At 43.4% G+C, this 112,505-nt stretch overlaps 2 protein-coding genes and 2 long non-coding RNA genes across 7 annotated transcripts; 3 read left to right on the top strand and 1 right to left on the bottom strand.

Moving 5' to 3' along the window:
- Positions 1-2,099: 2,099 nt before the first annotated feature.
- On the bottom strand, positions 2,100-111,997 carry LOC147796692 (uncharacterized). Of its 2 annotated transcripts, XR_015427859.1 has the most exons (4): positions 111,802-111,997; positions 111,520-111,682; positions 48,231-48,334; positions 2,100-2,972 (listed from the first exon to the last, which is right to left on the bottom strand). It is a non-coding gene; the product is annotated as an uncharacterized LOC147796692 (long non-coding RNA). The 2 variants fall into 2 exon arrangements; XR_015427858.1 differs by lacking the exons at positions 2,100-2,972; positions 48,231-48,334 and adding an exon at positions 77,396-78,368.
- On the top strand, positions 6,673-10,633 carry LOC110983329 (POU domain, class 3, transcription factor 4-B-like). Its single transcript, XM_022242509.2, has one exon. The coding sequence runs from the start codon at positions 6,804-6,806 to the stop codon at positions 8,121-8,123; it is 1,320 nt and encodes a 439-aa protein (XP_022098201.1). The 5' UTR covers positions 6,673-6,803; the 3' UTR covers positions 8,124-10,633.
- On the top strand, positions 27,996-38,410 carry LOC110983324 (uncharacterized). Its single transcript, XR_015427887.1, has 3 exons — positions 27,996-28,558; positions 28,824-28,953; positions 32,395-38,410. It is a non-coding gene; the product is annotated as an uncharacterized LOC110983324 (long non-coding RNA).
- LOC110983341 (uncharacterized) lies at positions 50,877-86,412 on the top strand. 3 transcript variants are annotated; one of them, XR_002598709.2, is made up of 3 exons: positions 50,885-51,272; positions 78,781-79,242; positions 85,815-86,412. XR_002598709.2 is itself a non-coding variant. In XM_087146769.1 (2 exons), exons 1-2 carry the CDS (start codon positions 51,167-51,169, stop codon positions 78,903-78,905), a joined length of 231 nt encoding a protein of 76 aa, XP_087002895.1. In that variant the 5' UTR covers positions 50,877-51,166; the 3' UTR covers positions 78,906-81,840. The 3 variants fall into 3 exon arrangements, 1 of the variants encoding a protein (XP_087002895.1); XR_015427857.1 differs by having other exon boundaries at positions 85,809-86,412; XM_087146769.1 differs by lacking the exon at positions 85,815-86,412 and having other exon boundaries at positions 50,877-51,272; positions 78,781-81,840.
- Positions 111,998-112,505: the final 508 nt, after the last annotated feature.

Here is a 112,505-nt window from a genome sequence, read left to right as displayed (position 1 = left end):
GTTAGTCGAGGTCTTCGCAAGTAGACTTAAGATGATTAGGCCTACTTTGAGTGCAATATTCTGCCTATTCCCTGAACAGAAAATGGAATAAGAAACAATCATTAGGACACATTCCTCAGAGCAAAACGTCTCTCATAACGTTGAGAGAGTCTCATTTGTAATCAAATATACCTTTTTGTCAGCGTCAAACGACCGCCACGCCCCTCATCGGTCTCCAACCGAAAATACACCGCCAAGAGGGTGTTCAAACAATAAGCAGGATTAACATACCACCTTTCGTCCTTCGCTTCCAACACTCTACAAACACTTTTAACGTGTCCTTTAAGAAATGGATGTCCCTGTGGTAGGTTTGTATTCCTGCGGTGGGTTTTGTAGGTGCGAATAATCGGCTGTTGTGCGGGAGTTGTGCGGATAGAATGGGTTAAGCGAAAAAGTACAGACAACCCACAAGGGGGTTCAGTCAACATTTAGCCCATGCTCCTCAAGTGGAGTAAACAGCGGGCCAAGGGAGGGGTACATTTTTCAGGGTTTCGTTTGCTCAGTTGTGACAAGCTATTTTCAAATTTACTAGGCGATGAATTGACCAAGATGAAAGATGTGAGTTGTACGAAACTGTGTGCTTCCCCCCATAAGTACAAGTTTGCATCCCATGCGCGAGGCTGTTGTCACATTTTTGTAATAAATGGCGACCTGTTGGAGAAGGGTTGGAGCTTAAAGCTGTAAGAGGTTGTGCTAGTTCTTTTGAGTGTTGAGGTAAAGTGAACTGACCAAGGAAATGGAACCCTGTCACAAGTCAATCCAGCCTCAGGGCGCACGTGGCTCCACTGACATAGCCAAATCACGGACCGGTTTGGAGAAGTTAGCATGTAAAGGGTGTGGCGAAGATAGAGAAATTGCAGGGTCATGAAAAACCCAAAATGTTGAGTCGAAGATGACACCAACATAGAGTTAGCTGGCTTCAGACAGGCTGCGATAAGGGCCAGCGTTTATTGACGAATTTTCAGTGAGTTGAAATATTGCAGGCCTACCACATAAAATAAGCCCCTCTCAAGATGTTCTTAGTGATTCCACACATTTTTATTTAAACATGGATGTGGAAAATTATGTTGACAGGTCTGTTTCGTTCCAATTCCGGCCTTTAAAGGAGTGACTTGAAGAGACCAAACAACCTCAGGGAACCAGTGAGTGAGCCAGAAAAAAAGGGGGGGAGAACAGACTAGGAAACCGCAAAGTTGAAAGGACAAAAACTCTCAATCAACCCAAAGTGTGCACGGCCGCACTCCTCGCAGACCTAACAAAGCACGGCACTACATGAAGTGTTTCCAGACAGTCTAGCAGCTCACACAATCCTTGTGATCGGCTCTCGCTGTGTGTTGAAAATCACACACAGTTTCTCCTCTAATGCGTATAGCGGGGCCGCTGTTTACGTGCCTCTTGCGCGATGGGTAGGACTTAGCGTCTGCTTCCCCTAGGGCCCCCAGTGACGGGGTTCTATTTGCGGAGATGGGCCTCCTTTAATTGCCGTACATTACCCGTGATCTCGGCCCTACGTGTTACGCTGTCGCCTTTTGCCCCCTCGTCGCAGAAAAACGCGGTTTATCAACGCCGTGAAGAAACAGAAAAACACAGTATGACTCTAGGCGGAACGACACGCTTCATGTAGCTCGGCCGAGCGGGCTTCTTTGAAATCAACGCTGTTTTATGTACTGTTTCAATGATTAAAATAGCTCATCGAATAGAATATTTCCGTCGTGGCACTCACAAATGGTCCCAATTTAAATTTAAATTTAAAAATACCCCTGTAAAATAGCAGATTTCAAAACAGGCGTGGCATTCAGTCACGCGCTTATGGACACACTTTTATCAGCATAAAACAGCCGTAGGTGTACTCGTATTCAGGCAGAGCCTAGCTTTCGCCATTTCCCGGTTAAAATGTGTACGAAAGTCCTTAGTGTTTGTTGCCGTTCGGTTCCATGATTCATGGCTAGCGATGGTGAAATATTCTGACAAGCACTCACTGAACTTCACTGTCAGGGCTTTATTCTGCCTGCCCATTCTCCCCTTGAATGAGTTCCTAGCAGTTTAAGTAAATAGTACCGTTTAAAAAAAATTCCCCTGAGGATTTCTGTTTGTAAGAAGACCTCAAAGGAGCAGAAATTACAATATCAATCTAAATACGTCTAGAAATGGCACATGATATTTGGAAGGAATTGCCATGCCCGGTTTAAAGGCTGGAGGCATTTAGCAACTTGCCCCCACGGATTACATAATCCAACTATTCTCTTTAAACAGAAATTGATCATAAGGAGCACCATCTTGAATGAAAGTAAGTTCATAATGTTTGAGAAATTGTAAACACATTATGAAGGGAACGTTGTTCATTAGTTACTTCGCCAAGACACTGAAACGTATACAAAGGACAGAGAAACATCTGCTTAAAAGTTAGAGGGTCTGGCGTCGATCCCAGGCCAGCGGACATTCCTCCGGGAACCAAAGCTGAGCAGAAGAATCACTTACAGATACTGAGACTGAAAAGAGGCTGCATCGTTGATAAATAATTATGCAATATACATGGCAACACATTGTACAAAGCGTGTTCAAAGCGCATTGCCAAACGGTCATTTGAACAGTTTCATAATAAGCAAGTACTAATTGATTCAAATCCATAATCGTCTTGAAAAAATAAAAATTGAACATATCTTGGGCTGGCACGGGTGCGTAAGACCCGTAGCTTTGTCTTTATCTCGCAGGTGGATCGGAGCAAAGGAGGGGGAGGGAACAGTAGTTTCAATTAAATGGCTCAAAATTGGATGACGGCCTCTGGTCTTACGCGGCACGTGGAGAAAATTAACTGCAGTCAGACGTGGCGGAGGGGGCAGTCACGTGCTCTCATATGACAGGAAGAGAAGTGCGACGGCTTTTCTATGTCCCGGATTGAAGAATGCATCTTGAATAGCGGTGTGCTTCCCATTCTGATACCAAATAGACACACAACATTTTGATAAATGGTCATTGTGATCACATGGTATGAGAAATAATGTTTGGGTTAACACTAGACAATTTATTTTTGAAAGTCGTCATCAAGCGTTTGTGTTAACAGTAGGCGTTACCTGGGAGGCTGTTTTTCTTGCCTTCCTTTTCACAAAAATTAATTTACATTTAATTCACTGTTTAGTTCGCTGAATAAACATATGCAAATCTTACAAACTTGAGCAGACGCTGTATTGCTGAGTATTAGAATAGTTTCCAATTGATATGAAATGGTTTGCTTTGCGGACGCTTCGCAGGGCGGCTTTGCAAATCTGTGTGGTTGCGCCGAAGATGGATGGGCCATTGCGGGCAAGTCGTGAGCGGATAACCACAGCGTGACTAGAGGGCAGGCCGGCCCCGAGGTCATCTCGGTGATCAAGGCGGTGGGCTGATGGAGTATGCATGCATCTTTCCCTCCTTTGCGAGGAGTCTCGGGGATGTTGGTGACCCTGCGTCTAAACTGACCTCGAGGGCATCACATATCACGGCCCAACGTCCGCCATAGCTGGTAAGAAGGAAACAGCTCCTACAAGACATTCATGCACGAGGAGTATTCCTAACACAAAATAAATTGCGTGGTACATTGGACAGCCGTCAACCTTTTCTCTTACCAAATATCATCTGTGTTTAGCATAAATCTGGGCTAGGCGGCACAATGACATTGTACTAGTTTATTAATAAAAAAGTGCTTAATAGGGGAAGGCGTAAATTCAGTATTTAGGAGGGGCCTGTGAAACACAATCCGAAGATAGTAAGGAGAAAACTTTGATCTAGAAAGAAATCAAATGGGTAGGCTTGTGAAGGTGTTACGTAATACATCAATTAGTAATCAAATTATATACTAGTGTAACGAATAAACCCGTGAATTATGGAATCTTTTAAGAAATTCTGAATGTTTTGCCTTAGGAGAAGAATTAAAAGTTGTGGCTAACTTGCAATCTCCAAAGTCAGCCACTGGTCTGTAAACTTATAGATGCGCTTTGTTTCACCTTTTGTTTTGTTTTTGTTACCGGCTTGTTGGCTATTGCATAATGACATGTACATAATTAAAAGACGAAAAGTCGATTCCGAATTGAAAACGCCGAAGTGGATGTTTTTTTTTACGTTAAGGAGAGGGTCCTGGACATGAGATAGAATAGTGCCATAATGAACAGGCAGGGACGCAATGATTGAGCATGTCGGGTTGTTGCCTCGCTCTCAATACCCTGACATTGGAAGGAAATAATGGGATTGTCGACAATAAGACCGCACGGAATCCCATACTCGGTAAAACAGTCCTTCATTTCAAAACGCGTCAATGCAAAGAGCATGTCAGCTAATTTTAGCATTGCCACACAGTGATATGCAAAGAACAAGGGATTCTCACATTGGTGAGGACTCATCGCGATTAAAAATCCGTGGGTTTTTTGTTTTCTTTTTTCTCTCAAAATTTATATGTTTTCTAGACTGAATCTTTAAGAATGTCACGAGCCTCGACTCCGCGGCAGATTTGGTTTTCACATTGGTGATGAGCAAGTTTATTACTTAAACCAGAAACTTAACGCATATCCAATGATAAAAGAACTTATTAAATCCTCGAACTCAATGTTACAGTAAGTTTCAATTGCATTAAAATTAAAATACAAACGGACAGTTACCAGCTTTTATGAGCCTCGAGCTGGACGAAGAGAGGGCGCAATTTTCTCAGCAACGGAGCCTCCTTTGGTCAGAAATGAACTTGGTGGGTTCACAAACGACGAGGAAATGCAAGTGTTACGGTCGCATCGCTACCAACAAAATGATTACTCTCGACCAATAAAGCTCTTTTTCAACCGATGAGGGGGTGCTTCTGCTCGAGGCGGGTGTACCCCACAGAGAGGCAAATCGTTCTTCATCCCTTGCAATAACAGATTTAATTAAAATTTGTATATTCCAAACAACAACGTGTACGGACAAGTTCTAGTGTGTGACGACCATATCGTTTGATAGTCATTCTCATCACTGAGTTACAATTTGCCGAAGCATGCGCAATGTTTTACGGTTATGCCGCTTCAAAAGGCTGACATTTTACGAGTACACGTACGTTAGGTTCAGATGCATTAAAAGGGAAAAAGTGCAGCCGCCGGAAAACCCGTATTTTAGCTTCCTACATTTAAAACGTTCTGTGAGACAAATGGAACAAATGTGCAGAAAGAGGTTCTCGTCTCTTTTTGCAGTGAGAATAGATCCCACCACATTGTAGATAATATACAGAGAAATAGAAATTTATCACTGATCCTCCCTGGAGAGAGAAGACCCCTAGCTTCCGGTCCTTAGTCCCCTTTCCAAAATCCCTAAATCGATGGAAGGTTATTGATGAGGGGTTGCAATCTGTTCCCCTTTTTTAACGAGCTTCTCCTATGGCCGCACATACTATTCATAACCTCCATTCACCAGCCTGACACGGGATAGAGGTACCATTGTGCAAAGTCTTCAAAGCCTTGACTCGCTGGCCTTCGCGCCTCGTACACAACAATTGGCCTGTTTTTTAAGGTACCTGCCCTCCTTCAGTTTCTTCAACGGCAGAGAAAGACCCCAAAAGTCATTATTTAAGCTGGGGATGGTCTAACACCGCCTAAGCAGTATGTAAACAGAGGCACCTTCGATTACGTGTGTAGCGATTCCGTTTACACTGTGTTTTTTTTATTTTGCCGGAAAATGAAGGGGCAAAACCTTAAGGATAGATTGATTTTTTATTGACCTTTTTTGTTACAAGAGTGGCAACGGGCCATTCCCGCAGCAGCAAAAAAAAAAATGAAATCTGCGGGTAGGAATAATGCAGCCGAAAGTCACGGTCCAGTGACACGAGTAGACAACCAGAAAACAACAGCGCAACCTGCAAATATGGTACGAAAACAAAGGGTGTTTCGTCATTCCGTCCCGCCGTTAGGTTCGTATGTTTTGTGCGCTGAGTGACTGTGTATACATCCACTCGTGGTTTAAAATTGGGTTTGACTTTTTTTTATAACTACAAACTACACCAGGGTAGGTTCTGTCACGTGTTTTTTCGGCAAAGAGAAGGGAATCTGGATAACTCGGAATGGGAGTGATTTTACAAACAAGTCCTTGTTAATCAGTCGAAAAGATGTATGCGAAGCGTGAACAGCGCCCTCTATGGCATCCTGTCGCCTAATTGAAGCCAAGTGTCGGACGCGCTGTGCTATAGTCCCGGACAACATTAATGATTTTTACGTCTTTCTTCTTCAAAGTCTGAGGGCCCCGTGGATTTTTTTTGGGGGGGGGCTTTATCAATCGTGGGTAAATATTTAACCGTGGTTTAAGTTGGTCAATTTTCAGGCTCAGGTCTTGGCGAGGAGAGGGGATGTTTGCTTTGTTTTGACCGGCCGACAGGTGGGTCGAGGGGGGGGCACAGTGCGTACACTATACACACGGCGTGTGTCACCGGTTATAGCAGGGCTGGAAATTAACATAATCTAGTTGCGACCACGCTCGGCGATTGTAGAATCCAATTACCCGCCAGCCAATGAATGGGTCTCATTCACGGCATTGTGCGGCAAGCTCCGTGCAGTCAGCCATGTCAGTCACGTCTATACCCCGCCAATCAGATTGCCCGTCACGCCCCGATGGGCCCCCCTCGCGTGCTGCCGAGCTAGCATGGGACTGTGTGGGCTTCGAACAGTGTGTGTACGGAATGCGAGTGACCTGGACATGCTATAGTCGTAGGAAGTAGCAGTTGTACGCTACACGCGCAGTTGGGTTGTTTTGCAAGTCAGATAAGACCAAGGTTCGTCAACATGTCCATGGCAATCTCGTCCTCCACTGCGCCGTATCATCACCAGAACGTCAGTTATAGCGAGGCCGAGGCCCAAATCGGCACCACCGTCTCTACCTCTTCGCATGCCATGAACATGCAGTCTGGACAGGTGAACGTCATGTATCAGAAACTGGGCAACGATTTCCTGCAGCACATCCAGCAGCCGAGCAACAACGGGCTGCCGCTCGGTCATCCCGGGGCGCAATGGGTCGGCCTGTCAGCTCCGCACGCCGACGCCAGCCAGATGTGGCAGGCTGCCGTACCGGCCCAGCTCATGGGGCAGGACATCAAGCCCAACCTGGTGGGCCAGACCAGGGAGGAGATTCAGAATTTACATCACAGAGTCGGGCACGGCCAGCCGCCCTCCTCGTGGAATTCCCCCTCGAACACACACATGGCCATGCCCATGAGCATGAGCATGCCCATGTCAACGTCTAACTCGCCCGGCCACCATCTGGGACACTCACCTCACTACACTTCCTACGGCGCCGCCATGGGCATGAATGGTATGGTCAGTGGCGCTCAGCAGCTCTGCCAAGGTGGCATCCCACGGACAAATAATTCAAACGGGTCACCATTGGGGCACGAGATGGCGCACAATGGCCCGCCGAGTAATGAGCCCGTGGAAGACTGCGATGCGCCAACATCGGACGACCTAGAGCAGTTTGCCAAGCAGTTCAAGCAGCGGAGAATCAAGCTAGGCTACACCCAAGCTGATGTCGGCCTGGCTCTGGGAACCCTGTACGGCAACGTCTTCAGCCAGACCACCATCTGCCGGTTTGAGGCGCTGCAGCTCAGCTTCAAGAATATGTGTAAGTTGAAACCCTTGTTGGCAAAATGGTTGGAGGAGGCGGACTCGACGTCTGGCTCTCCGACCTGCCTGGACAAGATAGCCGCACAGGGACGGAAGAGAAAGAAGAGGACCAGTATTGAGGTGACCGTGAAAGGTGCGCTGGAAAATGCTTTCCTGAAGCAGCCCAAGCCGGCAGCGCAAGAGATCTCTGGACTTGCAGACAGTTTGCAGCTGGAAAAAGAGGTGGTCAGGGTGTGGTTTTGTAACCGACGGCAGAAGGAGAAGCGAATGACCCCGCCCAGCAGCCAAGGGAACATTTCCGGTGGGGAGTCGCCCAACTCGGACACCATAGTGTCGTCCCACATGTCCATGCACCAGCCTGTCATCACGACCTTGTCGTCCCACCGGCACAGCTCGACCGGGTCACCGGTCCACCTAGGGGGCTCGTCCGTATCACCACCGCCCAACCATGTCTCCTCAGGCCTGGGACAGCATGGCGGGCACTGACTGACTAAAGCCGGCCTGAAAAAAACAAAAACATCCTACCCGCTTGCTATCACAGCACCCGTAGTAGGTGAGGGACACCGTGCATTATAGCTCCCCCATTTTTACCTCAGGACTTTAAAAAGTATATATGTCTGAAAACATAAACTTAATCCTTTGTTGAGTGGATCAAAGTCTGCCTATCCACAGCAACCCATATAGTTCGTATAATCCCAGGTGAGCTAAAAATACAATTGATTCAGAACTTTTTTTCATCGCCCGTGAACCGAATCGGTAACGTTATACCACTGTGCTAACACGTTTTTCAAAAGGTGAATAGGTTTTGGGGGCTCTCTTTCTTCGTGTCAATCCAGTCCTTGCCAAACGCGCCGTTTTTGTGTATCCACATTTTGGATGTCTTGTGATGTAATAAACGATCTCTTGTACATAAACAACACTCATTCACATGAACTGCTCGACAAATACGGTACAATCTGGTCACAAAGGCCTTGTAAAAAAATCCCTTTTAAGATAACACATTTTTGCTCCTTAATATTAGATTATTTATTGAGCTTATATGAAGCGTATTGTATTCTATATATAATCGTCATCTGAAGAACTGAGGAAGGTTGGTATTTACGAGTAGAAACACCATTTCAAAAGTTTTTCAAGTTGGGTGAAGACTGCTGTTTCTCAGAGCATGCCAACATTGTAAACAGAGAGGAACGTCCTGAGACATTTCACTTTTTTTCACGACGTTTCGAACAGAACAAAACTTTGCACTGATATTGACCAGGGTATATTTATTATGTAAATTTTTGTCAGTGCTAAGCTTTACGAGGAACTTGTATGTATATGTTGTTACGTATTTGAGGTTCTCCTGGTTGTATGTAAATATTGCAGGAAATTGTCTGACTGTGAAAGGGGTGTAGGCGGCCGGGCGTGGTTTCAACTATAGTGCTTCTGTTATTTCATCATGAAAGACTATTTTAATTTGAACAGGTTTAAAAGTTTTATATCAATTGATTCTTGTTATAATGATGGTATATTGGTCGAGATAATTTAACACTTCCACCAGCTGTTCAGAATGAGTTCTGTAAATAATCCCACCTTTTTAGAGCTTTTCTGAAGTATTTTTTATGTTTGTGTTATGTTTATTATTTATTATAGTTTTTATCTGTGGACTGATGGAACGATGAAAAAACAAACTCGGCTCGGGGTTTTTCTGTATAGATCGACTGTCGAGCACATCGGTCGAGGAATACGATATTAACTTAGGCTTATGCAACATGAGCACTTTTGCACGCGTTGCTTGAAATTGGAGAGAGCTTCTGTAAAGAGCCAATTTACCTAACTTTATTTGTCAATTTCTAACAAAAGCAGACACCTCGGAGATTACAGAGTGGGAGAAACAGCTCCCAAGTTCCAGCTCGATAGCTCTCCATGCCAATTGGAAGAGCTTTCTGGTTGGCATTGAGCAGGGAGTTTTTAACGCTTGCACTTAACTCGATTTGCTGTACCGAAATCAAATCGGAAAGGGGATAATAAAATTCCAAGCTCGGAACACAAACAACCTCTTTAGATTTGTGCATAAGAGCGTTCATAGGGTGTCTGTCAGGGACTAGCGCGCGTACAATAGCTGCCCGCTCGCCGCAGGGCCTGTAAGACAAGAGAATCTGCGCCGTGATCAGTTGGGTCAAGAGCAACTGTGCACGCCGGCTGAAGACGAACAAGATGAACCCGTCTGGTTTAAGGACGCCGAGATATCCTCAGCCAGTCAGGTGTATTTTTCTTAGCCGTCGTGCTGACATCCTGAAGTAAGGTTAGATGAAGTGTTCTGCTATTGCAACAGTAGAAGCGGCGAACAAAGACCATGCGACCCACGATGTACTATGGTAACTCGATTAGTAAAGATCGGCATACTGGCAACTTCATTCCGGGGCTGGCGAATGCGAAGCCTGGCGTTTCGCGCCTAAATCATGCTAGTTAGTTACACGGTTGCCGCGGATGTGTCGTGGAAACAGCTCACTCGCACATCCAGAAAAATCTTCGCTGTCTTCAAGTGGTGTTTAGAGTGTATGCAGGCAACGGAAAAGGCATTTAATGTGAAAAGCTTATTTGGTACTGCATGCCAAGTTCTTAAATTTATTGCTCAAAGGTACGAAGGTGCAAGTTGGTGTGAATGATGTGAAAATACATGTGGTCAGTAATCGTTCGTTGAAACGTTTTTCATTCCTTCCTACGCATAGACAATTTCCATGACTTTTCAAGAGGTTTTTAATTGATGTTGGCCCGTGCGCTCAACCGTAAATAACGGTACTAATTGTCAAAAAATAGACTTTGATGTGTTTAATTTAGACTGCTCTTTTTACGAAGGGTTGTACTCCTTTTCCTCGGTGGTTAAAAATTGAAATTACTTTCACTTTCCATTTTCCCAGAACTAAATCCCGGGGAACTTCGAGGTGAATTCTGTCACTGATGTTGTACGCTGACTTTACAGAACTTCTGTCGAATTAAAATGAATCGCAACGCTATACATGAGTAGTCCGGATTTTGGAATTAGACTGTTAAAAGTGTCAATTTTAAGAGTGGTTTTGTCACTGTTCACTTTGTGCATTTGAATTCAATTGGTGCTCTCCAGATTAGTATGGTTACTGTGTTAACCGCAACACGCAATATTTCACAGAAACACATGTTTGGGTGTATTTTCTTTCTTTGAAAAAGGCTTCTGTCGGAGATAATTATCCCTGTTAAACGTAGGTTTTTTTTAATGACACCATTTTGTGATCTTCTTTGACGCAAAAATTTGAGTCTCATCCGATGACCCGTGCCATTATTTTTTTCCGCCTTCAGTTGAGATCACCTTCCCGATTTCCGGGGGTCAGTGGGATGCACGTGTCTTTGTTCCCATAAAGCATTGCCGCGCGCAGTGACATTTGGCAAAAATGCACTCTCAAATTGGTTGTTATCAAAAATCAAGCCGATGTAACGAAACTAATTAAGCATCCCGTACCGTTTTGTAGTGGTAATTGCTTGCCCGATGGGGTTTTTAAGCTTTGACAGCGCGAAGGCAAAATCAACACCCTGTTTCGTTTGGTTGAGAGAACAACCCGGCGAACAGGTGTGTGCAAAGTGCGGTTGGTTCATTCGAAATGAAAGGCAGAATAGAATTTCTTGCCGTTTAAAGCCTATAACTGAGTTCATTAATGAATTTGTTCAGCATCGATTGTGTCTATTTCTGAATGATTCATTACCTGGGGAACCGTCCGGTCATAATACATGTCCTAGTATCAAAATCCGCTCGAAAAGCGCAGTCGTAAAATGCGTCAGCACATGCACGTTGCAAAAATAATGGCTTTACAATTGCCCACGTAGTGAATTGAGTCGTCATTTCTGTGTACGTACCAGGTTAATTTGTGGTGACGACATGCTAGTTTCCGACTGCCCCAAATTTGTTTTAAAATAAAACTTTGGTATTTTGGCCCGTTCACAGTTTGTTTTCAAAGTTGACAATGCCCCAGCTGTGTGCCTGCGGTGATCCACCAGAGAGCAGTTTTGACACCACGCCGACTGCAGAAATGTCGATTTTTTGGGGGTCGTCTTTTTTTCTTTTTGGTTTGGTACCACAAGTGCTTGACACCTTTCGCCGTACACTACCGCGATTGCTTGGTTGCAGTTCAAATAATATGGGTTATTGGTAGGACCTGTGAAAAAAAGCAATGTTGCTTCACCCGGTGAGAGCAAACAAACCAGCCCCGTGCGGGCTTCAGTTCGTCACCACCTCACGGTGCCCAGTTTCCCCCGGCAAACTCGCCAGTCAATAAGTTCTGATGTTGGAGCCCAGGGAAACAAAAATGAAGAGGGGGGGGGGCATTGCTCGGAAGAACAACAAGCCTGACGGGTTGGCCCGTTTATCGTGTCCAGTCACACCTGTGTCAGTCAGCGTGGCAGATGTTCTTCTCTGCCACGTCATGGGCCCTAATCGTTCCTTTCAGGAGCGAGGCAAACCGTCCCAATTGTGGCCGTCACGTCTCTAGTAACTAGCCGTCTAAATGTTTTGCCTCTGCGGACGGGACTAGGCCCATGGAGGGGCTCCCTGACAAAAGGTTTCCCGTTCACCAAAGGACGGGACATTGTCGTGCCGAATTCAATACAATCGGTACGGCCACAGACTCTTTCAGCAGCCGAAGTGTTTTTTTTCCTTTTTGATCCAAGGTAATATTTGCAGAGAAACCTTTTCCGACTCCAAACGGTCGTGGTTTTAAGAATGCCTTAGTTTTGGGTGAAGGCTTTTCGAGTAAAAAATGATTACGCGTGCAAATATGAGCATAAGTACCGGTGCCAACTCAAGAAGAGAAATAAATGTAACGGAAATGATGTTGCTTAGTGTTGGAAGACATTCAGGGACACGCGCATATAGGCCTAATTAGAAACTGTTGATGTCAAATTTCTGAGAGGAATTTGGAACTCAGCAGAAGGTATTTACTGGCGTCAATAATATAAACAGAGCGGATAAATGTAGAAAAAGTAGGAGTGTTTTCGTGTAACCGCTGTCTGCACGTATGCCTATGCGTATACACGTATTTACATTCGTGAAAACTGTCATGAAGATAGCAGTTTAATTTGGGCTATTTATTGGGGATTTCGTCGTTAACAAATTATGTGGAAAAAATGGATGTAAAGTTCTGAGAGGCTAAGATGTGAGAATTTATTTATTTTTTATAGAATCTCCTCTTTTGGTCTAATATTTTGAGGTTGGATCGTTTTTGCATTGATAGAATTTACGAAGACGTAAATTAATAATAGACCTTACAAACAGACTAATGTGCCCATGAAGCCCTGAACGGTCATTTCGCATTTTGTCAGCATAGCAGTGATAAAACTATTTACTTTTAAATTATGTCTACTGGAAATACATGATCGATTCTCATTCAGGCAAAAGTCTAACCAGTGGGCCGTTTGTTTTATTATTGTCCTAAATAGAGGTTCCGTTTTTCAGTGAAAAACACCAGAGGGTGATGGATCACCGTGTTGCAGTGAAGCCACATTGTGCTGGCGTATCTTCGGGTGTACATGACATGGGTGCTGTGTTTGTGTCGCGGGTTTTGTCTCCGGACCACGACCTCGCCAGCATACTGAAGGCATAATACGTATACGCTCTGCTCAACTGTGGCATTTTGCCTGTGAGCTGCGAGGGAGCCCCGGTTCGCGTACTTCACGGTGACCGGTTAAGATGGAGCACACAGCAGCACGCGGCAGGGGCAGAAACCGCGGCCCGACGGCTGACGTCATCGTTACGGAAGGAAACGCCGTCTTCATGCCGTTCGGTCTTGGAAAACAAACCCGCGGTGTCGGACTGACTAGTTATGAGTAATAGAAATACGCTTGGTTAAGAAGGGGAGCAAAATGTAATTTAGGGTGTACAATTCCGCAACTGTAAGCATGATGTTGGAATGAACGGGTGCACGCTCTTGTAGATCAGGACTTGACCGCGCAGTCAGGATAAAGACAACAGAAACATTTATAAAATGCTTCGTGTGAGCGATTTCCCGTTTATGAACAAATCAGGCAAGTTTTTAATGGCATTTGACAATGCCCCTAAGGGACGTTGAAAGCCCTTTCGTGAGCTAGGCCGTGCTTCAGCAAAACCGTCAAAAGGCTAATTAACTTGTACCTACTTTGGGCAGTCTCCACTAACACTGATCGCGAACTCTGATTTGTTCATGATCAACACAATACCTGCAAAATTGAACAGTGCGCGATAATGTATGTGTGACATTATTCTTGTGGTAAGAGATGTGTAAGCAGATATCGGCTTGTGTAAACATCGGCTTGACGCAAACAAGGAGCTCTTGTGACCTCGAACTTTTCAGCGGCTCCTCGAAGGACAATCCCAGAAATTGGACATGCAGTAAATCTATACGAAACTAAACAGCTCTGTAACTTACACGTTCACATTTCAGTTTAAGCATACACCTAATCCCGACAATTTTGACATTTTTTGGTTCATTCTTCCCCTGTCCCCTGACAGTAAGCAAATATTTGACTGAGGTTCAGGGGTCAGCCTCACTATCTGACGTTCCATCTTTAATATCGCGAACAGCAACACTCCATTGCCGTGGCGATCTTAGGGTCTTGATTTCCCGCCATGAGCCATTGTTAGTCATCATGACGAAACATTACACAGGCGACCGAAAGAGATTAAAAAAAAGAACCAGGCCAAAAGATTCTGACTTTGATTCCTACAAGAAAATCGCTGTAAAAGAAGAAAGACACAGAGAACCCTGATAATTAGGATGAAAATGAATCCACGGCCGTCACGGGGAATAATGCGGTCTCGATGACTCGACCTGGCCAGGATCGTCATGTTCATGTCTGCACTTCACGCAGATCTCAAGATGTCTGATGGACATTATTTTGGGCGGTAAAGTACAAGATTACAAGAGTGACGTCGCCATGAATGTTGGTAACAAGTAGCTCACTCGCGGAGGGGCCGAACATTGTTTTTAACAGGAACACATGTTCCGAGAGGTTTTTCCAAACCAGCAAGGTTGAGTAAATTAGGGCGTTTCATGAACTCTCGTACGTCTTTCAGTGATCGCCTTGTTGTAGGCTTGAAAATGGATAATCGATAACGCAAATATTCTCTGAAAATATTTAGTAATTAATGGCTACGTTGTGAATCGTCGTTATATATTGTATCACAGTATTCACAAAATATTAAGTACACGAGTTAATGTTTTCCTGCAGTTGTAGAAATGTTTCCTTTTATATCTATCATTGCATGTTTCTTAATGAAATATAATACGCTCAATTTATGAACATTTTCCAGGTTTAATGTTAGATTAGACGAGATAATTTGAGTCGGTTTAAGCCTTGCTTAACTCCAAAGTATCTGCACTTTACATCAAACATTTTGAATAAGACTTTAATCTTAACGAATCTCTGTCTTTCGGAGAGTTGTGTCGGCAAAGTACAAGAGTGGGCCTTATTGGTTCTCTTGTCATTTAGTTTCTTTTATTTCTTAAATGGCTTGCATGCTATGCTTCCGTCATTCGTGACGGCCTACAGTGGTCAAGAACGCAGAGACTAGCTGGAACAAAAATAAGAAAGCCCGTAGAAACTAGACAAAATTATGACTGGAGCGGCTGCCCCAACTTTTCTAACTTTGTTTTAGCTGCTCTTCCGCCAACTCGTCCAGAACTGACCTTTCTCCCCCACCCACTTTTCCGTCCTTTTGCAGAGATGTGCGTGGGCTTCGCCTCTTTCGGCGAAGATAATGCGTGCGGCGGGTTCAACAAATTAAGGCAGCCGGTGTTTGCTCTGCCTGCAATTTATTGTCGGCGGGTCTCGCGAGACGCTCGGAGTAACGAGAAATCGAGAGAAGACCTTGTTTGCTCACGGTCCGTTCTGTAATTTGGAAAGAAAAAAAACTGACTTTGTCTTGAAGGGGAAGGCCCTCAGGTAGACGGAACCATTGCAGGTGGGGGTTGGTATAGGCTATGGTTTTAATACGTGCACACCAGTGGTACTTGTTACCTAAGATCACGGACCACATGCGTGAGGAAATCCCATGTAAGATGAAGCTCTACAAACAGGTCAATCGACAAGGACTCACTTTCGTATTTTCTAAAGGCATGTCAGGCTATTGCGACGAGTACTTGATTTATGTTGTCCGTATGTTGTAGCTGATCAGTTTTCTCTCTTGTCACTTCCCTGCTCCTTTTCATCTGCGGCACAATGACACCAACGGGGCCCGGTTTTGTCTTGTGTTATTGAGGGGCAGCAAAAGTGCGGCTTCCCGTTTAGAAGGCAAGGTCGCGCAGTCACTGAGCGAGCTGAGGCGGTTGTATTGTTCGGGATCCCACACCGTGTCCCGCTCGATTGATCGTGTTTTATTTTCGCTTTAGTCCCCCTCCACTTCGCTTTTTTGTGTTGGTGCCGGGCCACGCGAATGGTAGCCGTTTACGGTCGATGGGGTTCACGCCGTAGCCAGCCGCCGTGAGTGGGACTATAGGTGACGGGGAACTTAGGCCGGCCGTGCCCCACAAAAGATACAGGCAGCTGTTGGCATCACCAAAGTGCTTACTTTTCATTGTGAGATCCTGTCGCTTTGTTCCCGGCCTAACACCGCACCAGGGCTCAGCTTTTTTTTGTGCGATGTAGGACCGTACGGCGTACGTAGGCCAGCATCAACCCGCAAACCTACATAATAGTGTGTTCCCTATTCTAACACCCCCCCCCTTTCTCGAGACCTGTAAACTACAGACGTTCGTGTCACTGTCACCTACATGTTGTGCCTGAGCCGTGTAAAGGGTATCACAGATCCAACCTGGATCAATGCACGTTTGGCTATCGACAACTTCGTGATAAATTCCAGGTTTCGTCTTATCCGAGAGCAAATACGACAACAGCGCTGTCTTTTCCCTTCTCTCTCCGTCGGCGGACCGGTGTTGACACGCTGCGTACAAATATTGACATACAACACAGTCACTTGAAAAGGTTAATAACGCACCAGAAACGGACGAACTACTCGGCAGAGAAGTCATGTATTTGGCCATGAAATTTAATCATCCCGTGTAATCAGACTAACATTCAGGGCCCGCCTTCTGTTCCAAGTGACTGTTTCAATCACCGTGTTTTGGATCGTCACCATTGTTCGAAATGGCCGGCAAACAATGCCCATCGACGGCAGAGGCCTGAATAGGCCACGGTGCAATCGCCCTGTTGGTTGTCAAATCACGGCCAAATTAATAAAAATAACTCTGTTGTAACGGTTCTCAGTTTGACTGACAAGTCCTATTTTATTTCAGTTTTCAGAAACAAAAGCTGCAGGTTGTACGCACAAATCATTTCTGACTCACTTTCTTTCAAAACAATATTCAGATACATTTAAAAATAACTACCAGAATGTAACCTAGAAAGGTACTAGGTTTTGGATCAGTATGCGCTGGTGCTTACAACCTTTGACAGGAGAGTGTATTTGGACTTTCATTTTGATACGTCACAAGGGCAGTTTTTGCCAATAATGGCTGGTCGTGAGTACAAAATATTTGAACATTTAATTACAAATCTACGACACGTCAGTACTGACTGAACATATTTTACATTTAACATTGATATTGTTATTGTGAATTTTCCAGTTACTTTGGCTGCCTATTAAAAAATGGCGGTCAATGGTCGGACAAATAAAGAAAGGTCAACAGCAGTGGTAATGGTACTTGCACAAAGGGCGCCCTCATTAGAAGTGCCCATTGGCACCCGGTGCCCCAGTTCATACTGGTTCCCTGCCTTATCAAAGACAGTAAGGGCAGGTAGCCATCATCCACGAAAACAGAGTATGAAGTAATGCCATGCCCCAGGCGCAGCGCGCATGCTTCCGTTAGGTTTTGATTAGTCAGCATATTCAAAGTTGTGCAAAAGTGGCGATTAATACGCATGCAAAAGCACCAATCTGCAAGGAGGAGCAACTCACATCGGCACAAACATTTGCGGTCATTCCGACGGTACCTGAAAATCAACGGAATGGGTTTAGAAATTTCGGATAATTTCGGAAATTTATGGAAAGGGTAGGAATTCCTCAAAGTTGCGGCTACCGAACCTAAACCTGTCTAATAACACTTATAACTTATTCATTTATATGGCGCAAATTTCATACAAATATGTTCAAATATGCTGTGTGAAGACTTTAAACGTGGCGAACGAATGCCATAAAAGAGTGCCTCGGGCAACCGCCAAACGACCCATATCCACCCACACCTGTACAGGGAAGACAGTAAGAAGCAATTACACTTTTGGAGGTGGGAGGAAAATCCCAGAGCAGAATTTTGTGGATAAAACCCACAGATTCAGGTAGGGACTTAAAACCCAATCCACACGTGGATGGAGCCAGGAATCGAACCTAGGCGCAGAAGTGAAAATCGAGGAAAGGACTACTTCGCCAACCCGATTCCAAGAGTAGTTGGGAACCAGGCTATATCCCAGCTCAGATTTTTGAAAGAGTTCCTCCAGTGACAAAGTGTCACGAGCTTTCTTGTTCGTCCAAAAATATGCGTGACAAAATTGTCAACAATATCAATTAATTCATACTATCATGGTGGGAAGACCAGTGAGCAATAAGTGCATCCACTGTGTGTATAATAGGTGGACGAATATCTCTAGAGAAATACGCGCCAACGCTACCCATACATTAATTCTTTCCACCAATGGATGTCTCTCTACTGCGGACAAGGTATTGCGGACACCGACCTATTGTAGGCACCCGTCTGCGAAAGCGTATGGTTTTACAGCTGATGATGAGACTGGAGTTATTTTAACAGGTAAGATATAATATATGCGAATCCTTGACGTTAATATTAGACACAGTATCTATTTCATTCAAGAAGAAAACCTTTCCAGTTCGCCAATTGACGCCTTGCTAACATTCACCCCTCTTTCCAGTATTGGAAAAAAGGAAGCAAACTAAGTTTTGTCCTAAATGTGCACCCGTCTTTCAGTCAGCAGCCACTTAGAGACGCTCGTTATTATTGTATTTATTGTACATGCGCAAAAGGTAGGCGCATGCGCTCCTCTATAGAACAACAGCGCCACCACATGGTTGCCATATAAAGTAATGGGTTCCTGGAGAGTGATAACAATCTTGGTGTAAATCCCAGGCGGTGGGGGTATAATCTTCTGATGTGGGGGATGAGCTATTGAATCATTCCCCACTTTTTGTGATGAGCCAAAATATTAAAGCGGATGCTGACGAATTTTTTTTAGACTTCCAACGATTTAAATGCATTATCACTCAAAAAAGGAAAAACAATTTTCAAAAGCCATAAATATGCCATTTTGAATGCATATTACAGATGTACATCAATATCATGAACATTGACCTTTATATAGAGCCATATGGTGTCAACTCCCTCCCGCTTTTCAAATTTTCAAGATTGGGCAAGTCATCCCCACCTTTCCCCATCCCCACCCTCCAATTTTCGGCTCAAATTTACGTCACTGACCATACAGACACAATTTGTGTAGAAAAATCATATTTTCTGATCCGTGGACTGATTATGAAGTAACGGCAGTGGACGATTTAGGCCTTATGTGTCTACAGCGGAAATTCGTATGCGCCTAATAAGGAAAAACAATTTCTTGGGCATTTCTGATTGGGTTTAGAAACTCAGTGCCCGAATTACACGTGATAGCTATCTTCCTTTGTGTGGTCAGTGGTCGGGTGACATTTCTTAAAATTCAACTTGAACATCATCGACCAGAACTAACAGCAGTGAACCATATGTTTTTGTAACAGCTAAATACCACAGTTGAGTTTGTTATTGGTTTAACATCAACATAAACCGTTCTATCCACTTCTAAGGCCGTGTCCGAAACGGAATTCCAGAGCTCCGGATAGGTCTATTGTCTGCGCATTTCCACGCATTTCCGATGAGTGAAGACCTAGACAGATTCGGATGCAGCCGAAGTTGGCAAAAATAAGCACGTTCATTTTTGTGAATGACTAAGCCTTATGCAGAACTGTTAAACTGTACTTTAACCGTTTACAATATTTCTTCTTCTGTGTACCGTGGTTTCAGCCAGGACAGATCTTTTCCTAGCTTGAAATTTGTAGGCCCATCAGAGTAAACACTGCCACGCAAACTAGGCACTGCGCCTAGGACCTACGAAAAATTCAGGGGGGCTGAAACACATATCATTGGAAAAACAAAACAAATAAACACCCCAGTTTTCAACAGTTTTGGTGTCTCTCTTTCAGCTCCAGAAAAGCTTCAGACCAAGTCAAGTGCAAGGCCAGGCCTATTCACACGCGCCATGAAATTGATCCCGGTCCCTCGGGGGGGGGGGAGCCAACGCAACACTGGGGCCAAGGGCCTGCGTAGCATTTTGTGCCATAGGACCTTAGACACACTCCATCAGGTCCTGTATACAAAACAGCTACATACATTTAATACGAACCCCATATTGTCAATTTTCGTTGTGTATAGCTGATCTTGAACAGACCAGCATTAAGCGTGAAGTAAACAATTCGGCTGTTCAGCCTTTCAACGCCAAAGGGGTTTGTTGGAACACTACTGGACGTAAAGGTTATCTTCAACGAGTATTCACAGAGCTCAGTTAAGTGTTGAATGTATCTTTTTTTGCAAATAAGATAAATTAAGTTTAATCCTTACACAGATAGAGAAGAGAGCACCTTTGTTAAACGGGATGAACGGACATTTCAGCGGAGGTTGTGTTGCACCACGGTTAACACAAAGACGAGTTCTCCTTCTGAGATGTCAACTTAATAAAAGCTGTACACAACTTTCTAGGTGAGATCTTGGTGGCGTAACTGAAGTTTATAGGCTCATGGTGCCCCCGAAAAAGGATTCGTGCACCCCTTGGGGTGCACCCTCGTATTTAGGCCAGAAATATGTCCGCGGAGCTCATTAATAAAAGGTATACACTCAAAATATTCTATATTAGAGGGTCCTGAGAGCCACGGTACTGGGGAATTGAAGAAATCTGAGACTGAACCTCTGGGCCGGACACGGGGCTTCCAATTCTGAGCAAATTGGATGCAATCGGGTCCAAAAGTGGCACTATTTGAGCCATTTGGCAGAGGGATGGTTTTTAAAATGGCTACTTTTCTGGACAGGGACATTTTCTTCATTGTAGGGGTGGTCTGCTTCTGGTGAAAATTTCTCAAAAATTCATTGGTCAACCGCCCGAAAATTGAAAGGAAAATGAAAGGGGGACATGTGGAACAGCATTTTTCTGTGCAGCCTAAACACCTGTGAGAGTTGCGAGTATTTTTAAAATACTTATGAAGTATGGGGATTTATTGCTGCTGTCTATGGGAATTTATTTGTAGTGGTGCACCCCTAGGTGCCCCTCAGGAACTGCATACCAGCTACGCCTATGTCTCAGTGACGTCATGCATCATAAATAACTGTCCCACCTCGTTCCTTTGCAATACAGTAGCGAACATTAACTAGGGATCTAGTGAAGGCGGGTAGTCATCGCGGAAGGGTGCTGCCGAAAGCAACACGCCCATATTGGCTTATGCCTCCGAGAAAATTAAGATACATGGGTAAGGAGGAATATTCCTTACCCTCATCTGTTGTGTACGTCAGAGGTCGAAATAATGGAGACATTTCCAAGTTAATGGGTTGGAAAGGGGGATTTTACCCGGCCACTGGCTCGCTAATCCCGCCAAACGGTGCGTTTTTGCAGGACACTTTTTTGCTGGTTGTTGGGACGTGCAAGGCGACTGGCAGGCAGCACGTGCGCCAGCGGCGAGGAACCTTGGAGCTGCTGATGAAATGACACCAGTTACCGGTTGTGTTTTAACATCAAGGCGGCTTACAAACGCAGAGAACCCTACTGGTAACAGAGTTCTAACTATAACAAAAACAACAAAACAAAACAAACAAAAAAACAGCCGAAAATCTACCAGGTTCAAGATCCCGTGCTCCCCGGATTGGTTTGGGGAAAATTTCAGTTACGTCAGGTTCCCTGCATATCACCGAAAATTCTGCAAATATTAGTTCTTAACTCATGAAAAACAAAAGGATGAAAGGGATTGCGGAAGTTACTTTTCTGAGAAATATGGTAACAATAATTTAACACTTTACCGTCAGTGGTGCAGTAATCTTTCCCACAACAAATAACATTATTTGCAAGGGCGGTAAATTTACCAGGAATGTAGTTGAATTCATAAAGCACTCCCAGCATTACTTTCAAAACGGAGAGACCAGGCAGATTAGTTTTTGTTTATTCGTAGTAAACTTTAATTTAACAGGGACACTGAGAAACACACCAGATGGAATTGTAAGGAGCCCGAACTACCCGTGGAGCGGCGAGGTTCTGCACAGTGGAAATGAATCTACGCAACCCTGATGATTTTGTACAATTAATGACAAAGTAAGCGAACTACATGAAAAGGGCAAGTTTCTTTGTTCTTTCTCAATTGCATCAAACAGTGGGAGGCACAGGCGAAGTTTCATTTTGTAGGATTTGGACGCAGTGTCATATCTATGAACAGAACAATTAAGGCTTACTTTTTATTCGGAAGGGGTCCTCCTCGAACATCCTTTATTCAGTTTTCTGGCGTCGAACCACCACTTTAAAAAAATGATACGATATGCTGTTCCCCAAAACTTCATGATTTATGGAGAACGTTCATTTTTCACTTTAATTAACTCCTGGGCTAAGTGACACTCCGTGCTTCTTCATCTGGAAACCGGGGAGACGGGTAAACAGTGCGACAGCCATCCATCAGACTATGAAAGATCCAGTGTACAGGGATTAGGTGAACAACAAAAGGGGCTATACCACGGAGATAGCAAACAGGGCACGGGTCGCCATTGACGACAGAGCCATCAATTTCTCTCTCCGCCGTCCTACTCCACGGGCGACGCCGGCGGACAAAGAGACTTGGACCGTATACCAGCGACTGTCTGCCGGACAGGTTCATCTTTCTTCCCCTCTGCGGTTCGATATTGGTAGTCATCAACTTTTAATGGGAGGGGGTGTGGTTGTTTGTTCCCTCGTCTCTTGTGATGCTGTAAGGGTGCTCATTGTCAACAACAACAACAACAACAACAACAACAACAACAACCACAACAACAACAACAACAACAACAACAACAACAACAACAACAACAACAACAACAACAACAACAACAACAACAACAACAACAACAACAACAACAACAACAACAACAACAACAACAACAGCAGCAGCAGCAGCAGCAGCAGCAACAACAACAACAACAGCAACAACAACAGCAACAACAACAACAACAACAACAACAACAACAGCGGAGACCACAATGACAACAATCAATAACTACCAATATTAGAGCAACAGTAATCAACTACAGCGGATCAGCCCTAGGTCTGTGTTTAGGCATCAGGTGACATTCCAAGTTGTCAGGGAAAACTAGTGAATTGCAAATAATTGCAAAGTTTGAATCTTGAGACTCTCCGTGAATTCAGACTTCAGGCGAATGTAAAAGCGAAACGAAGCTGACGTCCCAACAGATTTGCAGCGACATTTCGCTCACGCTGAAATGTGTTCAACTTTGACGAATTCGCAGCGCAAATAATGTGGTCTCATGTCGCAAATTCTTGTTTGTAGTCGCTTTCACGCCAAGTATGAATCAGCCTTTACTCTGTGAAGCAATACCAAAATTCGCTCACGTTTAGGCGGGAACTTCATCTCGGCCACCCCTCATTTTTTTGGTGTTCCCAGCATGTGATTCATTTCGATGTTCACATTGTTCCCGAATGTAATATTCTAGATTGCTTTTATGTAGTATACTAATGCTGTGAAGTGGAATCGGTCCCGACTAAAACACAACTTGTTTCTTTTACCACAGTTAACAAAGTGTAACATAAAGGGGGCATGCTCGCCACTTCTGCCGCAAGTCGAAACAGAAAAACTAAGTGATATTTCATATAAAATTTCCCGTGTGGCGGTGTAGAGTTGAATCCACGGGGTGCAGCTCCACCGATCATCGTTTTCCCATAACTGGTGCAGACAATTTGACACAAACACGAGATAGAAATTAGGGCGGCACCAGCGTGAGAAACAGGGTGGGAAAAGGGTCGGGCAGGAATATGACATGGCATGGGGTGAGAGACCACAGACTTTTAATGACTGTGTCCTATGAAAAGTGCTCACGTTGTGAAACGTCGCGTGGATTACAAGCGGCAGTACGTACACATGTGGATCTAAAAACTGAAGAATATCTCAGTGGATTTCAATCATGCAAGTATAAAATAACAGATTAAGAGGTCGAGGTTAGCCGATATCAGGAGGGAGGGATTTCACTCTCGACAGGAAACTTAAAACGAACTTGGGGATAAACAAAGTCAATTCCAACACAGGGCATCGGCTACAAGTATGCTCTGTCCCTGTGCCAGAATAACCCCATTACGCTATTGAACTGATTGTTGTGGTCAATGCGGGTAGTATATTGCCACTCTTAATGGGAACTTCACGTTCAAAGAGATACCAGTAGAAAAATCCAGATTTTACAGAACACGAGCCAACTGAATGGTTTATGAGCGATTGTGTAAGCCTATTACTTGGCGACAGCGGGTATGCTCTCGTTCAGCACCGGTACCCGTATAAAATTCACTCATCTACAAGCACAAAGATTATCAGGAAGGTTTTGCTAATGGGCAAATATTCTAATAGTTCTTCATCCAGAGGGGGTAAGTGCATTCCATATTGGTTCTGTCAAGGAAACTATGTCGTCTTGAAACAGAGAGAAGAGAGGCCGGCCTAACTGACAAAGAATTAACAGAATCCTGCACCAATAAGAACACCAATAAATCAAAGACACTTCTAGTCACTTTTCAAATACACGGGGGCCCGAAAAGCATCACCCATAGTTGGACTGTCCTCCACATTACCACAGCAAGAACAAAAAATTCCAGTGGTCGTGAGAGACATGGTTCCCTCCGTACATTCCAGTGGATGGACCGGGAACCAACTCGTGGCCCCATTCGTTAATCCAGCTATCCGATTTGTTAATTTTACAGAATTCAAGGTCAGTGACAGTGAATGTCTTCCATCCGCCATCTTAGATGCTAGGACGCGTCACAAGCCAGCAGCGTTTATCTACCGTTGACAGCTTCGTTACCTTAACGATCTTACAAGTAAATAGAGCGGCCGTAGCCACAAAACATCCAATTCAGACCGAAAAATGAAGCCTAAAACGGTAGAGCCAAAGGAATTTTGGAGACCAAAGATGGAGTACAACCATAACATATTTTTCTTTTAAATAAGCGAACTCTGGTTAAAATAAAGACTTTTCGATACATGCTTTTACTAGTTACCATAAGGCCGAGATGGTGCATTGCAAACAATGTCTTTAAACTGCAGCCTTCCCATTACCACCCCAAAAAAATCAGCACCTATCAATCTTATTTCTACAATGGAAGCCATAAAAATCAGAGAAATCTGAAAACTGGTTAAGCTTTTTGCTCTTTGGTGCAAACTTTCACCAACGTTGACCCGAAGGAATCTAATTGTAATTGCTCTATCCTACTTGTCTGCTACAGAGCGAAACACTTGATCTTTTTCAAAGAAAACATAACACTGCGAAGTTCAACTTTTCACTAGTTAGACGAAGCTTCTGCATATCTTATTTGGGGGGGGGTGTGAGATTGGCTCATTTATTTGAGAGAATGGACACAACCGGCAATGGCTGAGGGGCAAAACGCGATGAAACGATAATATTTTGTTCAAAACTTGAATGAAAGGAGCTACTGTAGTTACGGAAGAGAAAAGGTAGACGAATGTTCACGCTATTAAGCCATCATCCGCGGGTCATACAGTCTGCTCAGGCACCTGTAGCGGAGATGAGCTGACCCAAAGAAAGTGTACAGGGCCGTACATATCACCCCTTTGACTATTCATTCAACGTGTAGACCCGCTTATTTATAAAGCCCTACTGACAGAACTGAACACCAACACGACGATCTTGCACAAAATTGCACCGTCGCTCGCCCCTTTCTCTTCATACTCGTTCAGTTGTTGCTCAGCCGTGGACGGTCCGACGGCTTGAACACAGTTACAATGCGCCTTTCCACGAAAGGGGGTATAATTAGGCTTCGTTTAACCCATTACAGCGGGGCTTACAGAAAACTGAATGAAGAATGATGCTGCAGGTCTAAGGACACAAAGCAAAAGACGACGGAGGATGTGTGTCCTGATTGTATAAGATTTCTCCAGTGCCTCAAAAGCTTTTGAAAATGTGCGCAGACGAAAAAAAAAATCTGCACGACTGACAAGGTTTCGGGTACGAAATCTTAATATAATATTACAGTTCTTTTCTGGAGTGTCTAATGAACACACAGAATTTGTCCTGTCGTAGGCAATGGTCCTCTTGCAACAATTCCCACTGAAACGAAATTTTGTAATCACAAAGTAAGAAGTTGTTGGGGTGCTATTGCTGTACCAGGCCAAAAACACTCTCTACAATGCCATAAACTGGTAACAGAATCGGATGTAAATACATTTGCACAGAAACTTAAATGGACGTTCACCTCGTTTACTAGTGTTCATTTACAAAACTGGTCATAAAAGTGAAAGGGGCTAATTACCGCTAAAACCAGTTACATAGGGCTCGGTATACACGACTTTGTTTTTAAACATAGACCACCATTTTGTAGCACTGTCTAAAGTTTGCCGAAATTCACCTTGTTATGGTTGGCAACCTGAAAATGCACGTTTATTAAGACTGTGACATACCTACAGAAAGGTCAAGAAATGCACAATGGCTAAAAAAGTTTAAACAACGGAGACTAACTTGTCCAAACAAATAAAGTCCAAGAAGGTTGGTTGAATGTATCCCACGTTATCTAGTTAAATATCGCACGACACATGCACAAGCCCCCCTAAGGGCACCATTAATGTGACCTTCGGTCAAAGGCAAACGTTAACAGAATCGTAACAAAATGCTCAGTTTGACACATTGTCTGTCAAAAAATTGTTTAATGTTCAAAATGTTGAAAAGGAATCTTTTTAGCTTTAAATACCAGATAAAAGCGGGGTACAATAATATTGTCTATTTTAAGTTCAAGAGAGAATTAGAACTTCCAAATACTTTCTATGATAATTATTATTATACATTTGATGAGAGATCCAAAATTAACGACAGAATCTGTCAAATTAAAGACAAGAATACTACAGAACCGCGAAGTAGGTGGCGTACACACGGTTAGTTGTTGGGGTTCATGACACTCGACTATACTGGGCAGAAGTTACATGTCTTGACCTATGCCAAGTCACTTCACTCTAAAGCCTAAATTTGTCTCTTTCCAGCCGGCAGTATGAATATCGGTGAAGGTAGAGGACGAATAATGCGCTGCCTATATTGGTATCGTGACCTGATGAACTATGGGAAAGAGCGTTGCCACACATGCCTTGAGTATAGTGTATAGCCGCATAGTTATGCCCGCCTTTATAAATAAATCTTATCTGTCACACCATGTTTTACACTAAGAATTGAAACTTACGGACGTTGTTCAGAGTTTGGGGATGTGCGGGCTGATGGTTCAACTACAAGCATACCCTCATATTGTGCCGACGAATTGTACCCGTCGAACAACGAAAGCCGGTACTTTCTTTCATTGAAAGTCCACGTGGAGCACTTAATAGACACACGGCAAAAGCATACAAAAGAAATGTCATGCGAAACGAAAGAGAACAGTCCCAATAGTCCCAAACAATTATCATTATTTTCTCTCTGAGTTTGACTAATGCAAAACTCCAGACGGCGAAATTAATTAACAATGCAGTCCTTGAAGCGCTAAAAGTTTATGGACCAGTGTCTGCTGGGTCGATTTGCATGGTAAATCCGACAAGCAAAGGTACATGGCATTAATTAGCTATGCAAATTGTTTTAATTTCGCTTTTGACAGGATAAAACAGGGCGAACGGCGGACATACGGTCGTTTTACGGACGACTGCGTATTTTGTTCAGGGGGTCTTCTGAAATTAATAATTCATCAACCTTTGCTGTGGGACTGTTCCTGTAAGTACCACTTCCTATAATTTGTTTGCCCCTTATATTTCAGCGCATCGTCACATTGTGACACTAGTTTTGCAAAAAATAATCCCTAGTATTTCTTTCCGGAAGAGTGGTTCTGGACAGTGTATATGAGGGTGCGAACTTGTGTCCGCAAGAATTGATTTTCCGTTAGAAGAACAACATCAACCATTAACCTTCAGTCTACCGTAAATGACAGTTAAGGGTTACAGTTTCCATACAAGTAAATGACGGCTGCTTCCAAAGATATTTTGGTTATTTCAGTGGCAGCATAGAAAAAAACCAAGCCAACATTTACTGACTTACATAGACTTGTGTGTAATCCGCAAGTATATATTATCCAAAAAAAAAAAGAAAGAAAAAAGAAAAAAAACACAAAAGAAATCCTCAGATCACCTTTGGCCAATAATCATCTCTCGAGTAGAGGTTTCTGAGACTGAACAATCCAACGTTTTGTCAACCTAGCGTCGAGGTGCAGCAGATGCCAATCTGTGACGAAATATCAGCAACCGCACGGGGATCTCTTCAGAAGACCTGAGCAAACTTTCCAGAGTTTTGCCCTCAAGTCCCCTTGACTCCCCACCCCGCATACCAAGCATTGTCCCTCCCTGCGTCCGCACAAAAGGCTCGAGTCGATCCAGCGCCTTCACAGACCCTGTAGTCTTTGTGTCAACAGTTAATCGTCTTTGGCAAGCACAAAGAAGACAGGAATAATAATACGCACAGTAAAAATCACCATCATTGTTTACCGAGTGAAGTTCGTAGATGGTACTCGTGAAATCGCACAGATGCCACACCTCTCAACGCGCTTGGCCGGTAATTCCACTGTGTGCGCTCAAAGCCTGTAAGCTATTATGATGCCCGACAATGGATGATAACAACAACGCCAATGGCAACACCTTTCCTTTACTGGTGAGGATACATACATGCATGTCTTTATTGTTGATTCCTGTCGGCCTTTGTCTTTGAATTCATCCATTCCATCTACATTTAATTAACAGAGTCACTGCAGAGTAGCATTTAATGCTCTGCAGTGACTCTGTTAATTAAATTTCAACAGTAACAGTATAAATGAATGATTCTTCGGCAAAACGCACAGAGAATTCACAACAGCAACTACAAAAAGTGCAAACTGAGCAGAGCATGAAACAACAATCCTGGTGTTTCACCAAAACAGACCAGACTAGCAGAAGCAGAGACGAAGCTGAAGCAACGGCAACACTGAGATTTGATAAACTACCATGCTTGTCCTGGGTGGAGAGAAGAAATACTTCTGTGTGAAGGTGGTCATCGAGGACAAAGAACAGGTAGAAGACAATTAGGTATAGCGACAAACCCTGTAATGGAAACCGTGTGCCAATTAAAGGGGATGGGCCAGGCAGGGCTAAATTGACGTTATATGATAGTTTTCAACCGTCTTATAAACAATAATTGGATTAACCCCTCTTTTATCTCATTAAATCTGCACAACTTGGTGTTTTCTGTGTGCTTTTTTCAGTCTCCGCCTGGGCTCATCGCAAAAATTGATCGAAATCGGTCAGTGAGGTTAGCAGGCAAATCTTGCCAAAAATGTGACGTCAAAGGACGGACTCGACTTTCCAGACCAGAATGCATAGTTCCGACAAGAAAGTTGGACGTTTCGCAATGCACGGTGAAGAAAATTAAGAGAAGAGAACACCAACTTTGATGAAATAGGCTAGCCTGTGCCCATTGACAAAAAAACTACCCCCAGAATCATTGAAACACAACAAAACCACCAAACTGGCGAAACAGATTAAAAGACAAGGAAGGCAATCTAGCTTTCCCAGTAGGCAGTAGGCACTTAAGAGGAAAAAGACGAAAAGCAGCGAGAAGGGACAATTACGAAGTCCTCAGCGTACAAAACACGTGCGGACAAACCTTTGTGAAAACGTTTGCATATTACAAGTACCGGGGTACAAAAGAGAAAAATACCCGTGGACCTATTTTTCCATGCTTTGTTCCTAAAGAAATCTCCATTCTCATTTTTAGCCTTGACTTTTCTCCTCGAGTTTTTAGTTTATTGTGGTATGAACGCGAGCAAGAACCCACTTGGAAAACTTTGTACCAGTCTGTCTTTCTTTTGCCGAAAGGATGCACTTACTTCAACCCAGGACGGATACCAGGGGTTAAGATCGCGCAAGGCATGTTGAGAAACCAACGTGGTGCTACGTGATTGTACCATTGGGAACGAGGGTGGGAGTCATGATCACCCAAAGAGGATTTTTTTCTATAATAAGATGGGGGTGGACTATTTCATTTCGTTTCATTCCCAAATATCGGAAAAAGCTCCCATTACTCTAGTCCCAAGTAAAGCCAAAATGTTAAGAAAAACTCTCAACTTTGCTTCCCATGAGAAGAAAGACTCCCGACAATTTGATGCTTGTCTGACACATACCTTACCGTTCGAGGGTATACAGTAAATAACATAGGTCTGGGGATGTAAATAAAATTACCATATCTTCTAAATAAGGCCTATCGATGTCTATCATCATCCTGACCGCAGACATTGTTCAATTAACTATTCCTCCAATCTACTAAGATCTCAACGCGTATGCGATAAATCCCATACAAACCACGTATTCTATAGAAGTTATGTACAGCAGCCATCTTCCCGGCCAGTCTTTCTGTTCCACAGGGATACACATGAGTAGATCTTCAGAGCGCACCCCCAATGACAAAAGCACTGACCGGGAAGATGGCAGCCATGCTTAACATCTACTGTATTTTGAAGTCTTTTACAAGCCACGTGCAGTTTCGAAAATGTGAGAAGACTGCTTTTCAGTTTCAAGTATACGGTTAGTATCAACTGAAAGAAAAAAAACCCAATCATATCTGTAAATTTTGCACATGTAAGATCGTTATTATCATAATGCAACAACTCGATCAATTTGCTTCCTAAAGATAGCTTGCACCAGTCCATGTATTTGAGCATAGGCAAGGGCAGATCAAGAGCCGAATTATCAAGGGGGAAGTGCTTGTGGGGGTGGGTAAAAATATGGAATCCTTTAGCTAATCTTTTAATGGCCTTTCAGAGGGTAAGGTTACATCTGGGGACATTTTACACGCTGTTAGAAGGAAAGGAATTAAGCAGACCAAAAAAATATCGCCTTTGTCACATTCTTTCTCAAACTTTAGCTCCTTTTTGGGAGGGGGATCGTGGCTCCTGTTGACCCGCCCCCTGGATCCACCCTTGAGCAAAGGGATCGTAAGACCATGCTTGGTTAGGTAGTACTGAAACAAACAAACTGTTGGACATGGGAATGTACACCAGCTGTGTATTTCTCCTGGGTGTTGGTGGCAAAACACGTGAATTTGAATAGATTTGAGTGGGTGTGCTTTCAAGAAACTACTTTTTCACCATCGAACTCGGAAGATTTTCTCCAAATGAGAAAGGAAGTTGAAAGGAAAAAGTCGGAATATAACAGCTTATTCACTATAAGGATGTTTTATATTTGATTCGAGGAACGCAGACAAAACAAAACGGAAAGCTCTGTAAAAGCACGAACTAAGCTTCGCCGAAGAACATGCTATAAAAATTTATGACTCGTGCGCGGAGAAGTTGTGTTTGATAAGAACAAAATAATAATCTCACAACCCCCGTGTAATTTCTTTCGAGGATTACCAGCGGTATATATTATTCGGCAGGATTGACTTAATGAGTGCGATGATACTTTCAAATGATCTGATTAGCGGGAAGTGACTTGTAAATTCGAGCAGCAAAGCGTGATAGCCGTGCGTTGCGGTGGTGCTTCGGCGGAGGCCACGCGGGAATCCCGGCTTAAGTCTACCTACCACATCAACGCGGGATTTGGCTCCCCAAATTCCTCCATCTACCAATCTAGCTGCACTCTCCAACACTCACTTTTCCAACCATTTCAAACAGTAAGATGCACTCTCGCAACGCTTCTGTTACTGCGCATTTAACTTTGTCCTTTTGTTTGAGGGAAGTGCATTTATCTCAGTATAGATAGTAGGAACAATTATGAAATTACATGCACATGAGGGAGCATAACTTGAGATTAAGAAGATAGCATAAAGATCAAAATGATATCAAGATCAGCTGCTGAGACGAGCAACGTGGTTGCTTAATGCGCGAAAAGAGTCTGAACAGTGGAGGAAAAAGTAGCTCACTATTCCTTTGACACCACTGAATGAAACCGTACTCAAACTTTGATTCTTACTATTCTTTCGTGTAAAACGGGCGAGGAATTTTTCCGGTGTTTCAAAGTTGGACGGTGACTTACACGAGGATGCAACTTGGCCTGTACCGTCCATTGGATACACAGTAAAGACAAACCATGTTTTGTTCTGATACAGCGGTCCCCCTCCCTATCAAAAGCAGTGGGAACCGTGGGTTCGTTTGAGCAGTTATTGGCTAGCTTTGATTTCTTTGGTTGTCCACCCTTTGCGAGCACACCAAATTGTGCGGTTATCCTGCAGCTGTGAAGCCGCTTGCAACATCTCGCTCTTCCTTCACAAAATTTGGTGCAAGAGATTGGCGGTCACCAGAGACCAGCGACCACTTTTTCTGCACTAACCAGACGAGGCCACGGCGCCATGCATGAAGCTTCCTCTGCCATCTTTGTTCCGTCATGACGCATGCGCGGTTTACTATTTTTGATGGGCTTTTTCTTTAGATTTGAATAGGTGATATTAACACTAGCATGGACTACCTACTGACTCTTCAAAATGATAAACATTTGTTTGTTTTTTTATTATGAATTTAGCAAAGTATGTACATTGTGGCGTGAAGTGAGGGGGGGGGAAGCCATGATGGAAATGTGGCTTCATGTCGGATTGGCTAACGAGCTTGCAGCAAAGTACATGAGGTAAGTGCCAGAGGTAGGCCGGTGGGTAAGACCGGGAGGGGCAGTGGGGATAGAGGGCGCTATGCAGACCCGACATGCGGAGGGGCATTCTCCGTCCAAATCAAGGTCATGGGGTAAAAGGGTCATTCCATTAAACATCATTGTTTTGTTGACCACGTTCCTTAGCAAAAAGGAATACAGACGAAGAAAGATCGGACCAAAACAGAGAGGAAATGTGGTCATTCCAAAAGTTTTGGCTGGAAAAATAATGCCAAAGGCATCCAGTCATGTAGGCGCGCCCGGCCATTATCTTAGGGTCGAGTTTTGGATCTCATTCTTTCAGGCTGCAGGTTTCGATTTTAAAGTTCTTCCGTTCATGACAAAGGAGAGTGGCTTAGTATGCCCGGAAGACTAATCTTTTTCGTCGGTGGACTGTTGACTAAAGGATACGCTTCATTTACACCCATTTCCGGAATTCGGTTTTGTGGTATCAAGCTTGTTACTTGCGTAAACCCGTTTTGCGATGTATACAGACTATATACATTATGCGCTTTCGATAGTGTAAACTCTACTCACCGTATGAATTATTTATTGAATTTTATTCTTTTGTTCCACTGCCGACTTATTCTGAATTTACCATGCTCCTCGTTAGCAGTTTTTATTTTCTATATTGATTGCATTATCTGTTGATAGTTAGCCTTTCTCGGGAGTTATGCTTTGGACTTTTCTGCGCTGTTCTGAATGTGATCATTGGCAGATGTGGGGTGGGGATATTGCCTGACCTACCCCACCCCCGGACAGAAATTCAGGAGCTTTCCCATCTTAAAAATACTTTGAGGACATGCCACCTCCCCTCCGAAGAAAATCTGGTTTGGATCCAACCTTGTGCTGTCATTTTCTGCCGTGCCTACTGTACCTGAAAGTGTCTGTATTATACGGAGCTCTGGAAGTGCCATCTGGATCCTGACATATTTCATTTTCGGATGGAGACACGATTGTTACTAGGAAAATGTCGGCAACCTGGGGTAAATAAACTTATCACGGGGTGATGACATCAAGGATAAGCATACCGTGCGTTGATAATTTATCAGTAACTTTCAGAGCATGCGTCCTAGGCTTTAATATCTCAGCAAGTCGACATTCTACTTTGGGGGGCCGCTGCAATTAAATAACACCACAGCGTCGTTACTCCTTGTTCGTATACCTCAGCTTTCTTGCATGGAAAATGTCCTCATCTTGAGGCGAAATGCGTCAAACCTCAACAAGTCAGATGGCACTTCCAAAACACCGTAATACTACGCTGAATTGTTAATCAGCTTTATGCTGTCCTGCACGCCTACATGGGGGACCGCTGCTGTGCCGTGCTGAAGTCTGCTACAGGCTGGGCTAATCTGTGTACGGGTGCTGTGCTATGCCATGTTTTATTGCGAGTGGGACCCGCGGCTGCATGCAAGGTCCAATTCCACGGCGCTGCTTATTGCAGAATTCCGCGCTTACGATCTCCATTCTGCGCTAGCGAAAAAAATCTGCGCTAGCCTTTTAAGCACAGAATCTTTAGTTACGGGATGTACGCACACACACAAGTCAAAATTCCTCGCTAACCCGTGAAATACGTTCGGCGTAAGCGCAGAATTTTCCGCTACGGTAATTTGGCGCCGATTTCTCACTTGCGGTAAGCAGCGCCGTGAAATTGGGCCCATGTCCGTTGCTGCACTACTAGCGCCGAGCTGTCCTATGCTATGCTGTGGCAGGCCTATGCCATGTTATTGTTCAATAGTGCTATGCTCTGCGATGCTTCCTCAGGCGTGACCTGATATCATGCAGTTCTGCTCTAGACTCCAGCCTTCTGTAAGTTACAGCAGAGCATTCTGAGACCATTGCTTAGCTCCACTCGATGCCGTAATAATCGCTAACTGCAGTGGCATTATGTCCTCGGTGTTGCGTGTATGTTTCGCTTTTTGTCTAGTCCGTCTTGTTTTGGTTTTGCTCCTTCTTCTTTCGTCTGGCTTGCCTTACTTCTGCCTCCATCCTCGTGTCCTGTCCTGCACGTGTCATTACATTATACGCTCCTAGCTCCACACTGCTTAATGAATATACCGTGCTGTGCTGTTGAGCGCAGCCGAATTTATTTTTAACCTCCAGTGGTTATTGTATTCGGTGTCTGATTTTGGCTCACGGTGAGTACACTCATTCCTAACGACCGAAGTCTGAACGTGACAATAGCAAGCCCAAGACTACCCGTACACCAGTTCTTGCAATTCCATTTTTCCCCTTGCAAATGTTCCCTAGCCGTATTAGAGGAAATAAATCTCATTAAATTATTTTCTCTCTTTTTTTTCCACTCTCAGTAGTTAGCAACGGAGCTAGGCCCGTTCGAATGCACAAGTCAGTGGCCTGTGCCCATAGCAACATTATCAAGCAGAAATCTCCACCGTGTGTGGAAACCGCGCCTGCCTCAACAAATGTAGCCGTGCGACTGTTGACCGTAGCGATAAGTTAAGCAAACATGCAGTCGGTGCCACGAAGCAACATGGTCAGGGTGGGAGAGGGGTGTTCGTGCTTGCGTATCAGCCGGTTGGGGACGTGTCAGACTTAAAAACACTGCTATAATGCAAAGCTATTTTGAATGTGGAGGAACTATGCACACACTAGTATTTCCACAGAGGGAAATTTACCAATGACCTCTGGAATCAAGGGACCAAAAGACTTGAAAATCACTCTGATATGAGATCAACAAGTCTTGAAGGGTAAAACACTCAGGTTGTACACCTCATCTGTTCGATTGAAACAATTTCCCTGTGATTCAGAAAGCGATGGCGTGAAACGTTGCTCTTTGGAGAGCACCACTCAGTGACACTCAGCTTTTCCGGACCCCGAGACTTCTTTTAATCATACATGTACATTTTAGACATTTTAAAACATTTTTCCAGTGACAGTTAACCACAGTAAGCCAACCACTAGTTGACTGCGACAGTGAATCAGCCAAGGAGAGATGTCTACATCACCAACATCGAGGTGCCGCGCGACCCATCTCCGTGGTGGATCGGTTTGTGTCTATTTTATGACCCATAGTACATGTCCAGCCATTCTCTGTGGTCCAACTCAACTAAGCCTTGTACTAATCTTCATTCGTGCCCTCGCACTGTGCTGTCGTATTTCAGCGCTTTCCCGTCTCGCTCCCTGATATCACAACCCTTGTTTTGTACTAACTTGACAGACAAGTCCATCCCGATGATACGCACATTCGATACCCTCAATCTCAACCTCGGAGTCTACCCCGTCTCTACCTGAATCCTTTCTCCTCTTTACGTGCGCGGTACCGTATGTTGCCAAGCAGTCTAGTATCTACTCCAAGGCCCCATCGTGTAGCCTACTTTCTGCACTAATTACACGCAGGAAAACTGTCCCCCCCCCACCATCACTCTGAGCGCTAATTTTCCCGCCTCGCCACTACGAGAAGAGAGGGGAAAAGTACACGGAATTGCGAGGATTACTGGACGCCGAACGATACGATTTCTTGAAAGTGTGAAATCGGATCGACTCGCTGGACCAGGCGTCTTAAAGGAAAGACCAAGGCCGGTATGCCCCTGCTGTAACCTGTTAGAGGCAGAAAGATGGCAGGCAGGCACGGAGATGGGATCGCACCCACGGCACTGGCTGGCCACAATCCCGCGCGTCACAAGACACCTGTACCTCCACTCTAGCCAAACGCACGTACTCCTGTAAAGCAAGTCGGGCCGGGATAAATTTAACTTAGTCCCGAGCTAATCTCGCACGTTCCCCACTCGCGGCCCGATTGTATATCCTGCACTCTGCCGTGTTGTACAAGGCCGATGAACCATTTACGACGGAGAAAGTTTGTACAATTGAAAGATTTCTTTCAGCCGACGAGTTTTCCCGCCATTTTTATAAGCGAGAAAGTTGCAAGTGCACTTTCTGGAACAGGTCACCCTACGTGTGGTATATTGAACATCGGTGAGTACTTCATACACCTTTCAATTTTTACATTGTCAAAAAAATTTAAAGTGTGTGTTGCTAATGTGTTGCTAAAGGCTAAAACCATTAGTACTGACATGTTATAATTGCAATCGCATGTCGGTAACACCTTTAAAGGTAAAGGCGCATGGATATCTATGCTTATAGATCAACTTTTAACCAATAGAAACACTCAAACGACACAACTAATGGTACGCAAGCTTTGATTTGATAAGATACCAGGACATGTTGTATAGGGCATAACTTCTGTTTGCCGAGGTCAATATCCACACGTGATTTTTTTGTTTCGTAACTGGGTCGCACATTGAAAATCTTGATTTATGGAAATTGCTCACGCGCCAAAAATGAACACAATTTCGGGAATTGATACGCAGGGACTCAGCTAGCGTCTCATCAAGTCCTTTTCGCTTTTGAACAGTAACTCAGAACCAACTCCTGGGCAATCGTCTTGAGACTAGCAGCTAACACAGGTTGAGTCTCTGTTAAGATTAGGGCGGCTTACAGCGCCATCATCTCAAACACAAGTCATTTTCAAAATCATAGTTTGGCCTAATCCGTCGAGAAATCCAGTCTTGTGGGTAGAAAATGCGGCGTGTATTTGAACTTGGCGCGCGGTGAGAGCTTTCAGCGTGGGGAGCTAGATGCTGTCTGGCCCCAGTGGAATTGGCATGTCGTCGCATCCATCATGTCAAACGGACGCGATTCCACCGTAATCCGTGCTCTTCTCGGCTCAACCGCCAACGCCATCCGGTTCATCAGTGCCTAGATTTTGTGGTGACCAGCGAAGTTTGCTGGATTTATCCGGTCGGGATCTACTTAAAATGAAAAAAGTCCGTGTAGAAGAGAAGCTGACATTTGGAAGATTACCTGCTTTGAAAAAAATCGATGGAAGTGCAGTGGAAGCGTCTTGACAAAAGAGACACAGTCTTAGGAGTGGTGAAGGGCTGGTGAAGCATATTTCAAGACTTTTGTTTCATCAACATTTTCTTCATACAATCGACTTTCCAAAGAATTTGCAACCTCTTTCAGGTCAGGCCGTTTCAAGCAAACATAACATTACGTTTCGTTATAGGACAGAAAGACGACGACAACGACAACGACGACTACAGCAGGGTGAAGATGACAAATTTCAGCAGCAAAAACCGGATAGAAACAGCAATAGATGTGCCTGATAGCAAAAGTAACCAACAGCAACCAACAACAGCATCAGTAACTACAACAACAGCGACAAGTAGTTTTGAAATCCTAAAGAAGGAATGGACTTCCCACGTACATTCAGTTCACCATTCCATCGGATTTTCATCAATCAATCTGTCTTCAGGATTCGTTCGTTCATACTTTGCCGGAGTACTTGTACTTTGATACAATAAAGCCCTGCTTAAAACACACAGTATAACTCCAAACTGTGCAATTTAGACGCCACTCGTATATTCAAGATTAAAACAAAACCTCAAATCCAACTTCCCTAACGTCAGTGATAACAGATTGCTTTCTAGAAGTAATTAGACTGAGACTTAGTAGTAGTTAAGGCAGTCCTGATGCAAGGAGACTGCGTTCTAATACAGTCTCAGCTTTGGAAAATCTCCGAATTCCTTTACCGGGCTATCTAATCATCCAAAGAACCTCATAAAAAGCACCATAAACTCAAAAGAGATTAACATATAGTCCGTACTCCATGCAATGTAATTCTCCTTACACATCTTGTTCCTCGTGTTATTTTAAGTTTGAAAAAAGGTGCAAAGATTCCCGGTATATAGGTGAACAACTTTAACCACCAAATGTTGTTTGCTGATTTTTTGAGGGTGATGCCACGTTTTAAGGTTGAGAATTGAAAGCCCTTTCATTAAAACTCGGGGGAAGCCAATTTTTCATTATTTACTGCAAATGAGCAGAGAGCTGAACCCACTGACAAAATCTATACATCTTAATTTTGAATAGTGCCAGATTAAATGTTAATAAACTGAGCAAACTCAACAGAAAGTCAGCCCTGCATTGAGGCATTTTTTTCAAGTCTAAGTCAATAAATCCGTGAGAAAAGCTGATTGACTTGGGATGTAGAGAAACCCCACAGCTCATAAAAAATCAGTCAGATCAAGAAAGAATCCAGCACACTGCGATCAACACACACCAAGTAAACATTCCAGCAGGGCAAATAATACCAGAACAGCTCCGATGTTTTCTCCTTCGTGTATCTACCAGCGCAGAGTATGCGGCCTGGGTGCCTGAGCGTCCCACTGCTGACAAGTTTTCCGCCGAGCAACAAAGTCAGCACACTCTGACAGTGTACCCTGTTCAGACCATCAGCAACAACGAATGGTGCATTGATGGAAACGTTTGGGCTTGAGATGCATTGAGGTACACAATTACATCTTCAACCTGCCTTTTGCCGCCCAAATTGATATACTTACGTAATGGCCATCAACCTAACACAGTAGCGACGCCAATAGGTCAATTGTTTTGCAAATGCAGCCCATTTTATTCTAATTTGGTGATCCCATGTATAAGGAGAAAACTGATCACGATACTCGACATTATTGAGTCACTACCCTCAGCGGTCCGCCATCTTTGATTTCGGGCCGTGTTCGAATCGCGTATTTTATGGCTACAGTTTCGATTTTTATAACAATTTATGCGCCACGGTGATCAGCCACAGCCGCTGACAACAACATCCACGGCTTACCACAGAGAGGGAGGAGGGACAGTTGTTTTCTAATCCTCGACGTAAGTCCCGTCAATGCATTGCTTTGGAACTCAATCTGCTTATTAGCTAGTCTGAGATCTCAAGGCAGTTTCACATTGAAAGAGTGTTTTCAGAAGCAGTAGTATTATACAATAGCAACCTTTGGAGCTGCGAATAATCATGTTTGTTTCTGTGATTGATTCGGAGTGTATCGTGACCCATTATCAATACCATGTAAGTGGCAGCAACGGTAACAGTCTTTATGTTTTAACTATTGAACCCGACCTCGGAAATCAATGGATTAATCGTTTATTCTGTAAGATGGAGAAAGCGCGCTTTTTGAATCCAACAGGACTTGGCGGAGATCTGGGCACAGAATGACTCATTGCATAGCAAGTTACCCTGGTGTCAAGGTCGTATCGAGCAAGACACCGGGGCTCCGTGACCGTCTGCTGAGGTGACTGGCCGTCCGTGCTTCCCAAGCCTGTCCACCTCGTTGACTCTCAACGCCTTATGAATACATAAACTTTGGGAAGCTAGAGTCTTCTACTTTCTCAAATATTTGATTGATAAAAATCCAATCAAACTGACTATTTTCCTCCATCGACCAGGGCACTCAGGAAACTGTCCCCCGTCCCACGTTCCCCCCTTTCTCTGTTTACTGCAATTAATGCCAGGCCATAAATTATAACTTTCTTCGGTTTGATCCGGCGGGGGTTTCCAATGAAGCCTCGAATTAAGCGTCGTGATTCTGATCCAGCCAAGAATGAAAATGCATGAGGGGTTGGTCCGGGATTACCAGGCCATTGGCCGGGAGGGGTTGCCGGTCCGAGCAACAACAGCTCCGCGCGACGAGCCGAAAAGGGTCTCTAACTATGGTGGTCTGATTCTTGACGCGATCTCGGGGCCGCGCACAGACTGCTGATCAGGCCCGTCGGCCCTCGGGGCCGCACCCCGACCCCCCACGACCAATTCGCTCCTTGGTGGTGCTAGCTTCTCGGCCACTTGTGCCCGTACTGGCCCCGCTAGCTGTTGGGGTAGAGCGGATGTAACGGTCATGTAGGCTTCATCACACACGCCAACAGGCATGTACAGCTGTGGCAGCTTGGAAAAACCTGGAGCCCAGCAAACAACTGTTGGATGTTTGGCCAAAAAAATTAATCAAACAAGTTGGTGCTCTTGTAGACACATCTTTAACGACAATTTGTGATCCTTCGAAGAGCGTCTAGATTAACGCAAAGACACCTGATGCTTAAATTGAGTTTCAAGAATCACACTTAGGGGAAAACTTGGTGAAAGTTTTGACAATTCAACCATGGAACGGTCGTCAGCCTCCGTGGCGACCCATCACAGGTTGGAGTTGATTTTTGCCCATTGCCATTGTCTATCATGTGCCAAATCAATGGCGGACCCAGCGACGTGGGCGGACATGCATGGCGGGGAGCGAAGAGGGGCCAACGGTCCGCCGCGAGCCGATGGGGACAGGTCGCGACGCGATCCGGTACGCAAATTGGTTTAAAATCCGCACTTTATGGGATTTGATTGAATTGATGATGTTGATGAAAGGGCAGATGGGGTAACAGGAAGGAAGGGGTTTTGTGCCCATGCGCAACAATTAGGGAAGGTACATCTAGAAATAAAGGAAGAAAGCGGGGGGAAATGTAAGCAGAAGGCAACGAGGCTGTATTAGTGACGGAGTAGAGCAGTTTGCAAGCTTCAAATCACAGCCCAATAAATCAAGACAGAGCCTCCAAATTGAAACGAAATAAATCTACATGTAACATGTGAAAAAGGTAAGTTAGTTTGATCCTCTGCAACTTAGTAAAGTCAAGTTTTCACATCTGCGTAAGGAGACGCCCATACACCTATTGTAATCAATACTGTTGGCCTATAAATTTCTTGTACGTGTCCTTGGTAACAAAGAGAGAGGCTGAGCAAAACTTCGAATCCACTCGTACAACGGGGCGCTAGGGTTGACCAATAACTCACCCCAGTACTAACAGAACGAAAAATCTTCAAAACTACAAACATGGCATTTACAAATTCAATATTGTACATCATCCCAATGAAACACAGCAGATAAGGGGAGAACAAAAATGGTGTCGAATGTGCAGTCGAACAGGCCAGCCAGTGTGCTGGCCTTATCCACAAATCTACCATTTTGAACTTGGAAAGCGAGTCGATCCCTTTAAGGCCTAAATGGCAGTGTGGAAGTCAATGGGGCTAATTTTGTCGGGCTGCGTCTATTATCTGAACGTAAATGTTGCAAGTTTTTCACATGCCTTGTTGACGCCTATTCTAACGCCTACAGCCTATTCCTCCTTCTCATAAGTTTGAGAGGGGCCTATCAGCCCAACTCAGCCCCCTGAAAGGGCGGAGTAGACGACTGAGCGAAAGGCAGGATCACCAACTGCACCGTGCGCGCCACTTATAGACTTAATTAGGGCGGAGTTCATTTAGACATTTTACGCGAATCACCACGGACGCACAAACGCGCATTTTTCTGAAAAGCAACGCGTCTTCCCCTATCATATGCGCGATCAAACTCGGTTGCTGATGTTTTCCCGTATGAAAACGAAGCACAGCTGTCCATGCTGATGATCACACAATATGATCTACAAAGTAAGACTCATGTACGTGTAGCATACGGTACCGGTATAGGGCCTACTGCTTTGCCATGCTCAGATCTGTAATCGCACTGAAGTAATTCAATTTGCACCCAGGGGTTGCATAACTTGGAAGTTTTTTGTCAGCTGATGTTGACACACATCAGCTGACACACATCAGAACCAAAATGTTGCTATCTCGCAAGTTCACGGTTCTTTCTTTTCTTTTTTGAAAACTGGCTTGCACACACGAAGCGTGAAAAATGGCGAAGTTGCCGCATGGGTGTTATGCTGACGGCTATCTCCACGCGAAATGACACAAAGGCGGGACGAACAGGTGGTGAAAATAGACGTGTTGTCTATCCAGCATTATATCAACTGATGTTCTTGGCTTGGCTAACGGGTGGACAGAGGAGCAGGATCTGTGCTCGGGGACTGATATTATGAGACGATTGGGGCACTGAAAGCGGGTTGTCGGTGTGATGAACCGAAGTGAACTTGTCAGGTGTCGGATATATTAGTGGGAATTCGGCATTTACGAGAAATGTGTGACCTTGGCACGTCAGCTTTGTATCCTAGTCAGACAGACAGATGTTTCACAGAAGACTTTCAAAGTAGGAATTTAGTCAACAACTATTCACCAAGGCAGGAAATCAGTCACGTTATAACATGCTGCAGAACCTGCGCCATTTTAATCCTCATGGAACCTAACATTATACTGGTCAAGAGATGCCACAGAGGTACCAGACTTTTATTATGGTGCTGCATGTACTTGAATTTGAAATAACATCACGCACGACAAAATAATACTGTGTTAAGAATGAAGGTAAATGTAAATGAAACAAAGGGAACATTTCAATGTTGGATGTTGCATTTTTCCCGCCAAAAGAGAGATCGGGGAATTATTATTCCCATTTTAGCCATTTTTGTTAACCCTGTTTAACCTATCGCGCTTTTCAACACTCGAAGTGGACAGTAAGGCCAAAGTGCATTAGTAAGGAGGGGAAACTGAATTAATGCCGGAAACTTTTCCAATGAAATAGAACGGACGCACCTCCTTTATTAAAAAAAGAGAGATGGGGGGCTTGCAATGTGTCCTGTCCAGGATTTATTGCCGGAGTCCACAGCCTGTCACTCACCCTCGTCAACCACGGCTGCCCCGTGGGGGTTAGGGTAGGGGAAGGACCGAAACCCTTCTTGAGAGACAACCTCTCTATCTTCACTGTTGGGGCTGATCTCTCCATCCCGCGACCTCCTCCCCTTCGCTCATAATTCCGCATTTAGTGCATTCACGCGTCTTATGCAACCAACCCACTCCGTCCTCCGAACCTGCGAGCACTTCGGAAGTTGTCGACGTAATTAGCATCGGCAGCGGAAGTTGGTTGGGGCCCGGCGAACGAGCGCCGGCGAAGTTTGGGCGGGCGGCTGGAGGCTGGGATTGGGCTTGCTTTCCGGAAACCCGCCGGCTGCAGCGAGAACCATACTTCTTTTGGTCCAAGTTTGTTATTCAACATCACGATAGCCTGAACAAGCCTTCGTTCCTCCCCGGTAAAACAAATCTAAATAGCGACCGTGATGAGAATTTGTCGTAACACCTTCTAGCAAAACAGAGGAATATCACATTATGTTTTGTTCTCAGCAAAGTTGAACATTATACCTCGAGTTATTAATAATATGGAGGAGTGCTGTTTAAACGACAATACATCTCATCAGTATCAACTAATCTAAGACATTAACACCACGATAGGGTCTTAATAACACAGCTTCTTGTAATTTTGTTATGCGCACAATATAAGCATTCTCGCAGTGCAACATTTTATACACACATTTCTGAACTGGTAAATGGGGGCTTCGTATCATGATTTCGATAATGCTCTGAAAAGTTTTGTCCTTCACTGAAATTGTAATTCACAAGTGATATTCAAATGAACTTCATCATTTATTTCTATTTTAATTCATGACATTTTGTACTTTATAACGACCTGCCTTTTTTAAAAATATGTTTTCTATCTTGCACAAAAGTGCAAGGGCCTCTTTTCTTGCGGGCAGCGAGCCCCAGTCAGTTGATTGAAATGATTTGTACAGCATAACAAAATTACTAAAATGGTCTCTCCTCAAAAATTGTAAACAGAATTCCTCTGAAATTATGGTAAAACGTGAGTTGAGTGTACAGTTTCAGACATGAGTGAGTAGGTATTCCCATTCGATTGTTCACGTAATTATCACTGCTGGCAACATTTCGGCTTTTTGTCCGCAAACAATAATATGTCGATGTTCGGTTCTGTGGTCGAATAGGATTCTGCCGATTTGTACATCATGACCGCTGAAGACAAAGCCAAAGGCAAAAAAAATGTGACATGGGTGGCTTTTTTGTCTTTCATCCGAAATGAAACGGGCGTGACGGGCCAGCTGTTTCCAGAATGAACTCCCCATAGTCGGGTCTGCCAGACAGACTATTCAGAGAACATGGCATAAAGATGAGCACGTTTTGTCAAAAACTGTGAACAGATAAACAGTGGCGCTAATCGCTTAGCCCTGAAAATCAACTCAAACGTTGCGTTTTGGGAGACTGTACAGCGTGGACGAAAGAGGGCGCAATGCACGTAAATGGAACGGTGTTCGTTAGTTACATTACGTGCGTGAGATGTGTACGTGTACATGCACTTCATCATGCATCTAAGACGTTAATTTCTCCACAAAATGAAAGTATCAGTAACCAGGGTTAGCATTAAAGTTATTTCTTATTTAAGCTCATCAACACGAAGGCTGCAGAGACAACTCCATGACGGTAAGACAATGTCTTATGCACTTAGTATTACAGTGCCAATTGATCGCATCGTTTTCATTTGTAGCACTTTTTATACTCTGCATAATTCTGCACACTTATTTGGGATTTTTGTCTGCGGTAGTAAAGACAAACCTAATTGAATGACCCCTTTAAGCTGATAAAGAAAGACAATTCTTGACTGTTCCAAGGCCATCATGAGTAAACGACTTAAGTTAATGTTCCTTCTGAGAGTCAAGTTCGTTTTGCGAAGCTTCAGTGGAATATTTTCCCCGTCATCCTGAACGGAAGCAGACATATGGTAATCAGTGCTTCGCGCAGACGATGCAGACGTCCAAAATAGCTCCATTTCTCATTTCCCGCCAAAAAGGGAAGACAGCGCAGCTCCTTCGGCGGGAGAAGTGGCTGCGTCGTCTGCTGCTCTATACCAAATAGCGGCCGTATGGTGCGCAACACGCCAGACTTATATAAATTGTTCATAAGTGCCAGGGCGAAGATTAATGCCCCACTACACGTGTCAGGAGGGCTGTGTATCACGGATATCAATACAGGTTTTGTGTGAACTGAGTGTCTCTCTGTCGGGTACCCGGTTAGGAAAACAGTAGCTCTTAACCAAACGGCAACATGCATGGTTAGCTTATCAGCGAAAAAAAAACAAAAAAAAAACACAAACACAAAAGCGAGGCACTAAGAGATTGATGCCTCTCCCGAAGGTCCGGTGTCTTCTCCTCCTCCGAGGAGGGGTCAAGGTTCAACAAGGTGTAGGAAATTAACAGCAATTAGGGAACGAGGCCGGACGGCTAGCGTGCAGCGCCAGAGTCGGGTCGCACGGGGGACTTGAACATCCTGACTCCCCGGGTGAAGTGCGCCCTGTGTGACAAGCGCTGTTGAAGTTTGGACCAAGGCAGATGGGTGGGAGTGCCTCACTGTGTACACATTAACAAATTGTCACATCCTAGAGAGCTCAGGCCTCGGTGTCGTTTTGATCCCTTGTCTTCTTTTACAATTTGGGTTACTAGTTGATCGTCAAGTCCCATCGTGCAGTGGAGGAAATAGATTGTTTAATAATAAGCGTTGGTTACACACCCAGGTTCCCCCTGTATTAGCATAAGATAGACAAAATGACCAATGCGGGAACAGAAATGCTTTTTTAAAGCAATTAGCAAACAGCGGCGCGGAGATAAATGGCCAAACGATGTCTGGTCGCAAACACCAAATGCGAAGTTTCCCTGGCGGGGACACATGGCCGGCATGGCCCGAGTGGTTTAGCCGCACAGCGCGCTTTTTTCCGCCGTGTGCTCCGTATTTTTGCCTCCATTTTTTTGGTTGTGATTAATGGCAATTTACTCGCCGGTCATGGCACCGTCCAAAATGGTGGGAGGAGGACTCAATTGGATCCACTCAAAATTTCTGACTGTATTCTATTTGGGAAAGATGGAAACGCCACTATTTCGGTAGTTTTTGATAACAGGAGGGGTATGCTAACTAGACACAAACTAAAACCAGGTCTGCTTGTAGTCCTTGCTTTCAGAACTATTAAATATACAATTGTGTTGCTTCTTCTACCAGATAGGATTATTTTCTATGGGGAAAACAGGAAAGATAGAGATAGCATTAATGTTGCACTCTTCAAGCCTCGCTTCAGAACATGTAGAGAGAAAAACCACTTCAGGATCGTGTCACAATTTCTGCTCTAAATTGGATTGTCTAATAACACCCAAAGACTCACATTTAGACAAGAGGAGAGCCGATGGGTCCTAGCCCGTAATGGCCGGGCATTCGCTCCCTCGCGCCGGCCGCGTTTGACTCCGGGGTATGGGCTGTCTTAACCTCCCGTATTAAATTCGGGCTCAAGTAAATTAGGACCCGTTTCACGCTCTTAAGTACGAAAGTGCCTTCGATTGCCGTTAAAACGTGTCGCTTGAAGGATAACATCAAAGGGAAACATCGCAGAAGGTGGAAAACGAAATCATTTTAGTCCCTCCGCCCGCAAAAAGGCAAATCCTCTCCGTGGAGTATACGTGTTTAAGCTCATCTTATTTAGTAAAATGAAATTCCAGATGTGTTTAAAAATAAAGTCGAAAGTACACTCCGACAGACCTAGATATAGAGTTTGCGCTGATGAATTGCCCCAAGCCACGATTTTTGCACTGAGCTCAAGGTGGGAACTCGGGTGCCATGCTTGCAGGAAGGCGCTGAAAAACCCGTGACGTCAGTTTCGTCCGCTGCGGTATTTGGACGAATGGAACGGTGCTACGAAGCGTTAATGTCACGGTTGTAGCGATCGGAAACACAGGCTTTATACAGCACAACTTCCTTCAATGAAAAGAATAAGTTTGCGATAATATGTACATGTTGATTACATGCACCAGTCTAATGTTTCATTTTACATGGACTATTTTTACTGTTTTTACAACGGACACGGCCACATACACGGAAATCGTCAGACCTGTATCCAATATACCTCGAAACTTTACGATAATTATACTTTCCACAATTTGAGCAGAGTATTTTTATTTGCCGTCCGCAAAGTTACTCATCCAACTGGGCCCCCTCTCCACTAGACTCCGTCCTCCTCGCTAACTGAAACCCAAGCCCCTTCCTTGACATTTTCGACCCAAGGTGAGTCTCGACGATCGGGGGCCCGGCTAAGCGACATTCAGGAGACGTAACCGGGAGCACACCCGGGGCCGTCTTTCAGATCGTCTCCCCCGCTGATGGTATTAAGCGATCCCGCTGGTGGAGGAAACCGCCACCCCGATCGCACCACCTCGAGCTCTGAGCGCGTCGCTGATGGAAACATTAATGTAGGCCAACCTCTCTGAGTGGCCTCGAAAGAAAACAAAGATGCGACCGTCAAATTGTCCAATTCTTCCTCTCCTCCCCGTCTCTTGTCCTCATCTGGCGGGCAACGGAGCGCGGCCGACCAAGCATCCTGTCCCGTCTCCTGGAGTGGATTTGGTTTTTTTTTTCTCTTTCTTTCTCTCCTGTGCCCAGAATTCCTGTCTTAATTTGTTCGTTTCCTCGGGGTGTACCCGGGTAAATCCGACAAGCAGCAAGCGACCAATTTGCCCGGGTATCTCTTTTCACGCTGGCGGGGTTTTCCTGCATTTGTGGTCCGTTCCCTTTGATTGGGACAATCTTTCCACGGTCGAACCAGACGAGGCGCAGGGATAAAACTTGCGCCGATCAAATATTGTCTTTGCTCTACAAGTGTTGGATATGTTTGGCGTTCATTTTAGCGATATACGCGGGGGCCACTTAGTGATCTCTGCCAAACAAATTAAACACTGGAGCAGATTTCTGGCCCAGAAAGGCTTTCGGGGGGAACTCGTATTTGAAGAAAATGACAGTAATCAGTTCATAATGCTTGAAATGCAATCTTTTAGTTATAAACCTGCCAAGGACGCCCTGCCGGCTATAACTACTAGGCCCATTACTTTCAAAGCAGCAACAATGTCCTATTTCGTTTCACAATTAACGCATTATACGATAGTGACAAACTGTCATGGTCACTTAAGAAATCGCCAAAGTGAAATCGACCAGTCTTACAAAAAGCAGCTGTATTGGTTTTATTCTGGTTTACGAAACTATACTCTGAATGTTGTCCAAGGCCAATATTTATCAGGTGATTTCTCTCCACCAAGTGTCAGGATTCAACCACGTGAAGAATGTGACAAAAACGTACCTGGTCAGAGACTTTGCCATGTTGCTGGCAGGCTGAATGCAAATCGCTAGTGCCAGTGGAATGCTAGTGGATTGAAACGACTCTTGTTGATTTCAACTGCCAGGCTGAAAAATAGAAGAGTGGGGAAGGTCAAGTTACACCATCGCCTGTTAATTGAGATAGACAGGTTATAATGAAACAAATAGTTCTACAGTATAAAGCGCCTATGACACACGCACCTGTATCTACCCCCTATAAACTCTTATCTTTGCTGTTATGAAAGACATTCCTGATAACAATGGCAGTTCATACAGGCTCATTTTTATACGCAGCTGTTCAAAGACAATCCCACCCGTTTCCCACCATCAAAGGTACCCATTTATACTCTCGGGGTGGAGAGAGGCAATTGCAGTGAAGTGTCCTGCCCAAGAACAGGGGTACCATGTACATCTGCCTAAGTTGGACACCGCAAGAATGGACCATGGAGTACGATATTAATCGATTGTGTTAACTGCAGCCTACATATTTGGCATTTCCTTACACTGGCAAGTATGCCGTACAGTTATATTAACATGGCACCGTATGTGGTTAGTTTTACTTAATATGCGTATACTCTTCATGATTATTTTGTACGTACATTATATTATAGTTGTTCATCTGAAGACCTGAACCTTTCTCTCTTTTTTTGTAAAACTTCTTCCAAAAACATTTGCTGAATTGGCAATCTTTAGTCAGGAATAGGCACTGGGACAAACAGAAGAAATCACACCATGGGATCTCGTTAGAAACAAAACGATCAAGTGCAACAATTGGTTTGTTACCGATAAACGTTCGTAGTCTTCTCCAAAAGTGTGATTTGACACAAGGTTTTCCTAGACAAGCTCCAAGCTAGAAACTAAAAACCCTTTTTCTTGGGGGGGGGATATAGGGACAGACCAAGAAAGGCGTTTATTTTCAGGAAAAAACTATATACCCTTCAACTGTTTGCAAAGACAGGGCTTGGATATGAGCAGTGTTATAGGCTTTGATTTACAATCTTTGTGAGCTCCTCTACTAAATAAGACCCATTTTTTGGGCCAGTGTAGTACAACATTTGCGAGGCTCAGTCTCATTTATCACACTATTTTCAAACATATTGCACACTTCACTTTTACGCCATAAAAGTGCGACAGCAATAATTATACGACGACATTTATAAAAAAAAACCAAATCTACGGATAAGGCAATTACAGCTAAAGGTCATCAGAGTTGAGGCATAGAAATATCTAAAGCACGGTCAATATAATCCGCAGAACAAGTCAATAGTATGAGAATACGAATCCAGTAAGCATTGCATTAACGATCGACACATGTACATGCACACCCAGCGCCAACACATGTTTAAAAAAATATGGAGTGAAAGGCATTATCCTAAATCACACCGAGCCGTGATTTCCCGGTACCAAAATAACTTTTAATTCCGTTCCTGATTTCAAGGCTAATGAGCTTGAATTGGAGTATTTTGCATTATTCCCAATATATAGTGACTGCAGATGACAATCTGTAGTCACTAAGTATTGGCATTAATGCCTGGGGATCTTCCAATCGGGGTAGAACATTTGCAGGTTGTAGGGTTCACGAGAGGAATATACCAAACCTTCGACACCGTGAATAAAATCGCAAAGAAACAACAATTCGACCTCCCATTAGAGCATAGTTCGATTTTGAACACTTAAGGTACCGATGGAAAAAATCGACGTGGCTTCACTATTGTTTTATACAAGAAAAAAGTCAATACCGATTATCTCCGCAATTTCCAACTGAAATTAAGGAAGTAAGACACACGAATGCAGTGGAAAATTGCTCATTAAACCTGAATTATTCTAGCAAACATGGGTAGTTTCGAGAATTGAGGACATCCCAAGATTAAAAGAAATATTCATGCATGGATTCGTAAAATAATACTTAAACATGTCATTTGAAACAATAATTCTGATCCAGTTGGGCCGACGCTGTAGATATTTTTTTAGTGTATCGTCTGGTATACATATTATTATGATCCGGACGCACTGTCCATCATCGTATAGTTCTCGTGCACTGAAGTTGACGGAGATAAATTTGCCGCCACTTCACCGCGCAAGGGATTGCCAGGCTCTCTGACGGAGGGAAGAGACCCGGGCGATGTGCCGTGAATACTGATTCAGTCTCTTGGTCTTCCTACGAGGTACCAACATGAAATTAGGCAGGGTAATCTCCATTTCAGTTATTAATGACATTATCTGAGAAAGGAGTAAATTATATAAGTGCCGAAAGCTCTGAATAAGTGATTTTGTTGAAACTTCTATTGGGTGATTGGACTGTTTCAAATCTCATCGCATTGGGGATTTTGCAGTTCATAGACACTGGAAAAAAGGGAAAATTGTTAATGAGTTAATTTTTTCTACATCATTTATGTATATTGAGTGCTTGGACAGCATTTTTTAATTTTTAGAATCAAATTCATATCTGGTTAATACACCTGGGGAATATTAAATGGGTATGAGTAGCACGTATATATTTATTAAACCAAAACAACTTCTGGCGATTTAATTTATTTTTTCCCAGCATAATGCGATTCGTCATAATGATTTATGCATTATTCCGTGTGACTAAACGATTTATTAACGACTCAGCGTGTTCGGAAATGAGTTTAGGACATTATTTGAATTTCATGCAAAGTGGTCTGTGTGCATAGATTAGGTGAATTTTGCCAACCAAGTCGTCTCCCTGTCAATTCAATTTTGACTTGCTCCACGGGCGAGTTTGCAGGGGAAGTCTTTGTGTACACGCTGCATGTCAACTAGCCCCAGCCGACTGGGCCAGAATACATAGGCAGGCATGCACATACATACGCATGGGGAACCGTAGCAATGGCGGAGCGAGCAAGCTCATGCATAGTGCATGGCCGTTAGTATTAAATCATCCATATAAAATTCACAATGTCATCCTGGGTTGGCGGCGAGCTGGGCGGCAGATGGACCCGAGACGAGCTGCAGACAGGCTGCTGCCGACAAACCTCTCCGACCTTGCCCGGTACCTACCCAGGTGAGTTTTGAAACATGCCACATCTCCCCAAATCGTGCCAGTGTTTCGACCCGAATTCGTCGCAACCAAATCGCCCTCGCGTAAGAAGTGAATAGAATATGTGTCAAAAAAGCGCGAGTACTCTTTTTTTTTCTAGGTAGAATCGCGTCCAAACTGCAAATCCGGGAAACGGGTAAATGAGCGGTGGAACTGATCATTTACAAAGTTTCGCAATGCAGACGATAAATCAGCCCATCGTGGCGGGAAATATACTCCATTGTCATCTGCCGCACACAAAATATGTCACACCGACATAAAATATTTTCCGCGAGATGGATTGGACAAAGTTTTGGGCGGGACTTTTGGTATGATAATGAAGGGTCATCGTGACAAAGGTGTGGGGCTATCACATCGGCTGCCACAACGCACACATTCATCATGTTTTCACCCAGCCTTATAGTATTACAGTTTCCTATTACAATCTATGAGGTGAGCCCCCTACTTGTAGAAGTGCATTGCTTTAGAGATTCACCGAAGCGGGGAGTTTTCCCCTTATTTTGCCGCGGCATCCAGTTCGTTACGCCAGAGTGACCCTCGTGCTAGGGTGAGGCCGTGTGAGAGAGGCGAAATGACGAACAAGCGACGTGACCGCGCGGTTCAGCCCGTGTCCCGTTACATCGCTCTCGCCCAAGCCGCGTAACGCGGCAGCATCTTATATTACTCCCCTGGGCGTAGCGCAGCATTAGCGCGCGCCGAGGTATTATCTTGTTTCCCCCCCTTCCGTACGGACGTGTGCACGGTGTTGGCCGGGTTCCGCTACCTTGATCAGACCAAATAGGTTCGGCATTCGTGGGTCTCGCACCAAAACTCATCAATGAGACGGGAGCTTGTGTTGTTTTTCATTTCGTACCATGGAGAGATTACATATGTGCTGCCGCCATGTTGAAATCGTGTTCAGATGAAGCACAAAACAAGTGAAATTCCGCAATTATTTAGGTTCACCAGATCTCGTGACATTTCAAGAATGATTATGATAATTATTTACCGCAGCGTGAATTAATGGCATTGTAAGCCAAGCAATTAGGTTGATTAACTTCCTCTAATCTCACAATTGCTTCATCGAAATGCTTCGTTCAAAATGCTGGAGTTGAGAAAATTCGTCCTTTTCTGCTTCACCAAATTCCGATTAAACCCATTATTTTTTAGCGGGCATGGGCACATGTGCGTGATGACCTACGACGCGCTTCAGTTAAGTCATTGATGAAATATGCCTTTTATCGGAGTCGAAAGGCGTTCTAAAGTTACAAAATATATCTCCACTCGGGGGAAATGGTTTGTCGTATTATCGCCGTTGACTGTGACCCTTCCTTGCACTTTAAATCCAAATGCTGGCATACACGCTTGTAATTTGATTTGATTGTTGTTCAAGGTTTCCCGTACATAAAAAATGTATGTCACTACCGCCATCTTAGCTGCACCCCCCCTTCAACATCTAGCGCTTCTATATCAACTACACTAGGCAGCATACACCATATAAACTGAAGTAGTTCCCCTTACTTTTCATTGCAAATCGTAAGTGGTTATAACATATCCAGACTTTGTCTTACACTTTGATGCTGGTGCACGGCGTGATTTTTACTCTGAGGCAGTTCCCAGACAAGTTGAATATCACTAATGGTGGACCAACGGAACTTGCACATTGCATCTTGGTAATTTTCCTCTGTAAATGAGTTCAACCAAAGTTAGTTCCGGGGTTCCGACAGTACGATTCTAGAATTTACGTTGCCTTGGAAAGTCATTAAAAGTGAGAAAATCGTGTTGTCATGTAAAAGTCAAGGAAATGTCGTGAAAATCAAGATTACCCAAGGGTTATATTTAATGGTCCGCGGCCCACTTTTGATGTGATAACGGAATAAGGATACACATACATGCTATAATTCTTGTTGGTTTATAGTTATAGCTCTTGGCAATTATCAAGTTCATAATACCAAACAACATATCTAGGCAAAGTGGAGATAAACGTAATGGAAATCGCCACATTTTACTGCCTGTCAGAAAACCCCGAAAAAGTCATGGACTTTAGTTTCCAGATTTCTGGAGGAGCGCTGCATCCGCTGTTTGGCTTTGAGACACATATCGCGCACGGTTTGTCGTATTAATTCCAAGTTCCATCAGAACTCAGAGCGACATTACTTCGAACTCAAACTGTTTCTGCATCCCGTGGAGACCCACTTCTCACGTGTTTTATTTCTAAACACTACACAATACAGGCAATTCACAATACACTCTAAAAACACCGGAGGGTCAGACTGACCCGGAATCTGGGCCCATGGGGCCTGACCCTTTTTTGGGTCAAAATATGACTCCCTTTGGGTCATATTTGACCCCAAACAGGTCATAATTTGACCCGGAAAAGGGTCAGGCCCCATGGGACCCAGATTCCGGGTCAGTCTGACCCTCGGGTGTTTTTAGAGTGTAGTGCGCCTCCAAGAGTTTGCAACGCGTTGACAATTCAAGGAGTGCAAGATCTGTCGACCCTTTCAAAACATGCATTGGGTCGACAGATTGCATACATTGTGATTGGTCAACGCGTTGCAAACTCTTAGAGGCGCACTATTTTGAAACGCCCTTATTTTGTCGACTGCAGAAAAACATAATTACAAATATTCGCACGATACTTTCGTGGATTGCATTGTTTTTCGTATGAACTTGTTTGCACGAGTAGTCACGAATCACGGCCTAGTCCCGCCAAAACATCAATAATGCGCAGTCTAACATGCCGGACATACATTATTCATGAGGTCTGCACATTTCTTGGCCAGGGGTCGAAGGCGATGCTGTCCGTCCTATAGCGCGGGAACAGACGGGAGAACGGGACACTTTAATGAACTGGCCAAGATAAACTTGAATAAGTTAATTGCGGATGGCATTGTAATGGCCGGGTAATGCTGGTCCGTGTTGGGCCTCTCCAGGCAAAAATGAAATCTGAATCCCCGTATTGACTGGCAATGCAGAAGGAAATTCTACCCTCAGAATCTGGGCCAGCCTGCACGCTGCACCCACAATATCATAATGTGTTTATTCCATACTTGGTCCAAGCAAATAAGAACTGTCTTTTTTTGCCCGTTGATGTTGTTGTAAAAATTTGGCTCACAAGTTCAAGAAAAAACTTGATTTCTCAAATGTATCGGATAAAAGAGAACCTGCAAAGATGACACGCGAGTATATATTTCGGTTATCACTTGTCACTATCACTAGAAGTACAGTTACCATGTTATACTGCTCAGTGGTATTCAAAGCAGGTTGGTGAATATGTAATGGTTTACAACAATGTAAACAGTTGAAAAGGAAATTGGTAGACTGTCTACAGGTGTAATATGACTCTTACACGGGATTAGGAGGCCACTAGTGAAGGAAATCACTGTAACATGAAGCGTTTCGTACTGTTTGAATGGAAGTGATATCGTAGGCCTACATGAATATGCTTTTGCGATTTGATGTCAATGCAATGTGCAAAGTGACATGGTTCCTGTCTGTGTAAGGTTATTGACTGACGTTATTTTGCATCGAAACTACATGTAGTTGTCGGCCTCTTGAGGGCGCTGCCTAGCCAGAGGTCAAGTTTGCGCCAGCCATTTTGTGTGTGTTCTAAGTATGCATACATTTAGGTCATGTCCGAATGACTTGGCTGCGGTCTGAATAACGCATGATTCGATTGAAGTATCAGCAACCACTTTGGAGAGAATCGTTCCAATTCCAAATCGCAGCCAAGTAATTCCGATACAGCCCTTATCTCCTTACTGAGTGTTGACAACAATAACCAGTAATCGGAAGTCCTGCTATGCTTAATGTGACAATGATCCCATGTATGCATCGGCAATACGTTGTAATTTTTTTCATAGAGGCTTCCTTGCATCAGCCATCAAGCACACAGAGGTGAACTTTATTGCAAATGCAATACATTGCATTGCAAATGCAGTTGAGACAAAAGATCGCAAGTATATTAAACGCTTGGAAACGGCCATTCCATGATATTTCTTTTATGGGCAGCAAATGCATTTTAGGGAATCACTTCGTTCACACATAAAACAGCGGTCGAACCAATTTTTTAATGCCTATTTTCTGCGTTTATTCAGACAGAATCCTGTTTTCCATCACTTCACTCGGTTACCGCCTTTTCCTGCCTGTTCCTTTCTCACCACACTCCAGACACCACCACCTGCCGAGCAAAAGGAAAACCCCACTTCTTGTCCAATCTTAACCCCAGCACAAAAGCCTCGTTTACGGGGGGGAACAAATCTCACCCGTTTCTCTCTCCTCATGCCCAGCCGCATCCGAGATTTTTCTCCCCTCCCTTTCTTGCCTCTCACCGTCTGAGTGAGAAAATGGAGCGTCACTGTAATAGTCTGATCGATTTTTAATACACACGGCGACCGCACACCGGTCCGTATAATAACACCGCGCGCGCACGAAGCACGTGCGCCGGCGGTTTTTCAGTTCGCTCGGTAATTACTCGCGCCTAGCTCGCTCTATCAATAAAGGCGAGCAAAGAGCCCAAATTCAATGGTAAACACGCGCTCGCCAGTGCACTTACAAACGCGGTCTTTTCCCTCAGATGTTGGAGAAAAAAGACAAGACTAACATTTTCTCTCTTTTGTGTGGCTTTTTGTGTGTGGACATGGTCCGGCAGGACAGTTAGGCTGTGTCCCAATGAGAGGCTACCATCTTTGGACGTTTCCCCGCAAAAACAATAATAACTAAACATCACTGGACCTTTCCAGTGACTGCACAACTACATTTTGAAAATTTGGTCCTAAAAAGAACATAAAAGTTAACTTTTATGTTCTTTGACAACGCCAATAAAGCAAAACACACAGAGATGTCAACGGTTATCCTATGAAAAAACTGTTTGTCAGAAACATTCATTGTAAATTTATACAAATAATGTTACAGTTTTTCTATGTAAAACCTAACGCCAAGGCATCAAATCTCAAATATGGTCTACTGCAGTAAATATTCTGAAGATCCTTTTCAATATCTACATCTTGTAAATAATCACACAAATTCAGTGAATTGCACAAATTCAGTGACGTGGAAAAACAGTGAGCTTTGCCGACACACGCAAACAACTACCGTACCTTAGCAAAACCCCTGCCTGTCCCAGACTCTGGAAGACTTTTTCTGCCTTCTCCACTGCGGCGGCCATCTTTGCCTGGCTTTCCAGAAAAAGGGGTCAGATTCCCCCCTTTTCCCTCCCAGAAATCCTTGATTCTTGGCTTAGTTCATTAGATCCTGCCACTAAGGGCCCAGACTCGGGGTCTTCCACCGCTTACCTCCCCCCCAACCAGCGGCATCCTTTGGCTCCCTTCAGATCCCTCGATTCGCAAGACAAGATAACATCGGCCAAAATTTCCCGAAAACAGGAAAATAGAGTAAGTCAAAGCCATTGGGAACCATGAAGCCACTCAGTCGACCTTATCTTTCACCTTTCTCAAAGATTCCCCCTTCTTTTCCATCCCTGAAGAGTGCCCGGAGAAAATGACACCGATTTCAAGCCAATAGGGTTAATAAAAAGCAATCGCTGTTATATATCTTATCGAGATTATAATCATATTGTAACATTATTTTTGTATCATTTCATCGTGAGCGGAACAGAAAGCGCGGGAATAGATTGCGATTTGGCGGGAAAGTTACAAGCGCGTTGTGCCGTGCGCGGCTGCCGCATGGGTCTCCCACTGCCGAGGAACATCAAAGACACCGCCCCGTCCTATCCGATGGACTCCTTCCCGATTAATCACTTTATCCTACTCCAAAAAACTCCCTATATGGACTCCATATTTAATTAACCAAGCCATACTTGTCAGGTTCCATTCGGAATTCGCTTAAAGATGTTGTAAGTTCCCCGGCTCACGAAGAGATATTCCCTATTTCCCGGCATTACAGAAGATACAATAGACACGAATCCAGTGTGGAGAGATGCACGGGAGATAGCGCCTAATCATGCAACACAAAAGCTGGCAATATAGCCGAGGATATAAGCGGGAAAAATATCATGCAGGGCCCGGGTAGAAAAATGATTGCTTTCTGAAGCGCGTCGCGCCGGGATTGCAATTTACTCGCCAGACGTGTGGATCTATCTTAGCGAGTGGCGTAAAAACGCTATAATTATCTGCTGAGAGAAATAATTGTATCCTTTTCGGAAGGGGATAAATTGTTTCTAGCGGGGCGCAGACGATGAACAATGACACGTAGGATGGTCGGATACTTACCGAAACACTAGACTCGCACAATGGTCGTAATTGAATTCCGAAACTATTGCTATGGAGCCAATTTGGAAGAGGGGCACTTTCCGACCAGAGCTCGGGATAATTAGCGCTTGCAAATAAATCTCAACGTTAAAAGGTTATCATAGAAGTAGCGGTATGAAGGATTAGCGCCATCAACATCAGTTGAAAGAATCGGGTCACGAATAGAAGGAAATGAAGGCAGTAAATCTGCGATGACCAAGGGGTGGACAACGGATATTAAGTATGGAACGCATTAACTTATAGTTAATGCATGCTTTCATTAAAGGATCGTATTATTGTTTCACAGCAATAATCAGGCGCGAGGCAGGATTATATAGATAAGATCAAGGCAACAGACGGGGCGGCATTAAACTCGAGCATTGATATTGAGTGTAATAACTGAAATGATAAAAAAAACAAAGACACAACTGCCTACATTGTGACGGAAAGTGCTTGTTACACAGTGCATGGTAATAAACTATTTTCCTATTTTTGTACGACCAATGCGCTTTCCAAAGGAGTGCATTCCCCTACACTCCAAACCATGCAAGCTTCAAAAAACAAAGTTGATGCATTTTGAAAGACACCGGAATGTTATTTACATTTTCTTCCGTGCTGTCATAATTCACCAAGGAGGGTATACATGATGATCATATTGAACTAGCAGATAGCTTATATTAATAGTTGATATAATATTGAACATTAAACAATGGTACTATCTAGGTCCGGGGTGAAGCAACAGTTTTTGTTTCCATGCCTATGGACAGACCAACAAACAAGAGACATACGTGGACACAAAGCACATAAATGATGAATGGATACTGGTACTTCGTCTTAACTCTTTCTGAGGAGGTGTTGGCTTCCCTTCAAAACGAGGTCATGAACTTTGAGTGGGAATTAACATAAACATTATATTTTAAAGAAAAAAACGGAAGCTTGGTAAATCTAACTGGATTTTGCTGCCTCTTACTCGTGTGGAAAAAAAGTGTGTTTGGGGGATACCAAATCTAATTTGGAAATTGTGAATCTTCAGAGTCGTGGAAAGTGTGGAATTGTAAACTCCCGGCCAGCGTTGATGAGGAATTGTATATATACCTCAGTCTGGGCCGTATGTTGTGGTAAAACACCCCTCTAAGCGGGGGAGGGGGTAATCAGGTGGCGCTACAGCGCCGTCGTTGTGTCATAGCGTTCCTCCCAACGCTCTCCTCTCCCACACGGTTTTCTCTGTCTGCCCATCTCCCTGTTATAATTGATTTTTGTGAGTTAATATCACCCAGTCTGGTGTTATAGCTATCGAAATTTCGCGGCTCGGATTTGATAGGATATGAAATCTGATTTGCTGGGGAGCGATTGTTTCCGGAGTGGGCCAGCATACGGCAGCGTCTGTTGCGACAGTAGCGCCGTAGAGCTTGCATTTAACCGCTTGTTTTACGGGTAACTGAGCCGGGCCAAAATGTGTAAACCGGCAAAGTACGCTGACATTGGAAACATCTTTAACGTGCTCGGGAAATTAGACGACGACCACTTCATGAAGTGTACTTAATTTTTCAAGATGAGCATCTTTAATATACCATGAGCATCTGACTCCAAATATTATTTATTAATATCATCGAAAGAATGTTTATAGCATGTCGACCTTTCAATGGATGGAATTTGACACTTCGGACATAACATATTTTTGAACGACTCTATAAGGTTAATCAATTCGTTTACGGTAATCTATAAACGAAACAGCCGCTTATTAAGGTTTTTTTAAACCTAGGTTTACAGCAATTCATCACTAGTCAAAGATGCCGCCAATCTCCTTTTTTTCCACGTCGACATTATTATTAAATCTCTTCTTACGCTTCCTCGGCACAACTTTGCTCCCAATGTGTTCGGCTCCGACGTGCAGGCAAGTTGCAAAGTGCGTCTACATCTTCCCGACAGCAAACTCCACATTGGTGCCTTATAGTTCCCCTCTGAAAATGCCAATGTCCCAAAAGATCGGTAACTGTTCTGTTTAAGGGGTAATAAATGAAGAACAGAATGATCATTTTTTTAACGAGTTTCACAAAGACCAGCACAGAATTTCTTTCTTTAAACTGCAACCATGCAGGTATATTACCCAGACGCCTCAAGTGCATGTCACTAATCAATTTTATCAGGGTGGGGTCCTCTCTGTCCTGTCTATAGCTTACGAGACATGAACTCAAGAGAATTGACGACACCGTCCTCGATTCGAATGGACAGAAACTGTCGATTGCCGGTTTCAGTTCACGCGGCCAATATCTGGCAGGCAAAACGCCGAAATCCAGCCACATTTCAACTGTGCGGCACACCAATTCGTGCCCTTTCCTATCCGAACTATATCTTGCACGTACCGCTGCAAATAATGCACAGGTTCATGTCACTTCCCCACGAAAAGAATTACACACGCCAGCAAGTTTCCGGTGGATGTCTTTTAACCGAGGCAGAATAACTACAAACCCCGATTCTCCCCCAGCTTTGGAACTGTGCCAAGCTGAAACCCCCTATAATTCATGGCTACATCGGAGCAAAAGATACAACCAAGTTGACCATTTTGTCCGTGTTAGCAGCAATGCCCGTGACCTATCAGTGAGTATCATTAAATGGTTCACATGAAGGCTATGCTCACCCTTTGCAGAAAACAAAATTGAAAGACTTATTAAGGCGCAAAATCCTAAATCAAATTATATATCCCAGTTTGCAGCTACAGTGGTAATTACATATGTGCCCCGGGCGTGCTCCATTTTCATCCATCTCACTACCCGGGATACTGCGACCGGGTTGATGAGCACCAAAGGGGTTAGGGTATGGCCAGCCGATTGGGCATTCACCAATTAATGCCAAAATTTTGACAAAGAGATACGGGGGTTTGAAACGAGAAAAAGGTAAGGATATTACCCATATAAGGATAAGCAATGGTAATGATAATTTACAAAGTATCTTTTGACAACTCCTACTGGGGAGATAAGCGGAAATTTTAAAATTTATCAGAACTTCTTTTGATTATAGCTTTAGCCTTAAAAATAGGAATTAGAGCGAAAGAGTAGCATAGCGGGATAATGCCTTGTAATTATTATTAACGTGATGGGCCCCATTATAAAACAGTTAATGAAAACTTTCGGGCTAAGTTGTATCGGAGAATGGTGTCGGAAACTTCAACTGCTAGCTGCCCATTCCACTAAGGTTTGGAGGAGATTTAACTGCTTTATTCTAGGCTGTAAACAAAAATCTTTTTCCTGTAGCGTTTTAAAAAGATCCCAGTTATGTGGAAGTATACATCCCCATGAGGTCATCCCGTAAATCTTCAGCCTTTGCTCTAACTGCCATTAGATTTTTCAATTCGCCTCCAAAGTGTTTTCAACCGGCGCCCGCGGATGCACATGCAGCGTTTTCTCGTTTGAGCAGCTAAACAGCGAGCCACACATTTCCAAGGGTTTGCCTTTCTCATCATAGCTTGAGAAGCTCTGATTAAAACCCGGTTTCAATCCGTGAAATTTGTTTGCTTATCGTGTTATCCGGCCGGGGGAGAACGCTGCATTATGCGGCGCGCTAACAGTGCGCGACGCGCTGTTCACTCCAGTCAAAATAGACATAAACACACACAATCTACCCCCTCCCCCCACAGTCCTCACTCCAGTTAGTCAAGGAATATTGACAATGGGCCTCTGTCATCAGCAGAAATGTTGGCCTCCATGACATAAAGCGCATAAAGCTATGATAGAAAACATATGGCTGCGGTATGAACTAACGTGTGCTGCTACGGACGTCACAGACCTATAGGCTTCAGCCCATTCACGCATAGACGCGTATTACACCCAGACGCGGCAAGTTAATCCAGACTAAGCCAGATCCTCGGAGACGACAACAGGTATGGGGAAATTAGCCTGGTGCCAGCTTCTCACTGAATGGGGATATGTGTATTAAAATCAATCAGGGAGTCTTGTCCAATTGTAGGTGGGGGGCTCAGGCCAAGATGGCCGCTAAATGGATGTATTTCACGGCCGTATCACACAACGCCTCAGCTCTCTTCCCTAACGTTGGGTAACTAATCTGGGCCGATGAAAACGTGGTTGTTAACAAATATTCACTAGCTTTGTCTGAGGACGAGTGCTCCTGTCGTGTTGTTCAAGCAAGCTTTCAGACACTGTTCAGTTGACTACAGCGATCCTCCTCTTGCGAATCCACACTTGAAAAACCTACGAAACAGCCACAACTTCACGGCTGGATCTCCTTCATTCACCCCACTGATTACTTTCTCCTGGCCGATTTTTTTCCACGAGCTGCCTTCTTCATGCAACGGGATAATTATTTTCCTCTCGAAAGACACCGTGTAACGTCTACAAAGTGCACATTAAACGACAGAGTGCATTAGGTAGGGGGAGAGAGGAAGGAAGCGTGATTTAATGACAAGTGGAACGCACTGTGCACGACACAATTCCGACTAAAGTTCTAAAAATGTGAGTTTCGTCGATTTAACAGTGAAAGCCGTGTTGCTGCTGCACGCCTGACAGGTACTCGGCAACCGGCCGTTGTTTAATGGAACAGATCTTGGATAGAGAGGATCGCAGAGCGATAGTGCGTCCAATCTGACAAATCGCACAATATCAGTAAATGTAGCACTGATATAGGATTGAGGGCATACGTTATTAAATACCGGTTAAGGTGAATGAAGTCACGCTTCATTTAAATCGCAAGCCTTTCCATTGTTTCAAACCTCTCAACGAAATCGGAACCTGCATGCAAAACACGCAGTTTAAGGGAAAATGGAAGAGTTCAACTTCTTACTTAAAGCTGCTGTAAGTTTATTTTAATCACGCTCTTTCGTCATGTAATGTTGCAATGGGCCTAGAGAACAATTAGGTTTCAGAATTTGTGATGTTGTGTAGGTCTGAGGGTTTTCTTTTGACATGGATGAAATGCAATATCCGCACGCATGAGCTGAACTGTGACTGCCTGATCACACAGCAAGGCCTGTGATTCCAGAGAGCAAGCGTAAGAAAAGGAATCACTCCCCAGCGAGCCCGCTTCCCCCATCATTTTAGCATTGTATTTGAGGACAAACGCAGACGATGGGCCCGGGCAAATAAATAATCGGCACGGTCAGGGGACTTGCTTGGACGGGGCTGAGATGGCCCAGGCTATACTCCCTCCCCCCAGTACGCCGAGGACGTCAGCCGAGAAACGGGTAACAGATACACGGCCACACCGCCGCCATGTTTGTTCAGGGCCTCCGCGATCCGGAGAGTATTTGGCCAAGGATTTTAAGAACACGAAACCCTAGAAACAATGCTGTTTGCTCTGTCACAAATTTCATTTCGGCGGGAAGTAGGGATGAGGCCCGCGGGAGGGAAGATGAAGGCGATGGTGGCTGATGAAGGGGGACCAACGCGGGCACTACGGGGACCGGGACGCTATATTAAGGGGGTCGGACGTACGTGCTTGGCCGGGGTCAAGAGCCGATGATCACTCTGACTCTGAGCGATATTATAGATTTTTAGGTTCTTTCTCCTGCAGGAGACTTTCACAGATCACGTCTCGATTATGCTTTTTTCCCGAGTTATCAACCGAGGACGTGATAAGCGCACACCAGACAAATTATCAAGTGCCAGTAATGTACATATGAAGCAGCTCGCATCGTGCTTTATACCTGTTCCACTAGAGTCACATGCCAGAAGTAATTTGTTGGATTCACTCCTGTTAGTTACCGGTTTTTGACTAATCAGATGGTTGCATTTACTGCCCTTGAATATCTAAACAATTATTTATGCTCATCCCAGCAATGCCCTCTTAGAATTAATCTCGTTTTCATTCAAATCTTTATACACTAATCAATTAAGATTATTCCTTTCCGCAATACAAGAGTTTCACAATAGTACACCACCAAGAGTTTGTAAAAGCGAGTGTGAAGGTCGCGTGATTTATTTGAAACTAAATACCGGTTCGAACATTGAATCAAATGGAAGGTTTATGTTGTGTCAGCAGAGGGCGCCAGAGCCGGTCTCAAGGGGAGTTACCGGTATTTAAGTTAATATTATGCATCCTCACGAGAAGTTTCTCTAGGAATACGAGTATAAGAAAATAAAAGTCAGGAAGAATAAGCAATAACATTCTCATTATGACAGATCTATGCGCGTCAACACTCCCCCTAAACCATCTTAAATGAGAATCAAGTTCGACGCTTCATGGTAAAATAAACCAATTTGACAAATATCCCAAGAACGTAATATTAGCTTCTTGCATGCATATAAAGTGTACAGCCATACTCCGCGTCAACCACTATAGAGTTACTAAAAATTAAGCACCGGTAAATGAAATGAAACCAACTATGAAACCGATAATCCAAATGAACTTCAACCCTAAACCAGATGTGCTTACCTAAAAGCCAAGGGTACATGGTTTGCGCGCCAAGAAGTTCCGGGTGCTTTTTCCAACCTTGTAGAACCCCTCAAACCCACACACGCTGTCTTCTTAGCATTTCGACCCCTTCCCGTTTTTTTGTCTTGGCGCGCTTCCGAGCCTCGGAGTGAATCTATTTACCGGCCAACACGCCACTTCTTTGTACGGCTCGGGCTAATCATCCTTAACCAAAGCACTCGACAAGCCCGAGCCAGGGCGAGCTCGTCGATGCACGTCTACTTCGAGTGCGCTCTGAGGCACCCCCAAATTTCGTAGTAATCTGAGATGTCTTAAATGGACAACTCGAGCTTTTACTCTAAGCAGACCCCAGCATGACCGAGGGGGATTTTTCTCGATGAGCGGCTCCTATGAGTAGTTCCTTCTGATTATCTGCACACATCATTTTTTCCCCTCTCTCTCCTTCGCTCTAGTCTCTCTTCAGGTTTAGGAAATTCCGGAATAATTTTTTGGGTTGGGGGCTTTGTTCAAGATGGTCCTATGGACGGAACTGAGCGCGCTTTCGACAGGTTGAGTTCCGCTCCTAGTGACTAACATACGCGACCTCCCACGGCAAGCTAGGCCACTCGTGGAACGGATGGCGGTGCGTAAAATGCACGGATATGAAAACTCAGGTAATCATGTAAGGCAAATATTAACGTGAAAACGTTATGTCCCCGTCTTTGGATCCTGAACAAACCAAATGGCGTAAAGTAAACAGGTTAATCCCGAAGGATTTGATGTTGAGTTTCACATTCTTTACTTTGTGTCTCAGAAGTAATGATTTACAGTGCACTGAACCCGCAAGACATTTCGCTACTGTAAAAATAACACGATGTGTTCTTAAAATAAATCTGTATTTGATTGGGAAGGTCCTGAAGTAAATAAATGATTAAGCGGTAAACGAGAAAACATTATAAAATTTAGTGTGTTGATAAAGAAGTGACAAAATAAACTGTACAAAGTGAAAATGGGCTTATGAAGCTATACAAAATAAGGCCTAAATGCTGGTATAAAGAGTGAACCGAACTAACAAATAGTTGGAAAAAATAATGCATGCAGGCAATGAAGTGATCATCCAAACCCAGCACGTGGTCAATTACTGCTGAAGTTATCTGTTCTCAACTACCAGTTGTGTCTGTATTTCCGCCGTATATGGTCTGCAAGTACCTTACGTTGCACCTCAATCTGGACACCTTGATGTCACCTTCTAGGGATAAGTTATGTCCACACACGACGGCTCAAGCAAAGACTGTCAAAAAAGCCCTTGGCTAAGCTGTGGCCATTTATAAATGTTTTGCCATTTGGAGATAAATTATGAGGCTAAGAAGTGTCATTATGATCGGTGCTTAGGTCTCGGCTCTATCTCTCTCTCTCTCTCACCCAATTTATTCAGGCACTGTGGGAATCGATAACTGGGGTTTTTGATTGTAATTATAATGTCTCTGTAAGCACATTAATCTTACCACAGACCCACGAAGGTCATTTTGTGTTACTCAGCCGTCACGGTTATAATGTGCATGCGTATGCATTGCTGAGTGCAGAATGTTGTCACATTTGACGTGGATTCCTGGTTTTGTTTCTAGTCGTCTGGTGATCAATCATGGAGTGCGGCTCCGTCCAAAGTTCGAGAGGTAGAAGTTTCGCTTAATTTTTTTTTTACAGATGGGTGCTTTCGCGAGTTTATAATAAGAATGGAATGAGGATTTTTATGTATCATAGCAAATATGTTAACCGCGACAGAGACAACGAAACGATGACATTCACCAGATTTCATGATGAAACTCATGAAGCTCATGTCAGACCAGTCAATGCCAGTAATTAAAAGAACGGAGGCGACAACTTTACAGCGACAACGGCGACGGCAATTCAGGCGATCAAGGTGACGGTGGCATCAAAATAACGACTGTCCCAACAATGCTCTTAAATCAAATCAAAGTTGACTCAAACGGAGAGCACCACCCGACCATAACCACGCAGTCTCCGCTACAACTCGGAGCCTTTCGTAAAAATAAGAGGGGGAAAAGGTACCACTTATTGGTATTCATCCTGCACGCCAACAGTCATTTCTTTTGACACCTCGGAGCAGTCTACACTTCACAGTCGCACCACGTGGACAACTCGCCTAGGTTCCTGCCTTCATCTATTATTGACAGGCTGCTGAGTCTTTAATGTAGGGTAGCCCGGAATTATGAGGTGCCGCACTGGATAACGCCATCTTGTTTAATGGATGATGATGTTAGTGTCGTGATAAATGGCGCGCGTAGATTGGTTCTTTCCCTTGAATTTACAGCATGGGTCGTTAGGCGTCGACGGTCCCAGGCGGGGCATTGTTGTGAGACCATTTGCGATCTCACAGAAGAAAAAACTTTCATTAGAACTTCGGAGAACAAAAAATTGAGAAGTAATCACAAATACCCATGTTATACATGATGGCAAACATAAAGTTGTGTATCCTCACTACTTTTGAAGACGAGGCATTGAATTTCTTTTAGTATCTTCAGTATAACCATCTCACATTAGGCCTAACTAAGCAGTACCTCCGGGGATCTTTTTCAACAAAACGCTTCCTTTCAAAAGATAACAAGAAATCAACTGTTGTCCGTGGTCTGACTGAATACAAGCCCGAGTTATTATTTGACACTGAGCTAAGCGAGCTCGCTGTAACGCACTAGGGGCCTATATGCCTTTTCTTTCCCCGAGTCAGGCATTTTTTATACACACGTTTCTTATAAACGAGCAGTTTTCATATGAGAATCATTACTAATGTGATTCATAGCTTTTCGCTGTCGGGATAATGTAAGTCCTTGCTCAGAAACGGTAAAGGAAAACTGTTTTCTTTAGTCGTAAGCAAATGGAATCATGGTTTGTTTCAAGTGGAACTAACCATTATGTCTAACTCAGGTATAAAGTTAAGCTGCTTAGGATGGACATCATGTGGTTTTGCTTTATAGATGTGGGCTTAGTGCTACGTCCACGTTCACCCAGGCGATCGTGCTCTCTGATCACGTGCCCACTAGCACCAAAGATCGGCAGGTCAAAAACCTTCAGACCAGTTAAAAGGACCGTGTATCCATCCTCTCTCTGCACTCGCTAGTGTGTCATATGACCGATCGCTGCGCCAAAGCCGTTTGCTAATTTGGGGAGCTAACAACCTGGGTGTTCAGCAAGTGTCAGGAAAGTCATGAAGGGGGAACTGGAGCACGGATCGCGGTCTGTGCCCGGGTATAACACCGCAGCAATCCCTCATCCATCAACCGGCCCGCGACACACGGGCTAGACGCGTGGCCCCCCGGTCTCAATACTGAAATTAGGAAGAAGGAAAACTCCCCACACCACACTCATTCCAGAACCGGTCAGGCGTTACCCCGCCCCCCCCCACACACACACGCGGTAATACAGCATCAGTGCCTGATATACTGAGTCCATTTTTCGGGTTAACTCTCAAGCTGAGAATACCGACCCTTCCTCCCTCTACTTTTTATTTTCTCCTCGGGATCGGAACGCATAAATACCGTAATTTGGTGAGACAAATGGCACGTCTGTTTGTTCACGGACGCGCAGACGAGGAACATGCAACGGAGGGTCGAGAGCGCAGGGGCCGGGGAATTAGGGACCCCGGGGCATCGGCGAATGGAAGATGATTACTAGCGAGTCTTGTGATAAATGACCACCCCAAGCGGTTGGCTCTCGCTAGGCTGTGAAGCCCCTTGTACGTGCTAGCGATCCAAACTGCCTCATCACGCGCAGGCGGGAGAGACTTACACCATTTTCCTGGAGTTCTTTCTTTCTTTCTTTTTAACCGTGTTCCTTTTATCCGGTCGGCTTGGCGTCTGACCCAACAAGGTGCCTGAAAGTCTACCCTGGAAACATTGTAGAGACGCCAGGATTGCGTCTCTGTCATAAACTGTTTGTTGGTCCATCCGTCTGTCTAGTTATCCGGCACGGTAGGTCCAAATTCGCCCCTCTTGTAATTATATAGAAAAAGTAAACTGAATTTGAAATTGTAAACCTATTTTATTTGAACGATTGAGCGTTAAAATTCCTTGCGGTTGGTAGGAATATTTTAATTATACGGCAGACATAGCGCCCAAATGGCACTTGTGTGATATATAAAGGCACGATAACATCTACAAGTGACAATAATACATGTACGTCACTCACACACAAGCCCATACATAGAGTACTGTTAACAGAATTAATCAGCATTGCGCTTGGGTTGGGAAGGAGAGATCTAAACATAAACAACAAAACAATAAAGTTGAACAAGCGATTCGGTATTGTTATCCTAACATCTGGCATGGCAAAAGCAATAAATTTTAATATACAGAGATACAGCTTCTGTCACATGCCTGCATCGACTCCATCAGTGGAGTCAATGCCGTTTGTTAAAGCATAATGAAAATCGAATTGGGTTCTGTGTCGTGTTAGCTTGTGAGCATCACATATACATAAACAGACATGATAGATACTTGAAGAATGGCAGATTTTAAGGACATGTTGATCTCGTGAAACTAAAATAAATAAACTGCTCACTTCTACCAAGCATATTGCTCGTCAGAGCGGCCACCGCCTGCGTCTGTGCGCTACATTCCGGGCTGAAATCTTTCTGATCATACGGAAGTACCACACATAAATTATGTAAGGATGCTCCGTGCATGAATGTACGAATGATGCCGATAAACCCTCGGTTTCGTGAACCTTGTTGCAAAGATTTCTCGTCAAGGTTCTTCACGGAAATGTCTGTTTATTCTTTGAATTTGCAAGGGAAACCGTTTTCGTCTTCCCTTCTCAAACGCATAAACACAAATAGCTGCTACATCCAAATGCGTTATGGCTGATTGGTCGTACACTCCACGCCTGACAAAGAGGACTGGGCAAATACTAACCGAAAATTAACGCTGTTAGATTAATATAAGTGTTAAACGAAATTTTGTGTGTCTATTCGACGGAATAAATGTGACTGAAAATACAATTCCCAGTCTCATTCAGATTGTACTGATGTTTTTTTTTTCAAATTGCCTTTATTCAATGCAAAAACTGGCATTTGGAAAATCATTAATTTGACTATACGTTTGCCTACGGACAAACAGATTTAAAGACTTGTTTTTGTTTAATATTGCAGTATCCTTTGATAATAAGATAGATACTGGCTTCCAAAATGCTATTAACCTTAGCAAAAATGTAACTTGACAATAGGAAGTTGATTCTCATAGTGAGCGAACTATTGTCATAGATAAGTTAGACTGTGTTATCAGCATAGACACTGCATCTATTGCTGTAACAACCCAAAATTACCAATATGCCAGTCGCGTTAGTAATAGTCCATTGTCAGGTTATGTCAAATCAGTCTCATATCGTAGGGATACAATGCAAAGATAAAGTTATCTGGAACAAAGACCAGCTGCGTGTTGAACATATCGAATGATAGCCGCTTGTTATTTTGTGGTCGCCGTACTTTACAGCAATGTACCACAACCTCGAAAGCACAGCCTACCGTTGTACGCGTGGTTGTTTGGTGTGATCGGAAATCGCGCACGACGCACATAACCGTTTGGGGTAACGGTACAGCTTCAATCCTTGTAAGAAAAAAGTACAGAGCTTTCATAACGTGAATGTGGATTTGAGGTGTCTTTAACACATAAAAGTTAACTAGAAATTTTAAATACATATAAAAAAGGTATTTGGTTAATTTTGAAGAGGAAGCTTGACAAATTTGTGTCCTTTTTTCGGGGGTAAGCATAAAAAAGGCAGTCACCTTTGGCAGGCAACCTTAGGTAAACCCTGGCGTTCCTTGAACTTCGCAGCACAGTAGTCCCAACGCTGGTCGTTTAATCATCTCACTTCTTTGCCTTCCGCGCTCGCCCTCTCTCTCATCATTATGAGTAAATATGATCTTTACAACCTTGGCGGGTGAAAAACTTTGCCAGACCGGTCTCGGCAGAGTCAATCATTTTCGTAGCCGGCGTCTCCCGGGGTCGAACACTCCTCGATCGGAAGAGAAGACGGGGTAAAAGAGAGAGCAGGGATTAGACTCCGCGCTCCGGCCAGCGGCCCAGTGGACCCGCCGTCCCGGCCCATGGGGCGGACAAATATGATTATTTTTTTCTCCTTGTAAATTTGCCCACGGAAATCACAATGCATTATGTTCCTGTGTTGCTGGGATTAGACACACCGTCCACGGTCCCTGCGCAACAGCAAACGTGACGTAAAACTGGCAGAGTTGGGGGGGGGCAGAATTATTGCCATGTTTTACGACCTCTGGAAAACAGGTGGTTATAACGCTGCGCGTTATCCGTCAGACAGACTATGAGACGACTGACAACAACCAGCTAATGCCTTCAACTGAAGTTGGTATTATCCTACGACTGGCATATAACAGTTTAGCAGACTCCAATTGAAGCTAAAGTTCCGGCTTATTTGGCATTGGCTGTATGCATTCCGAGTGTATCGTAAATTTGGGCGAGCCCAAAGGAAATGCAGCACAAGGAAACCGGATTGGACATTTCAAACAAAGGCATTTTTCCCCAAAGAAAGCAATCAACGGCGGGCCACTTGTGCCTTTATTCGCCATAGGTATTACACAAAGAGGATCGGGAAAGAGAATATAATCACAACTATTTTCAAAATGAAAAGAGATATGAACAATCTGTTGAAGATATTTCAGCATGGAGTTCATTTCATGACCATCGGTGGCATCTGTCTGATATCGCCTCCTTGTTAGTGTAAGACGGGACGAAAAGTTAATTATCAGTGGACTTTACAGGGCCCCTGATTTTCACCTGAGCAATGGCTCAGATTTTTTTTGGAAAGATATGTTTGTGTTCCTATTTTTAACCCACACCCGGTGCCATTAAGTATACAGTGTATGTACGAGTTCAGTTATGGGTCAAATGTTATATTGCCGGAGGTTCTTTAAATACGTCTTTGCCTTCAACCCAAACTCGCACAAAAAGGTCAAGTCAATAACGGGGTATTTACGATCACAGTAAAATCCTTCTTCCCGGTATGTCTAAAGAACTGGCTTTGATGGGTTTACAATGAAAGAGTTTGAAGCAAACAAGCCGACTACGATGGCACAAAACATTGAACAGAATGACACTTCCGAATGGAGGTCTATGGACGATTTCAAAAATGTTCTCACGACTTGAAAGCTATGGAAAGGGAAGCGTCGATTCTAAATTGTATAGCAGCCATAGCTGTAAGGATAAGAACAGAGTTCCAATGCTGGTAAATATCGTGGCGGCCTCTTAGGGTTGGGTTATAGTCTTCAAGGCTCATCAGTTTGCCATACTTGCTTTTATTTGTAATTTTCGCCCGTGTGTTTATTTGTTCGTCTACTATCATTGCTTTTACAATTTTTCTTTATCTCGAGAATATAAATTTTAATTCAGCAAAGTGCAGCACTAATCTCACTCCATTTTGCTTCAATTTTAATCCCCCACGCCCTAGTGCCAGTGACCACGTCTGCTTCAACTGGTCAATATTTCTCAATCTCACGATTAATTTATCAAAATCAACCAGGCACCCATAAGTAACATTCCCCCCCCCCCATAACCCGGAACGACAGTAACGCGGGATGATTTTGATGGACCGCACACACATCGATACCACGGCCGTGTACAGAGGTGCTCTCAACCCGTGCAGGTGATACTGACAGGCAGCGATTTATCATTCTGCACGCGGTGAACCTTGGCACTCCGTCGGGTTTGTTTGTAGTCCAATACACACTAAACAACAGCAGCCGGTCCTCGCGGATTTGTCAGCGCAGACCCTACATTATACACGCACTCATATTCATAAATCGGTCTGGTATTGATGTACTTGAGATAACTCTAAGTATCAATTCTTTTTTTGGCCTCCCTTCGGCACTTTTTTTGGGCCCGTTCAAGAGGCCTGTTTGGAGTATGACTGACGTCTGCGACGATAAGAAACGCCACGCACAAAATCAGGGTGTAAAAAAATGTCCAGTGTCCCCCATGTTGACAATGTTGTCGTCTCGTAAAATCGAAGTTCAGACACCTGTACTTGCAAAATGTGAACGGTGGTATGATTTTGGCAATTGCAGCAGACGGTAGTTTGCAAACAATGCGTAAGACGGTTATTTTGAAAAGGAAACAATACTAACAAAACAGATTCTTACCTTTATCGCTCGGTCGCCTCCTCCCAGCGTAATGAAAGCTTGGATTAATAGAGGGCGCTATTGAGCAAAATGGTGGAACGAGCCAAAACGGCGTTTTGGACAATGTCAACAATTTTAAGTGCCAAAATGATTAATGGAGTGTTTATGTTAAAAGTTGTGTTGAGAAGATGGATTGGTCAGACAAGTCGGTGCATAAGTCTGTTTTTTATCTTCAAAGCTCCAGTATTCAATGATAAGTTATCTGACAGTACATTAATGAGATTTTTTAAATTGAATACAAAAACGAATGTAAATAGACTTTCAACGGAAAAGAGTTCCTTGAACAAACAGTAGCGGCTTTTTTGTTTTGTTTCCCTTTTTGCGTGAGATTAACATATCTTTTTTTTTTCAATTCAATTTTCTTCGCGTTGCTTTCCATCCAAACTTAGGTGTAAAATGTTAATTTAGATAAATTCGTGATTGAAGAAGCAATTGTGTTTATACAAAGTAACAACATTGGACGTAACAAATAAAGTGTTCATTCCACTCACTGCAAAAGCTCGTCATGTTGACACGATAAACCTTGTTTTGCCCGCGTGTCTCTGATGACAAGAATGCACTTATCTAAGAGACAAGTTTTCAGTGCTTTCAAAGAGTTTTTAAAATAAAAGGTTGCTCCGATAGGATTCCAGCTAATTCAAACTTATTACCACTCGGGCACCGATTTAGTCGAGATCCTGTTGGATCGTAGGTTCAACTCTTAAAGGAATGCCGACACTGTGACAAGACAAGAGCTCGGGTTTTGTCCGCGTGACCAGCACCCGACACATCTATCTGCACAACAAATAAAACTGGTCGTATTCCTCTGACAAGAGCAATTGTCGTCACTGTGACCAGAACCCGCAGAATCGAATGTTTTTAGTGTTTCCGCGGTTAGCTTCATAATTATAATTGGTTATGTGAGCAGTGGTCGAGTCAACCTTTCATACTACTCATGCTGTTGGATCTGCCGAAACCAGTCCCCTACAATCTGCCAATATTCCTGGTATTAATTATCGCAAGAGGCAAAAAGCAGTTTTCCAGCTTTTCTCTAGCGAAAGAAAAAAAAACGGCTCGGTAAATTATAATTAAATCTCCCTGCCACCACACGATGCCGGCCCAACTACTTGTCTGACGGGGTGTACGCTGGGATACAGCTTAGCTTGTGGGACAAGATCTTATTTGGAATGATCACAACAAAACTGGCTGGGTGATAGAATCAGAAGTATTGATGATACCACACATTGATTTACTGATAAAAAAGAGTCGGTCATATTTTCGATTTTAAATTTGTACACACAAATATCAATCTAATTTTAGAAAGTTCAAATCGACGGTTACAGAAAAGTTAATGCGCTACACAATGTAACCCATTAAACAGTACAATATTTCCATACGACCAGAAACATTCTAATGGATTTTTAAGATCGGATTACAAACTTTTCAGATACAACGGCAATTTGGCTTTAATACAAAATGAATTTCCTGAAAGAGGAGTACATTTAATTAGGTCAGATTACAAATTTCATTTGATGGAACGTAGAAATAAAATGAATTGGAAAAGATTCCATGCTTAAAGTTATATAAAATTAGCATTTTAAAAATGGCGTCATATTTGAGACAGAAAAAATATGTAGTGTTTATTAGCAAAATATTTATCCTACCAGAGGGAAACAGTGTCGAGAAACTGGCCGTGCTGTTTCAATTTAACAGTTGAGTTGTCCTTGAAAAATATTTCATTACTAATTATGGACTTCGTCGACGGATGCAACGTCCTACGCTTGATTTTGTGCCCAAGCATCGTAGCTGTGGACGGTATATAGTGCGTAAGCCCTGCTGTTATTGTTGCCTGCGGGAGTCCTCCCCAAGGCGGGTTGATTACACGGCTTAGCCGGGCTCATCGAAGCGTTTCACGGTAGCCGCTAGCTGATGCGGCCCGCTGTGCGCGACCGGTTGCCGGACTTAACACTTGCGATCTCACGCACACGGTGGGCCTCTCGGAGCCCGAAAGGCGGAGAGAGAGAAAAAAATTCAGACAGGGCAGGAGGAACGAGTATCCATGTTTTCTAAGCACAAAAAAACTGCCTTGGCTTAGCTTCCCCTTGCCGATTCTTATCTGTCCAAAATACGATCCTGGGAGCAGAGGAAGATGGTTGATGTGATCGGGCTTGTGGGGATTGACGCACGTGCGACCTGCGTCGCCCCTACGGCCTGTGGCTGGCTCATACTCGACACCGACATGCAGTCAACTTCTACTTCAAATATTAGACTCGAAAATGTCTTACTCATGCAGCCAAATTACTCATAATAAATGCAGAAAGTAATGTGAGGAAATATTACCGGTATAGTCAACCTTGCGCTCTCAAGGAGGCGAAATAACGCGTGACATTACCAACGAGGAGCCAGACCAGCACTGCATATCTCCAGCGTACCAAAATGTTAGATATAATTTTCTAAGCTAATAACGAAACTCAGACCTCTTTTAAAAGCTGTCTCTGAACGTCTTCCTACGGCTTGCGATTAGTTTTATTTGGAGACTGGGCCTCGTTCGAGGGTGTCTGCTTCATCTGTGACCTTAACTGTAAACTGCTCTGGTTTAGTAAATCCGTGGCTGTAACCATGTAGTTAATTGAATTAGTGGTAAGGTTAAAGATGCAGTGCTGTTGCTACTGAAATTGTTTTCAGGTTTGACGTACTTAGACGAAGCATGCACTTTTTGCTCTCGGGATGATATATGTAATTCAATATTTGACTCTTGAAACCTGCCGAGTAAAAAACATCCAAAATTTTGTTCTCGTTTAGGTAGATGTACAAAACTGAATACATGTATACATGATACATTAGTGTGTTCAGTTCTAACTACGTTTCATATTAACCAATCAGAATTTGTTATGGCAGATTTAATATTTGCACTGCGAATTCGCAAAAGCTGAACACATTTCACCTCTAGCGAAACTTTGATTCAAATCTTTCGTGACGTCGAATGTGCTTCGCTTTCACATTTGCCTTTAAGGCCAGTTTATCAGGGGAGCGTGAAATTGAAGCAAATTTGACATCACAACACATTTGCAGCAAAATATGATCGAAATGTGTTCAAGTCTTGCAAATTTCCAGCGCGATTAATTCATCTGACGTCACAACATTGCGTTTGCCTTCGCTTTCGCGGCAAATATGAACCAGCCTTCGGGGAAGTACCCACATTTGTAGGACCGGTTTGGGTTGTCTTACATCTTGACGACTCTTCAAACTTTCACCTAATTGTGACATCCTCTTTTGGCAAGTTTGCACCAAAAATATAGAAAGAAACTTTATACAGCTTTTACAAGACACCTGCAGCTCTACGTATGCAAGCGCATAATGCGTACACGCGATGTCTTCTGTACGCTCAGATTTATGAGGTACATTGCGTTCAGGGAATTGGGAAGTGTCCGACAACGGTCTATCTTTCGTAAGCAGAAGGCTCTTTCCGGTACCTGCAGAACTCCAGGCGAGGATTTATCGATACAGGTTGACCCAAATGTTGACAAAATTTGCAGCTTTGGGCAAAACTCGACCTTTACAGAAGCAACTGTCAGGTATTGTCCAAACGCGCGGGGGACAGGGCAGAATTAATAGGCGAAGCAAAGTAACGAGCACAGTGATATAATCGGACGACAAGGCGCGAATGGCGTGGTATTTGGGCGGGAAAATTTACAGGCCTTTGTTCTCGGCACTCCCCAAGCGATGGTCTCGACAAACGAGATTGTGCGATCTCTGCCGAGATGGCAGGGTGGGTGAATGGGCACTCCACGGGGACGGGGGCGGACAATCCATTCAATAGTCCATTAGATCAATGACAGTCACAAAGTTCATGGGATTGAAAGGTTTTTTGATGCACTCGCTGGGAAACTCTGTAGATTGAGGGGAGAGATTCCAAACGGGGTTTTGTAGATGAGTCACTAGGGAAGTATTAAAGGTTTAATGAATTCATTTGGGTCAAATGAAATTGAGCATTGAATACACATGGTCCCTTTGACGTGCCGCCCGAATTTTTCTAAAACTTTCGAGATCATGATGGTCAACAGATAGTGTATTCAGTTGTATTTGTTGTTGAGAGCAACAGACTTGCTCCACAGAGAAATAAATGATGGATATTAACTCATAGTATTTCATATAACTTAGAAAAGAGTAGAACAAATACCAAACATGGCATTGGTATTCTAGGTCTAGCAGGTGTGATACTAGAATAGCAAACATCGATTGCTTTGATGGTCGTGTTTAAGCAGTAAAAGGTAAACAGAAAGAATTACCCAAGTTGAGCGAACTTTAGGTTATTTCAGTCAGAGAATCATAACTGCAAGATGCTGTTATGTTGAGAAAGAACACTCTCCTAGTATACTGTGTAAATCATCGTAAGGAAGTGTCACAACACGAGAGTTAGCAGCCCAAGGCAGAAACAGTCTGGTCAACATAGGTCAAACGAATGACCTTAGTAAATTCAAATACATTACATTTCTTAAAATAATTCGAAGTGAATATCTTAATGGGTTCCTGTTGAATGCAATTGTACTTTCGAGTTACTCTAGAGATGACAACTCCTCGTGGCGAGCAACATCAACGCACAAAGCCTCTTAACGGACCTCACCATGAACGTCACCGCGTGTAAGCCGGTCCTAAGTCGTCTGCCTTGCAACCGCGCATGCTCTACGCTCAAGCCCTGCAGGGGCCTTGAAGCCAGGAGAGATGAAGGCGCGATAAGCAGGCCGAGATGACATCTGGCCGGTTCAAGGACTGGCCGTGAAATGTCCCCCCTTTAAGGAGTCCCTGTGCACGGATACTGGTGGAGACGGATCTCCCGCCCTTGACTCTGTCTCTGTTGTGTCCCCCAAAAATTCTCATGTGAATTTTTTTTCCTCATCCTGCTTTCATAGGGGACCGTGATGGCTGCGTATGTCTGTTTTTGTTTAACAGATCCCATATCCGAGATATTGATCAGATACACTCATATACCTCATATGAGTGGGATAGCGTTACTGCTCTGCCATCAATACATGAAGACAAGAAGATGCATCGATTCTTCTTACTACGCAGAGCCCACCACAGGGAGCTATCAGCTCCCTATATGCGAAGGCCAGCAACATCAGCTATTCTATTTTAGGGTTTTAAACATTCTTACGAAGAGCTGACTTGGGCTGGCCTAACTAAAAGGAGAGGAAACTCTTCGGCATGAACATTGACACGCCAAGCATGAAATCCCCAGACATGAAAAGTAAACGCAAAAACAAATGATTTTTTAAACTTTGATTTCCTGTTTACTGAAACAGTGGGTAGCTGGATACTCGGCAGGTGGATGCAACACAACATAGCCTATCACGTGCAAAGTAACGTGCTGCATATCAAATGCACCAAAATGCGCAGCGTTCTCTAACAGGAATGATCGGGAATTAAAGAACAACTCAAAGAAATGGGCCTTATATGTGATTAAGTTTAATCTCTGGAAATTAAAGATTCTGTATTTTGATGGAAAGTTTTGTCGTCTTAGAATTCTTCGCAGAAAAAGAGCTTTTTTAAAATCCTTCTTTCTGCTGATTTTCCATTAATTTTGCGACAGCACTCCATTCTAATTTATTATTCAGTCATACAAACCACGTTAAAATCCTTAAAAAAGAATTTGATAGCAAAAGAAAATATGTGACTCGAGAAACACATCTCTCTTGTACATGTATTGGCAATACAGCTAGCTCCAGTGAAACCGTGCTATCAGAGTAACCCGAAGCAAAGATTTCAAAACTTTTTTCCCCGCTAAATATGCTAAAAGACTTCGGGTTTTCCACTTTCAAACTGATGACGGTATTGTCTTACCCTTTACGTATTGATTAATGACACTGCGATGGATTAATTTATCTCGTTGCCGATTGACCAATTAAAGTGTATCGAGTTCCACTCCCCAGTTTTAATATCACCTTTGTTGGACGGGAGCCGGTATATGAAACGGAGCGACGTAATGATGTTCCAATTACGTATATTGCCATCAAGTTACACAAGTCCGCCCAAGTCCTTGTTATAAAGAGTGGTGTATCGGTTGCAACCGCCCGGTTGCAATGGTACCCTGGTGGCTGAGCGGGGGCCGACCGGGGATTGGTCGCTTTCGGTGACCTCCCAGCAGCGGTGTCACCCTCGTTCGCGTTGATTGAAACTGGATACGCTTCCCGTCTAATCGGTCGATGGATGATCCGAGTTAATAATGGGTTTTCCTCCTCGTTAACATCAGAAGTTCTTGATGGTAGTCTGAGTTGGGGGGAGGTGGAGTAACAGGAAAGGAAAGGAAACAGAGTCTAATTGGAAAAGTATAACTGAGAAATTAGTCAGGTTGCGTGCTTGTACACGTTTTTATACATTTTTGACTTGCTCTGTTGACCCTTTTTACTGAGTAATTGGCTTTCCCGTGTACAGTGGTTTTAAAAGAAGGATTATGCTTAAAGAAATTGTCAAGCACAACACATTTTATCTTGGTGATATGGTAACGTTACGGAATATTTCTCAAAATGTTTGTACTCTTGGGCAGCGTCAAACATCTTGTAACGTCGCCAAGTCGAGCGACAAACATATTTTTACAATCTCTAAATCATCATTAATCATATGTGCCAGACACCACATGCACAATAATTGCTCCTTTCAACTTATCTTCTCTGCCCTACAGAGACTCTGGCAACCACATCCATGGTAGTCGTGGGTCCGGTTACCAGGCTAACTGCTTCGGCTCAATGCTGGGCTTCGTATTACCGACGCTGCGGGCTAGACCTGGCCGGGGACCGCTCTCGCTGAATGAGTTTTGGTTGCTTGCTGGAAGCGCACAGAGAGCGCGGTCAACACGGTATTAATTGGTGTATGTGTACTGCTCCTGTGGTGCCCGGGCAGGCCAGGCATGGTGAAGCGGCGAGCACGTCTTGTCTTGGAGGATGCCTCAACAATTCAGGGAGAACTTTGACAGTGCCAAGTACTCAGCTGAACCCCGTGCTGAGCATAATTGCCACGTCTTGAGATCATCGCTTGTGCAAGCGCACATGAACACACACGCCTGGTCATCTCTCTTCAAACTCATCACGACACTACGCCAGTGGTATCACATTGTCTTGTGTTATCGAGCTATAATTAATTTTGTGTAAGTATGCTGAAACCTTGACATTTACTGCGGGATTTTGAAGGAAACAAGTGACATATAATGCCCAAGCCCATGTGAAATTATAGAAGACCCAGTTTAAATGACCAGCAATCAAGAAGAAACTGGGTAAACAGACATGCCCAGAAGAAAACACTAAACATTATACCAAGCACAAAATGACACATAAGTGACATAAACTAATTACTCCTTTGAACAATTTCTTCACACGATATCCACGAAACAATAAATTCTAGATTCAACATGTTTTACTTCTGACAGAGAAGTGCAGAGAATTAGGAAAAGCGTCCGTTACGATGCCAAGTTACTCAAGACAATGTCTGATAATTATGGAACTTGGTAGGCATGTTAAATAAATTTTGTGACGGCGTGATTACGTCAACGTCACGTCTTGCCATTGCGTCATGCTATGGATATTATAATTTTCTATGCTCTTCCCGTGATTTTGCGCAGTGTTTAATTAACTGTGCAATAAATTGCTGCTTCTTTAACGTGGAACACCTTTCTATCGTTTTTAAAAAGGGATTTTCTTTTGTTCATAAAGGTGTACTTTGTAGACGTCAGGTGTAATAATGCCACTGTTTGAGGATCAATCACAGGAAACCTGTTAAACAGAAATCAATTGTTTTCACTTACAAGGTTTTCACAGAATCTTAAAAGGAGACTGGTCTAATTCTGACGTTTATATGCCCAAGTTAAAAGATGGTTGATTAAAATGTAATGGAATTTTATGAGGGCGGTATATTTCAATCTTTCTATTCTCTTTGTAGAATAAAAAGTAGAATTTAGTGGGTCGTTTTTCTGCTGCCAAGCTGAGAGAAAGATGCAGTGTTTACGTAGATTACAACATGCGCGTCAACGTGTCACTCATATGTCGGCCACAAAAACAATTCCCACTCATATATTATTGTCATAACACCACTTGTGTAATTTATATGCTGTATCACCACCCCGAGTCAACAAATAGTGTTGATATAACACCAATGCAACACTTGAGTGCTCAGGAAACTCTTCTTGGAAGCGTTGAAGGAATGGCACGGTGGGTGATATTATTGTTACCGGGACGAATATTTTGAAACCGCAGTTGGGAATTGGAGACAAACAGGGAAAAATCTTGGGGTGAATTTGGGGCAATCTTTGGGACAGCTGATTCACAGAGGTCTGTTCAGAGATGTGGGGAGTTGTCTTGTGATATTCAGCGCGGCAGGATTGGAGGATATCATTGCAAGCGTGCACGCCAGGTATAACAGAGTTTGTCATGAACACAAATAACATTGAACAGAGAAGTATCTCGGTCATGATCACGCATAAGCAGTTTTGTAGGGAGTTCATCGCAAGTCCATGCAAATCCATCACATTCAGTCGTAAGCCAAGTCTCAAGCCAGTTAAATGAACAGTGATAAAAGCATTCCTTTGTCAGTGTTCACACTGCTACATGTGACTGATCTTGTGAAAGGACTTGTATAGGACTTATTATGGAGCCAACTACAATGCAAAGAAGCACGAAGTTGCCAAACTTCCAAAATTAATGTTGAGCACTGCGAGACAAAGGAACCCAATCATTAGATTGACGTTTTCTGCTCGCGTAAATTGACAGGCGGAAAAACTGGGCCAACGATAAGACGTAGATATAGCCAATGAAAAAATCGGATCGTCCTCTCTAATGCTAGCGTATTGATATCTTGGGTTCCCCACACTGTGACATACTTGATCGACATGTGATCGAAGGGGAAGTGTTCACCATCTCGTCTACAGCGAACCGAACATCGCCTGGCATCACCGCAGCGGGAGCTTGGCGCAGAAAGCCGGCAATCCCATTGGGCGGTAATGCTACACCGAAATGCTCAGCCAATGGACGAGCAGACACCTGCCCCCGTAATGCGATGCCCACTCTTCTAGTTCCCCCCTTGTCCAATAACAGACACAGGACTCTATCAAAAGCAGAAACAAAACTGGACACCGATTCTGGGCAGGACTTTATTTTTGCGTGAGTCGATTTCAAATGATGTTGAGCTTAACTTAAAATTGGATGATTCTACTAATATTTAATCTACATCACTGTCTCGATTCACCGATCACTTCATTCCCGGTATGATGCAAAGAAGAGATGAAACTTGTGTTATTACCGCCAACCTCATCAATTTTTCCCTTTTCAAATATTCGAATTTTCTTCCACGAGGTTTCAATACAATGAATGATTCATCACTAATGTGAAATATTCAACTATTTGCTCAGTGCTGTTGGCCAGATGCAACTGCAATTATACATGTGGCTTTAGACCCAAAAATAATGTAATTGTGACACACTGAATTGATAACTTTGTTTTAATTGTAATATGTATACAAGTATGCCTGAGCTTTGCTGGTGAAAAAGTAAATTCAAATTTACCGAGTCAAGGTCATTTTGCCGTCCTTTCAAATCAGAAACACTCTACATGACCCAATAGCATTAGATACAAATGATAAAGTTTACCTAATTTAGATTCTAGCTAATACTAATAAATTCGCTTTTGTTCATCATATGTAAAACGCATGGGTCAATAAAAATTGTCAAGTTTGCCCCAGTGCGGCTCCAACTTAACGAACTGTATTTTTTTCGATCGATGCAATGATCAAGTTCTCACTTCCAAAATAATACTTCCCTTCACGGGGTCAGATAAAACTGACTGAAGTCTGTGGCGACTGCGTCCCTGTTTTTGATCAGTACTTCACCCACTCACAAAAGGGATTGATCAGGTCGTGCTTCTGCAAACTTTTAATAACCACATTCCCGCACAAGATATTACACTATCTCTCTCCATATTTGCAGCCAGTGTGTTATAGCAAGGAGGGGGATTTCGCCATGTCTCCGTGTCTCATCTGTGTTTAAGGGGAAAAGCTTGCCACAATAGTTCCTCCGTATTACCCTGCCCCAGCCGCGAAAACAGCTGACACGTGAGGAGATGAAATTGACAAATTTCCCGTGAAGGCCTTCCATCCCCTCACCCCTGATATCTCAAACATCTCCCGCGTCTCGGGCTTTTGTTCTGCTCGGCTTGGCCCAGGCTTGGGTTGGTGCCTTGAAAACATGGGGCTAATGCAAATGGCAGTGTGTGGGGGGGGGACCCGTGTCTTATCCATGTGCGCCAGTCGCGTCATTTTCGCATGCAGCCTACGGTTTACAATGACAAGTGTTTTTTCAAGATGCCAGATCTGGGAGACATGCTTCTATGACCAAAGCAAGTAAGCTTGCCCCTAGCAATCACAGAAGACGATAAATACGCGTAAGTGCTGCAAGACAGACAGACTTAGGTCTGATCCAACAATACAAAGAGCAAGTAATTAGCGCATTGCTCGTTGTCGCCTGCTGTCATTGACTCACGGGGGAGACAAAAATTGTACACTGAAAATCTTATTAAAAAGAAATTCGGCAACGTGATTCAACTTGTCACGCTAGTGCAAAGTTAGCTCTGTGTTTAGTTGAGTCAAATCAGTGACACGTTTAGAGAAACAATTGTTTAAAAGTATAGACATATGATATTTAGAATAACTTTGGACAAAACGTTGAGCACAACGTTTCCATTGTAGACTACAAGTGAATTTATCACTATTTTTTTATTTGCCGAAAACAGCACTAAGTATTTTCCAAATGATCAGATGTTTTTTAATGCTTGCCGCTCAAACGACCAACTTTTTTTATATACAAGATGCGAACATATGTAGCAAGGTATGAGACGGAGAGAAACCCCCCCCCCCTGCTTTGTGTTGGTCATTGTTTCACAGGAATCTGGGGAATTCCTTTCAGACATCTTGGGGGATGTGTTAAGTAACAATAATTTGGAATGTGTATAGGGATTAGACATGTTGGGGGGGTACCCCTCGGTCTCATTTCTTGCTGGGTATAGATGCGAATTCTGACTGTAGATCGTGTCACTGAGGGGAAAACAGAAAAACGAGCTGGGGAACCCTCGTCCTGTGTTTGTAGTGGATGCATGCCAAACCATGGCTACATGCATTGTTAGGCATGCACAACGGATCTTGGCATGAACAGATAAAAGCCCTCTTTAGCTTGTTACAGTTGAGGTCTCAAGACAAATGACACTGCATTCGATTTGTATGCTTCCATATTTATTTGAACAGATAAAATCAGAGAAAACATGTTTTCCTTAGAGGTGCTCTTTAAAGGAACGTGAGTCCACAAGAATGGTTCTCGCATTTTAATCTATATATGTAAATTCCATGGAAAAGTGACATCACAAGAGTATACAGGGCAGCTACGTTTAGAAGCGTGAAGCCTACAAATATTAGCGCATTTAGATTGCCTTAAATCAACGTGGGGAAATTCTTCCTCAATTTGATCAAGCTGCCCTCGTATTAACAACCAAAGTAGGTAATTTTGTGCTTACTACCTATTAATGACATCCCAGCATTTTCCCATATTTGTGTAAAATGGGTATTATCACAGGTTGAACACATAGCATTTGGTCCCTTGTTCATGAATTCATCCAAAGGACAGCGTTGAACGTCAGGTTAAAAAAAAAAGTAAGCGGGTCTCAAACTTTACCAAAGTCCGATGCCAAATTCTACCCAACACCCCAGTGTAAACTGGGCACCATCAGCGATGGGTGAAGTACTTTTGTCCCCCTCCCCGCTGCATATACGCGTGGTCCCTACCTAATCCGATCAATTTCATGAGTACACAAAGACTAATTTCTTCTGCTTTGCAATCATGAAGCCTTTACTGATTAGTATACCACGGGTTGCCTGCATGGATGCGCCCATCCATCCCTCGGATACATTATCTGAAGTTATCAGCTCAATCAAGATGTACATTTCATATCGCGACTTAGCGCCGCTGTCGACACAGCTTTCAACAAAATAATCCTGTACGGCCGAGCCCTTATGACGATGCTTACCAGAGGAGAAAAAAAATATTAATAATCTTCCCTCTAGAAATGATGCAGATGGTGGTGACAAGAAGGGAGGGGGAGTAAGGGTGGGGAATACAAGACAAACAAACACACAGCTCAGTGGAGAAGAACAGATTTTAGTAAACCATAGGGCTGGCTGTAAACTTTAAGGCCAATGCCCTTTTGTACTGTCTACCAAAGTTCCGGTAAAAAAAAAATTCACAAAGTTTTCCTAAAAGATTTGAATATGCTCTTGAAGATGCTATCTGTTCATGGTTTTCCATATTGGTGATGGAAGGGGGCGCTTACCCCCAAAAAATGAAAGGAAAAATGTAATAGAGAAGATACGTAAAAAATGAAAGGGGATGGGAATCACCAATTTGCATAAAAAAGCATCAAAATTGACCTCCCCCTTTGCACTGTTTATGGTTTATAACGCCCATGACTCTAGTGGCAGGGGCCGTCTGGGTCAAATTTCACAGGGCACCTAAGCCGGAAATTCTTGGTAAGCATAGTTATTGGCCAGGGACAAATCAACTGATCTAGTCCCAAGAAATCCTATGCCATAGTGATAGGGACAGTGACCCTTTTCCCCTATACACACAATTACTTTCTTTGCTTGGACATTTTCTGAGCTGCGTAGATCCACAAAATTGATCCTTTCGATAGTTGAACCTGACTCGAGTGGTTCCTTTGCCGAAACAGATTATAGACAGGATCGGATCGAGTACTTCGCAGGTCCAATGTTAAGTGACCCCACTCAGCTTATGCATAATCACCATTTACATATTGGCCTTGAATTTCATGTAATAAGCTATGTACTATCTAGATCTGAGCTTATTAAATTCAAAAATTCAAAGAAAGATATTTTAAAAATTAAATGTGAGCAAGGTTATTGGTTCGGAGTTTTATGGTACACCATGGTATTTTTACAGGACCTCAATTTTTTTTGTAAGCTCGCAAATTTTTCCTATAGAGTCCCTTGGCACAGTGCCTACCGCCTATTAGTTACTCTGGATCTGAACGACAGCACATGTAGATACTCAACGCGAATTTTCAAGTCATGATTGCAAATGAAGCCGTCTGGAATATATTTGAAGGAATTGCACAGAACACGCAACGTCTGAGACGGCCGTGTTTAAAACGGTTCAATCAAACGACAAAGAAAGGCAAACATACAAAAGAAAAATCCGAGAAAAAAATCGGAGAGACTGATAAAAACGAGTCCTGAGAAGTATTCAAATTGTGTCCACAAAGAAGTTTTGATGATTTCTTAAAAGCGATACTTTGAAGCTCAAATATTTGAAAACACCTGCACCAAAACTGTGTACAATTACAAAACTAAAAACAGTGGAAATGTGATTGGTTCACACAGCAAAGATTGCAAAAGGAAATATGTATTGAAAGGTTAAATTCGGTGAGGAGAAGGTCTTGCAATATATTGCGTTCAATTTCGGTGAGAGACAATCGACTTGACAGATAGAAAAAAAGATGGACTGGCAACCAACGCGACTCTGCCAACAGCAAGACAGATGGCCCAATCGGCTAGAACACAGAGAGGCGTCTGAAAAAGCAAGAGAAATCTTAGTCAAGTAAAGTGGCTTTCATAAACGGGATGAAAACCCTCATCTCTCGCTAGGAATTTCCTTTTGTTTTTGAGTTGCAGGGAGCCGGGAGTTCGTCGAGTACTGTCGGCCAGCGCACGCAGTGTCACGCGAGTTGGCAGCTCCGGACCCTAGCTAGGGGGCAGTGCGGAAGCTAGACGTTCCCCGAACCGTGGAGGACTAACTCACGTCAATCCTCATTGATTTGGCCCCAAGGGGGTTAGAAAGAGGCTCACGATAAACCATCATGGAGCTGCGATGCCCACAACAGAGTTCACGGGGCAGAGCGAGCTATGACCCGGACTGGATGAATGGAGGGTGACAATCTACTCAGAGAGAATAACACGTCGTCATGACCGCGCAAATAAGATGACAAAGTTGTCTTATGTGGACCGTTCGACCGAACAGGCTGTCACCGCACAATACGTACACACAAGTCAACTACTGTGCGAACCGAATATCAAGCTATTCTACATGTAGATCAAAGTCATACCAATGCAAGATGAAGACATAAAGAAATGGCAACAAGCACCTTCTGAAACGCAACATACTTGGTGAAACTGATAATTTAGCTGCAGCGGCATTGTCTGGTTCCCAGACGACTACTTATACAATAACGTCATGGTCCTGACTCGTATTAGTAAGTTCAACCACAGTAAACATGATTGAATGAGCTGCGATGTAGATCAAAACATGTGCTTACGTATCACACCGAAATTATTATTTAGCTCCATTCTTTCTCATAATCCGATCTTCAATGCTTTGAAATAAATCGAAAATTTCTCATTGCACTTTCAAAATCAACCCTGATAGGTTTCTCTGTCTTTCTCTCAGTAAAGTTGAGTAGGTCGTATGTTTTGGAGCACATCAATGAAACAAAATTAACGAAGCAACTGCAAATTATTTACTACTTGATGAATGCGCCAGAAAAACCCTGAAAATGTACGCCGAGGTAGAGTACAACGATTGTTCAATATGGCGTATGCTGTTACAGGCAGTGAAACTAGTTGAATTTGCACTTGTAGAGGAAAGAAATATGATCAAGTTCAGTGTGGAAACATAAAAACTGTTTGTGTTGTTAATTTATGTAACTTTGTGTTAGGGTACTTCACACTTACGCCCGTGGATGTTTGAAAGCTGCGTTCATACACTGAAATCCTTCAGTAAACTCATCTATTTACAGACGGTCGGGATATAAAAATTATTGAAACGAAAAAGGTCGATGCGGGAGTTTTTTGTCTTTTACGTTGAAACAAACTGACATGCAGGTGCGTAGTGGGTTATCAATCGAATGATCTTATAGTTGTTGCCTAACCAGTAATTTTGTCGGCAGATGAAATGTAACAACCTGCCATGTTATAGCCCAGACCTCTCATTTCATGGCTTTCTAATAAGATTTTGACATTGGCAGATTTTGGCAGATTTATAACAAAAGTTCTGGCCATAGCCAAAGCCGTAATGCAAACTCCTACATACGTGTAATGCTTCAATCAATAAATACTTAGTTACAGCTATCTGATAGCAGACACATTGCTGCTTCATTGAACACATGACCTTGCTTACTGCGTTCCTACACGATGGACTACCCCATCTACCTATAGTCCCTCTCGTCTCGATCGCTCCCGACTAATCTACTCCACGGGGCGATCGCGATTGATTCTCCCCCCTGCCTGCCTAAACCTCCCGCTCTAATCCTGTCCCCCCTGCGCCAGATAATTATCTCAGCAAGGGCCAACAGGCCTGTACTGATCTCAGAGCCCTGCTCTCCTCGGCTGAGCAATGGGGCTCGCCTATCCCGTGACACTTTTGCTGCTGGGAGAGGCGCGAGGGGGACATCGCCCAGAGACTGTTTGGATTCAATCAGCAGGAGATGGGATTTTAGACCGGCCAAGCCGAGCATTTGCACAGCCGTCGTAATGTTTGTCTTTAATTAAGGTGTTTTGGGAAGGATAAGGTGCTGATGCGGTTCACGACTGTGGTGATGGTAGCGGCCATGGTTGAGCAGACGTGGTGAGTATTGTGGTAGCTGTTGGTGTTGGTGGTGATAAAAATAACGATGGTGACCATAAAGGCATTTATCACGACGATCATCACTTCGAGCACTAACATGACAATAGTAACACAGACGACCTTGGCCGATCCTACAGTCACCATCTTATAAAATAAATTCACAATGTGGTTTCCAACGTCAAACCAAAACCCCAGCTAATCTCCTCAACCCTATTGAAAATGTAAGCATAATTATACCTTTGTACTAGTAACATTTAGAGAGATGAAATATGTTCCAAACAAATTTATTCCGCGTCTTGTAAATAAGCATCTTCTATTTACCAGACGCACGCCTGGCCGATGACCGAACACATACCTAGCGACAGTCATACCCGCCTCCTCTCTTCCCCACATTTCCACCCATGACCACGCACAGAGGTAATGGCCCGTACCATCATTATGCACCCACGCGAAGCGGAGAAAGTCCCCATTTGAAGTCTCACAATGTGGGGACTGGGGTCATTTTGAGTTGGCCGTTGCAGCTGAGACTGAGCTGTGGGCCGTGGAGTTTTGATGAGTGGGCCTGATGAGTGGGGAAAACGCTGGCTAGCAACTCCACAACAGCGAATTATGAGGAAAACTAAGCCGCTTCACCTTTAAAAGCATCAAGAAGGGAAATGCACAAGAGTTTGAATGTGGGGCTTCGAACTTTTGGTCATCATTTTTAAGTGGGACATCAAATAAAGGTTGCCGTCATAGGATCCAATGATGCAGCGTCGGGGAGCAACCAAAGACAACAGAGGGCGCTATGACACTCAACAGTAACACCGAGAAAATTCAAGATTCTGTGGCATTTTATCATTTGGACATGAGAGCGTAGCTTTATTGATGTCGAACAAATTTTCGTTTCAAGAGGGAACCTTTGCTACATGAAAAGGCCAACGATACTGACAACATGGTCTCTGCGAAAGACGTTAATTTGTGAAGTCCATGTACCAATCCTAACACTGCATTTGCAGCAAAATGTAACTTGACAAATAAACAGAAAAACAACCAAGCAAGCAAACAAGGAATTACAGACATTCCGCTGCCCTGTGAAAAAATATGATTCAAGAAAAAGGACGAAGACGACGAACAGAAAGCGTACAAATGTCTTAATGGGATTTTCACCAACTGCATAATGAAAATCTATATTTATTATTATTATTTTTTTCTTTTAAGGGTTGCCATGTTTCGTACGCAGCCAATTACGCGCGCATCATATCCCCGTCATTTACGGCACCGCCATCACGCATCATTGTAGAGACACGTCACCTCGGAGGCTGTCAACCGCAAGAGTTACCCCAGGGTCAGAGGTCAACGATCGCTGATGGAACGGCCCTTCCAAAAAATTTTAGAAAAAAAGCGGGAAAAACTCCCACCACGGCTTGCCCGGGGGGAGCTCCCAGGCACGGTAAACGGGGACGTTTACGAGTGATGTCACTGCCAATTAGGCTTCCAACAAACCTGTAAGCAACACTAAACGCTTCCTGTCGCCGGCCTGGTCCCCCCTAGGGACTGGACGAGGCACCGGGGGGACTAGGGGGTAATTTTTCTCAAATTGGGTTGCTCGGGGAGCTAGTGCTCGGCCAGCAGAAATACGGCGCAGCTAGGGTTTCATCGGTTTTATTGGAAAATACGAAATGCGATCTATGAATGCTGTGGTAGTGTGACAGCGCTTAACTATACTTTGTTCCCGTCTCTCGCTCCGTCTCTCTGAGCTACCGTTCGGCAGGAGTTGAGGTATATAGAGCTGCCAAAATGCACAAATGAGGGATTGAGGACTCCTTGTGAACAGGGGAAATAGGCTTAAGTTCCGGGAACGGATACTTATGAAGGCTTCGAGAGCATTTAAAACCAGAATAATACCTCAGAAGGAGATAGACATTGATTCCAGTGTGCGTTGGGACAATTTAGATTATGGATGTAGGTTTTACATTTTTTGCTGCGTTGAGATCTCACAAGTGAAATTACAGACATGCTTTGAAAATGTATACATAAGTCGATCATGATACAAAACGGTCTAAATTGGGTCACTTTTCTGTGGGTTAAAACAAAAGAACAAATTATACAGGAGATCTCCCGTGCAATGCTGGTCAATATAAAAAAAACGATTAATGTTACGCCATGAGCAATTGACAGTACTACACTACTTCTTACGCTGGTCGGGTAAAGAATGGAAAAAGTAGTTTCATCACTTTCTTTAACAGTGCGGTCTCGAAAATATGATGAGTTGATTAACCTAAATTCTGCCCCTCTCTTACAAATCACAGCTCTGTTCAGAAGACAGACATCGCTATAATGAGGAAAAAAGACATCAAAATATAAATATATTCAAATTCATGTACACCTGTTGCTTAGCAACCCATTTTAGGTGATATAACCCTTTCCTCATACGGAAAAAAAGTTTTTTTTTCGAGGGCTCGTGATTTAATCCCTGGCCATTTCTCAAAAGAAAAAGTATGGGATTTTACCGAGAAGTGGATCTATTCTTGAGAACAATTCAAATTCTGTCACTGTAATATTGTAACTGTGATCGACTTGTTGAAAAAAAGAAGCAGCTCTGATAACACTATTGATAATATATTTTCTGGACCAGGCCGCCATGATGCTGGTGTGGAAAGCTCTCCTAGCTTTCTTAGAGCAATCCGGTCGGCAAAAGCTATTGCCTCCCCCAAAACAATTCCACTCGAGTTAGATCGACAAAAAAACACCGATCAGGACCAAACTACGGGGCAAGAGGAAAAAAAGCCTGGCTGCCGCTGATAGAGCCGGCCTACCCTCAGCGGACATCTCCCGCCTTAATTCCGTTAACACTGTTTTCATACCCACGGCTAATTCTCGGCCGTCTCTCTTTTTTAGCCCAGGTAGCGAAAAATCATTAATTCCGGTAAATTAGAGTCATGATTGCTCGAATAAATACGATATTTCCGCGCCACTGCGTGAGTTTTTTGCTGCCGGCAATATGTCTCCAGTAGGCCCTCATCTCTCTTTTTTTTTAAATGATTGCTCATAAAATGGTAAAATGGGAAGAAATAGAAATGAGGCAAGAAATGGATCAGAGTACGACAAAAGTAGGCAAGGACGGTCTGAAAAACATGGCATCATACGGACCTGCAAATAACAAGCAACCCTCTCCAACAGTGAGTACAAGAACGAAAAGGGGATCTAGGAAATTTAGAAACAGACCCGACGCCTATGCACTAAATAAACAAGCCGAGAAAGATCACAAAAGCAGCGCGCAAAAAGATGTAGACCCTTGTACATTTGCACCTAATGCCTTCCAATGGTTACAGCTCCATCTCTGATAAATCTTGGGATGAATGTTAGCCAGTGGGTCATACTGGAAAATACATCCAATTGTGAAAAAAAAAATCCTGGACGCGACGTCGATCGGAGGGGGACATAGCCTTGTCCCCGCCCCTTTGCAGATATTAAGGTCGCATGTGATGTCACCTCAGGGCCTCTTGGGTATGCTGGCTTTGATCGTCCCCCCCCTATAATAAGATGAAACAGAGTAGCGATTGTTCGTCGGCTGCTAAATAACCAAATTAAAAAAAAATACGTTTTACCTTCCGAAGGAGCTATTGAGCAAACAAGCAGAGTGACGGGGCACGACTGATTGTCAGTTTCACATTAATTGCATAATATTTTGAACAGTTAGGTATGGCTCTTAACTGTCAAAGTTAGCTAACCATGGCAAGTTCTCAAAGGCAATGGCCATATTTGATGAATTACAGTCATAAGAAAAATAGTAGGTATCGTCCTACGCAGAACAGGCTGTCAAACAGAAAGGCCCGCATGTCTTCTTCTCCAGTGCGACTGTGTTTTTTAGCGATGTGTCATCATGCTATTTGGCCGAGTCACCAGGCAATAAAAAAAAAGGGAGAGAGGGAACCGGTTGTCGTTGCAGCAGGGGACGCAGCCACTAAAAATCCCATCAGTACAGCATCGAGTACATAGCCGGGGGAGGACCCGCTGGTATTGTATGAATATGACTATTGGGGACAGGCGTGAGGGGCAATAACACGCACCGACCGCGCTGACCAATTTTCCACGCTGCAGAAAAAACCTCGCTGTTCCCCAGCTTGTGTTTCCACGCGCCCGGGCCTCCAAAATCAACAGAATAACACTGACAAAAAGAAGGGTTTTTTTCAAGTTGTTTCTTGGGGATGTGTGTGGCCTTCTCAAACAAGTCAACTTTAATACGGGGCATCTGTGATTAACGGCAAGGATGGACTCGGGCGATGTGGCATCGCTTCGCTCTCTGTGACCTGGCTGCGACAGGAGACAAAATGATTCCGTTTCACGCTGCGATATTCTTATCAACAGGTAAAGTGCTATCTGAAGTGCATGGAATTTTTCTTAATAAAAATGCTCCAGGGAATGCATACTGAGGCAGACAAATGAACTGGATGAAGTTTTTTTTTTTCATGCGGAATATTCTGTTATCATTTTGAATGGTAGGAATACGCCTTTGGCTTCATCATTCTTGATATTAATCAAACAAGACTTTTTAATTGCGAATAATACAGTGCACCCAAACTCAGAAAGCACTCCATAAAATGCCAGAATAATATCCTGAGCAGAAATAAATTGGAATAAATCTCAATACCAAGAGCAACATTACATTGTAATCCAAGTCAAATCGATGTCTAGCCTCCGAAATGATATTTTATTTTGTTTTGATCACAATGAAGCATCTTATAGTCCAGTGCATGTCAGAATTATTTCTTAGCTCGTCTGCAACGATTTACAAAGATTGCTGAATTCTTGAAAATATTCTTATTGGATGTTCTATTCATAATTCTTAAGGTATACAACTTTTCACACTAAGTTTAAAATTATAAAATCTTCTTTAATTAAAAATATACAAAGACGATGTATCTTGAAGACAAAGATAGTCCTTGCTCTGACAAATTGTTTCAGATGGACTTGGAATATTTGAAACAAATTCCGTAGGGTCCGTGCAGGTTGTCAACGTATATTAAAAAATGAAAGCAGGAAAGGCTTTTTAATCATCTTGATATCAGCAAACATAAAAATATACCTGCCTTTAGTCCTTATGCACACATGATTCGTATCGACACTCTGAAATCACACATCAGTCAGTGACACAGAGATATACATTTAAGTTCACCTGCTCTCTTGAGGACACACAGATGTGGAATAACAACCACGGACATATAAACAAAACTCGAGGAAAAACTCAGTTCCATCTCCCCCACAGTTCCTTCATCTGGCCTCTTGACTTGGCCCAGTTATATCAATCGAAGAAAAGTAAACATAGAGGCAAGAAAACGGGGAAAACAGCAGCAGGGATATAGCGAGCGGTGACGTAGCCATGGCCCAGAGTCACTGACCCGCTGAGTTGACGCTATATTCGGTGTTTGGGGAGGAGATAAGACGGGGGCTGCAGGTAGGCCAGCAAAAAATACTACGTCTTCCTGGACGTGAGCAGAATGCTCGTCTCGGTCACACGCAATGAGATTATTTCCGAGAGATATATCTGTGTAATTTCTGTCTTGAGCAAGTAAGCAAAATTGAGAACAGCACGCCCAAAAGAAGAAGAAATCTCAATCAATAAACGCATTACCCAACAGATATTTGCTTGACTAAACAGATTTGGAAATTTCCATGTATTTTCTACTTGAAGGATTGTTTACTCCTTTGACATGTCTCCATCTTTGTGGAGAGATTACAACGTCAAGAAAAACAAGGAAACTTTATCAACATTGCTGAAGAATTTAACCAAGGATGCATCTGTAATCCTCACAAATCCTCATACTCTGTAATCGATACTCCCTCAAAAATATCTCAACATTTGCAATGGCGTGTTAAAAATGAAGAATTAGTGACTTGTACATTCAGGTAAGTAAAAAAAAAGTTTTAAAAAAGTTAAGCTGTGGAGTGCTGGTGGAAAATGTCAAAAGGAGGAGCCAAGTAGCATAGCTATACAGGGTGTCAAGAAAAAAACAAACATTGAGGAAAGGGGTTAATATGCCCAAACCATGAGATCTGATTATAATGTATAAGGATCTCTGAAAGTAGAAGCAGTATTCTTTCTAATGATACCTTGATGGTATCCCTCCTGTCATACATGACTGAACACCATTGTCTTGAAAATGGGGCATCCGAACTCAGTTGTAACACTTTGGATAAACCAGTCAATGAGGTTGTCCTCTGTCATGCTTGTCCTGGATAAGATATCAGGGGCACACCGATTATTTACACATTACGTAATTTACTATATGCACCGACACCTTCCGCGTGTCCGCCTTCCCTTTCAATGCACAACGGCGGCGCATGTAAGCCACAGCTTGTCTCACCAATGCAGGGTCATGTTGTAAGATGTCGACCTCCTGTTGAATGCTACCTCGTAAGTCTTGGATGTTACGTGGTGGACTGGTGAACACTTTTTCATTTAAATACCCCCATAAAGAATAATCACACGTGGTGAGATCCGGAGAACGGGGCGGCCATTCAATTGGATGGTGAAGAGCAATTACTCAATCTTGGAACAGTTCCCGCAAGAGATTCCTCACAGCAATGAGCCCGTGTGCGGGTGCCCCGTCTTGGGCCCACCACAGATGTCTTAAAACACCATTTTCATGCCGTTGAAAATGTATCTGAAGTTGGGGTGACAAAGTGACAAAAGGTAATCTTCCCTCATTAACATGACCTTCTGTTGTCACTTTCAACCAGGACAAGCATGACAGAGGACAACTTTATTCACTGGTTTATCTGAAGTGTTACAACTGAGTTCGAATGCCCCAATTTCAAGACAATGGTGTTCAGTCATGCATGACAGGAGGGATACCATCAAGGTATCATTAGAAAGAATACTGCTTCTACTTTTCGGAAATCCTTATGCATTATAATCATATCTCATATTTTGGGCATATTAACCCCCTTTCCTCAGGGTTTGGTTTTTCTGGGATACCCTGTGCTGGAGAGAAAGAGGTCAGAAAAACAGTCTCAAGAAATCCGAGTTGAGTTTTCTCCTGTTTATTACAGACTCACAGAGTAATATTTCTTTAGAGCTTCTATGATCCCCGCTTACAATGCAATCAAATGCTGACTTTAGCTTTTTCTCGCTGTGTCTCCATCAGCAATGCCAAAGCTGGTTTATTTGTCAGGCCTACACTCTCCTAGAGTGTGCGTCCCTCGCTCAAAATTTGAAGAAGATAAGTTGACACTGCGTTGCACACATACACAGTTTAACATTTGCCTGTGGAACAAATAGCGACCAAGCCTTTTAGTTTAACCTCTAAACGAGGGCCCCGACCTCCTCAAATCAGGAATCTGGTTAAACCCTGTTCTCTAATGTTTACGTCTACAAAAATATGGGCAAAGAAGCCTGTCCTAAACATTTGCTTAACTCACAGGTAGCTTTGAAGAGCTGCAACTTCAGGGGCTGGACATTAGCATGCACACGCGGCACAATGCAATGAATGTTCACATTGGTCATGATTACTACGGGCCTACACGCCTTTGTCAAAATCGCCTCAGATGTGACGACTGTTTCATATCTCACATTTTGGGGAAAGGGAAAAAGGTCCGTAGCACATTTTCAATACCAAAGTTGTCTTTAAAGTGAAATTGCAGGTTTTTTAAGTTCCAGTCAGTATTTTCAAAACCAAGAAATTAAACCTGTGTTGTTTGCAGTAGAGAAGCCTTTTATGGCGTGTTGTTCAACTGATTTATTTTATCAACGAGACACAAAATAACAGAGTTTTGTTTTGATCCCACGGTGAATATTCTGAGTCAAAAATGCCGGATTTTTCATTACATTTTAGAAACAAGCTAATTTTAGGGCTTTAGAGAAATGACCCATTATACGTTGTCAATTTGACAATCTTCAAAGAGCCGTTTTTTGTTTCCCCGACCAAAGGATGAATTCTACTACTTCAGATTTTGGCAGTTAAATTTTTGAAAACAAAAGTATACTAAATCAGAGACGCAAAGTTTTGTTCAGTCACACATTTTCACTTGGACAACAAAGCATTCTCGTAAACTACAGTAATTAGATTTACACACTCCCTAAAGTGCATGCAAAAAGGATTCTTTTTTTCGTACATAAAGCGCCCTCCTTTGAAGGACCAGTTAGCGTTTTATTAAGAGTTTGAGTTTGCAATAGTGATGACATCACGTGTGGAGGGCGTCACCCTACCATGTCAACAAGTATAAGCTCGAAAGACAAGCAGGAAAAATTGTCGCAGGGGAGTGGCCCATTACACGACCTGGAGTTTTGAGCGGGTGAAAAAATAACAAAACGTTGGGTTGTGCGGGGCATCGTGAGTGATCTTACCGCGCTGACAAAGAGTTTCGCTCTTTCAGTACGTCTTTATGGTACCCTATCTCGCTCTATTCCTCCTGGCTTAATAATCAACGAGAAACTATTCTAATCACACATAAATTGACCAAGACAAGGTCGCCCATCTCCTTCAGCTCTCCTGACCCCAGCCCATGCCTGTATTACAATAATGACCGTCTCAGGCGCTCTTATCGCCCGTTCAATCGGCCTCGGACCCGTGAAAAATGAATATAAATGCCCCCTCCCTTCGGTAAGTCAGAGCGACCGGTGGTTAGGCAAACAAAGTAGAGTGCTGACTGCGAGCGTTATGATGGGGACGGAATTAGCCGGCAACTCTACCGCGGCGGCCCGGTCGGGATCCGCACCTGGAAAACCGCTCAAGAAAGCTGAGGAACAGCTTGGAAATTAAACAGTCACATTAATTGGTAAAAAATTAATGAATAAACTCTGTAATCTAGTTGGAGTTCTTTGCTCTTGTTTTACGTTGCGTTACGTTCTGTCAACAAACGTACAACTGCGCTATCATTTCGTACTGTCACAATGTTAATGACAGATAACAATGTCAGATCAGATTTCATAGCTTACATTAGATCTCATTGTCACAATACAATAATTTAAAAATATTCTTACAATTTGGTTTCGAATAGGCCTTCCGAATTATAATTTCAAACATTTCAGCAACAATATTTTCCTTACAATGATGTATAAAATGAAATGTCCATTACTCCAGACTTTTGTGAAATTGGGTCTCCACACAGTTACGTAATTCTTCCAACTCCAAAATCATAGATGATGAAAACTTGAAAGGGAAATAAACTAAGACGAGTCTAATAGACGAGTCTGACATCACTGATCTACATTGTAGTTCAATTTTCATCAATTTACGAATCTTTTTCTGATATATATTTCATCTACTTGAAGCACCGTTGATGGTATTTCGGTCTGACTCATTTCTTTTAAGCAAACCTAATCCTACTTGTTTTCATTCCTAAACAGTTTAGTATTTTAAGACAAAGGTCTTTGGAAAGTATGCAGCTGCATGAACCTATGACAGGTGCAGACTGCGAAGATATGACACGCTAGAAGTTTGTGTCTATCTAGCGACACTGGCAAGATATAGGTGTGCATGCTAAACGGTTAATTTTTCTGCAATCGTCATTTTGATAACTGAAATAAGGGACAGCAAATATAAATTATTTAAAAGTGGGACTGAAACGGCTGACTCCAGCCTGCAACTGTGACGAGTTAATTTTTAATTCGCATTTTCAAATGAAATATTCAACCGTGCTGCTGGAATTATCAAATGATCTTTTTTTTTTGGAGGGGGAGAAAAGGGGAAGAGGGGTAATTGTTTAATATGGAACAGCCGTCGGGCCTGCAAGCCAACGACCGGTACATGTTGAAGGATTATTTGGGAGTTATCATTGATTGATGTTGCTGTCAATTTACGGCGCGGCGGCACTACTGCCCATCTGCAGCGATATTTGGGGTGCTTCTTAAGAGCCCCAGGGTCCTGGGGGAGGTGGGGATCGTGCCGAAACGGGTCCCGTGTGGGCCGGGAGGAACGGTTAGCATAGAGTGGTAGAAGTTGACTGCTAGTCTACCCAGGGATACGGTGCCGCAGTGTTAAATTGCACTCCCTTGATAAGACTGACCACAATTAACATAATTATTCCTGTCAGCGTCTGGCCACACTCCAATAAGGAGCGAAAATCACCAATCATACATACTTTCCCATATATTGTCCAGTAAACTCTTTCAAGTGTGTCCCACAAATAAACACCTACTTGCTATATAACGCAAGAGCCACTTAAAATCCAAAGTGGCACACGTCATGGCTACGTTTGAGATATAATATTCCTATCGGGAAAGCCTATTGCGATCAGTCCAATGGGTAACGTTCAAACAGCACCCCAAACGTATATACCCCTTGAAGCGTCAGCCACCTGAACTTGGTATAACAAGTACATCACAAAAAGAGTCAATCACAGAACATTCAAATTCTATAATAGCTAAGGACAAGAGAAACTGTCACTGATGACTGTGCCGAAATAACATCCCTATTGCGCACACAATAAACGCCATTCGGTTCACATTTGTCTCTGTATCCCTAAAATTCTACTGTTAACTAATGCCAACATAAGGAAATACTTTACAGCGAGCAAGTATGCACTTTACGTTTTATTTAGTAGGACTAAACCTGAAAGTAATTTAGGCTTGCATCTGGGGCGCGTTCTGGGCCCGTGTTTGCCTTGTTCTCCTCGGCGAGATGGAAATTAATGTGAGTTTTAACAGTTTCCTTTGGTAAATCTCCCCAATCCCCTACGGCTGTTGCAGCTGGGGTACTGAACTGGCGCCGCTCACCAAGAACGGCACTTTCGACCAATGATTCCGGGTGATATATCGGCCTTGCTATGCTCGTTGGCGAGCCATTGTCCATATCGAGCACCATTGTCGCTTTGCAATCGGCAGCCGTTACCGGTCCACTTATCCTAATCACGTGCACTTCGGTCCAAAAAAAAAAGAACTTAGTCTGGCGCCAAGATTCTATTTAGCCCAACTGCATAACGCAGATTTTTTGGTATAGTCCTTCCCAACGAATTCCAACAATATAAGGCCGAAAATGAAGCAAAATTTCTATTAATAACGAAAGTTCCGTGATAATTTTTTCTCCGATAAACGTGGTGCAGTCTATTGCAGCGCAAGATATAAAATTAGAATATGCGTGTGTACCACTGTGCGTTCTTTGTTCCCAAATTTAAATAAAGTCCAAAATGACTGTAATTTTTGGCACATGTGAACATCGAAAATCTTGATATAGAGAAAGAAAACAAAGGTTGTTTTGGAACAAACCAACTTTCCCATTTCAAAATACAAAGGTCTTGTATTTACTGTAATAACTTTCATTTCATATTGACTAAAAGCATTTTCGTACATATACTGAGCTGCGAGAGTAAATAAACTTTGGTTGGGCAAAATGGTAATTTCTCCCTGTGCTGAAATAGTCGCATCAACCGTAGACATGTTGTAAAAGGGACTAGAGTGTGTTAAGTCTATCCCTTTGTCTCTACCAACCTGCTCCAAATAAGTCCATAACTCAAGGTAATTATAATCTTATTTGGCCACAGAAACAAATCATCCAGTGCCGGGCACAAAAGACATTAGAACGGCACCTTTGAACCTTGAAATCGAATTAGCCATTCATTGTCTTTCCCCATAATCAGGTATAACTGAGGAAATGACGAATGTTAGGCCGTGGAAGGCTCACCAGAGCCTGCAACAAATTAACGGATGCCAGCATCCGATACGCGCGACAGCCGTGCTCGAGTGTATAGCAGGCTGTATCGTTTCCGTCCTTACCTCCCCCAAACCTTGCATGGTAATCCCCTCCCTTCCCCTGCCGTTATTCACCCACTTGAGACCTCTCCGTCACCCATTGTTTCCGCCTAATTTGCTCTCCGTGATTTCCCCAACCTCATTTCGGAAGATAAAGAGATAGAGCCCGCCCATTCACCGTCCTATCCTCCAGTAACTAATTATAACACGCTAGCTCTCGTGTCTTTAATGTAACCGACGTGGTGATGGCGATATCGAAGGCAGACGTCAGCACCAGAGTAACTCTCCGATGTTTCGTGTTTTAAGACCGTACAGCCTTCACAACTGTCTCTGAAAAGAGAATGTTATTGGAAGTTATGACTATACTATAACAATCCATCTAAAAGTGTTTTCATCTACACCGTCTGGTTTTTGCATCAGGATAAAAAAAAGGAATCACTGCATTTGTCCCTAAACATACTACTTTCAAATTCGTCATTGTGAGTTTTAGAAAGTGAGTGACGTTCTTATTAAAAGCGACTAAATCTCGCAAAACCGGTGACTTCAGCATTGGGGCATGAAAGAGTCGTCGGCGGTGGAAGAACCACAAACCCAGGAATCACAATTTGTAGCGATGAGATATGATGTTAGCGTCTTTATTAGAAACACCATCTGCATAATTGCGCCATTGTGGCCTGAGAATCGATACGGGTTGGAACGAAGTGCGCCGTGAAGCGGGCTCCCCTCAATGGGCCGGGGGAGCCCCACTCGGAAACGGCCCCTAATATTTGGTCGCGGGGTGTCAAGATGGGCCCAGTCCGCCAATTAATGAGAATTAGAAACAATCACAGTCCGCAGGCTAATCGCATTATCCAGATCGTTGATGGAATGCAACGTGCTCTCTTGCTACATCGGCCGGATACTTGTTGGATTGCGAAAAGTTACCGTGCTCTTAATGATTAGACGGCGAGACGTGCGTGTTTTGGCCACCAAAGTTGCAAAAAAGTTCATAAATGTGATTCACTCAGTTATAAAGGAATACCTCACTAAATTGTAGTTTTAAGAATCTTTGTTTGGAGGACTTTACGGGCAACATGATCTTTAAACCTTAATGGATACAACTGAGTATCAATTGTAGTTATGGATTAAGCGTTGTCAGACCTACACTGTAAAAACAATCGGTCAAACAGTGTTGGACATTTGTTATTTGCCCCGCCTTGGTTAAAGTTACCACACTGTTGGTTAATTTCCATCACTGTTGGTCAAACATTGACCAGCAATTGGGAACAATTTGCACAAGGTTATGAAGTTGATATTTACACCAACATCGGATAAACTATCAACCAAAAATTGACCAACCTTTTCACAGTGCATATAAACGCAGCATAGTGATAAGGTTTGGTGTTTGATTAAATTCTTGAGAGTTTTCCCACGTTAGTTTCATCTGTTACAGTAACGAGACCTAGGTGTGCAAAACAAATACTAATTAGTGACAATTAATTCAGAACCTTATACCCTGACTTTCGAGAACGGTTCAATGTGAATCAAATGAGTATGCAAGTTGAGGGTAATTATAACTCTAACCACTTTGCGTAAGTTCGGCACCAGTGTATACACCTGCGCCTGTGCTCGTTTGTTTCAACTTGCCCGACAATGTCAACATTCCGGTACGGGGGCGATTTCTTTCCTGTCTCCCTGCCTCGTCCGATTCCTCCAATGCGTCCCGGATACCTGTTACTCGCTCGAGTCCATCCAGTTTTTGGTTAACGCCAATCAACCGTAATTCATTTCAATCATATCGGATCGCAGCGCCATCCAGAAACTCTGGGCTGGCGGGCCCGACCATCTAGAGTATCGGTCGTTGAACAAATTACATCTATCTGGTGACAGTCCACCCGAGGCTGCGATGTCAAAGGTCAGAAACGGAAGGAACACAGAATCCGTCCAATGCCAAGGGGGTGTTTCTGTGTTTTGCACATCGGTAAGCGATCACTTGCTTATGGCTGAGATATTGACATCGGCATATAAGTAACAGTTCTGACACCAAGTATCCGATTCCCAACTTGAATCCATCACAGACATCTACTCACTGCTACCCAAGTGCAAAAAACCACAACAAACAAACAAACAAACAAACAAACTTAGAATACAACTGACAAACACAGAAACACAACAGATAAACTACCATTTCTAGAACGTGGGCCAAACACAAACTTCGAAACGTAGGATTTGGGAATTGAAATGAACGACTCAATACGAACACCAACTGTGTGATTCTTCTCCGCAGTCAATTAATGAGTGTATTTCAAGTTTCCCCTTAAAAGTAATGAACCACTGCATTATTCAGTACGAATTGAGCGAAGGAAGCAATTTCAGAGAATGAAGAGGTATCGCCTCTATTGCTCCATTCGTACAAAATAAAGGAGCAGTGAAACAATAGCGTGACGCCACACATGGAGTTTGAACAAGCATTAAATCATAGACCTGGCCAATTATGGTATTCAGCACTAATTTCCACCTTCACCTCTGAATGATCAGTGGTATAACTCCAGAACTACGGGTAGCTGGACGCCAGTCTGTGTTATCAATTGTCGCGAAAAAGGGTGACTTTCAAGTTCAGCTTTCACGTCACACTTGGGTGACAACACGTGGAGCATATCTACTGCAAACACAATTATTAACGATGGGAAAATACTGATAAGAAGCAAATCATTTAGCACAATCGTTGTTGGTATCATCCACCAAACTGCAAAGAGAAAACAGCCATTTTGTTTCAAATGGTCCTGAGACTACGTATTCAAAACCCATACTGACAGGAGAATGCACCAAGCCGAGTTAATAAGTGCATGAGGCTCTCTGTTCTTTTAATGGCTATCAGTTGAAGTGAACCACTCGGTCTCCCCGGCCTTCAAAACAATCCAGCCAAACAGAGGGAAAAAAGGGACTTTGCTCTTATTTTCAACCAGTACAGCACCGCACGTGAAGCCTCAAATGCAACGAGCCTAACGCTTGCTTTAGTGTCATCAACCGAGGCATTTTTTTCCTTTTAACGGCGTGAGCGCGCTCCGGTGGCAGATCGAAGTCCGCACGTGCTGGACCAAGGAGCGGCTTTAATTTCCCGCCATTGGGGCAAACACGTCGATTTGTTAATTTTAGGGAGTCATTTTACCAATCCAAGACGCGGCACGTATCCAATACATCAAGATCCTTGGGCGGTGAGACGCGCTAGACTGGCCATTCAAGGCTATCGTGAACCTTCCTCAATAAGGCAAACCTTCCTTTTTTCATTGTTTGCAATAGCTCAAAACGAGGCCCATCGTGTTCACATGAAACTGGCGCCAATAGCGTGGAAAGCGCTTTTTACATACTATACCTATTGGAACTAGACCTCTGCTACCACGGCGCAAATACGCTACAAGCCCGAGGTTTGGAACGGTACACAGCATTTGTCAAAACGGTTGCTAGTGGGAGGACGGGCAAAGCCAGTCTAAGGAGGGAGAACAACTTTCTCCAGAGCGAGGAATTAGAGAAAGTAGATGGGTTTGAAGCGATGCAGTGTTTTGATTGACCTCAGGCGGTAACGATGGTTAATGTTATCAAAGCTGATACAGAGATTTCTTCTATTTCTGTGTCACATTGTCGCTGCATAGAATGGGCACTGTCAATATTGAAATAAAAATGTTGTACCATGCATCCCTGATGAAATACTCAACACAGTGTACCCTTTTGTCGAACCGATTGTCTTAACAACTAAATCTATTCCGCATAGAAGTTTGAAATGACTTTAGCTAATTCAAATCTATCACTAGTACGAACCCTGTCCACGAATGTAATCGTGGAACAACCGACATATCATCATCACAACATAAAAAAAATAAAATCCCATGTAAAAAAACCAAATTACAAGAAAAATCAGTCTCACTGTCGAGAGGAAAATCTCCAGAGAACTGCGGGCTAATTATTGATTTGTTCAAGGAATCAAAATTCCCTCTCGAAAAGTGCAAACACAATGGCCGACGTGTGCATGCACGTGCCCATCGTGGGAGTTCATTATTTACGATTTGAAGGTCAAGATATCTTACGCCGAATGCTCGGAGAATACTTAAAGGGAATTGACTTCGTTTTCAAGAGGCAGCTATTTTTAAAAGTAAACCTTTACATGAAATACAGCACCCTTTCCAGAAGCACCGTATGACTGCAGACAGATCGATATATTTCAAGATTGGCTGAACAAATAAGTGACAGTTTCTGCCGGTACGACTCATCACAGCTTTTCCTCGATGTGATCTTACAGTAAAGGTTTTGACAAGCCTGAATTTTGATTTAGTGGTGTATCCAACAGATGGGGGGGGAAGTTTTCCCGCCGCAAACAAGTCGCCATTTTTTCGGAACCGAAAGCCTCAGTATTTTATAAAACGGTGCTCTCACCTTTTGGGGGCGGAGTGAGTGATCTTTTATAGATGAAAAAAGTGGGCAGTCGTTTTTTGACCTAATTGAAATGTTGCTCCCCCTGGACCCACGACCTAGATACACCAGAGAGCTGATTGGTTGAAGAATTAGGTCGGTGAAGAACATGGGAAGAGACGTTATCCACCACATCACAGAGAATTAGCTTCTAAACTTTACACAAAAATGATGAATCAGCAACTCGTTTGCCTGAATTAAAAAGGCAGATGTTATGCTTTACTACTGTACACATGTATATCGAAAACTAACCGAGAAGAAAATTTTGTGCGTGGTTTAAATGTAAATTGAGAAGGGACTTCACTCTCCGAGTACAAGTTTTTGGGGAAAAGCAATTGGAATAGCCTCTTTAAAGACTTCAACCGACCAATCCTGGCGTTAGTGTCACGCAACCCGCTCTGTCACGTCCAAGTTGGCGTGTCCAGCTGATGAAGGGGCCCGGGGTCGCGGTGGCGTAACGCCGGGTAATGACTTTGTCGCTTCACGGTCTCGCCCCGGACTGACACCACTACGGCTGGCGACAAGCTACCAAGGGACGGCCTCTTTGATATCCACAGGGACGTGACGAAAAGACTCTGTAATTATGTCTATGCTTTTAAAGATCAGTTGTTTGGAGCTCCTCGGTTAAACACCAATCTCAAGGTGATAATTTTCATCACAAGAAACTCACACAATGCTACTTCATCTGTCCTCCTCGCTCGGCTAATATTCAGCTGTACAAAGATTTTGCGAAAGTGGCACAAGTCTTGCTATAAATGAAATTACAATGTCGGTACATTTAAGGGTTGTAACTGGGTAGACACCGGTAGACCTTTACTGCATGTAAATAATTCTCATTCCTGCGAAGTGACTGGTAAAAGCTCTCAGCAGAAGTAACCCATGGTTTTTCAACAAAAAGCTTGTGTCTTACAGGGCTGGGTCATATATATTAGTTTCACATATGCCCGGTATTTTTAAAATGCTCTAAAAACAGACCTCTCTAAAAGTCGAAAATAAAGCAGACATGGGTCCGGGGGGGTGGGAGTCAAACCCCTCTGCTCTGGCACAAACACACTGAATAAATAAATAAATCAATGCAATAACAAGCATTCTGTAAGGGTTATTATTTGTACATCAGTTACAATGTACTCCATTACATATGTGTATCTGCCTCTAAGAAGCTGACCGCCCCCCCACCGAAAAATCCCCGGATCCGCCCTCGTACAGTTGTTTTTTAGTATTAGTATCAAACTGACGTTTGATAGGAACTTCATTTCTGATCACAGTAATGTTAGTGACGCAGAGATCATATTTTGTCCAATACACGTGTACCTGATTATTACGGGACCAGTATAATGCGTACCCGTTGGCACCTAAGAACCAAGGAGTCTCTGATCGGTCTCCCTCCTAAAAATGCGGTGAAAGTGCCCTTTAACCAGGTTCCATATAGGTGAGGATTCTTCCCTACAGGCGGCCGCGCGTGAAATACGACAGCGTCTGTGGATGCACCGGCAAGGTGTCAAGCTAACAGTGCCGCCATTTGGCTGAGGTGCCGATGTTTTGTTACGTCCAAGGAATGTCCACATGGCACCATTTTGTCGCAACATTTCCGTGCCGCTTTGAATCCCGCTAGTGACACATGTGGAAAGGTCAGGGGTCACAGGCAGTGTTCTCATAGCAATAAATTATGCATTAATTGTCCATAAATCAATAAAGATGTTGCTCGAAGAAGAGTCGGCACTGACCTTGAAAATTGCAATGTTCCAAATTATTTAAACACATTAAATAACCAATCACAAAAAGGGATTAAAGCTGGATTAGTGACCTTATAAAATTTGTTAAATTAATGGAACAGTAAAATATCCACAATTTGGAGTGATGACAAATCACGTCGGCCATTTAGGTAGTTGTGATGTGGTTTGCTATTCACCACTACCCCCAATGGCCCCTCTCATGTAGTGGCCTGCTTTTCGTACCGGTTTGCAGAACTATCGACGCCCCCTCCCCTTGGTGTCCGATTTGAACAACTGGTCCCATAACTTTTAAAGAGGATCGTATTTTATTAGAAGTTAGAAGTAAACGTTCTACTATTCGGTGTTGTGATAGCTAAGCGAGTTGTTTTTTTTAAATAGTTATTCTTTTGCCTTTGTATCGACGGCTAGGAATCGTTTACCCGCCACGGGGAAGATTATGACTGTGTTGAGCACGTAGGCTCTCGCATTTTGTATGATAAATCAGTAACAGTATTTCACAAATACATTTAAAGGTTAACTGATCCATGACATATCAAAATATAAGGTCGCTCCTTAAAGTGGCATTTTTCCCTCAAAGCAGTCTGTACTTCTGTGGGAAACTATCTTACTCACCCAAGGCCAACCTTTTTTAGCCAAACCCGTCCACCATCACGGTATGTTGATCCTGTCACCAACTCCCGACATCTAGCCATTAAGTTTGGAAAACGCAGACCGCCTCGAAAAGTTCAAGACATCACGACCATGATTCATACATCCAAAGCCAACTTCTGGCTTCATGACACATCGGGCGGACCCTCCCGACCGCCGCGGCTCGGCGACCACCTGCCCGGGATTGGTGTTAATTTGCCCTCCGGTCTTGAGTGGGGAGAGCCGACGCGACTTGGGAGCAGAAACGTCCCGAAATTCTTGGCGTATGGGCTGCATTTTGTTGAGGAGGCTTAATAGGCTTTATCGGGCACTGAGCTATGTCAATCATGCAGGGAACACAAGGTGGCATTGTTAAAAACAAAATCTATACACTAAAGGATGTTCTTGCACAAATTGCATTTTGACCGCGCGATTTGAGTCCTTTCTGTGTCTGTTTCCCGACCCACTTATCTAGGACGCTACCTACGTGGCAGACGCGCAACACGCACTGAAAAATAGCGCTTACAGAATAAACAAGGGGAAACTCTTTTCTCATGTGAAGTCCAAATTGTACATTCATTTCATTCGTTCATTCATTATTTCGCAGGTCAGAGAAAAAAAATTACATACGGTATAGACATAAAGAAGACAAAGTTTAAAATATAACATCAAACCTTATAAAAAGACTAAGACCCAAACACCAAAACAGTTGCATACCCCTGCAGGATTACTAACAAGTGAACTAAATCATTATCAAGTAGTTCTCCCATAGCGTGACTAAAAACCCTAAATTGCAAAATCACAAACATTTTAGCAGACTCTCTTTAAAACACATAATCCAAGGGCCAAGAGAGTAACCCTACAAAGTAAAAATCTACACAGGGGAGAAAGGATTCTTTAACACCTTTCTGTACAGGAAAAAAATGAAGGAATTATTTTTACATTTCATAAGACTGCCACCATTACAACCGTCCTGTGTGCAGAGAAAGCCAAACGCTAGCATCAAGAACAATGCGCACCAGCTAACAGCGGAATTGCCGGCGCAAACAGCTAGTGTCGATTGGGTATAATTTGGAATTTGGGTTTAATTTCATTCTAGCTGGCAGCTCGTGTTTATTCAGCCATTAATTAGGGTGTGTGGCGTGGGTCCTTAATCGGGTCAACGTCTGCAGCTTGGCACACCATTACAGCCATAGAGAATGCAGGAGATAGGGAGCTGAGGAAGCTTATTTTTTAGTTTGCCAGCATGATGCATCTGTTCAGGAGGCTGAAAGTATAATGCAAGACGACGAGCAACACGCGACTAAAGCAGTCAAACCGCTTGGTGGCGCTCTTCTAGAATAATGAACCTCTATGTACAGTATGTGTCGCGTACGTGCAGAAGAATGCCGACTACAGGGCACCTGTGCCACTGGTCTCAAAGTGTTGTACATCTTTGAGATTGAGCTAAGTGGGAAAGACCCACGTGACAATTAAAAACTTTGATGTATTATCAATGATATGCGAATGCTTTTGTTTCTTCACAGACGAGATTTCAGGTAAAGTCACCGTTGATTCTCGTCATAGCTGATACGACAGACAATAAACGAGCGAAGAGAATACCTAGATACTAAACGATAAGTAGGCCTGTCTTACCACAAAGGGTATATTCAGAACAAAATTTGCAATGGGAATTGTTTTGATGGACCAGAAAGTTGATATTGTATTGTGTTACCTGGTCTGCCTTTCTGAGAGTTGAGACTACATTTGAGTGTTTTACATACTTTTGGGAAGAACGTGTCAGAAAGGGATAGACCCCCAAATCTCTTTTTTTTGGGGGGGGACCGTCGTCCCCCTGCCCTTGCTTGACACTCAATCAGTAAGTTTGGGTATGAATATTTTTCACAGCCGCTGAAGCTTTAAATGAAGTTCCTCTTGACATCTTGGTCAATTGCCTCACGGCCTAAGTTGAATTCTTAGAAACAACCTTAATACCCAGTTGCTTCTGCTGATTTGCCCCCGGCTATTTGGTTTATCATATTCATCTTCTATGACCAGAATTCCTTCAGGACAACCCAAAATTGTTAAATTCACGCACGGTTGAGCGCAAGAGGTGAAATTGCAACATCGCTGCAGAGGAAACAAACAATAATGAATCACGGAAAAGTGAACCAATTCACCTCGACTGTATATGGGTCACTTAGTCCGCATTGCCTGACACTATCCATCAGCGTAAATTGGCCGGAGCACCCGTGGTCACTAGGCATTAGCCCCGAACCATCTGCGACCGGCGTCTTAGAGCATGGAACAGTTAATCCATCATGAAGGTTTACCTTCAGACTGAAAGATTTAAGAGTTGCATTCTAGCACAGCATTTTCCTTCAACCGGAGCAACAGCCCGATAGCACCATATTAGTTCCCTTCGTTCCCTGCTGAAACAGTTCCAATCATGTTCCCATGCAGGAGCCTTACCTTCAACCAGAATAACGCAAATAAAGGAACCGGGTAACCTCAGTAATTTTCTTGGTCAATCACGGCCAGAGCATAATTATTCATGGCATTATCACACCTTAATGAGAATGCATAGAGTTAGAACATGAACCCTTGCGTGCACTCTTTAAATAGTTTGTCACCAATGTGACTAGTCACCTCTTGGTTTCATGACAGTAGCTCAGAATTATTTGAACCAAAGGCTATAAAAGCGATAGCATAGCATACATTAGTGATATACATGCACTTTGGAAGGTTCCCCCTTTTAATTCGATTGTTCTCATTTCCGACCGATCCTGTTTATCCCATAGATCCTGTCTGTATGACCAAAAACAATAAGGAAAAAACGACAATCTTTCGATTCTCTAAGAGAAACAAAATGCCCATTATTTTAGCATTTTGGCGCAAAACTTTGACTGGTTCGAACAATAAGGGTTTTTGAACGGCAAGCGTCATTTGATCGCATGTGCCGTATGCAAATTTCAATCATTTCAGGTAACTTATATCAAAGTGGCTAGGTCATAGGAGTTATTCTTTTTATTTTTTTTTAAACCAATGGAAATGAAAGTTAATTAAAAACAAGGCATCATGCATTGAAATATTTGCTTTAGTTCATTTAGCGTTATATGCGTTCGCTAAGATATTTTTTTTTACAGATTAACTCGCCTCCCAGGTGAAAAGACACGGGAGCCATAGAATTTAAAAGGAAACATTTATACTTGGGCAAAGATAACAAGTGTCTTCATATAAGCTGTGGTCTACAAAAAATCAATGTAGGAATCGCGTTTGCATTCAGCCGCGATTAACACGTTGCTTCAAACTTGTGACTTCCAAGGCGGTTAGCTCTGGCGCAACTTCCCTTCATCAAATATTTTTGATTTTTGTCTCCCCCTTACCGTCTTGACAGGGGTAGTGGCGGGCGTTAATGGTATGTTGGCAGGGCAAGGGCCCCCATGGGAGAGTGGAGCACCTCCGCTAGAGCGCATCGCTTCCGTAGACTCGCGGGCGACGACGACGATGATCGCGCGGGTATTGAGGGACTGCGTAAGACCGGCCACTCATCAAGGAGTTCACACGTTGCACGGACATTTTAGCCTCCCTTTCCAAACCTCTAGTTCGACAGAAATTGTATTGAGAATAATGTAACACACCTCACTGTTCTGGATGACATATAAGCGGACTCGTGGCTATGCCAAAACAGAGTCACGTGGTAACTTCAAAGGCTGGGCCGTCAAAATCAGGCATTCACTTAAAATAATTCAAATGGTTTCCTCAATGTAACTGAAACAGGGTCCAGGCATCTGGATTCATTTCTTAGCCTGCTTTGCCGCCACAAATACTCCGACATTTGAATAAGATTGTATGAATAAGAAAATCACAAACAGCATTTCATTATTTGGGTTTGTTTTCAAAACGTAACGTACGTTGCCAAACTCAAACATAATATGGTGCATTACGTTTAATTTGAATTTTCTTCAAACTACTGGCAAAGAAAATGTAACAGCCCTATGATGTTATTATCTAAGTGCCTTAAACAATGGCATGGGTGAAATTACCTCAGCGTTAACATCCAGAAGTGACTACTGCCGAGTGCCAGAAAGGATGTAGACGTGAAACATAACAATATTATATCAACAATAGCGTTAATCCACACAAAGGCAGAACAAAGACATTGTAATGAAATATGCTCATCTTAAATCAGAAGATCGTTTTTTACGCCTAAACCGGAGCTAAAATGTAACCCACAATCCATAGGAACTTAGCCTAAATTCATAATTTCCTCAAACCGAACTCCGCTGTCAACTGAATTGGTAGGTTAGATTGGGAATTTAAAACAAGGGCTTTATTCGAGTGTGTCTATTGTCACTTTGCCAGACTGTTGATTTATTCTTGGCAGATTCATTGGACGCACAGGACCCGAAATTCAAAATGGCCTCACGGCTAGGCGGGCCGCAGGCGGGCAACCAAGTGAGAGACATCTGATAAAATAAAAAGAGACGGAACGAGATGCGTAGCATTCATCTTACAGGGCTTTTTGGCATGAGCAAATGGTCCACGCATGCCCACTGTGCCCAAAGGCGCTTCAAAGGATCATCTACACTGACCAGTAATTGGCGCGATTGTGGACAGTCCTCTTCAGATTCATTTTATTTGAATATTAAAAAAAATTGGAGCACGGAGTGTGCGCAGGTCACGTTACTTATAGTCTGGAAGACGAGACGAGGAATGAGAACGTATCCCTTGGGGCGACAAAGGAGGCATTCTTTACGTCTATCGGACGGAAACATGGAAAGTATTCAGACTTAAGAGTTATAATTTTTCCAGACTACCACACCACATGCGGCCGTTGGAGACGGGGAATTAGCGCGGGGCCATGCCAAAAACGACGACACTTTTCTTGACTAAATGGTCGCTTCTGTCTGAAGAACCTGGTACAATTCTCCCGTCTGCCTTTCGTCATCTGAGATTTCATCAGCTCGCCGCGTACGCGTGCTCTACTTTGTCGCGGAGTGGGTCCCGCATAGTACCCCGTGCCGATAAATCGGCCTCGCCACTCAACGTCTATAACACTCAGGGCACATTAGAACCCAAACGAGCATGGCTCTCCCGGACAAATGAGCTTAAAATTATCACTGTCCCTAATTAATTACATCGTACATGGGAAGAGCTGACGTCTTCTCGATATTGGCAGTAATCCAAGATATCATTAGTGACCGGAAAGGTGTAATAAAATACGAGTTCATCCCTAAATGAGGGATGACACGAACCGATTTCGTATGGTTCTCAGTACAGGCTGCAATAAAAACCTCTTACCTCGGACGGGATGTACGTAGCAATATGGCGGCCTATTTTCACCGAGCGGCGAAATGGTAACTGGCAACCGCTGTGATTTGCGTCCAGACGACAGACGCCAAACTGTCGCTCCACATTCGCCATCGGAGTCACGGCTGGAGACGCGTCCCGTTAAATTCCAAGCCTGAGAGAGGTGAAAATAGAACCTGGCATTCTCTTTCCTGAGAAGCTACAGCTCTTCCCCGACCAATTACGTTTATCACAAGAAAAAAAAAGAACCTTTTCAGCCATCGAACAGCTTACCGTGCCGCCATGACTCATTTTGCTAAAAATTGTTTCCAACTTTGGTTGAGCGTGACGACAACCCCATTCGATTCCTCTAAGTGCTATTCGTCCAACATCGAGCTTTGTAATGGTAATGTTATGTACCGTATACCCCGTTTTCCCTTTTCGCCGCTCGATGGGTCTTGTTTTATGCAGTGACACGACAGTCAACTAGAAACACTCGGGGATTCCTTCTTTTCAATGAATACTGTACCGTGCATTTTAATAAATACACAATGGAAAATCTGCTGTGCATATTGCTGTGCTCATACATAAATACATAGGCCCATTTGAAGGACGGTAGGGAGTCAGACCGCGACTGATAATGCATTTCACATTAGGGCAGTTTTGGTGCTCATAATATTCAGTTTACGCATTCCTTGGAATCCATACATTTACCACATGCAGGAACGCTTTTCACTTCAGCAGCGTAGCATTGACTTGTTCTCCTACTTATTACACTAGGCCCACACGTGAGTTGACTTGGACATCAGCTATTGTGCGGGGCTGCACAATCGGTGGTCTGATCATATGAACGTATATACAGAGATAATGTCCAAAACGGCAATGTCTTCTAATCGCCACAATGATGCCTATCTCTATAAAAGCATAACATAATACCGCATGAGTAGGTTTGGATATTTTACCTTAGCAAAATTTTTGATGGGCAGTAAATTTGACTG

This window comes from Acanthaster planci, linkage group LG15 (assembly GCF_054643075.1).
Source record: "Acanthaster planci isolate LZ-2023a linkage group LG15, COTS_SCS, whole genome shotgun sequence".
Classification (NCBI taxonomy): Eukaryota; Metazoa; Echinodermata; class Asteroidea; order Valvatida; family Acanthasteridae; genus Acanthaster; species Acanthaster planci.
Note: the sequence above shows the minus strand (reverse complement) of the source record. Positions and strands in the feature narration are given on the sequence as shown.

Bases quoted from the DNA above. Each gene is read 5' to 3' on its own strand.
- LOC110983329 (XM_022242509.2), top strand. From the start codon at position 6,804: ATGTCCATGGCAATCTCGTCCTCCACTGCGCCGTATCATCACCAGAAC.
- LOC110983341 (XM_087146769.1), top strand. From the start codon at position 51,167: ATGTCATCCTGGGTTGGCGGCGAGCTGGGCGGCAGATGGACCCGAGAC. The intron at 51,273-78,780 runs GTGAGTTTTGAA...TCTGCCCTACAG, and splicing joins CTTGCCCGGTACCTACCCAG to AGACTCTGGCAACCACATCC.